Genomic DNA, 143,033 nt, shown 5'->3' with positions numbered 1-143,033 from the left:
GGCAATGATCTATTTGCATATAGGCCTACTGCAGCCCTATTAATGTACTGTAATGTAATGGAACTGAGAATGCCTGGGAAATACCTTATAGCGTATGTTGCGGCAGAGCGCTCATGATCGGGGTGGAGTAAGTAATGTAGAACAGAGTTTCCTAAGTACCACATTCCAGGCCAAGCGTTTACCGCTCTGTATTCGACGGCCCCCTTTTGAAGCCTATCACAAGACAAATCAACTGCTCCCTTTAGGACAATGAAGTGACTGAGGAGAACAAGTGATAAAGGACAGACCGTCTTTTACGACTCAAATGTAATGTTTCCTCTAAGCTGCGTGCGTGCGCAGGTGCGCAGTAGCCCCGAGACTGACAAGCAGCTCGCCTGGCAGTAGAGTGCAGAAGAAATATCAGCCCACGGAGAGAAGCACGAGTTTGAACTTCACTCAACTTTCTAGAGTTTTCCCTGTTAGTTAACACGATCACTGTTTCCCTTTACTGTGATAATTGTTCTCGAATCAATGCAATATTAGCCACTTTCAATGCAACATACCGAAACAAAACGAACTAGAGTAGGATTAGAGTAGGATTCTATTGTGATACTCAGCCTATACTCTACACAGACAAGTGCGGCATAAGTGTTTCTTTTTTATTTGAAGTATTATTTTTCGCTGATGAAAGTTAAGGGCCATATATTTCAAAAGCTGTATCACAAGCGATGATTATTGATATTTCTAAACGTTAAAACACAGCGTCAGGATTTTTGTTCACTTGAGCCAATTGTAGGCGAAGCTAACCACTGAAAAATGTAGGGAGAAGGCAGAATGCCGCCTAGAGTTTGAGAGCTAGCGTTCATCCATTATCCCGTTCGTGAATCGCGATACAACACCCACAACTTGTGTCATGACTCTCCTATGAGGATCCAAAGATAAGGTTAAAAGGGATCAACTTCTACCAGATCGCTCTCACCCTTTAGAGTGGAGGAGGGATTGATGTGGGGGTTTTGTGACACCTCACGCCCAGGTGTAAATTGTATGCAACAGAGGACTCTTTTTAGCTTTTAGTATTGGTGATTGGAATGTCCTTTGTTAACAGAGACTTTTTGCCGCCCAAACACTCTAACGTCCAAAAGTGGACACTGGAACAATGTTCCTAACATCCAAATGTGGGGAATGATGAGAAACTAATGTCGATTTTGTGATGTCATTAAAAATGATATTAAAATGTTAACTCAAATATTGTAACTTGAACAGTATACACACTGTATATGTCAGGCTTTCATCCTTTACGTTGTGTAGGAAATATCAAAGATGATGAGAATCTTTTTGTTAAGATATGAATGTGATTTTAGTTTTCTATTGGGATCATAGTTTTGATGATGCTTTGCCCCAGTAAGTAGCCATACCCAAGGGATCTCAGAGAGTGCGTAAGCACACACCCCTTTTTACCAGTGTGCATAAAGGATGAGTTGAGAATTAACATATCAGAAGACGACAAAGTAGCCTCTAACAATCAATGTTGCTGCTGAGTAGCTGTTCGAAGTACTGTATCTAAGAAAGTTTATTTAAGTAGGACCATCCTGTTACTCTCTTCAAATCATAGTCAACTATACTGCTCACATCACCCCACTGGGGACCATCGACATGGCTGATTAGCTATCTTCAGAGAACCTCTCTTCCTGGGAGTGAAAGTAAATACCACCCTGTTAGTCTGCTTTAGACTACAGGACAAGGCATTGACGCCATGGCCAACACTTACGCCATGGCCAACACCAACGCCATACACTTAAGAGCTCGGGAGAAGGCCAACGGAAAACTTTCCACAAAGGCCTGGGTCCAACAGAGATAAACGATGAAGGAAGACATTCAAACACATAAATACATCAATTATTTCTTACCCCCAACAGGCAGTGGTTTGGGGCAAAGTATTATGATTACAGTGAGCGTAGTTCCAAGTGCATAAGTTTATCTCTCTTTCTTTCTCCCTTTGTTCCTCTCTACTCCTCCCTCTTTTGATAAACAAGCAGTCATGTTGTCCTTTGTCCGCTAGGGACCTGTTTCCATCGTATTAAGTTTCTAATCAATAACCTATACCGTGTGTATACCGTGTGTAGGACAATTTTGATTGGCAGGTGGAATGAGGTTGCAAGGTTAAAGTGGAAGGCGGGATCAGGCTGGCACAGTATTGTCCAATGAGGTTGTGTGGTGAGCCCAACATGCACACCACAGTTTTTTACTCTCTTCGTGCACATGCTACAGGGGCTCGAGACGAATGACATGATCACGTTGTACACAATTGTGCACAATTGTTGGGGACCCTTTTAGGCTCTTTAGCGATGCTTTCAGAACTACTGGCTTAAAAGTACTGTATAGAAAACCTCAGTTCAATCTTTTTAAATACTTCACCAGGAGTGAGATCTGATAAACTGCAAAGACGACCTAAAACAAAGTCAAGGCATTGTTGAGGAAGGGCAGGGTTAAGGGCAGAGAAGCTGGGCAACACCATAGGCAGGGTATCTTCCGAGCCAGGTTAGTCCTCATTAAATTGCGGACTAAATGCAAATAATGAAACATTCAAAAATCCTCATTGTAACTTCAACTATTCCTTTTTTACACTTCACCAACGTATCTCAGGATATGGATATGTCAGGATATGTTCCAAGACAGGAAAGTATTGACCTCAGGCAGCCAGATGCTGCATGCCAGTTAGAGGTCAAAGAGTCCTGGGGAGTTGGGTTAGAGTGTCACCCTAGCATGTTGGCGTTCAAACTAGCACCCACGGAAACCTTCTGTTGATTGATTGATTGTGTAATCACAAGGGTCCCTGAAGGGGAGACACTCAGTAATAATTTGATGTAGGTTGCACATGTCACTGAGGATTGACAGACCCTGCTCGTCATCGATGGCCAAGGGTTGTCTAGTATAGTCTATTCTAGTCTTGTCAATCACAATGAACATCATCAGGTGATGATACAAGTTTTTTAAAGCATAATTTTATTGGATTTGGTCAACAAATTTAATGGATCTCATCACTTATCACTAACATTTCGATCAATAGACCTTCATCAGGGTTTTACAGAGATATAATATTAATTTGATTTTATAGGGATAGAGGTATTCTACAAATAATAGTCAAGACAGGGCTGCCAGAGGCGTCAATTGGGTTAATATAATTGACGGGTCAAGTATCCCAAACAAAAGGTGTAACTAGCATCTTTTACTTTATTTCAGTTTTATGAGCGGTTTTATTTTATAAGATGTGAGCAAGCACATAGTGTGTTTTTAGAGCCTCAGAAATATCTTCAATCTTTTTTTGTGACAATAAAAACTCTTCTGAGGAGCCTTCCCAGAAAGTACTTAAAAAGACAACAAGTGCTGAGAAAGTTACTAAACTCCACAAAGCTCCCCAACCCTGATGTCCTTGCTGTGTCTGAATCCTGGCTTTGGAAGGCCACCAAAAATTCTGAGATTTCCATCCCCAACTACAACATTTTCCGTCAAGATAGAACTGCCGAAGGGGGAGGAGTTGCAATCTACTGCAGAGATGTCCTGCAAAGTTCTGTCATACTTTCCAGGTCTATGCCCAAACAGTTCGAGCTTCTAATTAAAAAATGAATCTCTCCAAAAATAAGTCTCTCACTGTTGCCGACTGTTATTATAAACCCCCCTCAGCACCCAGCTGTGCCCTGGACACCATATGTGAATTGATTGCCCCCCATCGATCTTCAGAGTTCGTTCTGTTAGGTGACCTAAACTGGGATATGCTTAACACCCCGACAGTCCTACAATCTAAGCTACATGACCTCAATTTCAATTGGAAAGCTGCCGTGGTCATCCCCCTCTTCAAAGGGGGTGACACTCTAGACTTAAACTGTTACAGACCTATATCCATCCTGCCCTGCCGTTCTAAAGTCTTCAGAAGCCAAGTTAACAAACAGATCCCCGACCATTTCGAATCCCACCGTACCTTCTCCGCTGTGCAATCCGGTTTCCGAGTTGGTCACGGGTGCACCTCAGCCACGCTCAAGGTACTAAACGATATCAAAACCGCCAGCAATAAAAGACAGTACTGTGCAGCTGTCTTCATCGACCTGGCCAAGGCTTTCGACTCTGTCAATCACCGTATTCTTATCGTCAGACTCAACAGCCTTTGTTTCTCAAATGACTGTATATCCTGGTTCACCAACGACTTCTAGAGTAGAGTTCAGTGTGTCAAATTTGAGGGCCTGTTGGCTGTACCTCTGGCAGCCTCTATGGGGGTACCACAGGGTTAAATTCTCAGGCCGACTCTTTTCTATGTATATATCAACGATGACGCTCTTGCTGCTGGTGACTCCTTGATCCACCTCTGTGCAGACGACACCATTCTGTATACATCTGGCCATACTTCGGACACTGTGTTAACAAACCTCCATACGAGCTTCATTGCCATACAACACTCCTTCCGTGGCCTCCAACTGCTCTTAAACATTAGTAAAACTAAATGCTTGCTCTTCAACCGATCGCTGCCCGCAACCGCCCGCCCGACTAGCATCACTACTCTGGACGGTTCTGACTTAGAATATGTGGACAACTACAAATACCTAGGTGTCTGGCTAGACTGTAAACCCTCCTTCAAGACTCATATTTAACATCTCCAATACAAAATTAAATCTAGAATCGGCTACCTATTTCGCAACAAAGCCCCCTTCACTCACACTGCCAAACATAAGTATTCTACCGATCCTCGACATCGGCGATGTCATTTACAAAATAGCCTCCAACACTCTACTCAGCTAACTGGATGCAGTCTATCACAGTGCCACCCGCTTTGTCACCAAAGCCCCATGTACCACCCACCACTGCAACCTGTATGCTCTCATCAGCTGGCCCTCGCTAATAATCGTTGCCAGACCCACTGGCTCCAGGTCATCTATAAGTCTTTGCTAGGCAAAGCCCCGCCTTATCTCAGCTCACTGGTCACCATAGCAGCACCAATCCCTTAGCGCGTGCTCCAACAGGTATATTTCACTGATCATCCCCAAAGCTAACTCTATGGCCGCCTATCCTTCCATTAGTCTGCTGCCAATGACTGGAATGAATTGCAAAAATCACTGAAGTTGGAGTCTTATATCTCCCTCACTGTCTTTAAGCATCAACTGTCAGAGCAGCTTACCGGTCATTGCACCTGTACACAGCCCATCTGTAAATAGCCCACCCAACTACCTCATCCCCATATTGTTATTTATATTTTTGTTCATTTGCACCCCAGTATCTCTACTTGCACATTCATCTTCTGCACATCTATCACTCCAGTGTTTAACTGCTAATTGTAATTATTTTGCCACTATGGCCTATTCATTGCCTTACCTCCCTAATCTTATTACATCTCAGACGATACGAAAGAGAGGTTGAATAGGCTAGTAATAGGGGTTGCAACAATTTCGACTGATAAATCCCCTTAGCTTTCCTAATTTTCCTAAAATACCAAAGAGAAGAAAGATGAGAAGCATTTTTCCACTGCTTTTTACAATAACCCAAAGGGGTCATACCTAACTGCCCAGTGGCTTTCCATAGACCCCCTGCCACAACCTGGTCTCAGAGCATTTTCTATTTTTCTGTACATAAATCCATGTATGATATGTTACGAATTTGCGAAACGTACAATATGTTACGAATTTGCAAAGCATGCAATACGTTTTTGCCTTAATGCTGCAATATGTAACTTTTTCGGCGACCTGACCAAGTTATAAATTCTTATTGAAAGCAAGTCTAAGAAGTGGTCGATCTGTTCTATGTGCACTATGCTTCCCGTTCTTAAGTTTAGTTTTTGCGTCTTTTACTTTCGGTTTTGTACACCAGCTTCAAACATCTAAAAATACAATATTTTGGTAAGGGAAAATATATTTCACAGCATTTTAGATGGTATAATGATTCTCTACACAATGACTGCTTATTTTGTCATATAAACTGAAATTAGCCAAACAATTCGAAATTTAGCAATCAGAAAATGGCGGTGCGATTTCTGCATATTGCACTTTTAAGTAACCTTCTGTCTTATGTAACCATACCAAACGTAACATATCATACTAATTTGAGTGTTTTAGATATACATTTACTATATTACGTCTAGTCTATGAAACCAGGCTGCCTACACACATTGCAGCACGCCCTGTCCATTGTACTGACACAGTGCAGCGGAGATACCAATGTTTTGGGGCGCCAACCTGTCACTCAATCATTTAAACTTTTTTGCTATTTTGATATAGGGATATAAAATTAAACTCCCCCGGCATTATGTATCCTAATGGAGTTCCGAACTTATGCATTACAATTCCACTTTAAATTCACTCTCGCTGAATAAGAATGACATTTAACAGCGGCCTTCAGTTAATTTGCATCAATTAGAGCTGTATGGCGATAATAGTGACATCTGAAGACGACCTTAAAATGGATGGGCACTTATTATAGGGTGGTGTGACGTACAAGGCCAAAAATACACAAATCCTCACATTTATCTCAAGGTGACAGTGACATGAGAATAGTTTATTTTCAATTACTGTACAGAAGTACGACATGAAACAATATTTAATAACTCTCCTTATGCCAATGTCCTTCCTTTTATAATTTCCTGCTTAATTTGAATTCCATATCTCTGAGCCGTCTTGCTGTAAAAGCAACTGAATTCATCATACACATATTGGACATACTATTTTAACTTTACTTGACTCATTCATTAGGGCACACTGTAGCAAAAGGTTTGGCAAAAGAAAACTAAAATGAGCATTTCTTATTGGAGAAGTTTAGGAAGTCCCTCACTGTTTCCGTATATATTTTCTTCCAGTTGGTGCCTATTGAATACGACTCTGTTGTAAATGGAGTGTATCGTGGTTAATGGTCAGAATACACCAGAAGCACGATGATGCTCCCTTATTAAAGATCAGTTACCACCTTACAGGAGGAAGGGACATGGGCATGCTTGTGACTATGACACCTACATAGAATTCAGGTCTGTGAAGTTAGAGAAAACAAGAGGCCAACTGAGAGTCAATGTATAACAAGGACCTCTACAAGAAATAAGGGTCATCCTTGCTGCCCGTTGACCTTTTGGAGAGCACCATGCTGTTGGTGTAGTGACCATATCCAGGAGGTAATGTACAACAGTAGTGAATGTCTGGTGTCTTGAATGTGTATGGTTGAAATGTTTTCATAGTTGAATAGGCATTGCTCATTCCATTCAAGCACTTAAAAACAACCAAAATGTATTAAATGTTTGTTAAATGACGGTGTTGTTGATGCAAAGAGAGGCTAGAGCATTTATTTAGCCATGTTACCGGGTTGAGGTTCGAAACTGAAACGTTTCAGATGTATTGAGGATATGACAAGTCATTGACAATATGTTCAGTCGGTCCAAAAACGTTATGAGTACCCCCTGGGATGTACAAGGATCTGCAAATTATTTGAATTTTGAAGTACACAGCATCTTTGAGGATTGTAAGTGTGCACAAAGCACAACAATATAATAGTACATTTTGTGTAATGTACTGTGTGTGTTTGAGGGAGGTAGTGTGAACGCACGGCCTACGAGTTAACTGTTCATTAGAATGAAATCCATAATTTATGCTTTCTAATGGCTCACAGGGAGGAAGTAGTGGAACTCACCCACAGCATGTATCAGGGAGGTGCTGATGCCTTCTACATACCCTCTTCCCAGTTCCCACCCAGATTTAGGACTCCAGTCAATCCGAATAGCAGAAATTCAGCTTTGCAGCGTGATTGAAAAGGCAATGTTTCCGTTTTAGCGGAGACTACATTCTCGGTAAACACTGCATATGTAGGCTCAATCGGACATTCCCTTTAAAATTCTAGCGTGGAATCGGTAATGCTTCCAGCGTTACAGACTGAATAGAGCCCTAAGCCTAGAGCTAGAAGAGATGTAACGGAGTAGTCCAAGTGACTCTACGAAAGTGGACAGCAATTGCATTCCCCTACATGACCAATGGGAATTATTAAGTGAATCAAACGTCTGGTAGAGACGGAGAGGAGATACGAACAGCAAGGCGTAAACACTTGAATCAAGCACGGTGTCGGGGAGAGACGGAGCCTGATGTGGGAAGAAAGGTTAGAAGAGGTGAATAGAAAAAGCTAAAGCAGAGAGAGAGTAAATGATGAAATTGGTAAATACTACCTATCAATAACAAAACAGAATATAATAACCCAATTTTATTCAAAACGACTTTCAGTACAGTGAGTTTACAATACATTTTTGTATAGTATATATACAGTTGAAGTCAGAAGTTTACCTTAGCCAAATACATTTAAACTCAGTTTTTCACAATTCCTGACATTTAATTCTCGTAAAAAATTCCCTGTCTTAGGTCAGTTAGGATCAACACTTTATTTTAAGAATGTGAAATGTCAGAATAATAGTAGAGAGAATTATTTATTTCAGCTTTATTTCTTTCATCACATTCCCAGTGGGTCAGACGTTTACATACACTCAATTAGTATGTGGTAGCATTGCCTTTAAACTGTTTAACTTGGGTCAAATGTTTCTATAGGATTGAGGTCAGGGCTTTGTGATAGCCACTCCAATACCTTGACTTTGTTGTCCTTAAGCCATTTTGCCACAACTTTGGAAGTATGCTTGGGGTCATTGTCCATTTGGAAGACACATTTGCAACCAAGCTTTAACTTCCTGACTGATGTCTTGAGATGTTGCTTCAATACATACACATAATTGTCCTACCTCATGATGCCATCTATTTTGTGAAGTGCACCAGTCCCTCCTGCAGCAAAGCACCCCCACAACATGATGCTGCCACCCCCGTGCATCACGGTTGGGATGTTGTTCTTCGGCTTGTAAGCCTCCCCCTTTTTCCTCCAAACATAACGATGGTCATTGTGACTAAACAGTTGTATTTTTGTTTCGTCAGACCAGAGGACATTTCTCCAAAAAGCCTTTGTTCCCATGTGCAGTTGCAAACCATAGTCTGGCTTTTTTATGGCGGTTTTGGAGCAGTGGCTTCTTCCTTGCTGAGTGGCTTTTCAGGTTATGTCGATATAGGACTCATTTTACCGTGGATATAGATACTTTTGTACCTGTTTCCTCGAGCATCTTCACAAGGTCCTTTGCTGTTGTTCTGGGATTGATTTGCACTTTTTTCACCAAAGTACGTTCATCTCTAGGAGACAGAACACGTCTCCTTCCTGAGCGTTAATGATGGTGTCAGGTGCGTGAATGAGGACCCAAAAGCGAATTAACAAAACAGAGTTTCTTTAATGACGAAACACACGTAGGCTCAGATGGACAGGCAGATTCCGACAGGACAGGACAAGGTTAGCTGAACAGGCAGATTCCGACAGGACAGGACAAGGTTGCAGCAAACACGACGATAGTCTGGTTCAGGCATGAGTAACACAAACGAGAATCCGACAAAGACAGAAGCAGAAACAGAGAGAGATATAGGGACCTAATCAGAGGGAAAAAGGGAACAGGTGGGAAAAGGGGTGAACGAGGTAGTTAGAGAAGACAAGGAACAGCTGGGGGAAAGAGGGGAAGAAAAGGTAACCTAATACGACCAGCAGAGGGAGACAGGGTGAAGAGAAAGAACAGGAACAGGACACAACATGACAATACATGACAGTACCCCCCCACTCACCGAGCGCCTCCTGGCGTACTCGAGGAGGAAACCTGGCAGCAACGGAGGAAATCATCGATCAGCGAACGGTCCAGCACGTCCCGAGAGGGAACCCAACTCCTCTCCTCAGGACCGTACCCCTCCCAATCCACTAGGTACTGGTGACCACGGCCCCGAGGACGCATGTCCAAAATCTTACGGACCCTGTAGATAGGTGCGCCCTCGACAAGGATGGGGGGGGGGGGGAGACGAGCGGGGGCGCGAAGAACGGGCTTAACACAGGAGACATGGAAGACCGGGTGGACGCGACGAAGATATCGCGGAAGAAGAAGTCGCACTGCGACAGGATTAATGATCTGAGAAATACGGAACGGACCAATGAACCGCGGGGTCAACTTGCGAGAAGCTGTCTTAAGGGGAAGGTTCTGAGTGGAGAGCCAAACTCTCTGACCGCGACAATATCTAGGACTCTTAGTTCTACGCTTATTAGCAGCTCTCACAGTCTGCGCCCTATAACGGCAAAGTGCAGACCTGACCCTCTTCCAGGTGCGCTCGCAACGTTGGACAAAAGCCTGAGCGGAGGGGACGCTGGACTCGGCGAACTGAGATGAGAACAGCGGAGGCTGGTACCCGAGGCTACTCTGAAAAGGAGATAGCCCGGTCGCAGACGAAGGAAGCGAGTTGTGGGCGTATTCTGCCCAGGGGAGCTGTTCTGACCAAGACGCAGGGTTGCGAAAAGAAAGACTGCGTAAGATGCGACCAATAGTCTGATTGGCCCGTTCTGCTTGACCGTTAGACTGGGGGTGAAAGCCGGAAGAGAGACTGACGGAAGCCCCAATCAAACGGCAAAACTCCCTCCAAAATTGAGACGTGAATTGCGGACCTCTGTCCGAAACGACGTCTGACGGAAGGCCATGAATTCTGAAAACATTCTCGATGATGATTTGTGCCGTCTCTTTAGCAGAAGGAAGCTTAGCAAGGGGAATAAAATGAGCCGCCTTAGAGAACCTATCGACAACCGTAAGAATAACAGTCTTCCCCGCTGACGAAGGCAGTCCGGTGACAAAATCTAAGGCGATGTGAGACCACGGTCGAGAGGGAATGGGAAGCGGCCTGAGACGGCCGGCAGGAGGGGAGTTACCGGACTTAGTCTGCGCGCAGACCGAACAAGCAGCCACGAAACGACGCGTGTCATGCTCCCGGGTGGGCCACCAAAAACGCTGGCGAATGGAAGCAAGCGTACCCCGAACGCCAGGGTGGCCGGCTAACTTGGCAGAGTGAGCCCACTGAAGAACGGCCAGACGAGTAGGAACGGGAACGAAAAGAAGGTTCCTAGGACAAGCGCGCGGCGACGGAGTGTGAGTGAGTGCTTGCTTTACCTGCCTCTCAATTCCCCAGACAGTCAACCCGACAACACGCCCCTCAGGGAGAATCCCCTCAGGGTCAGTGGAGGCTACTGAAGAACTGAAGAGACGAGATAAAGCATCAGGCTTGGTGTTCTTAGAGCCCGGACGATAAGAAATCACGAACTCGAAACGAGCGAAAAACAGCGCCCAGCGCGCCTGACGCGCATTAAGTCGTTTGGCAGAACGGATGTACTCAAGGTTCCTATGGTCAGTCCAAACGACAAAAGGAACGGTCGCCCCCTCCAACCACTGTCGCCATTCGCCTAGGGCTAAGCGGATGGCGAGCAGTTCGCGGTTTCCCACATCATAGTTACGTTCCGACGGCGACAGGCGATGAGAAAAATACGCGCAAGGATGGACCTTGTCGTCAGAGAGGGAGCGCTGAGAAAGAATGGCTCCCACGCCCACCTCTGACGCGTCAACCTCGACAACGAACTGTCTAGAGACGTCAGGTGTAACAAGGATAGGTGCGGATGTAAAACGATTCTTGAGGAGATCAAAAGCTCCCTGGGTGGAAACGGACCACTTAAAGCACGTCTTGACAGAAGTAAGGGCTGTGAGAGGAGCTGCCACCTGACCGAAATTACGGATGAAACGACGATAGAAGTTCGCGAAGCCGAGAAAGCGCTGCAGCTCGACGCGTGACTTAGGGACGGGCCAATCAATGACAGCTTGGACCTTAGCGGGATCCATCTTAATGCCTTCAGCGGAAATAACAGAACCGAGAAATGTGACGGAGGAGGCATGAAAAGTGCACTTCTCAGCCTTCACAAAAAGACAATTCTCTAAAAGGCGCTGGAGGACACGTCGAACGTGCTGAACATGAATCTGGAGTGACGGTGAAAAAATCAGGATATCGTCAAGGTAAACGAAAACAAAGATGTTCAGCATGTCTCTCAGGACATCATTGACTAATGCCTGAAAGACAGCTGGAGCGTTAGCGAGGCCGAAAGGAAGAACCCGGTATTCAAAGTGCCCTAACGGAGTGTTAAACGCCGTCTTCCACTCGTCCCCCTCCCTGATGCGCACGAGATGGTAAGCGTTACGAAGGTCCAACTTAGTGAAAAACCTGGCTCCCTGCAGGATCTCGAAGGCTGAAGACATAAGAGGAAGCGGATAACGATTCTTCACTGTTATGTCATTCAGCCCTCGATAATCTATGCAGGGGCGCAGGGACCCGTCCTTCTTCTTAACAAAAAAAAACCCCGCTCCGGCGGGAGAGGAGGAGGGGACTATGGTACCGGCGGCAAGAGCTACAGACAAATAATCTTCGAGAGCCTTACGTTCGGGAGCCGACAGAGAGTATAGTCTACCCCGGGGGGGAGTGGTTCCCGGAAGGAGATCAATACTACAATCATACGACCGGTGTGGAGGAAGAGAGGTGGCCCTGGACCGACTGAACACCGTGCGCAGATCGTGATATTCCTCCGGCACCCCTGTCAAATCACCAGGCTCCTCCTGTGAAGAAGAGACAGAGGAAACAGGAGGGACAGCAGACATTAAACATTTCACATGACAAGAGACGTTCCAGGAGAGGATAGAATTACTAGACCAATTAATAGAAGGATTATGACAAACTAGCCAGGGATGGCCCAAAACAACAGGTGTAAAAGGTGAACGAAAAATTAAAAAAGAAATGGTTTCGCTATGATTACCAGAGACAGTGAGGGTTAAAGGTAGCGTCTCACGCTGAATCCTGGGGAGAGGACTACCATCCAAGGCGAACAAGGCCGTGGGCTCCCTTAACTGTCTGAGAGGAATGTCATGTTCCCGAGCCCAGGTCTCGTCCATAAAACAGCCCTCCGCCCCAGAGTCTATCAAGGCACTGCAGGAAGCTGACGAACCGGTCCAGCGTAGATGGACCGACAAGGTAGTGCAGGATCTTGAAGGAGAGACAGGAGTAGTAGCGCTCACCAGTAGCCCTCCGCTTACTGATGAGCTCTGGCTTATACTGGACATGAAGTGGCAAAATGACCAGCGGAACCGCAATAGAGACAGAGGCGGTTGGTGATTCTCCGTTCCCTCTCTTTAGTCGAGATGCGGATACCTCCCAGCTGCATAGGCTCAGCACCCGAGCCGGCAGAGGAAGATGGTAGTGATGCGGAGAGGGGGGCAACGGAGAACGCAAGCTCCTTTCCACGAGCTCGGTGACAAAGATCAACCCGTCGCTCAATGCGAATAGCGAGTTCAATCAAGGAATCCACGCTGGAAGGAACCTCCCGGGAGAGAATCTCATCCTTTACCTCTGCGCGGAGACCCTCCAGAAAACGAGCGAGCAAAGCCGGCTCATTCCAGCCACTGGAGGCAGCAAGAGTGCGAAACTCAATAGAGTAGTCTGTTATGGATCGATTACCTTGACATAGGGAAGACAGGACCCTGGAAGCCTCCTCCCCAAAAACAGATCGATCAAAAACCCGTATCATCTCCTCCTTAAAGTCCTGATACTGGTTAGTACACTCAGCCCTTGCCTCCCAGATTGCCGTGCCCCACTCACGAGCCCGTCCAGTAAGGAGAGATATGACGTAGGCGATACGAGCAGTGCTCCTGGAGTAAGTGTTGGGCTGGAGAGAAAACACAATATCACACTGGGTGAGGAACGAGCGGCATTCAGTGGGCTCCCCAGAGTAACACGGCGGGTTATTGATTCTGGGCTCCGGAGATTCGAAAGCCCTGGAAGTGGCCGGTGGATCGAGGCGGAGATGGTGAACCTGTTCTGTGAGGTTGGAGACTTGGGTGGCCAGGGTCTCAACGGCATGTCGAGCAGCAGACAATTCCTGCTCGTGTCTGCCTAGCATCGCTCCCTGGATCTCGACGGCTGAGTGGAGAGGATCCGAAGTCGCTGGGTCCATTCTTGGTCGGATTCTTCTGTCAGGTGCGTGAATGAGGACCCAAAAGCGAATTAACAAAACAGAGTTTCTTTAATGACGAAACACACGTAGGCTCAGATGGACAGGCAGATTCCGACAGGACAGGACAAGGTTGCAGCAAACACGACGATAGTCTGGTTCAGGCATGAGTAACACAAACGAGAATCCGACAAAGACAGAAGCAGAAACAGAGAGAGATATAGGGACCTAATCAGAGGGAAAAAGGGAACAGGTGGGAAAAGGGGTGAACGAGGTAGTTAGAGAAGACAAGGAACAGCTGGGGGAAAGAGGGGAAGAAAAGGTAACCTAATACGACCAGCAGAGGGAGACAGGGTGAAGAGAAAGAACAGGAACAGGACACAACATGACAATACATGACAGATGGCTGCGTGGTCCCATGGTGTTTATACTTGCGTACTATTGTTTGTACAGATGAACGTGGTACCTTCAGGCATTTTGAAATTGCCCCCAAGGATGAACCAGACTTGTGGTCTACAATTATTTTTCTGATGTCTTGGCTGATTTCTTTTGATTTTCCCATGATGTCAAGCAAAGAGGCACTGGGTTTGAAGGTAGGCTTTGAAATACATCCACAGGTACACCTCCAATTGACTCAAATTAGTGAATTATAGGTGAGTAAACAACAATGTCAAAGATAGAGAGAGAGAGAGAGAGAGAGAGAGATAATCTATGGAAATAGAGAGAGGCTTTTGATGAATATGTAGTGACCGATAGAGAAGCCCCCTTGAGCCTGCCTCTGCTTCCTCTTCAAACCTCCTGTCATCGCAGAACATCATGACCAACTACCTTTCACATCTCCTCAGCGTGGGGAGGGGAGGACGAGCCACAGCGCTAAGCCCATGTGGTTTCACTGAGACAAGAGCATGGCACGTAGCCATCTCCCTAGGTTTTGTTCTACTCTTCAGAGACAAAATGAGAACAATTCACTGTATAACTAAACTCTGTTTTATGGGAAGGAAATAGCGACAACTGAAGACTCAAACAACTCTACAGAGATGCAAGGTGAGGCAAATGTCTGGAAGTTTTCCCTCTGGGTGATTTTGTCTGAGCAAAGTCGATCTTTTCAACTGGAAATTTACTTCTGACAGTTAATACATGAATGGTTGGTTGGGAGGGCCTGCGATGGTGGCATGTTCAACAACTCTGAAAGGAGACCTTGAACAACACAATGGTGCAACTTTTTCCCAAAGACCAAAAGTATTTAAACACTTAAGCCTTTAACTGTATTTTTTGTGTAGGCCTATTAGCAGTATCATATAAATAGATTTGAATGGTATTCTCCTTATTAACTAAGACCTTATTAAATTAAAGATTGCTAATATCAAATACAACATTGTTTTCCCACTAGGGAATAAAACACAAAGCAGTTCCTTGACTAACTCCTTGTTACTCTGAGGCTGTCATAATATGGACGCAGTATAATTGTCCCCTTTCATTCTATAACAACAGTTGCCTGACGACTTATCCTGAATTGAATTCTGAAGCTCTATCGATCGCTCAAACATACATTCAGTCTGAAACTGACATCCTGGAAGTCGCTTATGTTGACTTGAAAATGAGCGGTGTTGTACAAAACAAATTCATCAGCAATTGGATCATCTCTAACCAATCTAACCAATCAGAGTATCAAAGTTGATAACATCATCATGTAGGCCGGCTCTGGCCCAACCCAAATGATCAGAATGTGTTTGCATTCTACAAGATGTCAGGGAGGAAAGCAAATCCAGACTCATCATGAAGAAGAAACGCTAGTGGGCGTGGCATTTGGCCAGAGTGATGTAGATGGGTAGTCAGGCTACAAGAACAGTGACCACTAGAATAAATTGAGTCTCTGCTAGAGAGTATTTTATTGCAAAATGGTGACACACTTCACTGTTTGGATGGCAGTATACATGAAATATCATCTGTACATTTTCAAAATATGTAAAGTAACTCAAATTAAATTAAATCAAGCTGACCATGGTCCCACTGTGGAATTTCACACCAAGATTTGTATTACCCCATTGCACATAATTGTTGATTAATTTGTTTACATAGTATGTCATATCACATATTATGTGATCTTGAAAAGCTGATTGTTAACTGGGAATTGGGGAGATTCATAGAGCCAACCCACATGGCACAGACATCAGGTCAACATCTAGTTTTGATTTACATTTGGTTGAGTTGTCAACTAAGGTGAATTCAACTGTGAAAATAAAAACAGAAAATGCACCATGTCATTGGCTTTAGGTTCAAATGTGGGTGAATAAAAATATGAAATGCCCTTATGTTTATTACTTGTTGCAAATCCAATCAGTTTTCCACATTCAACGTTATCACATAGATTTGTGGGGTTGAAGTGACATGGAAACTGTGTTGATTCAACCAGTGTTTGTCAAGTGGGAATGAGCTTTACGAATGGTGTTTGGTGGACTTCTTAACATGGATGCTGTATGATAGAGAATGGAGAGTGGTTGGATTTGTATGTCTTGGCCATTTTTGTCACCAAATAGAGAGAGGTAGAATATAATATCCCTTAAGGTCAGGCACCACAAACTGAAATTACATTTTTTCATCTACCTAGCAATTGAGATTTTTTTGCATTTTAGTCCAATAATATTAGTATTTCTAAAAAGTAAAAATAGGTTGAGGAAAATTTATATTTTCGTTAGTTTACCATACTACCATCATAAGTTTTGCAAAGCTCACAACATTGAATCACACATAATTTAATAAAAACCCATTTCATAGACAATATTACAAACTGGACTGTATGTAGTAACTTATTTTGAAGAGATGGTAATTGGGTCTAAATAATGTCGGTGTTTGGCGTTTCTAATGGGCACACATTGGTTGAATCAACGTTGTTTCAACGTAATTTCAATTAAATTACCTTGAACCAACGTGGAATAGATGGCGAATTGGTATCTGTGCCCAGTGGGTTGGTAGGCTAAATTCAGTCTACTTGTCTTTAACTGCCATTTCCCGAAAGTCCGACCCTTCCCACATGCTAACTCATTTTTTTCAGCCTCAGACGCATCTGCATTCACCAAATTGTGTGTGGTTATCCTTAGACGTATTCTCCATACTTATACATAGGGAATTGCTGATATGTTGCCAAATGTTTCTTCTAGATTACATTTTCTTCTGAAAAATGAGCCAATATTTATTTTACATACCGATCCTGGAGTTGTAACAAAATGAAACCAAAATATTTAGGCCGACTTCATCCAGTGTCCAGAAAAATGGATTTCCGTGATATGCGAAATATCTAACGAGGCCACCTACTTTGCGTATTTTAATAAAATATATACAAAAAAATATTATAATTGTGTGCACTTTCAACTGTAGGGGGGGTTACCCTATTAGGGTGTGGTACCTGGCCGTAAATTCGTCATACTTGGCAGGTGTTCGCCATAATCACTCAAAGGAAGTTCCTAATTAGCTTTGGACCGGTGTGGGTTTATTATGGGTAAAGTCAAGCCTATAAGAGGTCTGCTACTGCAGGTGCATAATTCGATTGAGAATGCTTTGCCTACTGTGCAGTTACTTCAGTACGTGGAGAGCAGGGATATTTGTGTGTGTGTGTTTGTTTGTTTGTTTGTGCGCGCGAGACATCAGAGAGCGTGTAAGCACTTTTAATATTTTGGCCTCATGTAAATTAAACATTTTGTAATCCTTTAACATTCCCCTTGTTTTAAAAATTATATTGCACTCTTTCCCAGAATAAATAAGGCATTTACACAACTGCATGTGGCTACACTGCACCTGTAAGGTTTACCATATTTTCCATAGTATGTAGGACGGTAGTCCCACTGTCATTGATCGGATTATGATAAGCAGTCATTTCTGAATACCATCTAGGGTAACTTGTACCAATTGGAGCAACTGGTTTCAATACATCTGCTGCTCCAAATACATAGAAGCTAGAACTTTTAGAGATCATATGAATAAACAAAGACTGGTATCTTCTCTTATAAGACACAAATGTACGTCACTTTTCAGCATGGGACAACAACACCACATCTCACATATCTGATTGAAGCAATACATCCTCTTACGCACGAGGTGAGACAAGTGAATTCAATGTAAACCATTGGGGGTAAATGGTGTCATCCTGTCGATGCTAATCTCTTCCTCACAGTCGTCCAAGTCACAAACGGAGTCGGTGCCATTTTCATTGTTGTGAGTTAGCTGTGATATCCTGTCAAACGTGTCCTCGTGCTCAATGCATTCCACTACGTTGGGGATCATATTGACGTAGGCGTTCACGATTTCTTTATGGACAAGTGTGTCCTGGTTGTAGGAGACCAACTCGTTGCTAATATTCACAGTTTCAACTGGTGTGCTGGAGCAGAAATTACGACAACCCAGCAGACTGGCAAATGCTTTTCTGAACTCTGCGTTAAAAGCGTAAATAATAGGATTCATGGATGAATTAGTCCAGCCAAACCACACAAAGACGTCAAATGTTGTCTCGCTGACGCACGGGAGACTTGCATCTTGGTCAGTCTGTGGTTTGTCACAGAATGGAACTATGCAGTTCAAAATAAAAAAAGGTAACCAACAACACACAAAAACACCCATAATGATCGATAACGTTTTTAAAACTTTGGTTTCCCTTTTAATAGACGTTTTCAATGTATTGTGGTGTTGGCACTCGAGTCTGTTGGTCCTGCAACTTGTGGCGTGCTCTGCCGCGCGCTCTAGGGACGCTATAGTCCTGATTTGGATCTGAGCAATCCGATAGATTCTCGTGTACGTCACAATCATAATTGCTACGGGTATGTAGAAACTTATTAAAGATGACGATATGGCGTATTCTCTGTTGAGGCTAGAGTCACAGTTTTCCTCTACTTGACCCAGGGAGGCGTTATGCGCTCTGACTATTTCGTCTTCGCTGGCTTTGTGCCAGTTCAGTTGGACGGGTATGAATGAAATGAGAACAGACAAAGTCCACGTGACGCTTATCATCACAAAGGCAACTCGTTGGGTCATTTTTCTCTCGTAGCGGAACGGACTTGATATGGCCCAGTATCTATCCACGCTGATAATGCAGAGGTTGAGGATAGACGCAGTTGAGCACATAATGTCAAACGCCACCCAGTAATTACAAAAAGTGCCAAATGGCCAATACCCCGCCACCTCAGCCACAGCTTTCCATGGCATCACCAGAATTGCAACGAATAAATCCGACACAGCCAAAGAAACGATGAAAATGTTGGTCACTTTACTTCGTAATTGCCGAATTCGTAGCACGGCAGAGCACACCATAAGGTTTCCCAGCAGTGTCCATAGGATGAGCAGTGAGAGCAAACAGCCCGTCACTGTCCGGATGACCAGTTCCTTTCCACCGTCGGATGTTCCCTCCGATTCGGTCGAGTTCCACATAATCTCCCCAAGAGATAACGGAACGGAGTGGTTCTTATGCACTGAGTTGTATTTCGCAGGGTTCTCTGTGTCCTCTCAGGTGGAAAGCCAGTCCATAGCGCCATGCGCGTCTGAGGACGCAGTACTAACCAACTCACGGTGCTCTGTCGTCCCTTCGTCAGACATTCTATTTGAAATAAATATACAAACAAAGGATTTGAGATTGCTTAGTGAATTTGCAACAAATGTGTTGCATCCACGCTGAACCGAACTGGGTGTTCGGTGCGCCAAAAGATTGAAGCGCGTTGGCGACCGCATGTTATTACCTCGCGTGTCGTCTGACCTGCCTTGCCAAAGTAAGACAGCAGCACTGACACTGTTGGTCGAGGCTATTTTGAGTTCGTGAGCGCTTTGAGAAGGGAGGGAGTCCCCTGAGCCAACACACACACACACACACACACACACACACACACACACACACACACACACACACACACACACACACACACACACACACACACACACACACACACACACACACACACACACACACACACACACCTCCGTTGTGGAAACACGCACTACATGAATTGAGTTTCTACTCCTCTCGCTAGAAAGATACCAATGAGCATTCTATTTGGATTCTATTTTTGGATTAGGTTGCACACTCCAGTTGTAGGTTCCTGTTCTTCAAAAGCAACAATTACATTTGCAAAATGTAGGCCTGAGTGAATGTTTTTTTAAATGTTAATCTCTACTTTTCTATAAACAGTGAAAAAATATGGAGCATTTCATTGCTGTGGGGATAATGAATAGTAATATCCAGGGGTGCTGTCAGTGGTGCTGAAATTGCACATGAGACAACTCTCCCTCAGGAATGCGAATTTTACGCACGATACTTATTTTAGAATGAGCCTTTTGTGGATGGAATTGTATTGTTAATTGACGTTGTTTGTGTGAAAACAAACATTGCATATAAGTCATACATTTATTAAGGTCATCACTAGACTACGTTGTGAGCTATTGATAGTACAGCTCTCTCCAAATTATGCACAACACGTTTGGAGTGAGCGTGATGTTTTCAGTTTAATTTCAACTTCAGGCTAGACATCCACTTTCACACTTGACGTGAAAGTAGAAACACAATAACTCAGTGCACTCAGTGCAACATCTGCAGTTGCAGTGTATCCTCTCTTGCGTTGGCAGATTCCGTCTATTAAACGTCATCTTTATTTTTAGGCGTGTCAACAACATGCCTGTCAAATCGATCTGATGCTCCATCTACATAATCTCTCAGCGTCCTGCAAAATTCCGTCGAGTAAAATCTAGGATATGTTATGTCGAATTCTGACATGATTTACTTCATTCATTCGTGGGAATTTGTGCATACGATGATCAGTCTTTTTTTTAACTGACTTTCACCTTCCTTGAATATAGTGAGTGAGCGTTTACCAAACAAAAGAGATTTGTCAGCCCCTGTGCCCAACCCGCAAAGTGTCAATCAATTACAAAGATGTATACAAATTGAACATTTTAATGTTAACTATTTATAATAGGCTAGCATATGCTTATCTATAGAGCATGAATTATATTCAGATAATACTCTGCATTTGAAATGATGATTGACATAATTCAGAAAATAAATAGGCTATATACCAATCATTTGCAAAACCCCTAGGGAATATAGTCACACAAACCGTGAAATTATTTAGCCATTTCATACCAACAAACAATGGGACTAGGCTAACTGACAACAATGGGTGATCGCAACATTTTAGATTCGCTGACCTTTATTGAAGAGTTGAATACAAAGATAATATAGCACGCTTGGAATTGGGCAACAACCTTTGCAATGTATCTGATTCCGAGGTTTTACGCACTAACGCATAGTCCGCTAGAAAGTTAACATTTGTCGCCACCACGTGGCCAGCTATTCCATCAAGACGACATTTTAGCAACTTAGAAAATGGTCACACAAATTCTAATAATTAGCAGGATCAATTGAGACTGGGGGTGAGAACTTTAGGCCTATATTCCCAGAGTTCTATAACGAGGCAAATTGATTCATCTTGTTTCCAAAAATATGGTTTTAACTCTTGCGGAAAGAAGATAGCTTCTGCTATTTGAGCATTGCGCTATGCTACATAGGCCTATGTGCTCTGATGAAGGGGTCCACAGTGAATTGATTAACTTTTAGCTAACATGCAAAGAGAGACCAGGGTCCCCTACCAGCAGTGGGTTATAGGACCCATGCATGTACATATGTTTTATTTGAGTTATATCTTCATAACTTCACTGTAGATAATCGACCGAATGTATGTAATTTATTTTAACTTAAAATGTCAGTTTCACAATAATTTTTATTACAGAGCCAGGAGCCTTTATGTACATTCACTTTAATCTACGTTCAGATATGTACACAGGGAGGATATAGTATTGGTGCAGGTTTACCAATAAGCATTGACCACAGATTGGCACGTACAACTGAAAACAAGTACAGTAGTTAGCACCAATGTAGAACTCACAGTTTTCTGATAGTCCCTACAGCCTAAATATGTTGTCCAAAAATGAACCATACAGTAGCACTACATTTCACTAATTCATCACAAAATCGATCAACAACATCACAGGTTAAGATTATTGTCAATGCTTACTTTTCAAAACTACATCAATCAAGATATTTGGTTCAGTTTCAGGGTTGTTTCAGTTTAAAACAACATATTTGCTTTTTGGAAAATGCATGTCAGTCAATACAGTATATACTGATCTGTGCAAATATTGTATTGTTTCCCTTTTCAATAACATAATAACCGCCCTATTCTTCTGCTGTTTACCAAAACAGTGGCAGGGTGGAACACTTTGGTGTTGTTTGAACTGCAGATTGTCCCTTTAAAATGCAGAGTGCATACTTAGTCTCTTCACCAACATTATGGATTGGGAGAGCAAATGGGGCACGGTGGCCAGTTTACGGACACTTTCAATGGAGATTCTCCATTGAGCATTTGTTTTAGTCCAGAACTAGGCTTAATATGGGTCCAGGGAATACATCAGTGTGGATTGGAGCACGCTTCACACACTCCCAGGCGGTTTCTTAGTGAAATTGAGTTCCATAACAATTATTGAAATGTTAAATATATTTAAGGAAACCACATTTCAGGTTCATTAGAAGAAGAAAAAATATAACTAAAAGAAAAGGAGAGCTACTAGCATTAAAGATCAGTCAACACTGTACAGCATTCAACTGAATGTGTATGTCATCAAATATACACGGAATGATGTCAACAAGTCATGATTGAGGACAGTCAATACAATGAGACGTTTGCGAAAGATTGTGAGAACTACAGTCCAGTGTTCATTTGTTGGAGATTCTGAGAACTACAGTCCAATATTACACCAAAGAGCAATCAAAGTCTAGCGCCGCCCTATACTACAGTACATGTAGGACTCTAGAATGTGGCCAGCCAAGTAGTTCAAGTGTTGGACACAGAAGTATTGAGTTTCCTGTGTATTTTTCTGACCACTGAGAACATCCTCCATGACACTGTGCATTTGAAATATACATAAAAATGGCAACACACACACAAAAAAAAACAACCTTTAAGGCTTTTACAGTTGCACCTCATCTTTACAATCCATAGTACAGTTCTTATGTGACGTTGAATAATCGAGACCGAGAGAGCTTCTTTGGCTTCTCTGTGATGTTGGAGTACTGCTGCAAACACAGTGGTGTGTGTGATATCAGCACAACCGGGGATGAGGCCCACTAGTCTCACCATGATACGGGATTTGAAAAATGAATGTGGCATGGCTTTTCGATATAAGTTGTTTCACTGCACCATCTACTTTCATCGTGTATCATCACTTATCATGCTCCACTCTCATGATGCATTCATACATAGCCTGGCTTACATCTGTACTAGGTCTGAGAGACAACTCGACACTAAACTATTACATACGCGTTTTAATAACGCATTCAACAAAAATTTGATGAACATAAAAAGACAAACCCAAACACTTGTTATAACAGAGACCTAAATTCAAATGTCAATTTCACTTTTCAGTGCAGCAACACACAACAAAGCAAATACTATTTGAAATCTTTCAAAGACTTTGGCGTTTTGGGTGAGCCTCCGGGGGCGGGGGATCAGTTCTTGCACATTTGGGGCTATTCCATTGGTTACATTGTGCCAGGCCAGCTCAATCAAGCACAGCTAAAGTATTTGAAAGATTCCGAATACTATTTGAATCCAGGGTCTGATATCAATGTAATTTGTTGTTTATATCTGGTGCTACAAAATGTTTCCGAAGATGCATCGCTACAAGGGACATCTCATCTAGTATAATCCCCCTAAACTGACATGTTTCAATGCTTATTTAGAAGTCTAAAGTACATGACAAGAGCTCCTCCTGAAAGGTTGACCTGTGTTGCTATTAATTTCCTCTATGGAGCCCTTGGTGACAAGTGTTCTTGTGCATGTTGCGTCATCTCGTCGGTCCCTCTTTGTCTTGTCACACCCTTCGGAAGACTTCGAAGAGGGAGGCCACAGAGTGCATGCGGTAAAAGAGGTTCATGGGCACGGCAAAATTGAGAACTGTTGTCCATATGGTGAAGCCAAACGTCTCCTGCTCCAGGCCGTTGTCATACTGGGGTCTGCAGCCGAAGGCAGGAAGGATCCAGAGCTGCAGTGAGGAGATACCAAATAAGGTTAAACTTACCTTGTTGTTGTTGTTTTTTTTGTTTTGTTTTTGTGTGTGGTGAATACGCCTTGTATTTTCATAAACTCACACACAATACATTTCCCTACTGGAACATTGCATTAAAGGTAGAGAATAAGAGTAGTTAGTAGGGTAAGAAATGGGGAATCCTATGTGTTTGAGAACTAGTTATGAGACAATAACATCAATGCTGACTATTGTCAATAAATAAATCATAAGTAAAAAAAAACAGCAAGCTTACTGAGATGTTGCACATGAAGAGGAAGACAGCGATGTTCTTCAGAATCTGCCTCTTCTTGCTCGGGGTCTCCGCCACGTTGCTCCCGGCGTGCAGGGGCACCGCCGAATGTTTCCGTGAGCTGAATGTTCCGTAAACCTGTCCGTTCTCCACCTGCTCGTTCTCCAGCGTGACACAGCCCTTGTCTGGGTTCTCGTACGCCCGGTTGATGATGCCGTTGTAGGGCGGAGCCAAGGAGGAGGTCACAGAGAAGATCTCCGGCACAGGCCCCGCCGCCTCAGCGTCCTCCCTCTCACCGTCCTCCCGCTGGCGGTAGAGGGACTCTATGATGAACAGGTTCTGGATGTACTTCTCCAGGACAATGAGCAGCGAGTACATCAGGTTGGTCCAGCGGTAGCTCGGGCTGCTGCTTGAGGCTGCCACAGCCACCACGCTGCACCAGGACATGAGCCAGGAGCCCACCGACGATCCGAATAGGATCTCTGTGTCCAGCGTCCGCGAGGGGTTCTTGGTGGTGTCCATGGGCATAGGGTCGGCACGGTATATGAGCAGACCCGTGGCCCCGGCCGAGCACATGAACACCAGCATGACGATGCCGTAGCAGTAGAACATTGCGATGGCCGACTCCCGGGTGTCCATCGACTCTTCCACGTGGATGATATAGACCACCAGCACGCCGATGGTGCTGGCCAGGGCGACAAGACCCAGGATGGGGCCGACAACCAGCCCCTGGGTCCTGGTAGCCGGCCTTTTCCGGTTGTACTGGAGGTTAATGCTGCGCCCTATGTTCTTCCACATGACGAAGAGCATTGCAGAGACAAAGATGTGGTACTCTATGTTGAAGGGGTATAGGTAATAGAGGCTGTTGGAGAACATGGAGCAGGCGCTGGTGGTGCAATTACAGTGAGGCTCCATATCCACTGAAACACATTCAAAATAAACAATATCTTGTCAGTTTCAAGCACAGTGAAATCCCACTTCTGCAAACATAATGTACCTTACAAAACAGTGGCCTCCAGTTTGTGTATACAGGTAGACTACACAGAGGATGTAAACTCCTAAGTTATTCAAATATAACCAAATAAATTATGTATGGCAATAAAGTATATTTCAAAGTTTGTTTGCATGAAGCCAGTTGTTTTCTTTGTGTCTTATGTAACATAATTAATCAATTATTTGCCACCAGAGTCTAAAGCAACAATATACTTTAAATGGAGGTGGGAATTGACTTTAGAATTCAGATATTTACCAAATGAATTGGTCTGGACTTGAATTTAGAGAAAATGTCCTGTTTGGGCCTCCCAGCTCAATGTCCTAGTCATTTCAACTTTGACAATCCTTCATGTACCAGTGGGTGGTCTGATAAATATTCCCACAAACTGCTCTTCACATGTGTGATGAGGATCATCAGGTTGGTGGATCAAGTGTATCAGTCAACCTTCTGAACACCAAAATACACAATTCCACAAAATGGTATACAATGACTTCCAGTCTTTCCTCAAAATAATGCTTCCCTTTGTACTTGAAGCCCCTACCATTTGTACTACTCTTTCCTAGTGCTGCCCTCTAGAGACTGCTTTTAAACTCAACCCTGAAGCACCACTATCTCTACCCACTCACGACCCCCTCCCCAAAGGGTACCACTACGGCCCTGCTCTCTTTAATTAAAAAGGGAACAACAGCGGCACAGTCAGCCTCACAGTCGGCCGGATATGAGGGGGCCGGTGGAGCAGCCACGGCTTAAGATGTATCAGTTACTGTAATTGCAGCGCCCTCGGGAGCAGCCCGGCCTGGGACAAAGGCGTCTGAGGTCGCTAGAGCTGGGGGGGTGGGGAGGGTGGGGTGGGTGGTGGGGGCCAGCGACCGTGCATGTCTCGTGAAACCGAAGAGAGAGGCGTTCGACACAAACAAGACCTGCCGGACTGCCTAATCCATCCCACCTTCCCCTCCAACCCCCCTCGCACCCCTGTCTTTCATCCAATGAAGTGAGCTTCTCAAGTGAACTATTGTCCTTTTTTCTTTGGGTACAAGCAGCCACTCGACCCCTGGTCCCCTTACCTATGGTGAGGTTTACATAGCCCAGGGAAGAGAGCCTTCTCTTGTGGTTGTTTAGGAAGTGCTCAGCCTCAGACATCACACCGTTGCACCACAGTAGCAGGTTGGTGAAGACTGCATGGATGACGCCAAATCTGAGGGAAACACACATGAAACAATATGATCTTACAATGACACTTTAAATTAGTACAATGTTTATAACAGGATAAATAAACTCATCAACTGTTTTATTGAATTGCACCAATGAAAAATGTACATGAGCAGAACCTAAACATACCTTAGGCTTGAGAGGCGTGCATGGGTTGTGACAATCTCAAAATACTGGTTTATTATATTTCACAATACCTTTCAAAGGTCTCGAAGGTCTTGATGACGTCCTTGATGTGAAACCAAAGGAAATGAACCTAAAACAAAACTCAAAAAATTATATTTGTATCACAGCACTGACAAGACACACTATATAATACATTTAAAAAATAAAATAAAAATTAAAACATTCCATTTCTGGTGAAGGCTTTCATTTGGACTGTGAAAATGAATCATCAGAATGTGAAGGCCATATCAAGCGACCTCTCAGCTGATGGATTACCTCTGCCTGTGCTACATTAGACTCCAATAACATGGACAATGACAGGATTATGTTGTACAGACAACTCTCTTTCTTGCCTGAGTAACAAAGCTTACATTATTCCACTTCAAGACAAAGCACTATACCTGTTCAAGTGGAATTTTGATACCATTACTCAATAACTTTTCAAACAGAGCAGCCAGCTTACCTGTAACACTTTACACATTTAAGATGACAAAATGGGGTTTATTCATGGTTTATAAGCTGTTAATTGTTACTTAGCCTCTGTACATTGCAATTGTAGGCTCTAATAATACATTGGTTTAAACTGTGTGCTTGTCATTTAGCTGCTTGGCAAATACTGAGCTTATATGGCTGCACTGTCAATAATGACAGTAATAATAAATAGAGCATTCACAAGCATATTATTAAAGCAAGCACCAAAATAACAATCTTTAAATTAATAATTAACCGTTTGTAAATTACAGACCACTTTCTAAATCCTTGAAAGTATAGGCCATAATGAAAAGCGTGATCAACTTAACATAGAATGGGGGTTGTATCTTACCTGTGCTATTGTGTGAGTTGCGTGGATGATAGGGTATACCCCTAGAACAGCCGACACGCATGATCGATAGCCCACAAAATAACCAATTCGGAAGGCATCCATGATCAACGAGAGGAGCGCAAGAAGAGTTAACCCACCTATATCAATGAAACATTCGTTATTATGGAGCTGCATGGAAACGGAAAACTATGCAAATGAACCTTTAATTGCTTTTGATGTCAATAAAATGTTTGAAAACCAAAAACAAATATATTCGGAAAATACGCCACATTTAGCTAGTTTTGAAAAGCATTAAACTATATAAAACATTGGAGATATAATATAATACCACGTTATTCCTATGGACTAATAACGACCTCGAGGTTAAATAAATACATTCGCAACACCATTTTACGTAAAGGAAAGACTAAATCTTCCAAACATGCATGTCAGCTTCACCTCTTATCCAACAGGTAGTAGCATGCACATCCTTTTCAGGCTGTAAGTTACTCTGCCTGTCTCTGCTCACGATGTACCATATCATCCATATCAGCTGGAGGATCATGAGGGTCGTGATAAACGACAACAGGTGCTCTTCCTTCACTGATGCGCCATGGTGCGCAATAGCCAGCATCAGCGACACGCCGATCAAAAGTAAGTTAGTCCCATACTGGCCGCTCAGGATCTCCGCGTTCTTCTGCGGATAGTCCTCAGTCAAACTGACTTTCAACTTGGTGAATATTTTCTTTTCTCGCTCTGAACTGGAGGACGAGGTAGTGGAACTGTGACTGTAGGACTTATTTAAACACATAAGATCAAGGCCTCCGTGCTCAACCATGGCGCCGAAATCTGTAACATTCGAGTCAGAAAGTAAGAGCAAAGTCAAAACTGTGCGCTATAAGTGCATTTGTGGAAGGCCACGCGCGCAACCTGTTGCAACAAGGCGGGGACGCAAATGGATAGGAACTGTGCCAATTGCATGTTGATTCAATCCAAAGACGGTCTCAATTGTTTCGCATGCTTTCAGTGTCCAGTTTCACAAACATGGTGTGTTTGATGTAATATATTGTCACCCTGGACCATTTAGCTGAAATTAGGCTACTTTATAGCGCATCATATACCCTCTAGCTGTGTGAATTCAGATTAATAGATTGAGTTTCAGCCATCGGTGACCGCCGTCCGTGGTCCGGTTGGACCTGTCACACGTTTTTTTGCTAAATTGGTGGACTAGTAGTGCCAACCTTTCACTTAATCTACATAAAAAAAATAAGTGATCATGGGAATAACTTAATCCCCCAAAAGCTTTTTCGTCAACGGATCCTCGTTTCTATAGTCGTTGCCAACTAGCACTTCTATCCAAGTCTCTGAAATCCGTTTTGAGGGGTTATCCCGTGTAAGATAAAAAGAAAACGATATTTGTCAAACCACTTAGGCGAGGTATGGGGCTAAGAGTGTTCCCAACACTCCAAATGTGGTCGTACCCAACCGCCCCTCAGTCCAATAGTCCGTTAACGTGTACCTCCACTTGCCTTGTCATGGTTAAGAACTATGCTTTCCAAGAGTGAAAAAAACTGAATCGGATTTCAATGGTCGAATTTACAATGGCCCTTTTTGTAAATGGATTTGTTTAAGTAGGAGGACTCATCATCAGTGAGAATTCCCCCCTCCCCCCGAAATGAAATCGTCTTTGGCAACATCTAGAGCACTAAGGGGATTGTTTTTTTTATGAGGGGGATATAAGTAAAGTCAAAATTAACCTAGTCAACTTGTCGCCCCCCCCCCCCCCCCCAAACACATTTATCCAATGCATGATAACATACTGTATTGCATGCAATAGGCTATCAATGCGTGGTAGATAGTGAAATTGGTACAGGTAGGAGTAATGGTTTAACAATGGGACCCATTATATTTCAATATCCTTCGGGAACTCTGGGAAAAAAAATCTGACCGGGAAACCCCTGACCTAGATGTTGTCCCGAGTGGTTTACACCTTTTACGCATGACTCCAAATTCCATTTGGTGCTTTTTATGTTGCCATAGCTGCAGTTTTATAGGCAGCAAATTATACTTTGACCAGGGTGCATTGAATAGTGCTTACAAGATAGGCGTAAAACAAATACAGGTCCATGAAATAATGATCAATTAGCACATGAGATAGGTTGTCGCAGATCTATATCGAAACTCAATACTACTCTACATGTCTAATCAGAACTTCGTTTCCGTTGTTGTATTTACACTCATTGTTTTGATCATTGCAGTCAAAGCATCAGGAAATAAACTCGTGGACTCTCAGTTGAGGTGATCATCTGCGCAAACCTTTCTGAATCGGAATCCTAATCGGAGATGACACCATGTCGTTAATCATTGCTCTCGATTCCTATCAGTCAAGTAAACAAACATCCATTAAATGTTAATTCCATCAACCTGATTGATTCTGTTTCGGTGCATTTCAAATTGATTGGAGGCGGTCATTTTGACCAGTGGAGCGCGCGCGCATGCATGGTGGGGTTCCAACTTCCCTGTGCTCATATTAAACCAAATATAGGCCTATTTAGGTTTGAAACTTCCCTTGGATCGACGGAGTCGGGTGTTTTCGATTCTAGGCCAGCAATAGTTCTTTATTACAGACCGATATTATGCAGGTAGACATTTACACTTGTACCCATATACAGGTTGAACATGGCAGTTTTGGACACTGATAAACTCCTAAATTGGAACACAGTGGCTGTACAGTAACATGCTAGAAATGACATCAAAGCTCAGGCTCTGCACGTCACAGCGCTGGATGGGTTTTAACTGACAGCAGTTCTGAACTTGAGCACCGCATGCAACAAGAAGTTGCCCCCATCCCTCCCGCTAATTAAGCAACTTGAGCTACTTGTTTGTTGTCTGAATGAGGGACTAAATGTATTTTTAAAGATGAGACGTTGAGGATGATGACAAATACCACTATGATGTCACACAAGCAAGCCAAACACCCGAGCCCAAATGTGCACTACATGTTTCCATATGAAACTCATGGCATACAGTATCAACGTTTATGATCACTATGATGTACATAGTTATTTACGAGACGACATGGCGTCATATTCTGGGTTGTTCTGAACAGAATGAGCCTGTTTGTCTATTGTGATGAAAATGTGCCGCTGAACACACACCTAAAGCACACGACTCCTTTCTATACACACAATTACAATCAGTTTCTCTGAATTGCCCCGTGAAAGCCTAAACATTAGGATTGTACTTTATAACTTAGCTAGTCATGTTAGCAATAGAACAAACTTTCAAATGATGCCCACCTAACCCAGATTGCGTTTTACACTATGTACAAAACATTGACATAAACTGACCAGGAGAATGCTATTATGATCCCTTATTGATGTCACCTGTTAAATCCACTTCAATCAGTGTAGGTGAAGGGGAGGAGATAGTTTAAAGGATTTTTAAGCTGTGAGACAATTGAGACATGGATTGTGTGTGTGTGCCATTCAGAGGGTTAATGGGCAAAACAAAAGTTAAGTGCCTTTGAATGAGGTATGTCAGTAGGCACAGGAGGTCGGTGGCACCTGAATTGGGGAGGATGGGCTCGTGGTAATGGTTGGAGCGAAGTCAGTGGAATGGTTTCGAATTCATCAAACATGGTTTCCCTGTGTTTGATGCCATTCCAATAGCTCCGTTCCAGCCATTATGAGCTGTCCTCCCTCAGCAGCCTCCACTGGTGCCAGGCGCACCAGTTTGAGTATGTCAAGAACAGCAACGAAGCTGAGTTTTTCCACAGTCGACAGTTTCCCATGTGTATCAAGGATGGTCCACCACCCAAAGGACATCCATCCAACCTGACAACTGTGGGAAGAATTGGAGTCAACATTGGTCAGCATCCCTGTGGAACACTTTCCGACACCTTGTAGTCCACAAATTGACTCTGTTCTGAGGGCAAAATGGGGTGGCAACTCAGTATTAGGAAGGTGTTCCTAATGTTTTGAAGTGTTTTTGGATTGCGTAAACCTCAACAGTAATTGTGTGATGTCGGGGATACATGTCTGTGTTCCAAACAAAACAAATTCAATTGTGCTTGCTCAGCAAGGGTAGCCTAGTGGTTAGAGCGTTGGACTAGTAACCGGAAGGTTGCAAGTTCAAACCCTCGAGCTGACAAGGTACAAATCTGTCGTTCTGCCCCTGAACAGGCAGTTAGGCCGTCATTGAAAATAAGAATTGGTTCTTAACTGACTTGCCTAGTTTAAAAAAATAAAAGTTCTTCCACGGCACAGTTGGAGACTTTTCTTGGGATCATAAAAGTGCATTTAAATTACTTAGGAACTGTGCACATTTTGGAGAGTTGTGTGGCCACGTGGAGTTAGAAGTAGTCCTCTCACTACCCCACATTTTACAGGAATATTCTTATCATGTTACTGAATGTATACAGAGTATTTTTCAGATATTGTTCTCAACAAATGCGTTGAAAACTGCAGGAAATGTAAAATGCACATAAAATCAACAGTAATATTTGGATTAAGTCTTGTGTCAGATGAACTGTTGTGTTCTCACCTTTGGTCTAATAATTTTCCCATTATCTCCAAATTGTTCCCTTTCAGTTGCTACCACAGTTATGCATATGTTTTTCATATACTTCTGTTAGAAACATTTCAATTTAGCCCTATCCCTATAAGGCCAATTCCTACGAATGTAAAGGGTTTTAAGGTGACTTGCTCAAGTGTATCTTATTGCAGTTGTTATTAAAGGGTGTTTGATTCTACAACCATCTTGCAGGTGTAGACCTGTACATTTTTAGTTAGGCCTATAGATTTTCTCAAGGAGATTATAATAACTGATCCCACAACAGTTAGACAACTACAGTATAGCTCATCTTGATGCAACAAAAACCTTAAGGATGAAAGAATGGAGTGGAAGAGTGGAAGAATTTTGTCCACTTAAATGACCTATTAGTCCCACATACAGTATTAAATAAATAGACACTCAAGTTCATATCAATCATTCTGACAGTTAGACTTTTTGCCAACAATACAGGAAAACAAGGTTGACATTAGTTACAAACCATTATTTATTTAGCAGATTTGCCAGGATGTCAGGACACATTTACAATGTTAATAGCACAATGGCTTTGTGACTCAAAAATACACATACGATTCAAAAACATATACAAAAACAATTAAAGCACTTAAAAAGCTTTGGTAACTTATCAAATATAATATATTTACGCAAAAAAAAAACTTTCCTGAACATTATCAATTTGTTAACACGAAAGTCAAACTGTCGTCATTGTTGAGGCTTTAGTACTGTAAATGAAACAAAAATAATTGCACTCAGCAGTAGATACTTAGTTAACTATTATTGGTAGTTATGCAATACAATGATATCAGTTTGAAATGGAGGGAGAAGTATTGGATGGAACAAATATTAACAATACAGTTCACAATACCGATTCTTACACAATCTATATTGTTGATTCATAAGACCATCTTTATTTACATGTTGCTATCTTACCTTAACATCTCACCCAAGCATGGATATGAGCATAACACCACCCATGAACTGGGTAAACAGGAGGATGGGGGTGAGGAACGACCACACAGGCCACAGTGCTATATTTAAACTGGGGAGAAGAAATTTAAAAATGTGCTTGATCAAAATCATTCTTTGATCATCTTTGGAGATATTGTAAAATAGGCTAACAACTTACTAACCAAAAGCATTATGTAGCCAGCTAGTTATGCCATTTGTGTCCATTCACATACAGTGGCTTGCGAAAGTATTCACCCCCCTTGGCATTTTTCCTATTTTGTTGTCTTACAACCTGGAATTAAAATATATTTTTTGGGGGTTTGTTTGATTTGATTTATACAACATGCCTACCACTTTGAAGAAATATATATATTTTCAAAATATTTTTTATTCTGAAACAAAGAAATAACACAAAAAAACAGAAAACTTGAGCGTGCATTACTATTCACCCCTCCCCCCACCCCCAAAAGCCAATACTTTGTAGAGCCACCTTTTGTAGCAATTACAGCTCCACGTCGCTTGGGTTCTGTCTCTAAAAGGTTAGCACATCTAGCCACTGGGATTTTTGCCCAATCTTCAAGGTAAAACTGCTCCAGCTCCTTCCAGTTGGATGGGTTCCGATGGTGTACAACAATCTTTAAGTCATATCACAGATTCTCAATTGGATTGAATTCTGGGCTTTGACTAGGCCATTCCAAGACATTTAAATATTTCCCCTTAAACCACTCGATGGTTGCTTTAGCAGTATGCTTAGGGTCATTGTCCTGCTGAAAGGTGAACCTCCGTTCCAGTTTCACATTTCTGGAAGACTGAAACAGGTTTTCCTCAATAATTTCCCAGTATTTAGCACCATCCATCATTCCTCCAATTCTGACCAGTTTCCCAGTCCCTGCAGATGAAAAACATCCCCACAGCATGATGCTGCCACCACCATTCTTCATTGTGGGGATGATGTTCTTGGGGTGATGCGAGGTGTTGGGTTTGTGCCAGACATAGCGTTTTCCTTGATGTCCAAAAAGCTCAATTTTAGTCTCATATGACCAGAGTATCTTCTTCCATATGTTTGCTTATTTTCTTTGTAAAACAATGTTTTTTTTCTGGCCACTCTTCTGTAAAGCCCAGCTCTGTGGAGTGTACAGCTTAAAGTGGTCCTATGGACAGATACTCCAATCTCCGCTGTGGAGCTTTGCAGCTCCTTCAGGGTTATCTTTGGTCTCTTTGTCGTCTCTCTGATTAATGCCCTCCTTGCCTGGTCCGTGAGTTTTGGTGGGCAGCCCTCTCTTGGCAGGTTTGTTGTGGTGCCATATTCTTTAAATGTTTTAATAATGGATTTAATGGTGCTCCGTGGGATGTTCAAAGTTTCTGATATTTTTTTATAACCCATCCCTGGTCTGTACTTGTACTTCTCCACAACTTTGTCCATGACCTGTTTGGGGAGCTCATTGGTCTTCATGGTGCCGCTTGCTTGGTGGTACCCTTTGTTTAGTGGTGTTGCAGACTATGGGGCCTTTCAGAACAGGTGTATATATACTGATATCATGTGACAGATCATGTGACACTTAGATTGCACACAGGAGGCCTAATTATGTGACTTTGGTTGCACCAGATCTTATTTAGGGGCTTCATAGCAAAAGGGGGTGAATACATAGGCACACACCACTTTTAATTTTTGTATTTTTTGAAACAAGTGATTTTTTTTCCTTTCACTTCACCAATTTGGACCATTTTGTGTATGTCCATTACATGAAATCCAAATAAAAATCAACTTAAATTACAGGTTGTAATTCAACAAAATAGGAAAAACACCAAGGGGATGAATACTTTTGCAAGACACTGTAGATCAATAACAGGGTATGCTTTAATGAATATTAAGGTACTTTTTGCGAAGATTTCAGGAAGGCTGCCGTGCTACAGCAAACAAAGAAAACTAAGGAGGGGTGCTCGACAGCAATGTCAAAAATCCAACAAAAAGGGTTTACCCAAGGAAAAACTTCCAAAAGGACTAATTCTAGGCAGAGACGAGTTGGAGAACAACAAAAAAGAGATTAATTTCTTATTTTCTCACTTTAATCCACTGTTGAGGATAAACAATGGATTAAAATAAGCAAATAAGAAATTAATCTGTCTTTTTTGTAAACCCTTGTTACTTTTTGCAAAGATAAGTGATGGGTTTCCTATAGCCTTCGTAGCTAAAGTAATATGTTATTTCTCTGCAAAACCCCACCACAGGAGAGTAACAATTATACAAATGTATGTTTGACAGTTAATATTCTATGCTTGAACTAATGGAATTTGTAACATAAAGCACCTTGCACTTCTACAAGAGGCGTAAGTTAATGTCGGCAAGAGGGGAAAAAAACACCCTTTATGTTAACACATCCCATGTCAGTTTTGAGGATGTACAATGTAATTGAAAGAGTATTACCTGCATGATGCTGCAATGAAGGCTGCTGTGGTAATAGGGGCAATAGCAGGGTACTCCTGGTCGTAGTCCTTTATGCCCTTGAACCACTCCAGATATACAATACAAAATGTGGCCAAAGATAGGCATATTCCCAGCAGTATCACACCAAGATTGAACCACCAGCTGGAAAACAAAACCCCAAAGCAGCAAATACATGATAGGAACTTCGGTAAATGCAGTCGTCATAATTGCGTTTCTGCAAACATTGAGTATTCAGATAATCTTGCATGAATAAAATGTGCCTAACCAAAAAAAGAACAAATAAGCACAATATTTGGGACTTTTCCAATTACATTGACCAATTCTCAAGTCTGGATCCAGGTTAACAACCCATTTGATTAGCCTACTGATCACAGATGACCCACTGCAAAGACCTACACACACAATTCCTCATCTTTTCAAACTAGCTGGATTGGTTTGCGGACAAAATATTTTTTCAACAACACCTTTTGATATCCTCATTCTCCATGAGGACCCGGAGGAAGTCGAAATAATACGTCAACCCAACAGATGACACAATCCAGAAGACAGAATGGCGGTTGATCCGAGAGAGTGGTTTGGCATCTTTCTCTTCTTGACCTGCAGGTTTGAGACAAAATGCCATGGTCACTGGTAATGAAGTAGGCCTAGATCATCACTTATTCAGTATATTTCTCAAAAGAAACAGCAAAGGCCTACAGTGATCATGTGTAATTGCGCTCACAGTTTAGTGTTTAGAGATTTGTTGAAGGGTGCTACACAATCTAGCTAGGCCTATGCATGATAGTAGGCTGTAGCCTAGGCTATTCAGCATCATTGAGTATAATGCTGAATATTGTCAGTCTGCCAAGGGGTTATAAAAACAGATTGAATTTACAACAGAATATGAGAACAGAAGGTGCCCAATCCGCACCTTTTAAAGGTTCAAGACATTTCAAGATGAAACAGATAGCACGAGGGGCAGTAGGCGATAAGATAACTTTTTGGAAAGCCTATTAATCCCTATAATTTAGCAGTTGATTAAAAGTATCAGAGACAGGAGTTGGCTGGTGAAGTGGACAAGCTGCGAGGTCTGTCCTCAGGTATGAACTCAGTGCACTGGCATTGGAACAAAAATCTCCTCTAGTTGAAAATCCGGCCCACCAAGATGCCGCTGTCTCATACTAGACAGTTCAAATAGCAACTTCAAAGGTAATTTAATAGTATAAAAAATAAGGGAATATTTCACATGAATAATGTGGCACAAAATATCGGCAGCGTAAAAGAATACCATTAACTGGACCATCCAGCCAGCCAATGTTGGGTCTGCTGTTTCTTTTGATGCATATCAGCTTACGCAAGCACTGGGCTGAGTCTTGAGTACAGTCCAGAAGTATAGTCTGAAACTATCATGTTGCTGCAGTGCTGACACAGCATTTGCACAGTCAAAACAATCAAGAATCAGTGGCATGTTGCCCAGTTTGGTCCTGAAGATAAGACAATTGTTCTCTGTTGTCAAATCTGCCTGCTGGACCTCCTGTGTGATGGCACAATGTTGGCTATATTTAAGTGATAATACCTAAAGACGTGGTTTGGAGGATATATTGGGCCGTGTTAGGTTCGAGACAAGGGTTGCAAAATTCTGGGAACTTTCAATAAATTCCCTGGTTTCCAGAAATCCTGGTTGGAGGATTCCGGATTTCTTGCTTATTCCCTTTTGATTCCGTGATCCTCCAACTAGGATTTTGGGAAACCAGGGAATTTATTGAAAGTTCACAGAATTTTGCAAGCCTATTCGAGACAAATACAACGGTTAGAATCATTAAAAACATTATTTTGAATTCATACGATTTCATCCTTCCACAAAGATATAGTCCCGAGGTTGCTACCCAAGCCGTCTGGTCGTTCGTTCGATTAGCATTGTTTCCAGCCAAGGTTTACAGGTTGTTCAATTGATTGGCAGGTTGCTATGGAAAACAAAAATGGTTGCTATGGAGCAGGGGTTGGAACCAAAATTATTTTCCAATCGTTTCGAACCACTATCCGACCAGCATAATAAAGGCCTGAACTGGTTCGAACCAGAAAAGTACCCGTTTATATCGTTCCTTTCCGTTCCTTTTTTAAACCTGTGAAAATCGACCGTTTTTACATTTAACTCATTAATTTACTCCACCAATCAATCAATGCAGATAGAGCAGCTTTCTATGGACCAGTTAAACTAGTTGTTTACATGCTTGACGAACAGACAAGTGTAGTGTGAGATACAACTGAAATTTTGCAGGGTGGGGAGAGAGCAAGATAGGGGGTGGACATGGAGGAGGCTTGGCATCATAATATGAGGTGCATTATGTGTTTAGTATATTAGTAGGCCTATCATTACGTCAACAAATGACATAATTATATGCCAACTAGATTCCTAGCTAGCTACGGACAAGCGGTTAATATTGTAACGACCCTGGGTTTATAAGCGCGGAAATCGACTCTGAGCATGATTTTGCGGCACAGTCAATAGCGCGCTGGACTTTGGACTAGAAGGTTGAGGGTTCGAGGCCTGATCCCTGCCGTTTCATTACACTGGTGTCAGAAGTGATCGGACCTTGCATCCACGACAGTGCGTGTGCTTGGCCGGTGAGAGTGTTCCTATAAGACGTAGAGTCGCAAGCTAGCGCGAGGACGCGCTCTTCGAAAGGAGTGAGTAGTGTAACGACCCTGACTTTATAAGCGCGGAAATCGACTCTGCTGCTTGAGCATGCTTTTGCGGCACAGTCGATAGCGCGCCGGATCTCGGGCTAGAAGGTCGAGGGTTCGAGACCTGCTCCATGCTGTTTCATTACAATATGGAGGAACTTTGAACATCCGAGAGTTGTCTCAACACCAATGCTAGCTCAACGCCCCTGGACCAGAGCAAGCTAACATGCTTGTGGGTGCAGTGGCACCAGAATTTAAAACACATCTTGTTAATAAATCCAATGTGACACGTCATAACTTCAGCATCCTTAACTAGCATAGAAACTAGCTGGCAGGCAAACAATAGAAGGAGAAGTTTCTGAGTGACAGAGTGAGTGCTTTGCATAGGCGCTTTGAAGGCATTTTTTGTAGGGACTCAAAAAAATGCTAGGAATGTAAAATAACATTATTAACCTAATATCATGCCTTTAAAATAATGGTTCTGTTCCGGAACACTAGCGATCGCTTTCGTTCCCAGTTCAGTTCCTCAAATTGTTATTTTCCGGTTTTCTGTTCTGTTCCCATAGCTGGTTCCAACACCCACTACCGAGGCTCTTCTCCCTTTGCTAGCTAGCCAACTACACAGCTAACAATCACTTCAAATTGAAGCTGGAAAGAACGCAACTACTGCATATAGTTTAGTTTTACCTGTTTTTCTATTGACATTTTTTTAATATATACATTACAATTATTCTGAATAACACAATTTCACAATGTTTTCTGAAAGAAAAACATGTCTTTATCAATCACTTCTATAGTATAGTTCAGATTAAATCATTTGTTGTGATCAACAAATAACAAAGGAAGAAATGCAGAGAACAGGGTAAAGCAATTTTACCAGTTCTATTTAGATTGTCATTTTGGAGACACCTATTGGAAACACGTGTCAACTGCTCTCAAAAAGGTTGGTCTAGTTTTTAGGCTTTGCGGGTGGATTTTGAGTGGTCATTGGCCTGCAAATTTTAGAAATCTATGCAGGGTTGCCATGTTTGTGGTTTTCCTGAAATTGGGCTACTTTGAAAACGATGTAGCAGGTGATAATCTATTGGTCGGGTTTTTGGGCCACTTCTAAATTGGCCAGAGGCCAACATGGCATTTCTCTTAAAAAAAAATGTACACTGCTCAAAAAAATAAAAGGGAACACTAAAATAACACATCCTAGATCTGAATGAATGAAATATTCTTATTAAATACTTTTTTCTTTACATAGTTGAATGTGCTGACAACAAAATCACACAAAAATGATCAATGGAAATCAAATTTATCAACCCATGGAGGTCTGGATTTGGAGTCACACTCAAAATTAAAGTGGAAAACCACACTACAGGCTGATCCAACTTTGATGTAATGTCCTTAAAACAAGTCAAAATTAGGCTCAGTAGTGTGTGTGGCCTCCACGTGCCTGTATGACCTCCCTACAACGCCTGGGCATGCTCCTGATGAGGTGGCGGATGGTCTCCTGAGGGATCTCCTCCCAGACCTGGACTAAAGCATCCGCCAACTCCTGGACAGTCTGTGGTGCAAAGTGGCGTTGGTGGATGGAGCGAGACATGATGTACCAGATGTGCTCAATTGGATTCAGGTCTGGGGAACGGGCGGGCCAAGGGGTCTGAGGATCTCATCTCGGTACCTAATGGCAGTCAGGCTACCTCTGGCGAGCACATGGAGGGCTGTGCGGCCCCCCAAAGAAATGCCACACCATGACTGACCCACCGCCAAACCGGTCATGCTGGAGGATGTTGCAGGCAGCAGAACGTTCTCCACGGCGTCTCCAGACTGTCATGTCTGTCACATGTGCTCAGTGTGAACCTGCTTTCATTTGTGAAGAGCACAGGGCGCCAGTGGCGAATTTGCCAATCTTGGTGTTCTCTGGCAAATAAAAAACGTCCTGCACGGTGTTGGGCTGTAAGCACAACTCCCACCTGTGGATGTCGGGCCCTCATACCACCCTCATGGAGTCTGTTTCTGACCATTTGAGCAGACACATGCACATTTGTGGCCTGCTGGAGGGCATTTTGCAGGGCTCTGGCAGTGCTCCTCCTGCTCCTCCTTGCACAAAGGCGGAGGTAGCGGTCCTGCTGCTGGGTTGTTGCCCTCCTACGGCCTCCTCCACGTCTCCTGATGTACTGGCCTGTCTCCTGGTAGCGCCTCCATGCTCTGGACACTACGCTGACAGACACAGCAAACCTTGCCACAGCTCGCATTGATGTGCCATCCTGGATGAGCTGCACTACCTGAGCCACTTGTGTGGGTTGTAGACTCCGTCTCATACTACCACTAGAGTGAAAGCACCGCCAGCATTCAAAAGTGACCAAAACATCAGCCAGGAAGCATAGGAACTGAGAAGTGGTCTGTGGTCCCCACCTGCAGAACCACTCCTTTATTGGGTGTGTCTTGCTAATTGCCTATAATTTCCACCTGTTTTCTATTTCATTTGCACAACAGCATGTGAAATGTATTGTCAATCAGTGTTGCTTCCTAAGTGGACAGTTTGATTTCACAGAAGTGTGATTGACTTGGAGTTACATTGTGTTGTTTAAGTGTTCCCTTTATTTTTTTGAGCAGTATATATATATTACTGTTACCTGCTGCTGCCATGAGTGAGTGAGAGAATTGTGGGGAGGGCCGGGGAGGTGTGTGAGTGTTGAGAGCACTGGTTGAGAGAGTGCTGCAGCAGAGGCAGCACACCCACACGTTTTACCAGTTGTAGGTAGGCTAATTAGATTGGTAATTATGGAGACATCCCTTTTCTATAAAACATATTAACGCACTAGAACTGCTATAATGGCGACAAAGCATGGAAAACGACTTTAGGTGCACTAGAGCTCTTTAGATAAATTCTCTCAAAAGGTGGTTTAAAGTAAATTACATTCTGATGTCGACTTTTCTTATGGATAACAGAATCAAGCAAAGGGTTTTACTCGTGCTCAGTTCTAGGGTCTGGAGTGCTGCGTGAGTGGAAATTTTAAATGGAAGTTATGGAACTGCCTAACATGCTTCTGTTATGGGGGAAAAGTCCACCATGAAAATGACATTAAATGTGGAGAATGATAGGGTATATTTGCATCTGTTGGCCATCACGTAGGATATTAATTTATATGCCATTGTAGGATACTGTAGCCTACCATTTGATACAATAAATATATTGAAATGACGATATCACTGAAGCCATTGCAAATCAATTTGTGCCACTTGTGTAGCCTACCTGGAGCTGGCAAATTGATTTTAATAAATAGCCTATTACTCAGTTTGTTGTTGTAGGCTTGTGTTATTATGCAATTATTAATGGCCATGTTTAATTCATTAAATTGAAAGTTATCAATTGTGATCATGTTCACAGCTCTATCACAAATGTATCATTGAGGATATTTCCCTGAAATTATATGTTTGCCTACCAGGGGCTGTAGGTTACCTGCATCTAGCTCAGCAAACTATGGCAAAATGTAATTGCAATTAGAAACACAGATTTTAGTCAGTAGCATATGCCTATTGAAATAAGTAAATCTCGCAAATAGGCCATTTATAACAGTAGTCTTAACATCTGGCCATTTATAACGGGTTGTAGTGTTAAGATCTGGTACATAACAGCAGCCCATGTACCACGGGAATGACTTATTTTTGTATTGTTTTAATTACGTTGTGAAACAGTTTATAATAGCAATAAGGTAACTCAGGGGTTTGTGGTAACGTTATATGGCCAATATATTATTTGGCCATATTCCACACCTCCTCGGTGTAATAGCAATTGGAAATAGGGAAGTTGAATATGATAGGCAATGAAACAGTCCAAATAAGTTATTTACGACTCATTCATTGATTTGTTACTTCTTGAAACTGTCGTCTGTGCTAGCTGCTAACGTTAGCTACGAGGGTATTTTAATGGCTTACATGACTTACTCTTTTCGTTGCGGTCACCTGCTGAAACCCCTTGCATAAGAAGTTCAGCATCTTTCTTGAATCTATTTCGCAGATTTACGAAATCACTACCAGCAAGCATGTTTGATATCAGGCTGTTTGTCTTGTTTGACTGGCTAGCTTTGGCTAACGCTTCCTGTTCGCAGGTTTGCAGGTGACGTTTATTTAATGCGACCGTGCTAGCAAGGGGAAATCAAAGAATATAGGCGCGTTCCTTTTCCCAAGTTTTCCTGAAGCATGCAAACTGTTACAATTTTGGTGTTATAAGCAGTGGTTTAAAGTACTTATGTAAAAAATAATTGAAAGTACTATTTACTACTATTTTTGGCTATCTGTACTTTACTATTTATATTTTTGACAACTTTTACTTCACTACATTCCTAAAGAGAATGATGTACTTTTTACTCCATACACCAAGAGAACATCCCTGGTCATCCCTACTGCCTCTGATCTGGCAGACTCACTAAACACATGCTTTAAAGGTTGTCTGAGTGTTGGAGCATACCCTTGGTTATCCGTTTTTTTTTAGAATGGTGCCGTCTGGTTTGCTTAATATAAGGAATTTAAAATTATTTATACTTTTACTTTTGATACTTAAGTATATTTTAGCAATTACATTTACCTTTGATACTTAAGTATATGTAAAACCAACAATGCGCTAACAATGTGCTAACATCTAAAAAATAAAACTACACCTCAGGTCTCATGCCTTTGATGTATAGCGGACATGCTGAGCATACACCTTATCAGATGGACCCAAAGTCTTCTCTGGACATCATTCGGAAACAATCAAATGAGCACCTTTCCACTGAAGAGATATGGTTGCAGCCTGGAGCAAAACAATATACCATCCTTGCGTTTTTGTTAGAGCTGGTAAGCAGAAAGCTAACTAAGATAATTAGCTTTTTGACGGACTGTAGCACAGACTAGTTTGCGTGGTTGGCGTGATGTGAAATGTTGTAGTTACATTTCTCTTTTTTAGTTTAGTTTATTAATTTGACCGTTTTAAAAAACAAGAACACATAAAACTTTAAAAAGTCATACATGTACATGAAAAAATCATTGAGCATAACACACAATAAAGTCTGGGACTTATTTCCATTGTGGTCCTCTTGAGACAATATGGCTAGACAACTCGAACAAAGTATGGCAGTGAAATAATAAAACAAAAACAGAGAAGAAGAACATCTACAGTTGAAGTCAGAAGTTTACATACGCCAAATACATTTAAATTCAGTTTTTCACAATTCCTGACATTTAATCCTCGTAAAAATGACCTGTCTTAGGTCAGTTAGGATCACCACTTTATTTTAAGAATTTGAAATGTCAGAATAATAGTAGTGAGAACGATTTATTTCAGCATTATTTCTTTCATCACATTCCCAGTGGGTCAGAAGTTTACATACATTCAGTTAGTATTTGGTAGCACTGCCTTTAAATTGTTTAAATTGGGTCAAATGTTTTGGGTAGCCTTCCACAACCTTCCCACAATAAATTGGGTGAATTTTGACCCATTCCTCCTGGCAGAGCTGGTGTAACTGAGTCAGGTTTGTTGGCCTCCTTGCTCGCACACACTTTTTCGGTTCTGCCCACAAATTTCTATAGGATTGAGGTCAGGGCTTTGTGATGGCCACTCCAATACCTTGACTTTGTTGTCTTTAGGCCATTTTGCCACAACTTTGGAAGTATCTTGCAGTCATTGTTTACATTGTTTACGACTCATTCATTGATTTGTCATGTACAAAATGGCTTCCAACACTCTACTCAGCAAACTGGATGCAGTCTATCACAGTGCCATCCGTTTTGTCACTAAAGCACCTTATACCACCCACCACTGCGACTTGTATGCTCTAGTCGGCTGGCCCTCGCTACATATTCATCGCCAGACCCACTGGCTCCAGGTCATCTACAAGTCCATGCTAGGTAAAGCTCCGTCTTATCTCAGCTCACTGGTCACGATGGCAACACCCATCCATAGCACGCGCTCCAGCAGGTGTATCTCACTGATCATCCCTAAAGCCAACACCTCATTTGGCCGCCTTTCGTTCCAGTACTCTGCTGCCTGTGACTGGAACGAATTGCAAAAATCGCTGAAGTTGGAGACTTTTATCTCCCTCACCAACTTCAAACATCAGCTATCTGAGCAGCTAACCGATCGCTGCAGCTGTACATAGTCTATTGGTAAATAGCCCACCCATTTTCACCTACCTCATCCCCATACTGTTTTTATTTATTTACTTTTCTGCTCTTTTGCACACCAATATCTCTACCTGTACATGACCATCTGATCATTTATCACTCCAGTGTTAATCTGCAAAATTGTAATTATTCGCCTACCTCCTCATGCCTTTTGCACACATTGTATATAGACTCCCCCTTTGTTTTCTACTGTGTTATTGACTTGTTAATTGTTTACTCCATGTGTAACTCTGTGTTGTCTGCTCATACTGCTATGCTTTATCTTGGCCAGGTCGCAGTTGCAAATGAGAACTTGTTCTCAACTAGCCTACCTGGTTAAATAAAGGTGAAATAAAAAAATTAAAAAAATTGTCCATTTGGAAGACCCATTTGCAACCAAGCTTTAACTTTAACTGATGTCTTGAGATGTTGCTTCAATATATCCACATGATTGTCCTTCCTCATGGTGCCATCTATTTTGTGAAGTGCACCAGTCCCTCCTGCAGCAAAGCACCCCACAACATGATGCTGCCACCCCCGTGCTTCACGGTTGGGATGGTGTTCTTCGGCTTGCAAGCCTCCCCCTTTTTCCTTCAAACATAACTATGGTCATTATGGCAAAACAGTTGTATTTTTGTTTCATCATTTATGGCGGTTTTGGAGCAGTGGCTTCTTCCTTGCTGAGCGGCCTTTCAGGTTATGTCGATAAAGGACTCGTTTTACCGTGGATATAGATACTTTTGTACCTGTTTCCTCCAGCATCTTCACAAGGTCCTTTGCATGTTTTTCTGAGATTGATTTGCACTTTTCGCACCAAAGTACGTTCATCTCTAGGAGACAGAACGCGTCTCCTTCCTGAGTGGTATGATGGCTGTGTGGTCCCATGGTGTTTATACTTGCGTACTATTGTTTGTACAGATGAACGTGGTACCTTTAGGCATTTGGAAATTGCTCCCAAGGATGAACCAGAGGTCTACAGAGGTTAATGTATTCTGATTTTCCCATGATGTCAAGCAAAGAGGCACTGAGTTTGAAGGTAGGGCTTGAAATACATCCACAGGTACACCTCCAATTAACTCAAATTATGTCAATTAGCCTATGAGAAGCTTCTAAAGCCATGACATCAATTTCTGGAATTTTCCAAGCTGTTTAAATGCACAGCCAACTTAGTGTATGTAAACTTCTGAACCACTGGAATTGTGATACAGTGAATTGTAAGTGAAATAATATGTCTGTAGACAATTTTTGTAAAAATGATCTGTGTCATGCACAAAGTAGATGTCCTAACCGACTTGCCAAAACTATAGTTTGTTAACAAGAAATGTGTGGTGTGGTTGAAAAACAAGTTTTAATGACTTCAACCTAAGTGTATGTAAACTTCAGACTTCAACTGTATCTCATCATTCCAGTTACATCATAGGGGTTATTCACATGGGCACAGAAGACATCAAACATATTTTTACTTTATTTTTAAAGCTGCCCAGAGAGGAAGTTGTTTTTATGGGCAGAGGCAACTCATTCCATTCTGAGGCTCCAGTATACAAGAAAGTACCTTTCCCAGCATTACTCCTGAACCTGTATATCAGCAACACCTGATCTGGTGCTGTGATTGTGTGCATCCCTAACATGAGGAAAGTAATCACTTCGATATCTGGGCGCAGAACCATAAATACTCCTGTAAATCAAACCTAGTCGAATCTGGGACACCCTAGCCTCAACAGGCAGCCAGTTTACTTCCTGAAAGCAGCTCCTGCCTATGTGAGTACGTAGACTCACCTTCAATACTACCCTGATCAGCTTATTCTGGGGAATCTGGAGCTTCCCCTTAATACATTTAGTTAAGCCCCCAAACCAGGAAGTACTAGCATAGTCAAAATGGCATTGAAAGAGGTCAGTAGCTAGCACTTTAATGGAGTCATTATCAAGCAGCTTGGACTTTCTAGCCAAAAACTTAGTCCTGGCAATAACCTTTCCTAGCACTTTATTGGCCATGCTCACACCACCCAAGCTTCCATCAAGGATACATCCCAAGTAGCTTACAGAGGTTTTAGTAGTCAGCACCTCACCCTCTAACTCCACTCTGATTTCAGACGACGTACACAATTTAGGTCTGGATCCAAAAATAACTGCTTCAGTTTTCCCTAAGTGCAGAGATATCTTATTATCTCCAAGCCATTGGCTAATGTTAGTAAGCTCTGTGCTAAGTATGCTCTCCAACATAGTTTTACTTTTGTGAGACACCAAAAGTGTAGAGTGTATCCGCATAAAGAAAAATACGGCAAGAACAGCATCTTTCATATCATTAATATACAATAAAAACAGCAGAGGCCCAAGCCCGCTCCCCTGCGGAACGCCACAACTCTTTGGTTTTGCCTGAGACAGTGAACCATTAACCTCTACTACTTGCTCCCTTCCTGATAAATAGGACTTTACCCAGCCTAGAGGGATACTGCTTAACCCCAGTGCCTCCAGTCTGGACATTAGGAGACAGTGGTTAACTGTATCAAAGGCCTTCTGTAGGTCAAGCAGTACCATTCCACAGATTTCCCTCATCAATCTCTTTCCTGATGAAGTCAGTCAAGTAAAGTAGACGCGAATCAGTGGAGTATGTTTTTCTAAAACCCGACCGAAAATCATACATTAGACCCTGTTTGTTAACATATTCATACATTTGCTCATGTACAACTCTTTCCAGGAGCTTTGATGTTACACAGAGGATAGAGACAGGCCTATAATTCCCAGGGTCAGACTTTATCCCCTTATATAGAGGTATAACTTTAGCTTATTTCATGTCCCTGGGAAAGGTACAGTGCCTTGCGAAAGTATTCGGCCCCCTTGAACTTTGCGACCTTTTGCCACATTTCAGGCTTCAAACATAAAGATATGAAACTGTATTTTTTTGTGAAGAATCAACAACAAGTGGGACACAATCATGAAGTGGAACGACATTTATTGGATATTTCAAACTTTTTTAACAAATCAAAAACTGAAAAATTGGGTGTGCAAAATTATTCAGCCCCTTTACTTCCAGTGTAGCAAACTCTCTCCAGAAGTTCAGTGAGGATCTCTGAATGATCCAATGTTGACCTAAATGACTAATGATGATAAATACAATCCACCTGTGTGTAATCAAGTCTCCGTATAAATGCACCTGCACTGTGATAGTCTCAGAGGTCCGTTAAAAGCGCAGAGAGCATCATGAAGAACAAGGAACACACCAGGCAGGTCCGAGATACTGTTGTGAAGAAGTTTAAAGCCGGATTTGGATACAAAAAGATTTCCCAAGCTTTAAACATCCCAAGGAGCACTGTGCAAGCGATAATATTGAAATGGAAGGAGTATCAGACCACTGCAAATCTACCAAGACCTGGCCGTCCCTCTAAACTTTCAGCTCATACAAGGAGAAGACTGATCAGAGGTGCAGCCAAGAGGCCCATGATCACTCTGGATGAACTGCAGAGATCTACAGCTGAGGTGGGAGACTCTGTCCATAGGACAACAATCAGTCGTATATTGCACAAATCTGGCCTTTATGGAAGAGTGGCAAGAAGAAAGCCATTTCTTAAAGATATCCATAAAAAGTGTCGTTTAAAGTTTGCCACAAGCCACCTGGGAGACACACCAAACATGGGTCAGATGAAACCAAAATTTAACTTTTTGGCAACAATGCAAAACGTTATGTTTGGCCTAAAAGCAACACAGCTGAACACACCATTCCCACTGTCAAACATGGTGGTGGCAGCATCATGGTTTGGGCCTGCTTTTCTTCAGCAGGGACAGGAAAGATGGTTAAAATTGATGGGAAGATGGATGGAGCCAAATACAGGACCATTCTGGAAGAAAACCTGATGGAGTCTGCAAAAGACCTGAGACTGGGACGGAGATTTGTCTTCCAACAAGACAATGATCCAAAACATAAAGCAAAATCTACAATGGAATGGTTCAAATATAAACATATCCAGGTTTTAGAATGGTCAAGTCAAAGTCCAGACCTGAATCCAATCGAGAATCTGTGGAAAGAACTGAAAACTGCTGTTCACAAATGCTCTCCATCCAACCTCACTGAGCTCGAGCTGTTTTGCAAGGAGGAATGGGAAAAAATGTCAGTCTCTCGATGTGCAAAACTGATAGAGACATACCCCAAGCGACTTACAGCTGTAATCGCAGCAAAAGGTGGCGCTACAAAGTATTAACTTAAGGGGGCTGAATAATTTTGCACTCCCAATTTTTCAGTTTTTGATTTGTTAAAAAAGTTTGAAATATCCAATAAATGTCGTTCCACTTCATGATTGTGTCCCACTTGTTGTTGATTCTTCACAAAAAAATACAGTTTTATATCTTTATATCTTTATCTTGTTCAAGAGAGAGATTAACGATATGCGTAATACAAGAGCCAATTTGCTCAGCAGAATCTATAAGAAACCGTGCAGGAATATTATCCAGGCCTGTGGCTTTGGAGCATTTAAGCTCTGCAAGCATACAGACTATTTTGGCTGTTTCTACCTTTGCAAAAGAAAAAGAGTTTGGCTGAACCCCTAACTCTACATAATACTTCTTGACTTGGTTGCTTCCATACAGACCAGAACTGGTGGGCAGCTTGCTAACCAGGTTGCTGGCAACAGAAGTAAAAAAAATAGTTGAATTAATTGGCAACCTCTGCTTTTTCATATACCATCTCCCCCTTGATGTTCAGTCCAATACTGTTTAGTTTGTTTTTGGTAGTACTACTACAGCCTAGTTCCATAAACGATTTCCAAAGCTTTTTAGGGTAATTTTTCTCAATTATTTTCTCAACAAAGTAACCCCTCTTAGCCTCATCCATCCTGCTCTGTGCTTAATTTCTGTGATGTTTATATAGGACAAAATCATGCTGCTCTTGAGAGTTCTTCAATTTTTAAAGGCCTTATTCCTTGCTTGGATAGATTCTAGAATCTCATGATTAAACCAAGTGCTAGATCTCTGCTTTACCCTGAACCGTCTAATGGGAGCCATCACATTCACCACATCAAAGAATCTACATTTAAATACTTCCCAGGCACTGTCTACCCCTACACTATCTAGCACAGGTGACCAGTCAATTTTACCCACTTCCTCCCTAAACTTTTCAACACAGTATTTTTTGAGTCCTCTGAGTCTAACGATTTTGTGACACTTAAATATATCCTTAAAAATCCTCCCTGTGCAAAATGTAATAAAATGATCACTGATTCCATATACGATTACTCCACTCTGTGATATTTTAGATTTATCAGACAAAAATATTAAGTCAATCGTACTTTGCACTTTTTCACATATCCTGGTGGGATCTTTTATAATTTGGGTCAGAGCAAGTGATCTACAAAAGTGCATAAATACATTGTGGCAGTTAGCAACTCATTAGCGACTCTGACAGTTAGCGACTCGTTAGCAACTGACTTACTTTGAGCACATAAAGGCTTTATAATTCATAAAGGTCATGTTAACTGACTGATATTATCCCATAGAACAAAACGTATAAGATATCCTAAGCCTGTGTTAACCTCATACCTAATTTACTGCGTATATACCAAAACCCCAATAATTTCCTCATTCATAGGAATGGCTAACAAGCCAGAAGTAGAAAACGCTAACTAATTTCCGTTTTTTAGGACTACAAGCTGGCGAGCTTTATTGACAAGATAGTTGAGTGACCTCTTTAACAATGGAAATACATGTCCTCAAAGATGGAATACAGGCAAGTCATTTTTTTAAGTTGCAGAAATGCCATATCAGTGCATTGGTAACAATCTAAACATTATGAAACGTATATTCGATCAATAAGCCTCACATAGTAATAGCAATTACATTTTTTGTTGACCAAATTTGACACTCATTGAACTCCATTAAAAAAAAATCATAATTTCGTGGCCTTATTTTCGTTGACAGATTTGGTGAACCCTCTCACTTCTCTTCTTTCTCTCTGGGGGAATCAATTGGTTATGACTAGAAAGGATACAGTTTGTCAGAATATATTTTTCGTAATAGGTTAGGATAATTTACACAGCAGGTTAGGAGATTGAAAGTAGATGTTTAGGAAAAGGGTTAGCTAAAAGGAGAATTTTCTGTTTAAAAAAAAAAAACTTTTGATGTCAATTTGAAATAAGCTGTATTACCTCCATTACAAAAAAATATTGTAGTTAAAGTGCAGTAACTGCAGTCGTTTATGGTATTTTGGATGCAGTAATTGCAGAATAACTGCAGTGTACTGCAAATGAACTGCAGTTATACTGCACTGTGAGCCGCAGTCGCACAGAAAAACAAACATAGCATTTGCAGCATACTGCAGTTATACTGCACTCTTGTTTTCATAAGGGGCTTTTTAGACATGACCGAATCAATTATAGAAAATGTTTCATTAATGCCATGCTTCAGTGGGACAAGGCAGTATCAATATTGACTGGATATTGTAGACAATTGTTTTGTTAGTGTATGCCAGTCAGTGTGTACTCTGTTGTACTTGCAATGTATTTGTTTTTACAGTGTTGGACTTAAAAAATGCACAAATCACAGACTAATAACATGGTTCATACAAATAAAAAAATGTATCTTTACGTGTGCTTGCTGAGAGGCTACCTAGAGATCCAGTCTCAAATCCAAATTGGAATGATGTAAAAAAAAAATGAAGCTTGATTTATTAAGGGCTAGTTTCCAAGACAAAGATGAAGCCTCGTCCTGGACTAAAAAGCTTTCAATGGAGATTCTCCATTGAGCATGCTTTTTAGCCCAGCACTAACTTTAGGTTTAATCTGAATGGGTATGCCTATAGCCTACATTTCACAATATGACATTGAATAGTATGTTAAGAAAAGTATTTAAAAGACAGACTGCAGAAATGTCTACCTAGGGTGATGAATCCAAGTGTGGAGAAAAACCTGCTCATCGCACACTTAATTGGGAAATACAGTACTGTATTCTCAGTGGCAGGTATGGAAGCTTATCTGTTATGTATTTTGGGGTGGCAGGTAGCCTAGTGGTTAGTGTTGGGCCAGTAACCGAAAGGTTGCTAGATCGAATCCCAGAGCTGACAAGGTACAAATTTGTCATTCTGCCCCTGAACAAGGCAGTTAAATTACTGTTCCTAGGCCATCATTGTGAATAAGAATTTGTTCTTAACTGACTTGCCTAGTTTAAAAAAAAGTATACTTTTACATACAGGCTACTTGGCCTGAATTCTACACTGAACAACAACTTAAGTCTTGTCCAATTCCCAGGTGGGATTTGTATCTGTGAGTGCAATTATGCTTTTTGATGCCTTATCAAAAAAAAATTGAAACTTGTCTCAACTGATGTTGACATACATTATATTTAACTATTTATATGGGCTTTCAGTTAAGTGCATTTTTTAGTTTGGTTTACATTACTCCAATTTGGCATGTTTCCTTGACTGCAGTCAAATGTGAATGTTGACAGCAGCTAAAATATGGTAATTATGGCAAGATATTTTGTAACACTCATTTAGGTAAGTCCCTATTGTCTCTGGCTTGTTGTCTTTCTGTTTCTCCATGTCAGTTATGCAACTCATTTGTTACTCAGGCATTGCTTTTGTTTGCTTAGCCTTTCAAAATAACTTTACATTTGTCTCTCTTAGTAACATAGTGTGCTACTGGGTAAGTCCATCACTCATCAGCTTATGGGTAGTGACACACCCGAGTTGTTTTCAGGTTGTTTCCCCATAATGACACTACCACAGCGTAGCTTGATAAACATGCACAGTAGATGCCAGCTGCCGTTCGAGGATGTATGAGATTCAAGTGAACATTTGAAATTCATCTGAGCACCTCACTGGTTTTTGTAGCTCCAGTGAAATCTATTCATGAATATTGTATGAATATGTTTGTATATTTAAAAAGGTTGAAGGTGCTGCCTCTGGTGGCCAGTTCACTAAATTGGCTAGATAACCCGTGTCGCGATATTACATGCAAATCTATTTGTATGCCCTAACCCATCTGGACAAGAGGAATACCTATGTAAGGATTCTGTTCATCGATTATAGCTCAGGATTTAACACCACAGTATCCTCCAAACTCGTCATTAAGTTCGAGACCCTGGGTCTCGACCCGGCCCTGAGCAACTGGATCCTGGACTTCCTGACGGGCCGCCCCCAGGTGGTGAGGGTAGGTAACAACATCTCCAACCAGCTGATCCTCAAAACCCACAAGGGTGTGTTCTCAGCCCTCTCCTGTACTCCCTGTTCACCCACGACTGGGTGGCCATGCACGCCTCCAACTCAATCATCAAGTTTGCAGACGACACTACAGTTGTAGGCTTGATTACCAACAACAACGAGACGGCCTACAGGGAGGAGGTGAGGGACCTCGGAAAATAACCTCACACTCAATGTCAATGAAATAAAGGAGATGATAGTGGACTTCAGGAAACAGCAGAGGGAGCGCCCCCCTATCCACATTGACGGGACAGTAGTGGAGAGGGTGGAAAGTTAAGTTCCTCGGCGTACACACCACGGACAAACTGAAATGGTCCACCCACACAGACAGCGTGGTGAAGAAGGCGCAGCAGGGCCTCTTCAACCTCAGGAGGCTGAAGAAATTCGGCTTGTTACCAAAAACACTCACAAACTTTTACAGATGCACAATCGAGAGCATCCTGTCGGGCTGTATCACCGCCTGGTACGGCAACTGCTCTGCACATAACCGTAAGGCTCTCCAGAGGGTAGTGAGGTCTACACAACGCATCACTGCGGGCAAACTACCTGCCCTCCAGGATACCTACACCACCCAATGTAACAGGAAGGCCAAAAAGATCATCAAGGACAACAACCACCCGAGCCACTGCCTGTTCACCCCGCTATCATCCAGAAGGCGAGTTCAGTACAGGTGCATCAAAACAGCTTCTATCTCAAGGCCATCAGACTGTTAAACAGCCATCAATAACATTGAGTGGCTGCTGCCAACATACTGACTCAACTCTAGCCACTTTAATAATGGAAAAATGTATGTAATAAATGTATCACTAGCCACTTTAAACAATGCCACTTTATATAATGTTTACATACCCTACATTACTCATGTCATATGTATATACTTTACTCTATACCATCTACTGCATCATGCCATCTTGATGTAATTAAATGTATCACTAGCCACTTTAAACAATGCCAATTTATATAATGTTTTCATACCCTACATTACTCATCTCATATGTATATACTGTACTCTATTCCATCTACTGCATATTGCCTATGCTGTTCGGCCATCACTCATTCATATATTTTTATGTACATATTCTTATACACTCGTGGTGTGTATACGGTAGTTGTGAAATTGTTAGGTTAGATTACTTGTTAGATATTACTGCATGGTCGGAACTAGAAGCACAAGCATTTCGCTACACTCGTATTAACATCTGCTAACCATGTGTATGTGACAAATAAAATTTGATTTGTAATCATGTTTCAGTACTATTACTTGGATCAATACTGACAGCTTGAGAAAGCAGTATTCTTGAAATGTTCAAAGCCAATATCATGCGAGGTCTTGTCGGTCGCTCCACAAATAGTGCCTTTTAAGTTCTTTAGACAAATAAGTGTAAATTTGTCTTAATTTTTATTTATTTATTAACAATTGGATAACCCATCTATGCTCTAACTAAACCATTTGTTTTATCTGAAGATCCCTGTTTCAGCATGTCTGGTCATATTTGTCCAACTTCTAGGAATAATTTAACCAACTTAACACCAAGGTTCTCCCCGGTTTTCACCATCAGTGGAAAGCCCTAGTTATTTTGTTGCTTTGGGAATGTCATTTCTGAAGATTTTTACTTATTTAATGTGATTATTGATTAATTTACATCTGTCCCTCCGGTTTAATGTCAACCCTCTAACACGAACTGAAGTAAAACTATTCCTTAATCTTTTTATTTTAAACATATTGAACATCTAATAGTCAAATTACAGTATAAAAAGCAGGTGAGGTGGTTCTACTCTTTTTTTCCAATTTCCTGGTGTTTTGTGGTGGAAAACTGAGTGCGCTGAGCATAACATGTCAACTCTGTTACCCATATAGATGGCTAGAGATGTTTTAACAAGTTCAAACCTCTTGAGATGGGAAACATATTTATTAAGAAGTTAAAGATGTGCTCTTTATGACCATGTTCAAATTTAGTGAAATAAAGACTATTCGTGCAATGACATTTATGCTTTGGAGTATTATTTAAGGTCTGCACTGAAAAACAATAAAAAAAATGTGAGCTTGAACCCCAATACTGGCCAGAAAACACAATTTTAATACTTGCAAACTTGAGTAACAGCTTTGCTAATACCCAAAGTATGCAATATATAATTACAGGTAAGCGCAGCGATGAATGAGGATCAGTGTTAAACTCGGAAGGATTAGCAGGAGCTTCATAAAGCTGAGGATATTTCCTCCAGCATCTCCTAGTGACTGTGGCCGTGGGTGTTTGTGTGCAGTGAGTGTGTGTATGCAGGTAACATTTGAGTGGTGGAAATCAGACAGCATTAAAACTTCACCTGAGGCTGACACCAATGTCTTGATTCTATGGCGCTTCTGTGTACCCGGCCAAATGAACCCCGTTCTGGGTGCCGAGGAATGTGCATTAGCCCCGTCCCGTGTGAGAGTCAAATTCACCTCAGGTGCACCCCTCCCCTTCCACATCCAATCCCAGAGATAAGGTACCGTTTCACAGCCGTACTGTGGGTTGGAATGTGAAAGAGCCAGTATCCTCCACAACCACTATTAACCCTAAGGCACATGAAAATAATTTTTGTAAATTCTTATTGCTCAATTAATAGGATGCAAACGATTAAACAAAGCATGCAACAAGACAGTGTTTATCTTGCTGAACTAAAGCCTAAGTATTAGCCTGGGGTGAGTCCAGGTGGGCCTCCGCACTAACGCAAACAGGAAAATAGGAGGGGTGTTAGACAACAATGACAAACATCCATCGAATGGGCTAACCAAGAAAAACCTCCAAAAGGAATAATTCAACTAATTAATCTCTGCCTTTTTTGTTAAGTGCTCCAACTTCTTTGTCTCGAATAAGTCTGTTTGGAAGTTTTTCTTGGTAAGCCCTTATCACACTAGTGCTTCTAAACCACCTCCATTTGTCAGTCTTGCTTTTACAGAACACTCATTAGGTCCGTTCACACCAATCATTAAACAAGTGTCTCTATTCAAATGAACATGTTGCAAACAGAGCGACTGCCTTTAAAAAGCAACAAATCCCCTTGAAAACAGCCTATTTGGCATGGATATGAGTCAGAAACAGTTACTCTAGTGTCAGAATTGACTACAGTGTAAATAATCACATATTAAATAGTCAGTCATGTCCAAAAGAGTTTGGAACATCCGTACGTCACAATGGGTAAATTAAGGTTGGGTGCTGATTTGACAATGTCCATTTTCCCACTAACATGGGATGACCAGCTGCGGTGATTGCGCTTTAACCAATAGCATAGACAGTGAGGCAGACCTGCCCAGCAGCTCTGACTTTCTTTACATAAGACAACATGTCTCATATTTTCTAACTTCAGAAATACTGCACCAAACCCCTTAGTTAAATGTAAATTTGCTGAACTAAAACATCCTCGGCAAAAGCGTTAACATTTATTACGGAGTTCTTGAGTTATAGATTATTTCTGGGGATTTTGAGGACATGAAATAGGCTAGTGTCTCATAGGGGACAAACATCATTAACCAAACGTGGAATTTTTCAGGAAACACACCTCCAAGAGTGAAATCTCATTTTCCTAATGAGCAACAGAAAAACATGTGCAAATTGGCATGTTCAGTGGCTCTTTACACTAAAGCCTGCATTGTTTCTAGTCTTAAAGAAACAAGACAACATTGGTGTCCAATTAAAAGTCAGTAAAGGGTTATGACTTGGTGTTGAAAAATGATTTAATCTTTCAGATGACACGCATACCACTGAAGACGACGGTGAGTTGTTAAAACAGCCATGCTGGAATTCATGATCTACTTCACAAGTCTAACTTTGTCTTTTAATTCTCTAAACTTGGGGTTGCCTTTAATCTTCTTGTTGAAGAGTGCAAGCAGCTCCTCTTCTGATTTGAAATTCCCCTCTCCGCTGAATGAGTAGTAAGCTGACAAAACCTGGAAGGAAAAATGAATTGTGCCATTAGTGAAAACAGTGACCATTACAATCATGACCATGTCATATCACTATTCTAGCCTTACAGGCATAATATAAAATGGTAAAACATGCTGCTCCAGTAGTATGTATGAACTATATTTGATCAAATGTACAAATAAAAGTGAGATGCCAGAAAAGCTGACCTATAACTATCTTGTGTGACGCACAATATTCATAGATGTCTGATTCAGATGAACATACCTTCTTCCTGAGTTTTTTCACCGCAAGTCCTTCTTCAGGAGATTGTTTTAAGACTGCCTTTATCGTTCCTTTCCAATTGAACTTGCCTGGAAGTCAAACAAGAGCATTAGCTGATCATGACTAATCAAATTGTATTAAACACATGCGCCAACTAGAACAGGTGTAGACTTCACAGTTACATGCTGTCTTACGAGCCCATTCCCAACAGTGCAGCGTTAAAAAGTAAGACAAATATTTGCTAAATAAAAAAGGAAATAGTAGCACAAAAACAATAAAGACGCTATATGCAAAGTGTACCAGTACAGAGTCAAGGGGTGTAGGGGTACGAGGGAGTTGAGGTACAGTATTTACAGTGCATTAGGAAAGTATTCAGACCCCTTCTCTTTTTCCACATTTTGTTACGTTATAGCCTTATTCTAAAATTGATTACATTTTACCTTTTCCCCTCATCAATCTACTACAATACCCCATAATGACAAAGTAAAAACAGGCTTTTAGAAGTTTTTGCACAAAAAAAACGAAATCTAAGTATTCAGATCCTTTACTCAGTACTTTCTTAAAGCACTTTTGGCAGCGATTACAGCCACACATCGTCTTGGGTATGACGCTACAAGCTTGGCACACCAGTTGAGGAGTTTCTCCCATTCTTCTCTGCACATCCTATCAAGCTCTGTCAGGTTAGAGCGTCGCTGCACAAGCTATTTTCGGGTCTCTCCAGAGACGTTTGATCGACTTCAAGTCTGGGCTCTGGCTGGGCCCCTCAAGGACATTGAGACTTGTCCCGAAGCCACTCCTGTGTTGTCTTGGCTATGTGCTTAGGTTCATTGTCCTGTTGGAAGGTGAACCTTCACCCCAGTCTGAGGTCCTGAGCACTCTGGAGCAGGTTTTCATCAAGGATCTCTGTACTTTGCTACGTTCATCTTTCTCTCGATCCTAACTAGTCTCCCAGTTGCTGCTGTGGAAAAACATCCCCACAGCATTATTCTGCCACCACCATGCTTCACCGTAGGGAGGGTGCCAGTTTTCCTCCAGATGTGACGATTGGCATTCAAGCCAAAGAGTTTAATCTTGGTTTCATCTGACCAGAGAATCTTGTTTCTCATGGCCCGAGTACATTAGGTGCCTTTTGGCAAACTCCAAGCAGGCTGTCATGTGCCTTTTACTGAGGATTGGCTTCCGTTTGGCCACTCCACCATAAAGGCCTGATTGGTGGAGTGCTGCAAAGATGGTTGTCTTTCTGGAAGGTTCTCCCATCTCCACAGAGGAACTCCGGCGATCTGCCAGAGTGACCATCGTGTTCTTGGTCACCTCCCTTCTCCCCCGATTGCTGAATTTGGCCCGGCGGCCAGATCTAGGAAGAGTCTTGGTTGTTCCAAACTTCTTCCATTTAAGAATGATGGAGGCCACCGTGTTCTTCGGGACCTTCAATGCTGCCAACATTTTTTGGTACCCTTCCCCAGATCTGTGCCTCAACACAATCCTGTCTCGAAGCTCTACAGACAATTCCTTCAACCTCATGGCTTGGTTTTTGCTCTGACATGCACTGTCAACTGTGGGACTTTATATAGACAGGTGTGTGCCTTTCCAAATCATGTCCAAACGATTGAATTCACCATAGGTGGACTCCAATCAAGTTGTAGAAACATCTCAAGGATGATCAATGGAAACAGGATGCACCGGAGCTCAATTTCTTGTCTCATAGCGAAGGGTCTGAATATTTATGTCAATAAGGTATCCATTTCTTTTTCTTATGCATTTGATAAAATTTCTACACCTGTTCTCACTTTGCCATTGGGTATTGTGTGTAGATTGATGAGGAAAAAAATGCATTTAATCCATTTTAGAATAAGGCTATAATGTAACAAAATGTGAAAAAAAAGGGAAGGGGTCTGAATACTTTCCTGATGCACTGTACATGTGGTTAGGGGTAAAAGTGACTAGGATATATAATAAACAGAGTATCAGCAGCATATGTGAAGTGTGAAAGTGTATGTGTGAGTGTGGCGTCAATATGAGTGTGTTTTGTGTGTGTAAGCGTGTGTAGTGTGTGTGTTGGAGTGTCAATGAGTGTGTAGTAAGTGTCCTTAGTGAATGTGCATTTATCCAGTGCAATGGAGTCAATGTAAAACAACTAAGATAAAGAAATAAATAAGAGGGGGAGGGTCAATGTAAATTGTAGCCATTTGATGAACTGTTTAGCAGTCTTACTGCTTGGAAGCTGTTCAGGTGCCTTTTGGGTCACAGAGTTGGCGCTCCAGTACCGCTTGATGTGCGGTAGTAGAGAGAAGTCTATGACTTGGGTGGCTGGAGTCTGACTACATGCATGACAATTTAAAATTTAAGGTGCTTTTGTCTGATATCTAATAATCACTGTTTCCAACAATTATTGAAAGCACATTCATGTAGGCCTACTCTGCAGCAAAGGGATGTGTCAACACTGTCCCCTGGTGGCAACATTTTGAAAATGTAAAAAACTGAGGTAATGAACTAAGTCCAATGTGCGTCCCAATTCTCCACTCCTCTCAAAGTGTGCACCCTTCTCGGCATGGATTTAACAAAGTTGAAAACTCCCTCCTGCCAATGCTTTTCAATCCATGAAAGGGGCATGTGCAAGTGCACACTTCGGGAAAAAAATTTGATGAATTTGGATGGAGCCCAAGTCTTTTCTCACTATGAAAACTATGCAGGACAATGAGCACATTCCCAGAATAACTGGTACCTTTGGAACTTGCTTCTCCTGCAGCACCCTCTGCTTCCTCCTCAGCCGCCTCTGTGTTTTGGTCATCTGGAAGGTAGAATAAAAAGAAACTGAATCAAAGACTGATGTGCATTTTCCAACAGCAAGTGTGAAGAAGAGCAGAAACGCGGAGTGTCACACTCACTTGAGAAAAGAACCCCCTGAAAATGTGTTATATACCTTCGGAACTGTCCTTTTTACTGGTCTTCCGTTTCTTGGTGGTCACCTCTCCTCCAGCATCGTGGCCTTTTTGCTCCCCATCTTCCTCAGAACTCCTCTTCCTTTTCTTGTCCTTTCGTTTGCCTGCGCTTGCTTCCTCCTCCTCGGTGCTACCGTTCTCCAGGGCTTTCTTTTCTTTCTTCCCGCTCTTCTTTTGTCTTGCCTCTTTGCGCTCACGCTTGTTCAACTTCTTCTTCTCTGGTGGTGGCTCATCCGATGTGCCATTCTGATGGCTCCCATTAGTCTCGGTCTTGCTTTCAGCAACAGACTGCCTAGGTTCTTCTGTCTGATTCGGGGCTTCGGGAGCCAGCTAAAATCAAACGTTTATTCATATAACATTGTTTTGAATTATGAAAATTAAATAAATTGCTTTAGTTAACGTCACATGATTTGTAAAAATACACATTGATTCTGTTTTATATATCATATAAACTGAGTGTACAAAACATTAGGAGCACCTTCCTAATATTGAGTTACACCCCCCTTTGCACTCAGAACAGCCTCAATTTATCAGGGCATGGATTGTACAAGGTGTCGAAAGCGTTCCACAGGGACGCTTGCCCATGTTGACTCCAATGCTCCCCAAAGCTGTGTCAAGTTGGCTGGATGTCCTTTGGGTGGTGGACCATTCTTGATACATACAGGAAACTGTTGTGTGAAAAACCCACCAGTGTTGCAGTTCTCAACACATAAACCGGTGTGCTTGGCACCTACTACCATACTCCATTCAAAGGCACTTAAATCTTTTGTCTTGCTCATTCACCCTCAGAATGCACGATATATCGGTAAGCATATTGGAATCGGACAATATTAGCTAAAAATGCCAACATCGGCCTGATGTCTAGATTAACGTCGATGTGCAAAACCAATGTCAAAGCTGACTAACCTAGCCCACGTCTGCTGTGTGGATCTATTTTTTTAAAGTTTCAAAGGAAGATGACGAAATGTCCATATGCTATTATTTCCCGAGGAGGGGAGAAAGTGAAATCTGTCAATACCACAAACCTAATTACTCATTTGAAAGTGCATCACCCCCAGACAACTAAACAAGTTCAAGTCGAGCAGTCATTTGAAAGAGACAATTCAAAGACAAAATCAATTAACGCTAAGATAACGGGATTCATTACCCTTGACAATTAACCGTTATCTATCGTGGATTATGTTGGCTTTCGCCGACTGGTTGAGCACCTCGAGCCCCGGTACACACATCTAAGTAGGCGCTATTTTTCGGATGTTGCCCTACCAGAGTTAGACAGTATTGTTGAAACGCACATCCATGAGCTACTTGCTATGGGCGTCACTGCTATTAGCTTCACGACTGACATTTGGACCAGCGACGTCAGCCCCATGAGCCTGCTGAGTCTGACAGCACAGTGGGTCGACGAGAATTTAGTACTGAGGAAAGCCGTATTGCATGCTCAAGAATGTGTTGGTTCTCATACCGCTGCTGCCATTTGAGAACATGTTTGAACTAGAGGTCGACCGATTAATCGGAATGGCCGATTAATTAGGGCCGATTTCAAGTTTTCATAACAATTATTTAAAAAATAACAATATTTGTATACCTTTCTTTAACTAGGCAAGTTAGTTAAGAACACATTCTTATTTTCAATGACGGCCTAGGAAAGGTGGGTTAACTGCCTCGTTCAGGGGCAGAATTACATATTTTCACCTTGTCAGCTCGGGGGATCCAATCTTGCAACCTTACAGTTAACTAGTCCAACGCAATAACGACCTGCCTCTCTCTCGTTGCACTCAAATGCAGTAAGCCAAGGTAAGTTGCTAGCTAGCATTAAACTTATCTTATAAAAACAAATCAATCATATTCACTAGTTAACTGCACATGGTTGATGATATTACTAGATATTATCTAAGTATCTGACTGAGCGGTGGTAGGCAGAAGCAGGCACGTAAAAATTCATTCAAACAGCACTTTCGTGCTCTTCGTTGTGCGTCAAGCATTGCGCTGTTTATGACTTCAAGCCTATCAACTCCCGAAATGAGGCCCGTGTAACCGAAGTGAAATGGCTAGCTAGTGAGCACTCGCTAATAGCGTTTCAAATGTCACTCGCTCTGAGCCTTCTAGTAGTTGTTCCCCTTGCTCTGCATGGGTAACGCTGCTTCGAGGGTGGCTGTTGTCGTTGTGTTGCTGGATCGAGCCCAGGGAGGAGCGAGGAGAGGGACGGAAGCTATACTGTTACACTGGCAATACTAAAGTGCCTATAAGAACATCCAATAGTCAAAGGTTAATGAAATACAAATGGTATAGAGAGAAATAGTCCTATAATTCCTATAATAACTACAACCTAAAACTTCTTACCTGGGAATATTGAAGACTCATGTTAAAAGGAACCACCAGCTTTCATATGTTCTCATGTTCTGAGCAAGGAACTTAAACGTTAGATTTCTTACATGGCACATATTGCACTTTTACTTTCTTCTCCAACACTTTGTTTTTACATTATGAACATGTTTCATTATTTACTTGAGGCTAAATTGATTTTATTGATGCATTATATTAAGTTAAAATAAGTGTTCATTCAGTATTGTTGTAATAGTCATTATTACAAATACATTTTTTATTTTATTTAAATCGGCGTCGGCTTTTTTGGTCCTCCAATAATCGGTATCGGAGTTGAAAAATCATAATCGGTCGACCTCTAGTTTGAACCTTGGAAACATGAACACACTCCTAGCTCCACTGACTCGAGAAATAAGCTCATCAACTGCATCTGCAGCAGACGTGATACCCTCTGACATGGCATTAAAAATCCTGCTCAACAAAACTGCAGACACAGACCGTGTGGTTAAAACTTGCAAAAGTACTCTACTAGAGGCTGTGAACAAGCGATTCAGTGGCATTCTCTCTGAGCCTCTTTACTGTGTCGCCACCATGTTCGATGCAAGGTACAAGGACCGCTACTTCGATGCAGACAAGAAACAGGGTTTACGTGAAATGTTACAGACAGTTGGACAAGATGGAAAAGGACACAGTGACATTGCACACCGAGGAAGAGGACCCACAACAGAAGAGGCCACAGACAGACAGAGCTGAAACGTCACTGCTTGACATGTACGATGAAATCCTGGTTGAGAATGAAACGACTGAACAAATGAACAACGAAACAGCACAGCAAGTAAGTGAAAGAAATAGGTTTTGATTATGTTTTACTGGTAATAGGGACATACATAAATTTGGGCAGTGTGTGTGTTTCAACTATTTAACTGTTTTAGAATGCTTAAAAGGTTGCTAAAAAATGTAATATTGGGTATCGGTATTGTGGTTTTTGGCAAGGAAAATATCGGCATCGGCCAAAAAATGTAATGTCGGTGCTTCCCTAGATAAAAGTGTTTGCTAAATAACCCTAATTATGTTAACACCCTTCCTTTAAGAGATACTCACGCTGCTGGTTGCTGCTGAAAAGATGTCCCACACCTGGTCATGCAGCGTGGGATTGTGGATCTTCAGACTGTTCTTCATCCAGTTCTGATGGAGTGAGCACCACGTGACAGCATTATTACAACAGAGTGATTTAACATTTCAGCAAGCCAAGCATAAAATAGCAGTAAACGGACACTGCGGGCCAGCACAAAGTCACGCACCACTGACAATAAACAAACCATCATATCCTTAGCAACGATAGAACTAACCAACCTGGAACTTCGACTTCTTTCGTGGGACATTGTCATACGAACTGACTTGATTTAGAACATCTTTCAGCTTGGCACCGATTCCTGGTTTGTTCATGGCTTCTTGGATCCTCTATGGAAAAATAGCATCCATTAATCATCTACCCCACAAAGTGCTGAGAAACAAAAGAGGGAAATCAGATGAACGATCTATTTCTCACTTGAATCCATTGTTGCTGTTTGACATCCCCTTTGTTGGACTTAGCCTCATAGCCCTTGCCTCCATACTTCTGATCCTCGCTGATGCATTTGATGTGGTTCTTGTAGTCATTTCCCCTGTTTGGGGAAGACATAGAATAGCTATGTACCCATCATAATCATTTACCTGTTCAACGTGTGATGTTGGCTTGAACCAGTATATGTGTTTGAGACAAAGCACAGATTCAAACTCCCATTCACCAGCTCTGCAAGTGTTATGTCAAAACACATTTGCTGATCGCAAAATATGGAGTTTCACTAAGCAGCCATCTTCATTTACTCCAATTATGGCCGGTATCTATCCCAATACCTAATCAGTTTAGTCCTAGTTATACGGTGCCTATAGAAAGTATTCATACCCCTTGACTTATTCCACAATTATTTTGTTGTGTTTTAGCCTGAATTCAAAATGGATTCAATTTATTTTTTCCCTCACCCAACGACACACCCCATAGTGACAATGTGAACCCGAGATAATACACGTTAGAATCACCTTTGGTAGCAATTACAGCTGTGAGTCTTTCTGGGTAAGTCTCAGAGCTTTGCACACATGGATTGTACAATACTTGCCCATTATTCTTTTTTTAAATTATCCTGTCATATTTCTTGATCATTGATAGAAAACCATTCAACTCTTCACATACATTTTCAAGCACATCTGGGTTTAAAAAAAATCACTCCAGTGTAGATTTGGCCTTCTGTTTTAGGTTATTGTCCTGCTGAATTAAATCTCCCAGTATCTGGTGTAGAGGTCGACCGATTAATCGAAGTGGCCGATTAATTAGGGCCAATTTCATGTTTTCATAACAATCGGTCATCTGCATTTTTGGACACCGATTATGGCCGATTACATTGAACTCCACGAGGAGACTGCATGGCAAGTTCGAGTGAGTGCAGCAAGGAGCCAAGGTAAGGTGCTAGCTAGCATTAAACTTATCTTATAAAAAACAATCAATCTTAACACAATCACTAGTTAACTACACATGGTTGATGATATTACTAGTTTGTTTATCTAGTTTCTCCTGCGTTGCATATAATCAATGCGGTGCCGGAAATTGTGTCACTTCGCTTGCGTTCAGTGTAAGCAGAGTCAGGGTATATGCAGCAGTTTGGGTCGCCTGGCTCGCTGCAGTGTGTGAAGACCATTTCTTCCTAACAAAGACCGTAATTAATTTGCCAGAATTTTACATAATTATAACATAACATTGAAGGTTGTGCAATGTAACAGCAATATTTAGACTTGGGGTTGTCACCTGTTCAATAAAATACGGAGCGGTTCCGTATTTCACTGAAAGAATAAACGTAATTTTTGAAATGATAGTTTCCGGATTCGACCATATTAAATGACCTAAGTCTCGTATTTCTGTGTGATTATATATTATAATTAAGTCTATGATTTGATATTTGATAGAGCAGTCTGACTGAGCGGTGGTAGACAGCAGCAGGCTCGTAAGCATTCATTCAAACCAAACTTTCCTCCGTTCACCAGCAGCTTTTCGCAATGCTTGAAGCACAGCGCTGTTTATGACTTCAAGCCTATCAACTCCCGAGATAAGGCTGGAAATACTATAGTGCATATAAGAACATCCAATAGTCAAAGGTATACGAAATACAAATGGTATAGAGAGAAATAGTCCTATAATTCCTATAATAACTACAACCTAAAACTTCTTACCTTGGAATGTTGAAGTCTCATGTTAAACGGAACCAGCAGCTTTCATTTGTTTTCATGTTCTGAGCAAGGAACTTAAACGTTAGCTTTTTACATGGCACTTATTGCACTTTTACTTTCTTCTCCAACTGTGTTTTTGCATTATTTAAACCAAATTTTACAAGTTTAATTATTTATTTGAGACTAAAAAGATTTTATGTATTATATTAAGTTAAAATAAAAGTGTTCGTTGTTCATTCCAAATCAAATCAAATTTTATTTGTCACATACACATGGTTAGCAGATGTTAATGCGAGTGTAGCGAAATGCTTGTGCTTCAAGTTCCGACAATGCAGTAATAACCAACAAGTAATCTAACTAACAATTCCAAAACTACTGTCTTGTACACAGTGTAAGGGGATAAAGAATATGTACATAAGGATATATGAATGAGTGATGGTACAGAGCAGCATAGGCAAGATACAGTAGATGGTATCGAGTACAGTATATTAATATGAGATGAGTATGTAAACAAAGTGGCATAGTTAAAGTGGCTAGTGATACATGTATTACATAAGGATACAGTCGATGATATAGAGTACAGTATATACGTATGCATATGAGATGAATAATGTAGGGTAAGTAACATTATATAAGGTAGCATTGTTTAAAGTGGCTAGTGATATATTTACATCATTTCCCATCAATTCCCATTATTAAAGTGGCTGGAGTTGAGTCAGTGTCAGTGTGTTGGCAGCAGCCACTCAATGTTAGTGGTGGCTGTTTAACAGTCTGATGGCCTTGAGATAGAAGCTGTTTTTCAGTCTCTCGGTCCCAGCTTTGATGCACCTGTACTGACCTCGCCTTCTGGATGATAGCGGGGTGAACAGGCAGTGGCTCGGGTGGTTGATGTCCTTGATGATCTTTATGGCCTTCCTGTGACATCGGGTGGTGTAGGTGTCCTGGAGGGCAGGTAGTTTGCCCCCGGTGATGCGTTGTGCAGACCTCACTATCCTCTGGAGAGCCTTACGGTTGAGGGCGGAGCAGTTGCCGTACCAGGCGGTGATACAGCCCGCCAGGATGCTCTCGATTGTGCATCTGTAGAAGTTTGTGAGTGCTTTTGGTGACAAGCCGAATTTCTTCAGCCTCCTGAGGTTGAAGAGGCGCTGCTGCGCCTTCTTCACAATGCTGTCTGTGTGAGTGGACCAATTCAGTTTGTCTGTGATGTGTATGCCGAGGAACTTAAAACTTGCTACCCTCTCCACTACTGTTCCATCGATGTGGATAGGGGGGTGTTCCCTCTGCTGTTTCCTGAAGTCCACAATCATCTCCTTAGTTTTGTTGACGTTGAGTGTGAGGTTATTTTCCTGACACCACACTCCGAGGGCCCTCACCTCCTCCCTGTAGGCCGTCTCGTCGTTGTTGGTAATCAAGCCTACCACTGTTGTGTCGTCCACAAACTTGATGATTGAGTTGGAGGCGTGCGTGGCCACGCAGTCGTGGGTGAACAGGGAGTACAGGAGAGGGCTCAGAACGCACCCTTGTGGGGCCCCAGTGTTGAGGATCAGCGGGGAGGAGATGTTGTTGCCTACCCTCACCACCTGGGGGCGGCCCGTCAGGAAGTCCAGTACCCAGTTGCACAGGGCGGGGTCGAGACCCAGGGTCTTGGAGGGTACTATGGTGTTGAATGCCGAGCTGTAGTCAATGAACAGCATTCTCACATAGGTATTCCTCTTGTCCAGATGGGTTAGGGCAGTGTGCAGTGTGGTTGAGATTGCATCGTCTGTGGACCTATTTGGGCGGTAAGCAAATTGGAGTGGGTCTAGGGTGTCAGGTAGGGTGGAGGTGATATGGTCCTTGACTAGTCTCTCAAAGCACTTCATGATGACGGAAATGAGTGCTACGGGGCGGTAGTCGTTTAGCTCAGTTACCTTAGCTTTCTTGGGAACAGGAACAATGGTGGCCCTCTTGAAGCATGTGGGAACAGCAGACTGGTATAGGGATTGATTGAATATGTCCGTAAACACACCGGCCAGCTGGTCTGCGCATGCTCTGAGGGCGCGGCTGGGGATGCCGTCTGGGCCTGCAGCCTTGCGAGGGTTAACACGTTTAAATGTCTTACTCACCTCGGCTGCAGTGAAGGAGAGACCGCATGTTTTCGTTGCAGGCCGTGTCAGTGGCACTGTATTGTCCTCAAAGCGGGCAAAAAAGTTATTTAGTCTGCCTGGGAGCAGGACAGTATTCAGTATTGTTGTAATTGTCATTATTACAAATATATATATATTTTTTTTATGTCCGATTAATCAGTACTCCCTTTTTGGTCCTCCAATAAATCGGTATCGGTATTGAAAAATCATAAAATCGGTCGACCTCTAACATATACACATATATACATATTTTTTTTAACACATATTTAACCCTTTTTGGGGGGGGGTAGCACAACACTACCTTCATACTTCCATTAGTTTTTTTTAAACCAGTACCGGTTACCTTCAGACTAGTCCCGTGACACACCATCGTGTTTGTGACAGTCTCCCATTTCCTTAGAGTGGACATAATAGTGCCCTGACCAATACCAGACTGAGAGCACACATTACACCAGTTTTAAGGTCTCTTCACTGGCTGCCTGTGAGTTTTAATTAATTGTAAGATTCTTCTATTGGTTTTTTAATCAATCCACTACTGTGCAACCCAATACATGTCAGATATGCTTTTAAGTTATGCACCCAGTAGGTCCCTCTGGCACTGGCCTTTTAACTATCCCAAAGCCTAGGACCAAAACGCATGACAAGGCACCCTTTAGTTACTATGCCCTCAGCCTCTCGAATAACCTGCAAGAGAACCTAAGGGGGGACAAAACTGGAAATATTTAAAAGAGATCTTAAAACTAATATTTTTTAGCTTTGCTTTTCCATATGTCACGTTTTTTAAAAGTATTTTAAGTTTGTTGTGGAGGTAATATTAGAGCTTTTTTCCCTGTGAGGCACATTGCTTTGCATTCCATAACTGAAATGTGCTGTATAAATACAGCTTGATTTGATACCTGGTGTATATTGCCAGTGATCGTTACTCATTGTGTATTTATTATTACATGTTATTAACTTTCTATTATTTCGTATACTTTCTTTCTCTGCATAGTTTGGAAGGTCCCGTAAGTAAGCATTTCACTGTTAGTCTACATCTGTGTTTTACGAAGTATTTGATGAATGCAATAACGTATTTTAACGCTTACACAGCTAGTGAATGAGAGCTTCAATCTGAGCCTTTTGGGCGTTAGAGGTGTCTAAACGCACAGACAGATACTGGTTCAATGTTCGCTATGCAAAGCAAGCAACCAAACTGCGATGTACCTAACACAGCAAGAAGGGGAAAAAAACATTCACAAGCACTTACCAAAAGTCTTTTCCGCAGTCAATGCATGACAAAATTTCACATCCACGGCACATGTTCACATGTTTTTCGACTTGGGCTTTCTTTAGTGATTCACCACACGCATTGCACGTGAAGAAGACCATGTTGGACTAACGTTAGCTGATACTACCGTTCTTTTAAGTCTCAATGAATACTACCAACTAACACAAGTCAATGAACTCAACAAAACAAATTCCTTTTGGACAACGTTGCCTTGCTTGCTATATACTATGCCAAATTACGTTTTAATCGATACAGAGTGAGACACATGGCAGGGGCCAACAAATCCTGAACTAACTTACCGGGCGGTAGCTAGCGTACGTTAGCCGGCTAGCCAGCTTACACTAGTCATGAAAGGAACAAGCTTGTTACTTACTAAGTTACAACGGCATTTCAAACTAACATTGCGTCATATGAATTATATGAAGCTACTACATAGGTCATTAGCTGTAGTAGCAATACAAAGACGTTGGGGGAAAAAACCCATGTAGGTTCGTCAGTGCAAAAGTTTAAAAACACGCGACTTCTTTCAAGCCAGGAAGTGTTACATTATTTACCTTCCGGAAAGGCGGCAGATGGTTTTGAGGAGTTCCAGTTCATGGCATGAATCTTAAATATTTTCTTATGGCCCTGGGCCCAGATTCACAAAACCTTCTTAATTAATCCTCTTGTTGTGTTCGTTTCATGTTAATTCATTATGTGTTCCCGGTCCAAAATGACCGCCCCATTATAGCTGATTATAAATCCATAATGATACATATATTATTACCTAATGTTGTGTTAGATCTTTTTAATCAACTTAAGTTCTTGTGAACATTACACGTTTTGAACTTCTATTTGCTATTTATGGCCTGTAGACCTCATTGACCTGAGCATTTTTTATTATTTATTTTGACTATAAAAATACATATTGTGCTATTTATCATAGACTACTTTGTGTCAAAGTTTAATAAGGACATTTGTTTTGAAACCATTTCAAATGTTTAAATAGTGGCACAAAATAACATCTGTTGTGTTCACGGTCAAAACTGACCGGTATGATTTTATTAGTAAAGAAAGGACATAGGCCCAAAACTACACATGAAAACTTTACCATATTACAAAATGAATGTCTGAACACATTAAAGAACAACAGTAACAATAGCAGTATTACTAACAATAACAAAAACATTCAAATGTTCACAATCTGTCAATCAATGGTGGTTACATTTTGTGTGTTCTCATGCACATGTTGGACAATCCCTGGTGGTTGTTGCATGTGCCTTGCAAATACAGTATATGCACTGGATTTATGGTACATAATGCTCGTTTTGACATCTCTTTTGCACCTCTTCCTTTTGTCTCTTCTGTCTCTGGTGGCCGTATATCTTGCTTCTGGCCCTTGTATATCTCTCACCAATCCAGCCGAGGATGGTGTTTGAGGAAGATGTTGACGCCTTTGAATGAGGGGTGCCACCATGGCTTTCCCCAACTCTTCAAGGAATAGTCTCCTCTTGAAGAATTTCCCCTGATTCCAGCCTGGATTCACCTTCATCCACACCACAAACGCGTTGTAGGCCGACACATCTAGGATGTTTAAGAACACCACCATGGGCCAACGTGCCGTCATCCTCTTACAAGAGTATGTGTCAGTAACCTGTAGAAGTGGAACAATCAGTAAATAAAATAATGACTACATGCAATTGATACTTCATGTCTTGCATGGTAACGTGAAAAACTGCATCAAGCAAATATTTACATATTCAAATGAATAGAATTCACTCCATATTGTTCACAAATTCAATGAGCATTTCACCAAACAACAACATGTCTTATTTTTATGGTGCAGATAAAACAATCTGGTAATAGGAAAAAAAATACATGAGACTTGAAAGATAAAAAGTAACATACCGTATCAAGGTTGTCAACTCCCCCTTTGTTCCTGTTCTAATCCAGGACAGCGTTGGACAGGCAGTAGGACACGAGTGTGTGTATCGGTGAAGGTAAATTTAGAGGGAAAACGATCCCTGTCCTTGGTAGTGAATAAGGCAGGAGGCAACTCAGGCTTGTTCCTCCTGACTGAGCCCACCATGGTCATTTTTTTTTGGAGTAGCTCCTGACCATGAGCATATGAGGTGAAGAAATTGTCACATGTTATGTTGTGCCCCTAGAGACCTGCAGTCATTTCCAGGACCACCCGCTTCCCCTGGTTCCTTTCGGGAACACCGTCAGCAGGTATCCCGGTGTGAACCTGCATGTTCCAGGCATAACTTGTCCTGGCATCACATGCTGCCCATATCTTTATTCCATATTTTGACGGTTTGCTCGGCATGTACTATTTGAATGGGCAGTGTTCCCTAAAAGCGACCAGACACACATCCACTGTGATGTCTGGACTTGGGTTATAGATGAGTGGCAGCCACTCCATCCACTTGTGCCAAATCTCTCTGATCGCTGCCAGCTTGTCTTGTTGACGGAGGCCTGGTCTTGTATCACGGTTGTCGAAGCGAATCACCCGTGACAACACGTGAAATGTTTGGAGTGACATAGTGGCACAAAAAATTGCCCGACTGTAACGGTTTTCTTGATGAGAAGGAGAGTCGGACCAAAATGCGGCGTGTCTATTGCAATCCATGTTTAATGAAGTAACACACTAAACACAAACACTACCAAAACAATAAACTTAACGAAAACCGAAACAGCCTATACTTGTGTATCCTAACACAGAACAATGACATCAGGACACTAAGGACAATCACCCACGACAAACTCAAAGAATATGGCTGCCTAAATATGGTTCCCAATCAGAGACAATGATAAACACCTGCCTCTGATTGAGAACCACTTCAGACAGCCATAGACTTAGCTAGAACACCCCACTAGCTACAATCCCCATACATACACACCACATACAAAAACCCATGCCACACCCTGGCCTGACCAAATAAATAAAGATAAACACAAAATACTTCGACCAGGGTGTGACAGAACCCCCCCCCCTAAGGTGCGGACTCCCGAACGCACCTCAAAACAATAGGGAGGGTCCGGGTGGGCGTCTGTCCATGGTGGCGGCTCCGGCGCGGGACGTGGACTCCACTCAATCAATGTCTTAGTCCCCTCTCCTCGCGTCCCTGGGTAGTCCACCCTCGCCGCCGACCATGGCCTAGTAGTCCTCACCCAGAACCCCACTGGACTGAGGAGCAGCTCGGGACTGAGGGGCAGCTCGGGACTGAGGCAGCTCGGGACTGAGGGGAAGCTCAGGAGTGAGGGGAAGCTCAGGAGTGAGGGGAAGCTCAGGAGTGAGAGGAAGCTCAGGCAGGTTGATGAATCTACCAGATCCTGGCTGGCTGGCAGATCCTGGCTGACTGGCAGATCTGGAAGAGTCTGGTCGACTGGCAGATCTGGGAGAGTCTGGTCGACTGGCAGATCTGGAAGAGTCTGGTCGACTGGCAGATCTGGAAGAGTCTGGTCGACTGGCAGATCTGGGAGAGTCTGGTCGACTGGCAGATCTGGAAGAGTCTGGTCGACTGGCAGATCTGGGAGAGTCTGGTCGACTGGCAGATCTGGGAGAGTCTGGTCGACTGGCAGATCTGGGAGAGTCTGGTCGACTGGCAGATCTGGGAGAGTCTGGTCGACTGGCAGATCTGGGAGAGTCTGGTCGACTGGCAGATCTGGGAGAGTCTGGTCGACTGGCAGATCTGGGAGAGTCTGGTCGACTGGCAGATCTGGGAGAGTCTGGTCGACTGGCAGATCTGGGAGAGTCTGGTCGACTGGCAGATCTGGGAGAGTCTGGTCGACTGGCAGATCTGGGAGAGTCTGGTCGACTGGCAGATCTGGGAGAGTCTGGTCGACTGGCAGATCTGGGAGAGTCTGGTCGACTGGCAGATCTGGGAGAGTCTGGTCAACTGGCAGATCTGGGAGAGTCTGGTCGACTGGCAGATCTGGGAGAGTCTGGTCGACTGGCAGCTCCATGCTGACTGGCTGCTCCATGATGACTGGCAGCTCCATGATGACTGGCAGCTCTGGCTGCTCCATGCTGACTGGCTGCTCCATGCTGACTGGCAGCTCTGGCTGCTCCATGCTGACTGGCTGCTCCATGCTGACTGGCAGCTCTGGCTGCTCCATGCTGACTGGCTGCTCTGGCTGCTCCATGCTGACTGGCTGCTCCATGCTGACTGGCTGCTCCATGCTGACTGGCGGCCCTGGCTGCTCCATGCTGACTGGCGGCCCTGGCTGCTCCATGCTGACTGGCGGCCCTGGCTGCTCCATGCTGACTGGCGGCCCTGGCTGCTCCATGCTGACTGGCGGCCCTGGCGGCTCCATACAGACTGGCAGCTCTGGCGGCTCCTTGCAGACTGGCAGCTCTGGCGGCTCCTTGCAGACTGGCAGCTCTGGCGGCTCCTTGCAGACTGGCAGCTTTGGCGGCATCCTGCAGACAGGCAGCTCTGGCGGCTCCTTGCAGACTGGCAGCTCCTTGCAGACTGGCAGCTCTATGTAGACTGGCAGCTCCTTGCAGACTGGCAGCTCCCTGCAGACTGGCAGCCCCCTGCAGACTGGCAGCTCTATGCTAACTGGCAGCTCTATGCTAACTGGCAGCTCCTTGCAAACTGGCAGTTCTGAACAGACGAGAGACTCCGGCAGCGCTGTAGAGAAGGAAGGCTCTAACAGCGCTAAACAGGCGGGAGACTCCGACAGCGCTGGAGAGGAGGAGGGCTCCGACAGCGCTGGACAGGCGAGGCGCACTGTAGGCCTGATGCGTGGTGCTCGCACTGGTGGTACTGGGCCGAGGACACGCACAGGAAGCCTGGTGCGGGGAGCTGCTACCGGAGGGCTGGGGTGTGGAGGTGGCACAGGATGGGTTAGACCGTGAAGGCGTACTGGAGATCTTGAGAGCGGTGCTGGCACAGGACGTGCAAGGCTAGGGAGGTGCACAGGAGGCCTGGTACGTGAGACTGGCACCATCTTCACCAGCCGACTAACACGCACCTCAGGACGAGTATGGAGCGCTGACCCAGGTGCCATCAAATCCCCGACACGCTCCGTCGGGCGAATTCCATGTTTAAAACACCAACACAGCAACTCCCTCATTTCTCTCTCCTCCAATTTCCCCATTAACTCCTTCACAGTCTCTGTTTCGCTCACCTCCAACACCGGCTCTGGTTCTGGTCTCCTCCTTGGCTCCTCACGATAAACAGGGAGAGTTGGCTCAGGTCTGGCTCCTGACTCTGCCACACTCTCCCTGAGCCCCCCCCCAATACATTTTTGGGGCTGACTCTGGGGCCTCCGTCCGCGCCGCCTTGCTTGCTTCGCAAACTCCATTCTCCTATATCCTTCCGCGCACTGCTCCATCGAATCCCAGGCGGGCTCCGGCACTCTCCCTGGGTCGACCGCCCACCTGTCTATCTCCTCCCAAGAAGTATAGTCCATACTGTACTCCACTTTGGGCTGTTCCTGCCTGTTGACACGCTGCTTGGTCCCTTTGTGGTGGGTGATTCTGTAACGGTTTTCCTGATGAGAAGGAGAGTCGGACCAAAATGCGGCGTGTCTATTGCAATCCATGTTTAAGGAAGTAACACACTAAACACAAACACTACCAAAACAATAAACTTAACGAAAACCGAAACAGCCCATACTTGTGTATCCTAACACAGAACAATGACATCAGGACACTAAGGACAATCACCCACGACAAACTCAAAGAATATGGCTGCCTAAATATGGTTCCCAATCAGAGACAACGATAAACACCTGCCTCTGATTGAGAACCACTTCAGACAGCCATAGACTTAGCTAGAACACCCCACTAGCTACAATCCCCATACATACACACCACATACAAAAACCCATGCCACACCCTGGCCTGACCAAATAAATAAAGATAAACACAAAATACTTCGACCAGGGTGTGACACCGACCAGACTCTGCATCCCATAGACGTGGTAGATTAGTTTCTGGATCTGTACCAACCAGCCAAAATCAAGAGACCCACGTATGCTTGGATGTCTGTCCGGTGTACCTCCTTCCAGTTGTCTTTGTAAATGCGTCTCCCCTCCAAGTTTCTCATATTTATCACTATAGTTTTGATTGACTCTGTCAGGAACAGCTCGAAGCAGGATTTTATGTCATCAACCTGGGATATGGCGTATCTCGATGGCCCTGGGGTCATCCTGATAACATTTTCAGCCGACAGCCAACCTCTCAGGTGGGGATGAAGACCAGGACAAATTCCCATTCTTTGACCGGAATGTAACAACAACCTCAGCAGGGCCCTCTTCCTCATCACTGGATTGTTCCACATCGGTAGTCTCTTGGTCTTGATCATATTCGGTATTGCATTCAACTTCTGACACTTCCTCCTCTAATGCATCTTCCCTGTCAGTTTCCTGGCTTCTCTCCTCCTCACCAGTGTCATGATCAAAGATATGATCAAGAGCCTCACATACAGTATATCGTTTGGTCATTGGGCTGCCACAGAATGAATTGTGAGCAAGACATCAAAAAAGCTTTATATACCAGAGCTGCGAGAAAAGTTCCATATATTATTGAAACAATGTTGCGATTGTTTGTGAGAATGTCAACAGGTGTGGTTCCCGTGGGGGAAAGATTATTTTGGGGAAAGGTCCCCTTGGGGTTTGCCATGGAAGCCAAGAAGGGGAGTGAGGTGTGTGTGTGTGTGTGTGCTCAAACACACATGCATGTGGGGGTCTGGGAGAAGAAGTGTGTCCATCTGATGAATGTGCATGTGCCTGAACTCAATTTTATACACTAATTGTAGTCTCACCAATTCATTTCTAATGACCGGTCATTTTTGACCGGGAACACCACAGGTGTACAAAAGTTAAATAAAACACCCAAAATGTAATGAAAATCATCTAAATGTATTTTGTGTGTTCAGATGCTCTGTGTGGACAAAGTCATGGAACCATATGGCAATCAGATTAAATCAACTACATTTTTCAGAGAGAAAACATGTAAATAGGTCCAATTCAACTGGAAAACAACAGGGGGGTTAAGAAGAAATGTCTTAACAGCCATTTTTTCCTTAACTATAGACTTAAGAAGGAAGTTAAGCAAAGTTGCTATTCCTCAAAAAGGTTATTGGACATTTTGTGCACCGTTTCTTATGTTTCTCCTTAAGCAAAAAGTTAATGGAAATGTTCGTAGATCCAAAACAGCCAAACTCAGGGCAGTGAGAGAAAAAGCTAATGAAAGCAATTTTTTAACTCACTCACAAACTTAATTTGAAAGTTTCAGTATTTATTATTTTAAACCCAAGAACATGTTTTAGAACAGTAATATCAGTCACATAATATCAGTCACATAAAGTTAAATAAAGTCCAAAATGTGTCACACCCTGACCATAGTTTGCTTTGTATGTTTTGTTTGGTCAGGGTGTGATCTGAGTGGGCATTCTATGTTGTGTGTCTAGTTTGTCTGTTTCTGTGTTTGGCCTGATATGGTTCTCAATCAGAGGCAGGTGTTAGTCATTGTCTCTGATTGGGAACCATATTTAGGTAGCTGTAACAACGTTTGTCTGTAGAAGGAGAAGCGGACCAAAAAGCAGCGTGGTGGTTACTCATGTTCTTTAATGGAAAATGAATGATACATGAAATAACTTAAATCTACAAAACAACAAACGGAATGTGAAAAACCTATACAGCCTATCCTGTGACAACAAACACAGTGACAGGAACAATCACCCACCAACACACAGTGAAACCCAGGCTACCTAAGTATGATTCTCAATCAGAGACAACTAATGACACCTGCCTCTGATTGAGAACCATACTAGGCCGAAAACATAGAAATGCCCCAAAACATAGAAAAACAAACATAGACTGCCCACCCAACTCACGCCCTGACCATACTAAATAAATACAAAACAACGGAAATCAAGGTCAGAACGTGACAGTACCCCCCCCCCCCCAAAGGTGCGGACTCCGGCCGCAAAACCTTGACCTATAGGGGAGGGTCTGGGTGGGCGTCTGTCCGCGGTGGCGGCTCTGGCGCGGGACGCGGACTCCACTTCATCACTGTCTTAGTCCGCCTTATTGTCCGCCTCCGTGGCTTTCTCACCATGGCCACCCCTCTCAATGACCCCACTGGACAGAGGGGCTGCTTGGGACAGAGGGGCAGCTCGGGACAGAGGTGAAGCAGCTGCTCGGGACAGAGGGACAACTGCTCGGGACAGAGGGGCAGCTGCTCGGGACAGAGGGGCGGCAGCAGCTTGGGACAGAGGGGCGATAGCAGCTCGGGACAGAGGGGCGATAGCAGCTCGGGACAGAGGGGTGGCAGCTGCTCGGGACAGAGGGGCGGCAGCTGCTCGGGACCGAGGGGCGGCAGCTGCTCGGGACAGAGGGGCAGCTGCTCGGGACAGAGGGGCAGCTGCTCGGGACAGAGGGGCGGCAGCAGCTTGGGACAGAGGGGCGGCAGCAGCTCGGGACAGAGGGGCGGCAGCTGCTCTGGACAGAGGGGCAGCTGCTCGGGCGGCCCCTGGCTGACTGGCGGCACTGGCGGCCCCTGGCTTACTGGCGGCCCCTGGCTGACTGGCGGCACTGGCGGCCCCTGGCTTACTGGCGGCCCCTGGCTGACTGGCGGCACTGGCGGCCCCTGGCTGACTGGCGGCACTGGCGGCCCCTGGCTGACTGGCGGCCCCTGGCTGACTGGCGGCACTGGCGGCCCCTGGCTGACTGGCGGCACTGGCGGCCCCTGGCTGACTGGCGGCACTGGCGGCCCCTGGCTGACTGGCGGCACTGGCGGCCCCTGGCTGACTGGCGGCACTGGCGGCCCCTGGCTGACTGGCGGCACTGGCGGCCCCTGGCGGCACTGGCGGCCCCTGGCTGACTGGCGGCACTGGCGGCCCCTGGTTGACTGGCGGCCCCTGGCTGACTGGCGGCACTGGCGGCCCCTGGCTGACGGGCGGCACTGGCGGCCACTGGCTGACGGGCGGCACTGGCGGCTCCTGGCAGACGGGCGGCACTGGCGGCTCCTGGCAGACGGGCGGCACTGGCGGCGCTGGGCAGACGGGCGGCACTGGCGGCGCTGGGCAGACGGGCGGCACTGGGCAGACGGGCGGCACTGGCGGCGCTGGGCAGACGGGCGGCGCTGGGCAGACGGGCGGCACTGGCGGCGCTTTCTCACTGAGTGAGAAATGCCTGACAGGTTCCTGACTCTCCAGCGAAGCGTTCCGGAGGAGGTAAGCGGGGTTCTCGGGAAGCCAGGGTGGCCGGGAGAGATGCGCGCTGCTGACAGCTGGATAACTGAGGGGCTGGGAGGTTACCCGTCGTGGTAGGCTGCCTAACAGACAACCCGCAGAATTGCTCCAGCAATGCATCCAGCGCGCGGTCATGGTGTTCGGCCAAGTTCTAGAAACCTTCCATGACACCACGAAGCAACTCCTCATGCCTTCCAATGGTGACTCATTGGGAGGAGGTGACGTTGCGGAGCTGGTCCGAGTCTGCTGGGTCCGTCATGGCCAGTCCGTACTATCAGACTTCAGGATAAGATCCAGATGCAGACAGTTCAAAATAACAAATGTTTGTTTACAAAACAGGGGGCAGGCAAACAACAGGTCTATGGCAGGCAGAGGTCAGTAATCCAGGGCAGAGTCCATAAGGTCAAGAACAGAAGGCAAGCTCAGGGTCAAGGCAGGCAGAATGGTCAAAAACCGGGAGAGCTAGAAAACAGGAACTAACAAGAAACAGGAGTACGGGAAAAACAGTGGTACGCTTGACGAGACTAGACGAACTGGCAACAGACAAACAGGGAACACAGGTATAAATGCACCAGGGAATATGGCGAAGATGGGCGACACCTGGAGAGGGGTGGAGACAAGCACAAAGACAGGTGAAAAAGATCAAGTGTGACATACACTGGCTGCCCCACCACCACAGAAAGCACAGAGCTATGCTGAAACACCTGCATTTTGGAGCTGCCTTACTCAGTAAAACAAAAAAGAGACCATGTTTGTATTTTTGCAAACTGATATGTGACACGTATTAATGCCAAAATAATATTCCCCACCTGCCCTGAATGACGGGTCGCCACTGCCCATAACATGATGCATCCACCGCTATGCTTGAAAATATGGGAGTGGTACTCAGTAATGTGTTGCATCGGATTTGCCCAAACATAACACTTTGTATTCAAGAGAAAAAGTGAATTGCTTTGCCAATTATTTTGCTGTATTACTTTAGTACCTTGATGCAAACACAATGCATGTTTTGGAATATTTTTTATAGGCTTCCTTCTTTTCACTCTGTCAATTAGATTAGTATTGTGGAGTAATTACAATGTTATGATTCATCCTCAGTTTTCTCCAATCGCAGCCATTGATATTTGTAACTGTTTTAAAGTCACCAAGGAAATCCCTGGGCGTTTTCCTTCCTCTCCGGCAATTGATGCTGTATAGGAAGGACACCTGTATATTTGTAGTGACTGGGTGTATTGATATACCATCCAAAGCTTGATTAATAATTTCACCATGCTCAACGTGATATTCATGTCACGTTCTGACCTTAGTTCCTTTGTTTTGTCTTTTGTTTTAGTATGGTCAGGGCGTGAGTTGGGTGGGTTGTCTATGTTAGTTTGTCTATGATTTTCTATTTCTGTGTTTGGCCTGGTATGGTTCTCAATCAGAGGCAGCTGTCAATCGTTGTCCCTGATTGAGAACCATATTTAGGTAGCCTGTTTTCCATTGTGTTTTGTGGGTGGTTGTTTCCTGTTTAGTGTTTTTGGTTCACCTTTCAGGACTGTTTGTTTGTTTGTTTGTTTGTTTGTTTGTTTGTTTGTTTGTTTGTTTGTTTGTTTGTTTGTTTGTTTGTTTGTCTGTCGTGTTTGTTGTTTTGTCTAGTGTTGCATATTTCATTAAATAATATGAATACTTACCATGCTGCACCTTGGTCCTCCTCTCCTTCCCCAGACGACAAGCGTTACAATTCATTGTCAGGTTAAAAACGTTTTTTTTTGTACCCATCTACCAATAGATGACCTTCTTTGCGAGGCATTGGAAAACATGTTTTATTACATGTTCAGCTCAGTATCAATGTTTCTTTCTTTTGATTAGATTTAAAATAGTCTTTCAAAGTTTAGATGTAAAACCATTATCTCCCTAGACCTGCTCCCATGTGTTATCTCGTGCGTAGCCTATGCATGGGGTGTAGGCTACTGTTGTTACATCACTTGGCTGCCAGCAGCAGCATCCGCTCAGAGAGTCCGCCTTTGAGGAGCATCAGCTAGAGCTTGTCCATATTGTGCATCTACAACATCTTAAATCGGCTGAGTCACACCTACACCGGCGGTTTCAGTTATAACAATAAAATACGACCATCAACAAGGATTAAAATAAAAAACGTTAGCAGGTAAGGGTTGATGTATTAGTCAATGTCATATACAAGTTTATCGTTCTTATTATGATAAAAATGGATACTACAAAGGATGTTTTATTTGCGAGCGCTCCTTCTGGTATCCTATAATGAAATTAACAAAATAATCCACGTTCCTTATCTATGTTATCAATTGCAGTGTGTTTGAAATGCAGGCGTGTTTTTGTTTCAGCACAGGAATGATTGGCTACGTTAAGATAAAACTAAAACAATCATATGCCATTCATAATTTAGACGGCGCATAGGCCTACATGTATTCATCATACAATCACTATTGAACGCCCTGTCCTTCTCCGAACAGGTTTTACACCCTATCGTCTCGAAAAATGGTTAAATTGGGGAATAATTTAAGTGACAAAAACAACGCCAAAACCGTCTCAGAAGATGGATTCGACACCATTCCCCTCATAACACCCTTAGATGCCAGTCAACTGCAGTTCCCTGTACTCGACAAGGTAATATTTATTCGAGTGAATTGAAAGCCTATTGGTGCAGTATATCTACTCCACCCATCGTCAATGTTTTTATGGAGGTTTTTTTTTTACAGGATGAAGTAATATGAATGTGACCAACTAAGGATCCAATAGAAATAAACGTGTCAATGTAACCACTATTTTGTCAATAGCCTCAAATAAAAATCTATCAATCTATTCACCATTACACACATGAAGGATATAGCCTACAAATGTTACACCTTCGTGCAGGCCTATGATCAGCATTATTTATTTACATCTTGGCATTTGCCATTGTGTTTCAGGTGGTGGTAAAGACCAAAACAGACTATGATGGGGAGCACAAGAAGAGCAAGCTGCACTCCCCCAAGATAGCAGCATTCTCAATAAGCATCATTGAAGGGGTATCTGAGCGACTTAAAGTAAGATATGTTTTCTTGTTCTTCACCCAAACCCAAGCCCCCCTTGATTAATCCAACTGTTGCCATGGCAATGGTCTTGTAATTGTCGTGTCTCACTCAGTTTTTTTTTCTCTGGTTTTTTTATTTAACCTTTATTTAACTAGGCAAGTCAGATAAGAACAAATTCTTATTTACAATGACGGCCTACCAAAAGGCAAAAGGCCTCCTGCGGGGACGGGGGCTGAGATTAAAAATAAATTAAATACAAATATAGAACAAAACACACATCACTACAAGAGAGACAACACAGCAGTACATAACGAGTGACCTAAGACAACAACATAGCATGGCAGCAACAGATGAGTTTACATAGAGGTCTTTGAGAAGCAAATTGCTAGGCTACAGATCACCTGAAGAAGCCATACCTGCTCACTATCTAAGAGTGGTCCATCAAAAACATTGGTGTGAATTCATTCCATGACATCCCATAGCACAATTGATTTCCCAATCTGTAGTGCTCAAATGCTCTTTGTGGTATTTTCCAGCTCGCTATGCTGATATCTTTGTATCTGAAGTCTTAAGGCATAATCTGTTATCAGATAGGGCAAGACATTTACTTTTCTGTAGGCAATATGCACACTGTAGTTGAAAGGGACATTCCCTACCTGGTTTCTTTCTTGTCTGGCTCCATGCTGGTTTTGCAGAGCAGCCCTTGATATCAATTCTTTAATGATTTCCGCAAGATGTTTCTAACTCTAATAGAGAAATATGACATCATCTACATCCTGGAAAATCAGAAGGAACTCTTAGTAAACCTCAGTGTCAATAAAAATCGATGATATAATACACTAAGTTTGGGCCCGTGATCAAGACAAAATCAGGTCCCATATTTATAAAGCGTTCCAGAGTAGGGTTGCTGATCTAGGACCAGTTTAGCCTTTTTTATTACACTGGTCTTAGTACAGCACTCCTTCTCTGAGACGCTTTAAGAATACGGGCCCTGGCCTCATAGCTGAGGCTGGCATATTTGACAAAGTGATTTTCCTGACAACTCTCTCCCACTCCCCGCCTCCTCAGTTCCTTGAAACGCCTGTAGCCATTGCATAATACCCTGGAGATGCCAGTGCAATGTACTTTTACTCTTTTAAAGACATCATGAGTCTCACTCTGTTCGGTCTAACGTCCAATACCTATTCCCTAATCAAACCCTTAGACATGTCTTGATGAGTCCCAGTAGAGCTGAAGTAATAGGATAGGTGCAATTAGCCCTCTGGCCCCATATTCATAAAGTGATTCAGAGTAGGAGAGCTGATCTAGGATCAGATCGCCCCCTGTCAATGTAAACTTATTCATTATGATCTAAAAGGGAAAACTGTTCCTGGATCAGCATGCCTACTCCTTCTACTGAGGCCATGAAATAATTGGATTGGTAGAGGCGAAATAGTAATAACTCCGCCTATCCCTGTGGTTGGGCAAATGCAGATTCTGTCATATTTCTTACACCCATCTAGTTTAGTAATCTACCACAGAGTAGTATCTAGTGGCTAGCCGTCTAGGGATTGATTTGGGCTTGGGCATGGTGTGACCTATCAGTAACCCAGAGATGATGTTTGTCTCTCTCATCTTCCTAGGTCACTCTGCTGGTGATTTGTGCTTTGGCATTTCTGGTCTGCGTGATGTTTCTGGTGGTCTATAAAGTCTACCAGTATGAGCAGCCCTGTCCAGATGGCTTCATGTACACGGTAAGCTACTACAGTAAGCATCCCACTGGGCACACACTGGTTGAATCAACGTTGTTTAAATGTAATTTGTCAGCGTATTGTGACGTGGAATCAATGTGGAAAATGCATTGGATTTGAAAAAAGTCATCAACCTCGGCTCGGTTTCCCGATAGTGATGGAATTTAGGCTTAACTATGCATCATAAAAATAACTTCTGAAGATGTCACACCCGTTTCCCAAAACACGCAGTGCACTCGTTACAAAGTTAAACTTAACTGAGTCGCTTCAGGAGCTGTATTGTGCTGAAAATGATTCCAGAATATAGGCTAAAGAGCTCCCTGTTGCTCTTAAATTGTTTATGGTTATTTCTTTACACAATAGTTTTCCCATCATGAGAATAAATGTTCTGTAGTCTATTATGTATGTAAGTGTTTGTATTATGTTTGTCATGTGTTATAAGTGTTTACTCGTACCATTTTTGTAAGCAATCTTTGATTAAGTAAAATCTGAATTTTTCTGTTTGTCTAAACTGTGAGCAAGAATGAATAAAAGTTGTTTGTTTGCTATAGACAATATCAGCTTGACCTAAAAATAGGATATGATGACAATGGTTTTTGTAATTGCTCAACAAATCATTGTAGCCTAATGGCAGGCAGGAATTGGGCTTCAAGTAGGCCTAACAGATATTCTACAATTAAATCATTAAACAAATAGAATAATTAAACATGAAGTAGCAAGTTAAGCGACTTTACTATAGACCTAATATGTTGACCTTTAGGTTATTGTTTAGGTTACAACGAAACGTGTCAGCTTCTAGATAATAGTAGCCTATAGGCCTAATAGATACGAATATGGAATAGACTCAGATGTAGCCTAATGGCTTAATGCTAGGTAGGTCTATCAATTGCACACGAAAGTGCTGTCAACCATTTAACCTAAATATATAATAGCTAGATTATTATGCTATTTCAGTTTTCATTAAAAAAAGCAAATTTATCCTTGCTTTGCTTGGTTAAAACATTGCACACTTTTTAGGCCATTCAACGATGACGTTTTCGACGGTCACAGAGAGACAGATAAACATCTTCATTCTATGTTTAGCTGAGATTTTCTATGTGTAAAGTGGGTAAATGGTGATCTAATGATGCACTTAGCTGTTCTACGAGGGGTCTGAGGCAGGCATTAGATTACGAGCAATTTCAAGTACAGCGTTAATAAAGACAGTTTTGGGAAACGGCTCAGAAGTTCTAAGGATTAACTTAGCCTTAAGATGCTTTTGGGAAACCAGGCCCAGGATTGTTTTCATCTCCTTTCAACCAGCATTGTAAACATTGAAATTAGGGTAAAGTGTCAACTTAAATTCATTGACAACCTGATTAACAAGTTTTTACATCGATCTAATTCCAACATAATCATCAGAACTATGTATATGTTGAAATTGCATTGACAATTCCATGTAGAAATGTTTATTTAAAAAAAAAAATCCTACATCAATATATATTGGGTGGTTGAAGTTCTGTAGAATTTCATATTTGATTAGACATTTGACCTTGTTTCACTGTTGTTAGTAAAATTATATTTGAATCAACGTCATTGTTTCAACATCATTCTATCAACCGAAATAAATAGATATATTTAAATCAAATGTGAAGCCACAGTCCAATAATTTCTGACTGAACAGGGACTCCTACTGGAATATGAGGAGTAATGCACTTCAGTGAGAATAAGTCTACCATCCAGATTCATACCTCTATGTTTCCTGTTTAGCTTTGGAAACAAGCTGTGTTCGATTCAGCTGAGCTATAATGTTAACACATTTAGACATTGATCAGTATTCATACTCTTTTGCGTAGACAACCTAAATGACACTGCATAGTTGAAAATAGAGTTTTTGATATGGGATTTGAAATTTTATAGTGGAAATATTTGCAGATAACCCATATCTGCCAATATGTCTATTATTATAGCTAGAATAAAAATAAAACATTTTTCTGTATGGATTGTGCTTAAAACAGCCCTTCGACAATACTCAGAAAGCTGATTTCTTAAATTTGAGGAAATGACATTAATGTAAGTGCCACACAGAATAGGTGCACCAGAAAGCTGATATTATTTAATGGAAAAACTGTTACTCTAGTGAAAGGAGGATAAACTGCACTGATTCCAGCAAAAATATTTTTCTCAAGGCTCTGAAAACTGAGCTGCCTCATGCTGGGAAACGACATAGGACACATGTTCAATGTATTGCTATTTAGCTATGTTTTCATCAATTGTAAGGCTATTGCCACTGAATTCTGGTAGTTGTCACTTGAAAGGAAAAATATCAATCACAAAATGCGCCGCTGGCACAGCGTTGCCTCAGTGATAGGTCCTTGCTATCTGGCATCCTTGGGTTGTCCCTACTCCATTGAAGTTGACATTTAAAATGGTTACGGGTTCGGTTCGGGTTTAACATATGTATGTCCTAAGGATCCCAGATATCACTAACCCTCCATGAACGCCGTCAAGTACACAGCTAGTTAGTTATCTGTCTAGTTAGTTAGCACGCGTCATGGAAATGGCGATTAGTGAAACGTGAATTTGAACCAGTGCCTATCAAGTGACAATGAGTCCATACATCAAAACGTAGCTACGAAGCGCTACTTTGTAATCTGCTATGTTTTTTTTAGTGTCTCTGAAAAAATTTGAATGACAGATCTTGAGGAAGACCCTTTGCAAAGAGCAAATATAACACCAGATTTCGCTGGCTTCACTAAAGGGCTCTAGTGTCCTGTCTTGCTGTAGCGCACCAAAGCAAGATAGGCTTATAGCCATGCAAAGAGTGCCCTCTTCAGGACAAATAATAAAATGCAACAACAACAAGCATTTAATTCCATTAAAAAAAGAACTTTTCTCCGCATTTTATATCGGTCATTCTCGGTGGATTAAACGGCGATACAAATACATCGGTAAAAACCGAGAATGACGTTTCTTACGTTTTTTTCGAACGTTTCTTACACAAGCTGTATGTGAAAGTAAATTCGGAGTGAGGTTGGGTTTATCTAGGCTACATTGACATCTGATTTGCCCAAAGGACAATCATTGGTTCATGGCATATGGATGATCCATGGATGATTGGATCTTTCGAAGTAGTTACCATTAGCCCTATAAATGGGATGCCAAATTCATGATATTAGTAGAAAACTTTTAACTTTGGATATTATCTCTGGTATTCATAAGTGGCCCGATTAAGAAATCATAGGCTCTGGGGCTCTTTTTTTGGCTGTTACCTGTATGTGCTTGTCATAAGATTTAATCCACAGTTCTTTTTTTTATGTTTTAGAAACAAAATTATGCTCTCTGCTGTATTTTGAACATTGAAAGTGGGCTCCTGTCGGTTTTTAAAATTATTATTCTCTGCCTCGGGCCCACATACACTTGTGTAAGAAAAGTTAGTTACTTTTAACTATTCAATGTTATGTAGGTAGTCTATGCAAATGAGTATGGAAGCTGATCAATGTCTGAACATGTTGCTCAGCCAAAACGTACACAGCTTTTTCCCAAGCCAAGCAGGGTACATACAGTGCATTTGGAAAGTATGGACTTTTTCAGACCCCTTGACTTTTTCCAAATTGTGTTGCGTTAACGGCCTTATTCTGAAATGTATTAAATTGTTTGTTTTTCTCGCCATCAATCTACACACAATACCCCATAATGACAAAGTAAAAGCAGGTCTTTAGACATTTTTGCAAACTTACACAAAATATTAACTGAAATATCACATTTACATAAGTATTCAGACCCTTTAATCAGCACTTTGTTGACGCACCATTGGCAGCGATTACAGCCTCGAGTCTTCTTGGGTAGGACGCAACAAGCTTGGCACACCTGTATTTGGGGAGTTTCTCCCATTCTTCTCTACAGATCCTCTCAAGTTCTGTCAGGTTGGATGGGGAGCGTTACTGAACAGCTATTTTCAGGTCTCTCCAGAGAGGTTCGATCCGGGCTCTGGCTTGTCGAAGAGTCCCGAAGAGAGTCCCAAAGCCACTCCTCCATTGTCTTGGCTGTGTGCTTAGGGTTGTTGTCCTGTTGGATGGTGAACCTTCTTCCCAGTCTGAGATCCTGAGTGCCCTGGAGCAGGTTTTCATCAAGGATCTCTCTGTACTTTACTCCGTTCATCTTTCCCTCGATCCTGACTAGTCTCCCAGTTCCTGCCGCTGAAAAACATCCTCACTGCATGATCCTGCCACCACTATGCTTCAACATAGGGATGATGCCAGGTTTCCTTCAGATGTGACGCTTTGCATTCAGCCCAAAGAGTTCAATCTTGGATTCATCAGACCAGACAATCTTGTTTCTCATGGTCTGAGAGACCTTTGGGTGCCTTTTGACAAACTCAAAGCGGGCTGTCATGTGCCTTTTACTGAAGAGTGGCTTCCATCAGGCCACTCTACCATAAAGGGCTGATTGGTGGAGTGCTGCAGAGATGGTTGTTCTTGGTGCTGGTCACATCCCCGACCAAGGCCCCCCCCCCCCCCCCCTCTTATTGCTCAGTTTGGCCTGGCAGCCAGCTCTCGGAAGAGTCTTGGTGGTTCAAAACTTCTTCCATTTAAGAATGATGGAAACAATGACGTTGATTAAAACATACAATTTGACTCTCAACATTGAAACATGGTCAAATAAAATGTCTAATCAAATATAAAATGAAACAACTTCAACCACCCAACGTTTCAATGTTTAATTTAACGCAATTTGAATGTATACATAGTTCTGAAGATTATGTTGGAATTAGATTGACGTAACAACCTGTTCGTCAGGTTTAGTCAATATAATGACGTTTTACTCTTATTTCAATGCTTACGACCCTGGTTGAAATAAGATGAAAAAGGCGGCGGCGGATTATATTTAAAAAAAATCGAATGTATTTTTCCACGTTGATTCCACATCACAATGCATTGATAAATTATGTTGAAACAACCCCTGTTTGCCCAGTGGGATGCCTCTTGTAGGTACCAATGAAGACCTTATTTAAAAAAAAATGCAGCATACAGTTGCACTTTCAAGACAGAACTTGAATCAATTCTCCTTTTTTTTAAAAATATTATTGGCACCTTGATGTTATCTTCTTTTCAGTAATGACAACGACAGGTTTTCACAAGCACTTCCAGGTCTTATTTTGTCCACATTTTTAGAGTTCTGCCTCTTGTTCCTATGCTAAAATCGCTCTCTCCCTCTTGCAGCAAGGTCGGTGCATGCCGACGGGGATATACGGCTACTACCCCCCTGGTGGTCGCGGGCGTCTCTTCACCATCATCAACCACTACAACATGGCCAAGCAGACCATCACCCGGTCCGTGTCCCCGTGGATGACCGTCATGTCAGAGGAGAAGGTCACCCAGCAGGAGACCGAGACCCACCAGAAGCTGGCCTAATCCACTGGGCTGTATTCAGAGGTGAAACGTTAAGAATGTTACAGATACAATTGCAATGAATAGAGCTGACCTGATGCCCAATTCTACATGAGCGCTAATCATATGTGTGCTACAAAATGTGTTTCTATCTCAGCGTTCTGTAACGTTGCAGCCTTCTGTACTAGGATCACCATCTAGCCCTGTGAAAAACTCCAAATCTGGAAAAGCGTTGGAGCTAAAATGATTGTTCCTGAGCTGCACCAGTTTTAATTGTTATTGTAGAACTGCAATATATCAGAAAAAGTATTGTTTTAAATCAGTTCAATTATTTTACAGATGCCTTTGTGTAAGCAGACTGGAATAGGGGTTGGAGAGATATTGGTTTTGCTTGAATAGCATCCGCGGTTAGTTAAAATTATTTGAGGGGAGAACACGCACACGTCTTGCCACATACTCGTTGACAAAACTTATTTTTACACAAACGTAAAATGGGGAATAAATATAAACTGACTGAACCATCTAGTGTCTGTGGAGCTGGTTTAACCACACATGCACGCATGACTTTACAAGACTTCTGCATTTCACACAAGCAGACTGTCTTTGTTACAAAAATACATATGAAGTACTGTCAGAGAATGTCCTGTTTAGCCCTTGAGATCCAGCTAAAATGGCTGATAAAAAAATACCGTTTTGCCTCCCCTATTTGTGGATGAATGGGGTATGACTCACTTGAAGATGCATTTTGATGATCAAAAATCATGTCCTATTGATGTTTTGGAAGTCAAATGACTCCAATGTGTAGATGAGTTTTAATTCTGGGTCTTGTTCAGTAAGCATGAAACAGGGGAACACATTTTGAAACGGGGAGATACTACCTAAACTTATCCAATAAGAAATGCCCATTTTCTGTTTCCGTTTCAAAACACTTTGCAACGATGTGCTATACTGAACACGGCCCTGATATGACGCTCACTATATGTCTGTAGAGCTCACCTTTATTGTGGACACTGTTTGATCAGGCACTATGTCAAGGTCTTCAGAAAGCATGTGAATGCTTATTGTCACTGCATAGCATATCCCATGTCTTGTTGTTGATATTGAATGTTTTTGCATTGCTCTTTAATGTAACGTGTAATGCCATTGAATAGGGTTCTGTAGTAGTCAGTCACCCTAAAAGCCAGTCAAGTCATACAGATATACCAGAGTGAGGGAAGCGTGCAGTGCAACTCTAAAAACGTCATATTTGAAAGAAATCTTCATTGCTTAAAAAAAAACTTTTTTAAGTGTCATTAGTTTTTTCAACGATACAATGACTTAAACAGAAGTACATTTGATGCTGTGTTTTTGAGGACAATTGAGGAAAATGGATTGGCTTTGAACTGTACACCAAATATCTATTAAAATGCACACATTTCACATCAACCTTGGAGTAATCCATCATATGTTTTAAAAAAAAGCGATGAAGTTCCTTCATGCTCATTTCCAAAGGCAATTATTTGGATTGTGGTTCATGCCATAGGCCCAGATTTCTAGATCGGTATATAATTTGGATACTATTGTTTTGCCATGAACTAGACTAGAGAATGGCTGAAGTACAATCCATATAATATATCAACTAGTGAAAGTGTGGATTTCTTGCTGTAATTTGGGGAAATAAGAAAAAAAATGTCATTCATAAGTAGTGATTCATTTTATTGGTGATCGGACCAGGTTTTTACACAAGCAGTGTAAGGTGCAATGTGAAGTTATACCAACACAAATACTCCCATTGATTGATCATAACCACCATCTTCACACAAACAAAAGGCTTACACGCTCATTGTAACTCAATAACTATTCATGAAAATATCCCATCTGCAAAAGCTTAGCCTTAACTCATGGTATATTAGTAATTATTAGCCGGGGGGTTTGAGCCCTGAAAGCTGTGGTATGACAAAATATACCACAGCTAAGGGCTGTATCCAGGCACTCCGCGTTGCGCCGTGGATAAGAACAGCCATTAGCCGTGGTATATTGGCCATATCCCACACCCCATCGGGCCTTATTGCTTAATTATCTCATATCTTCTAAATGTGTACATACCATTGAAATAAATACATATGAAAGACCACAAGGGTTTAAAAAAACATTTTCTTCATCTCAACAAAGCATAAGTACACAATATCAAGATCTCAATACAGAAAGAAAGACTAATAGTTCAGAAACCACTTCCTTCTTTTGAGAAAGACAGCAGAGGACAGTTGCTGTTGATGCAATAACAAGCATAGTGGTCAGTATGTATGCGATACCGACTGCCCATATATACACAGTGCAGGTGGATGACAGCACTTTGTATTCGGCCAAAAGCGTGCTTTGCTGAACAGGAAGAGTTACCTAGTAACATGCATTTACACTGACTTCTAGTGGCTCAAGTACGGTTGACATGTAGTGAAGTCATCATCAAAGCACTGGTCTGGGGTCAGTTTTCTGGGGGGTGGGTTTAGGAAAAGCTGGTCCTAGACCCAACACTGTCCATCCAACCATATACTTCAATGTGAAGGGCTAGGCCCGGGCTGATGTCACTTCCTGGTTCTGCCAGGTTCAGGGGGTTAGCTGTCGTACCAGTCCAGGAAGAGCAGAGAGAAGGAGCACATGACAAGGAAGAAGAGGATCCAGACACGGAATCCAGCATTGTTTTTGATGGCCTGGAAACAAGTTAAGCGTACAATGAAACACACAGAGCTAAAACAGATCACTGGCTGTGTTGAGCAACCTCAAGAGTCAGTTCTGAATATCTGGTTAAAAGAAATTGTCATAAAAGTTATATCCAATGGAAATCTATGGATACTGCCGTAATCTATAAATACAACAATATACAGTATAATGAGTAGGGCAAACTACTGGGGTTGTTTAGCATAACCTGCCATTACCTCTCGGATGTCCTCGTTTCCCTCTTTAACGTTTTCAGTGGCTCCCACAACTAGCTGATGGATACTGTCGATATCAGTTTCCTGTGAACAATGCATCGACAGGAAATAAGTAACACACACTAATAACACTTTATTAAGTGGGATGGCCGTTCTTTTCAATAGAGGCATTTTCCTTCAGGGATGGCCAAACGGAGGTCACTCACTTGCATTAGCACCTTCTCCGCAAAGATCTCCTGGAGTCGCGAGATCTCGACGACCTTGCCCTCGATTTGCCTGAAAGACATTCGGGGAGGAGATTGACTCATCTTTTTCACCTTTGTTTCATCTTTGCTTCACCTCAGTCATATCTAGAAATGTAGTGGTAAAAAAAAATGGTCTGAAGGACTGATTAGACACTTACCTGACTTCATCTACTAGGTTGCTCATCTCACTCACCAGCCTCTGGTTCTCTTGTTCAAACTAGACAGAGTGAAACACATGTATTGTAAATGCTGTGTAGAATCTGACCCATCAGACAACAAAGGCAATAATATACTGCTCAAAAAAATAAAGGGAACACTAAAATAACACATCCTAGATCTGAATGAATGAACTATTCTTATTAAATACTTTTTTCTTTACATAGTTGAATGTGCTGACAACAAAATCACACAAAAATTATCAATGGAAATCAAATGTATCAACCCATGGAGGTCTGGATTTGGAGTCACACTCAAAATTAAAGTGGAAAACCACACTACAGGCCGATCCAACTTTGATGTAATGTCCTTAAAACAAGTCAAAATGAGACTCAGTAGTGTGTGTGGCCTCCACGTGCCTGTATGACCTCCCTACAACGCCTGGGCATGCTCCTGATAAGGTGTCGGATGGTCTCCTGAGGGATCTCCTCCCAGACCTGGACTAAAGCATCCGCCAACTCCTGGACAGTCTGTGGTGCAACGTGGCATTGGTGGATGGAGCGAGACATGATGTCCCAGATGTGCTCAATTGGATTCAGGTCTGGGGAACGGGCGGGCCAGTCCATAGCACCAATGCCTTCCTCTTGCAGGAAGTGCTGACACACTCCAGCCACATGAGGTCTAGCATTGTCTTGCATTAGGAGGAACCCAGGGCCAACCACACCAGCATATGGTCTGAGGATCTCATCTCGGTACCTAATGGCAGTCAGGCTACCTCTGGCGAGCACATGGAGGGCTGTGCGGCCCCCCAAGAAATGACACCCTGACATCACACCATGACTGACCCACCGCCAAACCGGTCATGCTGGAGGATGTTGCTGGCAGCAGAACGTTCTCCACGGCGTCTCCAGACTCTGTCACGTCTGTCACGTGCTCAGTGTGAACCTGCTTTCATCTGTGAAGAGCACAGGGCGCCAGTGGCGAATTTGCCAATCTTGGTGTTCTCTGGCAAATGCCAAACGTCCTGCACGGTGTTGGGCTGTAAGCACAACCCCCACCTGTGGACGTCGGGCCCTCATACCACCCTCATGGAGTCTGTTTCTGACCGTTTGAGCAGACACATGCACATTTGTGGCCTGCTGGAGGTCATTTTGCAGGGCTCTGGCAGTGCTCCTCCTGCTCCTCCTTGCACAAAGGCGGAGGTAGCGGTCCTGCTGCTGGGTTGTTGCCCTCCTATGGCCTCCTCCACGTCTCCTGGTAGCGCCTCCATGCTCTGGACACTATGCTATGTCAATCAGTGTTGCTTCCTAAGTGGACAGTTTGATTTCACAGAAGAGTGATTGACTTGGAGTTACATTGTGTTGTTTAAGTGTTCCCTTTATTTTTTTGAGCAGTGTATAAGTCACACGGAGAGAGAGAGAGAGAGAGGGATAGCACATAGAAGCATACACAACATCTCTGTTCCATAGTTCCATACCATCTGCATCTCCTCAGGCGAGAGCTCGTCCTCCACACGGCCCTGGCCCTCCTCCCACAGGCTCACGTTGTTCTCCGGTACCTCCGTCACGCTCCGCTCTTCAGGGAGACAACAAAAAGGGAGAAATACACCCCGTCTTCACTTCAAGCTCACGCAAACATCAAGTCACTCCTGTGACTGTCATAGCCAATTACTTTCCGCTCTATCCATTTCCCTTTATCACACAAAGCCACTCCTTTCATAACCATCCCTTTACCTTTATCCAATTTGCTTTATTTTAAATACAGAAGTCGACCATTTTCATTCAAACATTTGAGTTTTAGGCACTTGTAAGATTTCCACGTGCAAATAGCGCTAAATGTCAAATGATTATACCGGCAGTAGTAAATAAATGAAAATCCATGAGAGAATAACACGTTACATGTAGAGATGTGTGGGGCTGTAAATAAAGACAAACACCATATAAATAGTCGGCTGTAGTGACTCAAATATTTCCAGCCAGAGTCTCTTTGGGAACTCGTCTTGGTCTCTGTACTCACCACCACCGCTGCTGCTCTCCTCCTTAGCGGTTTTCTCCTCGCTGTGCTGCTCCGCCGGTGAGCTTCGCTCTACCGCCACCCTACTGTGGTGGTGCTCTGGCTCTAGTCTGGACCTGGAGTAATAGCAAAACACCAAAGACAAGGTCAGGCTTCCTAAAACCCCCCCGAAAAAAACACAAGGCAAGGTCACAGCATATATTATGGAGATAGCTTACTGCCAAAATGTTGTCAATGAATGAAGAATCATTCACAAATAAATGATGTGTTATGAATATACATTTGTCAGAATTCAACTCAACGGTCCCCGAAATCAAGAATTCTGTCAATAAATGAATAACTCAAAGTATTTTGTTCCATAATAGATGTGATTACCTTTAACCTTCCATTGCAATTTGTTAAACTTTAAATTAAAAAAATATATAAAAATATCTTTAAAACACTCACAGTCTCTTCTTGTCCACCACTCTCTTCACTCTTATAGCCCTCTGCTCGGAGTAAAGCTTGCATACTCCTGCAAACAGGAATGATCAACACAAATCCGATATTGTCGACATTATTACAAAGTACTTACAACATGCACTGACGTCAAATATATCGTGACGTCGCCAATGAGCCCACCTCTCAAATATATCTCGACGAGGTCGAGGACCGCCCCCCTGTGCTCTCTGATCTGTGTCGGTATGACCTGCTTCTCGGCTGGAAGGGCGACAATAAAGGACAAAAGGGTATTTGGTTAACCCCCATACTCAAATAAGAGTATCAAGTAATACAGTATATCTCGTCATCATCCAAGATGGCATAGCAGTCAGACGCCCTTTGTATTCGTCTTGTCGTGTCCCGTGTATATACAGTGGGGCAAAAAAGTATTTAGTCAGCCACCAATTGTGCAAGTTCTCCCACTTAAAAAGATGAGAGGCCTGTAATTTTCATCATAGGTACACTTCAACTATGACAGACAAAATTAGAAAAAAACTCCAGAAAATCACATTGTAGGACTTTTAATGAATTTATTTGCAAATTATGGTGGAAAATAAGTATTTGGTCACCTACAAACAAGCAAGATTTCTGGCTCTCACAGACCTGTAACTTCTTCTTTAAGAGGCTCCTCTGTCCTCCACTCGTTACCTGTATTAATGGCACCTATTTGAACTTGTTATCAGTATAAAAGACACCTGTCCACAACCTCAAACAGTCACACTCCAAACTCCACTATGGCCAAGACCAAAGAGCTGTCAAAGGACACCAGAAACAAAATTGTAGACCTGCACCAGGCTGGGAAGACTGAATCTGCAATAGGTAAGCAGCTTTGTTTGAAGAAATCAACTGTGGGAGCAATTATTAGGAAATGGAAGACATACAAGACCACTGATAATCTCCCTCAATCTGGGGCTCCACGCAAGATCTCACCCCGTGGGGTCAAAATGATCACAAGAACGGTGAGCAAAAATCCCAGAACCACACGGGGGGACCTAGTGAATGACCTGCAGAGAGCTGGGACCAAAGTAACAAAGCCTACCATCAGCAAGGGCATTGAAGATGAAACGTGGCTGGGTCTTTCAGCATGACAATGATCCCAAACACACCGCCTGGGCAACGAAGGAGTGGCTTCGTAAGAAGCATTTCAAGGTCCTGGAGTGGCCTAGCCAGTCTCCAGATCTCAACCCCGTAGAAAATCTTTGGAGGGAGTTGAAAGTCTGTGTTGCCCAGCAACAGCCCCAAAACATCACTGCTCTAGAGGAGATCTGCATGGAGGAATGGGCCAGAATACCAGCAACAGTGTGTGAAAACCTTGTGAAGACTTACAGAAAACATTTGACCTCTGTCATTGCCAACAAAGGGTATATAACAAAGTATTGAGATAAACTTTTCTTATTGACCAAATACTTATTTTCCACCATCATTTACAAATAAATTCATAAAAAATCCTACAATGTGATTTTCTGGATTTTTTTCTTCCCATTTTGTCAGTCATAATTGAAGTGATGAAAATTACAGGCCTCTCATCTTTTTAAGTGGGAGAACTTGCACAATTGGTGGCTGACTAAATACTTTTTTGCCCCACTGTATATATTTACATATTTTCTTCGCATATCTTCCTATATATATATATATATATATATTTTTTTTTTTTTCTTCTAAAAACTCAACTTCAAAACACTCTGCAACCCGCATCACCAATTTATTTAAAAAAAAGTATTATTATTCCTCAAATCTGAAATCCACAACAGAAGCTAGCCAAATCACTGGCAAACGTTAGTATTCAGCTAACCACGGTTGGCGGTCATCAGCTATCCTTTAACTCGAAAAGCTATCACCAGTTTGGTACAACGCGACTCAGACCAGAGCATACCGTACCTATTTCTCTCCATATCCCCGGATTCCTACCGCAAGCTCTGGACATTTACACCTGGATCTCGCAGCTAGCTAGCTGCTATCCGAGTGACTATTGGCGTACGTCGGTCCCGGAGCAAACATCAATTATTCCGGAGCTAGCCAGCTGAAGAGTTCCATCAGCCACTCTGCCCGAGGGAGTTAACCAACTGGCCCCTCCGTCGCGACGTTACTTGAACGCCTATCTGCGGCCCGCTCATCGTTAGCCATCTTATCGGCTGCTATCTGAATAGGTCCATTGGACAATTTTCTTGGGTCACTATAACTATATCTATTTTGCCAATTGGATTGGTCCCCTCTACCACATGGAACCCCACTAATCTACCGACGGAAACGCACAAGGTGACTAAAAACAGACCTCCATCCTCTGCCAGCTTGCTACCCATGGCCCAGCTAGCTGTCTGAATCGCAGTGACCCCAACCAACCTCACTGGACCCTTATAATCACTCGACTAAGCATGCCTCTCAATGTCAATATGCCTTGTCCATTGCTGTTCTGGTTAGTGTTTATTGGCTTATTTCACTGTAGAGCCTCTAGCCCTGCTCATTATACCTTATCCAATCTTTCAGTTCCACCACCCACACATGTGATGACATCACCTGGTTTCAATGAAGTTTCTAGAGAATATCTCTCTCATCATCACTCACTGCCTAGGTTTACCTGCACTGTATTCACATCCTACTCTCTGTTCCAGACGTCCTAGACGACCAATTCTCATAGCTTTTAGCCGTACCCTTATCCTACTCCTTCTCTGGTGATGTAGAGGTGAATCCAGGCCCTGCAGTGCCTAGCTCCACTCCTATTCCCCAGGCGCTCTCTTTTGATGACTTCTGTAACCGCAATAGCCTTGGTTTCATGCATGTTAACATTAGAAGCATCCTCTCTAAGTTTGTTTTATTCACTGCTTTAGCACACTCTGCCAACCCGGATGTCCTAGCCGTGTCTGAATCCTGGCTTAGGAAGACCACCAAAAACTCTGAAAACTCCATCCCTAACTACAACATTTTCAGACAAGATAGAACGACCAAAGGGGGCGGTGTTGCAATCTACTGCAGAGATAGCTTGCAGAGTTCTGTCCTACTATACAGGTCTGTACCCAAACAGTTTGAACTTCTACTTTTAAAAATCCACCTCTATAAACAAGTCTCTCACCGTTGCCGCCTGCTATAGACCACCCTCTGCCCCCAGCTGTGCTCTGGACACCATATGTGAACTGATTGCCCCCCATCTATCTTCAGAGCTCGTGCTGCTAGGTGACCTAAACTGGGACATGCTTAACATCCCAGCCATCCTACAATTGAAGCTTGATGCCCTCAATCTCACACAAATTATCAATGAACCTACCAGGTACCACCCCAATGCCATAAACACGGGCACCCTCATAGATTTCATCCTAACCAACTTGTTCTCTAAATACACCTCTGCTGTTTTCAACCAAGATCTCAGCGATCACTGCCTCATTGCATGCATCCGTAATGGGTCAGCGGTCAAGCGATCACTCATCACTGTCAAGCACTCCCTGAAACACAGCGAGCAGGCCTTTCTAATCGACCTGGCCCGGGTATCCTGGAAGGATATTGACCTCACCCCATCAGTAGAGGATGCCTGGTTATTTAAAAAAATGCCTTCCTCACCATCTTAAATAAGCATGACCCATTCAAGAAATTTAGAACCAGGAACAGATATAGCCCTTGGTTCTCTCCAGACCTGACTGCACTTAACCAACACAAAAACATCCTATGGCGTTCTGCATTAGCATCAAACAGCCCCCATGATATGCAACTTTTCAGGGAAGTTAGAAACCAATATACACAGGCAGTTAGAAACGCCAAGGCTAGCTTTTTCAAGCAGAAATTTGCTTCCTGCAACACAAACTCCAAAAAGTTCTGGGACACTGTAAAGTCCATGGAGAATAAGAACATCTCCTCCCAGCTGCCCACTGCACTGAGGCTAGGAAACTCTGTCACCACCAATAAATCCACTCTAATTGAGAATTTCAATAAGCATTTTTATACGGCTGGCCATGCTTTCCACCTGGCTACCCCTACCCCGGTCAACAGCACTGCACCCCCCACAGCAACTCGCCCAAGCCTTCCCCATTTCTCCTTCTCCCAAATCCAGTCAGCTGATATTCTGAAAGAGCTGCAAAATCTGGACACCGACAAATCAGCCAGGCTAGACAATCTGGACCCTCTCTTTCTAAAATGATCTACCAAAATTGTTGCAACCCCTATTACTAGCCTGTTCAACCTCTTTTCGTGTCGTCTGAGATTCCGAAAGATTGGAAAGCTGCCGCGGTCATCCCCCTCTTCAAAGGGGTTGACACTCTAGACCCAAACTGCTACAGACCTTTATCTATCCTACTCTGTCTTTCCAATGTCTTCGAAAGCCAAGTTAACAAACAGATTACCGACCATTTTGAATCGCACCGTACCTTCTCCGCTATGCAATCTGGTTTCAGAGCTGGTCATGGGTGCACCTCAGTTTAGGACGCTCAAGGTCCTAAACGACATCATAACCGTCATCGATAAGAGACATTACTGTGCAGCCGTATTCATCAACCTGGCCAAGGCTTTCGACTCTGTCAATCACCACATCCTCATCGGCAGAGTCGATAGCCTTGGTTTCTCAAATAATTGCCTAGACTGGTTCACCAACTACTTCTCTGATAGAGTTCAGTGTGTCAAATCGGAGGGCCTGTTGTCCGGGCCTCTGGCAGTCTCTATGGGGGTGCCACAGGGTTCAATTCTTGGGCCGACTCTCTTCTCTGTATACATCAATGATGTAGCTCTTGCTGCTGGTGAGTCTCTGATCCACCTCTACACAGACGACACCATTCTGTATACTTCTGGCCCTTCTTTGAACACTGTGTTAACAACCCTCGAGACGAGCTTCAATGCCATACAGCTCTTCTTCCAGGTCCTCCAACTGCTCTTAAATACAAGTAAAACTAAATGCATGCTTTTCAACCGATCACTGCCTGAACCTGCCCGCCCGTCCAGCATCACCACTCTGGATGGTTCTGACTTAGAATATGTGGACAACTACCTAGGTGTCTGGTTAGACTGTAAACTCTCCTTCCAGACTCACATCAAACATCTCCAATCCAGAGTTAAATCTAGAATTGGCTTCCTTCACTCATGCTGCCAAACATACCCTCGTAAAACTGACCATCCTACCGATCCTCGACTTCGGCGATGTCATCTACAAAATAGCCTCCAATACCCTACTCAATAAATTGGATGCAGTCTATCACAGTGCCATCCGTTTTGTCACCAAAGCCCCATTTACTACCCACCACTGCGACCTGTACGCTCTCGTTGGCTGGCCCTCGCTCTCGCATACTCGTCGCCAAACCCACTGGCTCCAGGTCATCTACAAGACCCTGCTAGGTAAAGTCCACTCTTATCCCAGCTCGCTGGTCACCATAGCAGCACCCACCTGTAGCACGCGCTCCAGCAGGTATCTCATATCTCTCTGGTCACCCCCAAAACCAATTCTTAATTTGGCCGCCTCTCCTTCCAGTTCTCTGCTGCCAATGACTGGAACGAACTACAAAAATCTCTGAAACTGGAAACACTTATCTCCCTCACTAGCTTTAAGCACCAGCTGTTAGAGCAGCTCACAGATTACTGCACATAGCCCATCTATAATTTAGCCCAAACATCTACCTCTTCCCCTACTGTATTTATTTATTTAGCTCCTTTGCACCCCATTATTTATATTTCTGCTTTGCACATTCTTCCACTGCAAATCTACTATTCCAGTGTTTTACTTGCTATATTGTATTTACTTCGCCACCATGGCCTTTAAAAAAAAAAAAACTTTACCTCCCTTATCACACCTAATTTTCTCACATTGTATATAGACTTATTTTTCTATTGTATTATTGACTGTATGTTTTGTCTTTACTCCATGTGTAACTCTGTGTTGTTGTATGTGTCGAACTGCTTTGCTTTATCTTGGCTAGGTCGCAGTTGTAAATGAGAACTTGTTCTCAACTTGCCTACCTGGTTAAATAAAGGTGAAATAAATAAATAAAATAAAAATGCCCAGTACATGCAACCCAATGGATACACACACACACACACACACACACACCTTCAGAGCGGAGCTGCTTGATGGCCTCAGAGCAGGTTCTCATGAAGATCTGGGCGTCCTGGTCGATCTGGTCTCGCTCATTGTCTGTCATCCGGGTTAGGTCTGACGAGATGAGACTACAAAACACACAAAGCAATTGAAAGGAAACAAATCATATTTGGACTCAGGTCTGCTGTAAACTAGGTCTGCAGATTCTCTGCAGTTAAATCAAAGTGCTAAGCCTATGTTGCCCTCTAGTGGGTTCCTACTTTACAGCTCATAGATCATTCCCTCAGTTCAGGATGACTGACATGCTCATTTTTCATTTTCTGTCAAAGAAACATGAAAAAAGGCACCCAGACCTTTCCTGTTTGCAGTGTTTAATACATTTTTAAAAATCCAAACAAATACTTAAGTCAATTATATGGGAAGATCACATAATGTACTTCTTCCCATGTAAACTAATATGTTTTAATTTATTACATTTTTAATGCATGTGACAGGTTTTTAATCACAATTTTTTTTGGGGGGGGGCTAATAGATCCAAATTGATGGCTCTAAACTAAGGCAAGAAAATGTGAAAACGTTTTTCAAGGCCCGCCCTGTGAGCGCGCACACACTGCCCTCGGGGCCTTGACCAGATGAAGCCTATGATTAGTCCCAGGGCGTGATTTGCTCTTCACTTGGTTGCAGCTCAATTATTCCACCCAATTAGACTGAGTCTCCAAAAGACCACCCCACTCGCTACTGACCTTGTGCCAGCGCCTGCCTTTCCCAACCACCCACCTCAATTAGACCAGTCAGACCTTAGAGCCTGCAACACAGCCTGCAGTCAACTCTGTAGACAGACAGAGAGACAGACAGACAGACAGACAGACAGAGACAGAGTGACAGACAGACCAGCCAGAGACAGACAGAGACATACAGAGACAGACAGGACAGACAGGACAGACGCTCCGCCCACTTTAAGCCCCTAAGCCTATATAACTACTGCTTAGGCTTATGGTGATTAGTTAATGCCATCTACTTCTTTGACAATGAAGGCTCTAGGGTTGAGAAGGTTAAAACCTTTTTTGTATCCTTTATGAGACTGATGTTTCAAAGAGGAAAAAGCTCAATCAAGTTGTCAAAAGGTTAGATACATCCCAATCCACGTGGAGGCCGAGCTGAACCTTTCCTGGAGGATTTTCTTTAGGACAAACATGTGAAAAGGGATTAGCCCTACATCTTATAGCCACATGAAAGTCACAGTTGAAAACAGACAGTAAAAAGGGCAGGGTTTGGTGACCTGAGACGAGGATTACCTTCCAGCATTCACATAGTCCTTCCTGTGCTGCAGCAGAAAGTCTTTCAGCTTGGTGATGTTGGAGATCTGTCAAAATGAAGATAAAACACATTACAGAAGTCTATCAATGTCTTCATGTCTCGCTCTCTATTTGTGGGCCACATCTCTTTTCCTCTTCATGATTTTGTCCCTGTCATGTCTTAAAGTAATGATGGACTGTCGTTTCTCTTTGCTTATTTAAGCTGGTCTTGCCATAATATGGACTTTGTCTTTTACCAAATAGGGCTATATTCTGTATACCACCCTTGTCACAACACTACTGATTGGCTCAAACGCATTAAGAAAGAAAAAAAAATCCACAAATTAACTTTTAACAAGGCACACCTGTTAATTGAAATGCATTCCAGGTGACGAACTCATGAAGTTGGTTGAGAGAATGCCAAGAGTTTGCAAAGCTGTCATCAAGGCAAAGGGTGGCTACTTTGAAGAATCTCAAATACAAAATATATTTTGATTTAACACTTTTTTTAGTTACTAAATTATTCCATATATGTTATTTCATAGTTTTGATGTCTTCATGTCTTCACTTTTATTCTACAATGTAGAAAATAGTTTTAAAAAATAAAGAGAAACCCTTGACTCAGTAGGTGTGTCCAAACTTTTGACTGGTACTGTATGCATGTATGTATATAATTATTATTATTTTTACACATTTTCTCTGCTCCTGACTGCATGTGCTGCCATAGAAATAGAATGAATAGAATGGGTGTCCCCATTCAAGTCAATAATGGCATAATGGGTGGACTGGTAGCCATTATGAGTGTATCCATAGGAACAACGCTAGGTTGAAGATGACAATATTATATGTCTCGCACAGCCGAATGCTGCAAAGACGTCTGAGAGGTTGGTGGATTTCATTCATTCACTGGTAGACCAAAGAGTTAGTTTCAGGCCCTGCTTGCATGTCTCAAGTTAGGCCTTCCTTTAAAAATGACCAAACTTAGCAGTCATTGACTGTGACAGGCCACCTTGTCCATCTGTCTCGCTCTATCCATTCTGAATTTTACAAATTCATATTTGTTTACCGCAGGACATACCAAATTCAAACTGGCAATTTTCTTGTTAGCCTAGCTCATGTAAATAAAATTATACTCTTCTATACACTGTTGCTCCCTGACAGAAAACATTTAAATACGCCTGAAATGTATAATCTGTCGACTATGCATCACAGATAAAAATGTCCGGGAAGATGTGTGCACAGGAAAACCAGAGGAAACTCTGTGGAATCCAATATTTGCTCCTATAATTCGGTTAACATCGAAAAACCCTTAATTGCTTCCCCATCCACAGAGTGGGGCGCAAGAAGGACAGACTACACACACAGCAGGCTCTGTTTGTGAAAATATAGGTCTTTTTTTTCTTATGAGAGAATCCAGACAAGCGCCATGTTGAAAATGACACAATGAGTTCGACTGTGACAGAGACCCAGGGCGAGCGGGATTATTTTTCTAAAGCCAAACTACGCCGTCTTCGGTCCAGTTTTTTTTTCTTCTAATGACCGTAATTACCAAATTGCTGCAGTGGTAAAAGCACGACCTGGGTCTTGGTCTCTAATGGCGACTCTAAAAATATCAACGAGAAGAAAACGACAGGACTTTGAAAAGAAAAGGTTAAAAATAAAAAATAAAATACAGAGCTACAATTTGCTTGAAACCCATCACCTCTCCTAGGAAGCAAATAAGCATAGATGACTCGAGGTGTGACATTGCTTCAGAGCAATTAGAACAGAGCAGGTTTAAGACAACCGAGTAAAGGGCTGTGGCGGTGAGTCGACCCTTGTAATAATACAATTATCAGGGGTCAAAAGTTAATCGTTGTTCAGAGCACTTGTGAAGGGGTTGAGTGAAGCACAATGTTCCCATGGTTGAAAGGCAGGAGTGTGTTGTTGTCTGCTGTCTATCGTCGTCTGCTGTCTGTGTCGTTGTCTGCTGTCTGTGTCGTTAGATTCAAGATGAATGCCCTGTCTGGGATGGGCAACTCCAATCCTCGTGGGCCTGAGTGTCTTTATTTTCCTCTTCTCCCAGACACTGACTATATAAATCACAGCTATAAACCCATATATAAACCTATTTTGGTCTACACTAGATTACTAATGTGCTATTTGAATAATGGGCTACATTCTGCTTTTGTATCACACCTTCTCACCAGCAGGTAGCAATAGGCTGCCAGTATTGGAGCCCCACTGGCTTTCAGGAGAGAACAGAGGAGAAGAGAGAAGATGTCAAAAGTGCTGGTTTGGGGGGGGGGGGGTTGATCTGTCTCCTGTGTGTATACATTTGGGCTCAGATTCCCACTGCAACCTCCAGGGTTTGCAGGGGGTCACCGGGATCAATTGCTCTTGTAACTTAAGACTCTAAAGAGCTAGTAATACCTAAACAATGAGGAAGGGGGTAGCCTTGTGCTTGCGGCTGGAGGAGAGTGCGTGTGTGTCCCTGCCAAAGTATGCGAATGTATATGAAATGTGCTTGTGCGCGTATGTTGTGTTTGGAGCGAGGCAGCAGGAGGAGACAGTCTGCCGGGCTACATCTAATCTCATCATCATCAAGGACCCCCACTTTATCTTCTCACTCTCTCCTGCCCCTCAGCCTGTACGAAGCGCAAACAAACCATCACAGTGCATTATTATAAAAAAAAATTAAAAATACTTAGTCAGCTGATTTTTTCTTAAGTCAGTCTGGGTAGGCTCTTTATTTGACTAAAACCAGGTAACTGAGACAATTTGATAATGATCACCCAGACTCCATTGCTTGACCCCGAGCTGTCCATTTTGAAGCCTGTCCAAATCTGATTTGAGATCTATAGACTATAACTAGCCTAATTGTTCAAAGAAGACACTATGAGAAACACTTAAAGCTCTATGCAGTGGAGGGGACGTCGCCACATTGATTTTTTTCACTGCATTTACTCTTGAGTATTAGAAATTGAGATTTCTGGTCAGTCACAGCAACGCAGTCAATAATCTACACTCGCATTCAAAGGCAATCTAGGAGCTTTAAAAAAAAAAAAAAAATGGCAAAGAATGTGCATTTTGTAGGGTAATAATCTGGACTACAGCAATCATTCCTAAACATCTCAGATTTCAAAAGAAATAGAGAAAAATACATTAAAACCAAAATAAGTTTTATTGTTTTAGTTAAAACTAGGCCTATGAATACTGCGGTGTTCCCATAGCAGACTCACGGCGGCAGGATGATACCGGATGTCACTGTTTTCAATGAGATGACGACAGCAAATTCTGCCACAAAATACCATCCCCTGGGTCCACTTTGTGGTTCAAAGTGCTTTATTTATTCAGTTAAAAATGTTGGCCGTAAGTTAGCGTGTTCTTCTAACCAGCTAGCCAGGCCAACTGCCAAGCAACGTACGGTAGTCCACGAGTTTTCATGCCATCCAATCGGACTTTTTAGAGTCACATACTTCAACGCAGCATAAACAAAGAACAAAAGCATAAGTTTAACGAGGAGACCACTGTCGTTCTCCTGTTGCTCTAATGTCAGATGTCGAGTTCTTGCCCTCGATAAGTAAATTGTTTCTGAAAACTCAACAGCAGCATCTTGTTTTGCAAATGCATCCACATTGTGCACAGCACTGTATTTAAAGACATTATTTTCCTTTTGAACGTGTTCACTTGATGAACAAAGGCTCTGAGGTTTAATCCTGTTCAAAGCAGCGCTCTCTTCTGACTACAATGGATGCGAACAATGTCATATTCGAGCTTCATTGAGAGAGAAAGAAATTGGGAACACATCAGACTTCCCCTCAGAACCTCTACCCCTTCACTTATTGTAGCCCAGTCTTTGTTTTGAACTTTAATGGAAAACATGACTAACAAACCTGAATGTTGTGTTGTTTGTTGGGTAGTTGAGCAACACTAATGGTTGGTTTTGTTGCACTTCAGGGATTCATTGATGAAACACACAGATGAACACATTCCCCTCGAGGCCTGTGTATATGGTGCCCACGGTAGAACAGACTAGATTAAACTAATGTAGGCTACCCAAGTGCAAATGTTAACTGGTAATTAGGTTTGCCTAATTCTTTGACACATGTTCAATGTTTATTGTGTCTTTGTGAAAAAGGTTTGTACGGAACAAATGATGAGGTGAAAATATATATATTTTAAATGAAGTAAGCTTTTACGCCACACCTTTTTGTTTGTCCTATTACAAAAGCCCTGAAAAAGTTTACAATTGTTTTGAGAAAAGTCACTTTCCCCTCTAAGGTTTGTTCTGGTTGTCCCTGAGCCGGAGAGTGGATGTTCCCTAGTTTGTGATTGAGGACATTTTTCTGCCTATTTTAATACAGACATGTTAAATAATAACCTAATTGAGAATGTTTGAGTAATCAATTGTCCTATTGATGACTTATTGTCTTATGTGACCTAGGCCTATTTGTCAAGAAATGAGCCTCATTGCTTAATTAAATAATGACGTTATGGCTCATATCAATCTGAATTTTGCCTATAAAGCCTGTGTCTCTGAAGCAGTACAGTATTTTTGTTACAATTACACTGTTTAGTCTGCCAAGTATCTGGATTTCATCTCGCTGCCCCCTAAGTTTGACACTCGTCCACAGACCTGTGTTTGTGCATTTACGTCTCCATATTTTACACTTTATTTTTAAAAGGGCAAAATCCCCTTTCTTGAAATGTCTGTGGGGAAATGCTAGATAAGATTGTATTCCGCACTTGCATTTGATGCCTCAAAATGATATTTTCCTGGCCTCCGTGCGAAAACAGAGCAGAGATTAAACCAACTGGTAAAGACAGTGTTTAGCAGGACATTCAGATCAGGTAAATCCCTTCAAATCCCAACCTGATGGTGAGAGAATGCAGTTGAGTGAGTGAGAGAAATATAGATATATTTATAAAAAAAAATAAAGAAAATAACTTTGTGGGAGATAAGACTAGTGAGACTATAAAACATAAATCACTGATCATGACAGCGGATGCAGCTTCATGGCAATTATTGTGGGGTGACATGCAAAAACTCTGTATCAAAAGGGAGAAGAGGAAGCAAATGGGGTGAAGAGATTTGTTCAAATTAGGTGTGTGATTCTCAGGTAATGGGGCCAAAAAATATAGCCTAGGCTTGTACCTTATCTCTTAACCTAACAGTTAGACTATGGCTTTCTATTTTTAGAGCAGCTACATTCCATCAAAGCATCACATTTACTGCCCTGTGTAAGCACTTCAAATCCTTCGATTTTGACAGAAAGTGTTTTTCCCCCAATAGGAGAGACTGCTTTAGGGAATTTCTCAGACATTGACAGTTCACTTGCGAACAGAAAAATAAAGTCTGAAAATGCACCCAGGTTATCAAAATGTAACTCAATGTTTTGAGAATATACCAGATTATAATTTCCATTTCAAAATACGCCATGAGAGGGCAACCCCTACCTCGCTCGAGTTGGGTAATAAACACATATTTCTAAGTGCTGGCTGATCACCTCACTTTTCGGACATTCAAAGAAAACACAGTAAAAAGCAGTCCATTGTGGAACGGCGCTCCTGACTTGAACAATTTCGGGGTGACCTCCTGCATTTAAACACGAGAAGAGCAGCCTGCTGTGGAGATGAGGAGGAGAGCGGTGAAACTGAGATCACAGTGCCCCAAACCGACCCCTGAGGTAAAAGATTCCCTCCCGATCACCGCACCCCAGACACTTACTAGCCGCTCTTACTAGTCCATCAAGCATTTTGCTTCGCCATAAAAAAAGTTCACTTGCTGCAGAGGGTAAAGTTTTAAGAGAAAAAAAACAACCCATACATGCTACTTTAAATTTGTTTACTTTGAAGTTTTTCCTCCCTATCTGTTTTGTGAAGTGTCACTGGGAACTGAGAAGGCAGTGCATGTCTTGGAGGGCGCCCACATATGTTCAGCATTAGGGGCCGGCCGTCAACATTGTTACTTGGGACCTAATTTAATGTTTTCTCTGCTTTGATCTTCCACCTTTAATCACTGGCTCTTGGGAGGATCGGCTTTCCTCAAGAAATTGTTAGAAAGCTGAAAGAAAATGTTATTGCAGCATGTTTATGGAATCAAACATGTGAAGAGAGGGCTAGCACACAGAAAAAAAATGGATCCTGTATCTGAAGTCTTACAGAGAAAAGGATGAGGGGGTGGGGGCAGATGAAAACCACCACATAACTGTATGCAGTGAGGACATTCCAAAATTTCATTTTCTCCAAACATTGGTTCACCAAGATTGTTTCAGATGATATCGGTAGCACAGGGGAGACAGCGGGAGGGTGGGGGCCCAGGGTCGGGGGGTGGGCACCACAGGCTAGGTTTGAGTTTCCTCAAATCAGCATCCCTGCTTTCATTAAACCATCATTTCCAATATCGTTGCAACAGGGGTGCGAGAGGCATAACAAAGCATAGTTGTGTGGAGCTGAGTGACTGGGCTTGTTTCTCCTGGCTATGGTTGGTGGGGACATCAGGTATGGATCAAGAGCTGATGTCCCTGGGGAAATCCAGAGGAGTTCTTCAAGGTGCCTTTGATAGGGCTTGTATCCATGATACTCACTTCTGCATAGTGGTCACGCTGCATGAGGCGCACTTATTCTATTTGCCAGTCGCTTTCAATGAGTCCTCTTTATTTCTACACCAATGATGGGTCGCGACTATGTGGTGGTGAGAGTCTGAAAGTCCGGGAAGACCACAGATCTAGGATCCACGGATCTATCCCCAACCTACAGCATTTGAATGACATGTAAGAAAAAAGAGGAAGATGTGGGGGAGGGGGGGGGGGAACACAGCCTCTCATCAGGACGGTCCATCACTGGGTGTTTCCTATTAGGCTAACATTGGAACTGGCTTTAATCAAGGAAGGCCCAAAACTTTTTCAGACTCCAGCCGCCCAAGCCAGACTGTTCTCTCTGCTACCGCACAGCAAGCGGTACTAATGCACTAAGTACTAAGTCTGGAATCAACAGGACCCTGAACAGCTTCTACCCACAAGCCATAAGACTACCAAACGAGACAGGTTAAGGCTAATTAAATGGCTACCCGGAGTATCTGCATTGACCCAATTTTTACACGAACTCTATGCACATACACTGGACTCGACCCACACATACTTACCCTGACAACCCAACACACACTACATACTGTGCATTCAGCAAAGTATTCAGACCCCTTCACATTTTGTTACGTTACAGCCTTATTCTAAAATAGATTTTTTTTTTTAAATAATCCTCAGCAATCTATTCACAATAACCCATAATGACAAAGCGAAAACAGGTTAAGAATTTTTTGCAAATGTATTAAATATAAAAAAAAACAAATACCTTATTTCCATAAGTATTCAGACCCTTTGCTATAAGACTCGAAATTGAGCTCAGATGCATCCTGTTTTCATTGAACATCCTTGAGATGTTTCTACAACTTGGAGTTCACCTGTAGTAAATTCAATTGATTGGACATGATTTGGAAAGGCACACACCTGTCTATATAAGGACCCAGAGTTGACAGTGCATGTCAGAGAAAAAAAACAAGCTATGAGGTCGAAGGAATTGTCCGTAGAGCTCTGAGACAGGACTGTGTCGAGGCACATATCTGGGGATGGGTAGCAAAACACATGACAGCCTGCTTGGAGTTTGCCCAAAGGCACCTAAAGACTCTCAGACCATGAGAAACAAGATTCTTTGGACTGATGAAACCAAGATTGAACTCTGGCCTGAATACCAAGTGTCACATCTGGAGGAAACCAGGCACCGCTCATCATCTGGCCAATACCATCCCTACGGTGAAGCATGGTGGTGGCAGCATCAGCAGCAGGGACTGGGAGACTAGTCAGGATCGAGGGAAAGGAATGGAGCAAAGCATAGAGAGATTCTTGATGAAAACCCGCTCCAGAGCGCTTAGGACCTCAGACTGGGGTAAACGTACACCTTCCAACAGGATAACGACCCAAGCACACTGCCAAGACAATGCAGGAGTGGCTTCGGGACAAGTCTCTGAATGTCCTTGAGTGGCCCAGCCAGAGTCTGGACTTGAACCCCATCACACATCTCCGGACAGACATGAAAATAGCTGTGCAGCAATGCGAGAAACTCCCCAAATACAGGTGTTCCAAGCTTGTAGCGTCATATCCAATATGACTGGAGGCTGTAATCACTGCCAAATGTGCTTCAACAAAGTACTGGGTAAAGGGTCTGAATACTTATTTTTAATTTTTTATATATTTGCCAAAATTTCTAAAAACCTGTTTTTGCTTTGTCATTATGGGATATTGTGTGTAGATTGATGAGGAAAAATACAACTTGATCAATTTTTGAACAAGGCTGTAACATAATGTGGGAAAAAATAAAGGGGTCTGAATACTTTCTGAATGCACTGTATGCCCACAAACACATATGCATACTGATTCCACACACTTTCCCACTCAGCACATACGCTAGTACTGTCTATTTTCTATCCTGTTGCCCAGTCACTTTACCCCTACCTACAGTGCATTCAAAAAGTACTCATATACCCTCCACTTATTCCACATTTTGTTGTGTTACAGCCGAGCAGATGGGCTGAGAACGGAGGAGAAAAAAACGCAAGGAAATCAAAAGACAACTCTAAAGGGATTTGACTTCTCAAACACGGCAGAAAGACGACACAATATGATGCCCTGACACCTTATTAATTCAGCCACTTACTTAGCTAACTAGTAAGTAAAACATTTAGGGGTCATGTTAACGCAGAATTCTTCATTTTTCATGCAGTATTTTTTTTTCTAAACGCATAATACATATCTTGCTGCGTTTTGTAAACGCAGATCTAAAATGCTTCTTATTGTAATTTCTGCTCGGCATCAGACTAATTTTGTGCTTGCACTAAAGTACTTTCTGTGAAGAAAAACTATAGTTGTACATCCGATAACTCTATTGAAGCAACAACAAAAAAAACACGACTTTCAATATAAAATGTGACCCCTGTCAATACACAGCTGGACTCGACTGCTCCTGCTTTCCCCAGTTGTGCTATTTACAAACAAACACGTGACTGGCTCAACTGTTCTGGGGAACTATGGTAAGCTTCATAATGCAAAATAATGTGACAGGTGAAATGAAGAACGCAATCGGTTATCTTCTATCTTCTAACATATTGCACAAGTTGATGGCAGGTATTTCCTAAAAAAGTAGCTACAAGTAGTAAAATGTATAGAAACATTTCAAAACAGTATTGAAAAAACATCCTGTGGCTATTTCCAAATACACCCAAGCCTAATATTTGCCCATTTTTATTTTCAAATGTCTTCAAGCTCTGTCAAATTGGTTGTTGATCGTTGCAAGACAAACATTTTCAGGTCTGGCTATATATTTTTAAATAGATTCATGTCAAAACTGTAACTCAGGAACATTCAGTCTTCTACTTCTCCAGTGTAGATTGTAGATGGCCTTATGTTTTAGGTTATTATCCTGCTGAAAGTTGGATTAATCTCCCAGTGTCTCGTGGAAAGCAGTTTTCCTCTAGGAGTTTGCCTGTGATTGGCTCCATTCCGTTTTTTTTATTCGCAACGATTACAAGCATACCCATAACCTGATGCTGCCACACCTATGCTTGAAAATATGGAGAGTGGTACTCAGTAAATCGAATTGTGCTCAAGAATATGTTAGTCTCATGAACCACAACGACATGAGGCAACAGTCCAACAATCTGTGACTGTCCACTTTTGCGCAGAAAATGTGTAGCTATCTAGCTAGTAGAATACACTGACGGTATGTAAGCGATCTGGAACGCACCACTAACCTGTCAAATGCAAAAAGTAGTAGGTGGTTAGCTAAGTTACATGCCAAGTTCTGAACGTTTGAGCAAAGTATTATTGTTTACTTAGAGGTCGATATAAGTAGCGAGCACATCATAGACCTAGGCCTTTTTAGATAGCTGGCTAGTTGTTAGCTAACGTTAGGTGTTAAACGTATCTGGAAGTCGTGAAAGTTGACTAATGTCGTTAGCACGCTAGCCTCTGACTCGGCTAACGTTATCTGACGAGCTAGCTAGCTCATTAGCTATAACGGCACGCGAACTCTATCAATTTCCATCTCTACACAACTGTTATTAAAATAAATTAGCTACATTAACTAACGTTAGCCTGTGCAGTGAATGTCACTCACCACTTCCTTCGCCTTGAGAGAAAATCCATGTTTGGGTCTGCTCTTCTTGAAGATTTCATCTTTAGGCAAATCAAACCCTACTCCGATAGCTTTATTTCGTGTTTTTACCGTTTTGACACTGGCTTTGAACAGTACAGTTATATCAACAGCCATTTCTGTCAGTAGCACGGCAGCACACGCCACTGTCAACAGCGACACGTCACCACATTCAACGTCATATTTTTGCGACGTATGGGTGCGTTCGAAACATGCATGGTTGGCCACTTTAGTGACAATGCCGGAGATGCCGGTGTTTGGAGGATATATTGGCAGGATGTTGTTAGGCCCGAGACTAAATGGATGGTCGGCAAACCGTGCAAATATATCCTCCAAACACTGGGTTCGAGGGCATTATTACTTTTATACAAAAGGTTACCAACATATTTAAATAATGATTGACATATTTTCATTAAAAAAAAGTTATTTTGTTGAATTTATTCATAGTATTTTATCCTTCCACATGATACAGTCCTGACACAAATTTAGGGTTGCTACCCAAGCCATTCGTTCTATCGATTCAGTTGCCAGAGCTGCGACCCAGTTGTTCAGTCTTTTTGTTCTGTATCTATGGACGCGACCCAGTCATTCGTTCTAAATGTTCCATTGCCATACTGGCTGCCAACGTTCTTATCCCTTGCTTGCTAGCTAGCCAACTACAGTTAATTTACAGTCATGTCAAACAGTGCAGCCAGAATAACAACAGTAGCTGCATTTGCATTTGTTTAAACCTGTTTTCTAGTGAGATTTATTTCAACGCATCCATTACAATGAGCTAATGAAGCGCAATTTCGCCTGATATAGAAAATGTGATCCTTCATCAGGACACTATTATTCAGAGGAGCTAGCCAACAACACAGCTAACACAATCACTTCAAACTGAAGCTGGAAAGAATTCAAACTAGCTGCACTTCATTTTGTTTTACCTTTTTTAATTTACATGTATTTGTATATATCCATAAAAATGCCTGTCTGTCTCATCCAGACTGCCTACACGTTCATTACTATGGGACAGCTGGAGATCAAATTTGAATATTGAAACAATGTTGCAAATGTCGGAGAGACAGATAGCAAGGTTTATACACAAATGTCCACTGTTGAAAACTAAATGTTAGTGTGCAATGTGAGATAATGTCTAGATGCTTTTTACAGTGGAGATCAAGTTTATAAATTGCCTGGCTGGGCTGATGAGACAGTGGATTGAGCAGTCAGATGGAACAGAGTAAATAAGCGGGAATGTGGTTTTAACCAACCAGTATTCAGGATTAGAACCACCCGTTGTATAATTAAGCACAGATACTGTAGAACAATGAGTTATAAAAAATCTTTGACACGTGTGCAGCATTCCAGTAAAAGACTATTGATGGATCAAAAGTGCAACAGAAAAATAATAAAATGAATAGCATGTATTTCACCCCAATATTCTGTGGAAGAGTTGCTGACTATTATGCAAGGGTGGTCTTAATGTTTAGAATGTACATTAACCACATTTTAAAATTTATGAATGAATTTTGCTAAAGCATAGACCAAGCTAACAATTCTAGGGAGATAATGTTTTTGTAATGTTATCTGTAATGTTCCCCTAATGTTTGAGTCTCCAGTTTTCTGTTAGTTAGGGGAACATTCTATTTATGATAGCTAAAAACCTTCTGAGAAGCTTTTTTAGCAGGTTTAGGTGTTAGAGTTAGGAGAACATTGCCTTAATGTCAAGCCGAACTTATCTACAATGTGGTTACAATGTTCTGAGAATAGACATGTTTCGTGGGAATGTTGCAAGAACATTTCTGTGTATCAGTTGTCAGTTGCCTGATGGTCCCAAAGAAATTTTCCCCCCCCAGAAAAACTCACTACACATCACATCTTGTTACTGTTGCCAAGCCCTGATTTGTGAACCACTGATCTATTCACAGCTCTTTTTGTCTGTTGGCAAGGGATACTCACACACACACACATATTTGACAGACTTTGACACACGTGATTACATTGTGCATGTTCATTTATACAGTAATTATTATACAACATCAATAAAATACAGAAGAAAAAAATATTGAATGTACTTTTAACAGAGCTGAGATTGAATTAAAAGTGCGTTCATCTTGTTGCTTACACCTATCAAGTTATTTCATATCTGCACAAGTGCCCAAGGAGTAGAGGTTAGGGTTAATACTGGACAGGGCCTCACAATATTGGCCCAATAAGCACATACCCTAATGATATCCCTTATTGGCACAGTGGTTATGGTGTTTGTCATGGGGGCTGTTGGCCTGGGTTTGAGTCACCCTACTCTCACATTCTTAGTAATATACTGTATGTTCATGTCATTATTTCACAACAGTTACAACACACCTATCTGATATAATTCAAATGGTTTCTCATTGAAAAAAATGGGAATTGGTAGAATTCTAGATAGCTGAGCATCTCAGAGAACTCTCTATCGTGTTTTTGAAATCCACACCACAAATACCACGTAGAACAAACATGTGTCTCAAGGAATCATCAGCTCTCATCATTGCATTTCTATCTGTAACGTTCCTAATTTGTTGCCGAAACTGGACCCAGGTGGTAGTGTGTCTTCCTGATAGAAACATACCCAGAACATGGATGCCATATTCTCAGAATACCAGAAATGTGTACATTTACAGTAGCATATTTGTACTTTCTCACATTTGCCATTTAAGCAATGATGATACCAGTTATACCAAAACAATACACAACACAGAGTTTCACAAAATTGCAACAGAATATATTACGGCAATATTTTACTTTTATGAGTAACAGAGCTATAACGAGTTACTGTCTTCAAATATTGTAATATTATTAGTTACTTTTTCAAGTAACCCGTATATTACTTTCAGATGCATATCTCTACCGTCGTGTTATATACATAAAAAAAAGAGAAATCTATACACACTATGCTAATAAACAAAGATGCATAATTAATATTTCCAAATAAACAATCAAAATGTGAGATTTCCCTCGTAGCTCTTGAACCAAGGCCACCAGAACCAACAACAAACACCCTAACCACTGTCCCAATAAGGGACACAGTATATCCAAGCCCTGTGCTTATTGGGCCAGTATTTTTTTGAATTTTTACGTAACCTTTATTTAACTATATTTAACCAGAAGAAACCAGAAACCATCCTCCGTAGGCACTTGTTTAGATCTGAAACAACTTGATAGGTGCAAGCAATAGGGAGAATGCACTCTGAAGTACTGTAAATCGTAGCTGTGTTAAAAGTACACCCCAGAAAAAAATATTTTATTGATCATATGGATTCAGGAGTGTCATTTAAACAGGTTCATATCCCCCACCAACATTAGACAACTATACAGAAAGCACCTCAATTGCTGAAATAAGTAAATCAAATCAAATGATGAGAATAGTCAGATTACCTGATACATGGACATGGTGGTTACAGGAAGCTCAGAATACTGTGAATCAAGAGGTTGTGAGTTCAAATCCCAGGGAAGGACACAGTGAGAAATAAATACATACATGTAAGTAAAAAGCACTGTGTTTGAGTATTGACAAGGATCTATGAATAGATCAGTGGATTACCAAACACAGTAACAAGACCTGATGTGTAATAACCTTTTATTTGGACAAATAAATGTTCTTGCAAAATGACCCATGAAGCATTTCTAGAACATTAATATCTTAAGTTCTGAGAACATGGTAACCAGTTTGTTGCTAGCTTGGCAACCAGGCTACCAGGCTACCAGGCTAGGAATTCAGGCAATTGACAAAGAGTTTCAGTGCTGCTATAGGATTCTTACCTAAGTACACTGTAGAATTTTGAATGCTGAAGTCATTTAATTGCTAAGGTATGTGATGTATACTTAAGTGCATATTTGGACGTTGTAAATGTTTGACATACACCAATACAGATATTTATTTTAAAAATGACACTACAACGCTACCAAGTTAAGTAAAACTAAAAGAATGTCCTGTCTAGACGAATGTAGTAATTTGTATATAATATTTCTCACTTGGGTTGGCACCTAGATGTAAGTGTAGGAGCCCAACGTGTTGAATAAAATACTGTTATTTGCTGTGCGGTTTGCTCATTTCCTTTGTTAGTGTTGTGCCAAACAGTAGAGTGGTGCGACTGTCTCCTCTTCTGCAGCTTCAGCACTCAGCTGCTTACATCTCAGATGTTTTTTCCCCTAAAGGAGTCTGCATTGTAAAAAAACATTTAGCTGGTTTTACTTTTACTTTTAAAAAAAAAATTAGGTAACAATTTGTATCAGCTTTTTGAGTATTTCCAACATAAGGTGTTCTTTGTGTATAATATACTTAGCTTTTGGTGTTTCACAAACACTAATATATTGAGTCCAGCATATTTGTTGTTGCTGCTGAGATCCAACTTAATTTGATCAATTCCAAAATTGTTATTATTCACAACATCTACTTCGTCTTTTTGATCAGTTAATTTCAGTGATCATGTCTTAATGTTTGTAAAAAAAAAGTCTTCAATTATTTGCCTTTTTTCCCCACTTAAGCAGGCATTGCTGAACACAGCTCTCATTCCACTAGTAGTCAGTGGAGGTAGAACTGAAAGCATTTTAAGATGCTGCATGTGCCTTTAGCATTAAAGGTTGTGTGCGGTTGTGCCAATGAGCTTGTTGTTCATGGTGGGACTGGGGGGTCTCATCTTTGAATGTCAATTTGCCGGATGGTTTTGATATCCATTCATCATGACCCGTTACACCATAGCATTGTTGTAGTCGAGTCATTAAACCTCCAGTCCAAGTCGAGTCCCAAGTCTCCTGTGCTTGAGTCGGGTCAAGAGTCCCTATGGCTAAGTCCGAGTTAAGTTTGAGTCATCAATGGTCGAGTCACGAGTCGAGTCATGAGTCTCTATGGCTGAAGTCCGAGTCCCAGTGGTCCAAGTGCTTAAGTCTGAGTCGCTGGGTCTGTTTAACAAAAAATACCACATTAGCATTGGTTTGTGTGCACATATATTTTTTTTTAACTTTTGGAAGCGAAACAACTGATTCTGTGTACTTTAGACATATTTGGTAGTTTGGTTACTGCTGTTTTTTTGTTTGCTTAGACTGCCGGCTTGCTGGTTCGATGCTTGTCTGTTTCTAGATTCACACTTTTATTGATTTGGCCTGGATTTGGGAGAGAAAATCTGCTTAGCAACGACTAGTGGCGGGCTAGCGGGAAGATTTTTATGTGACCATTGAAGTCAAGCAAAGATTTTCCTCTGGTCATAATTGCCCGCAAACAAATAATAGCCTATGAAACAAAGAAGTCCTTCATGCACAGGCTCACACACATTTTATTTTAATATAGTTACACTACCATTCAGAAGTTTGAGGTCACTGGGCTCACTGTCCATTAAAATAACATCAAATTGATCAGAAATAGACTGTAGATATTGTTAATGTTGTAAATGACTATTGTAGCTGGAAACAGCTGATTTTTTAAATGGAATATCTAAATAGGCGTACAGAGGCCCATTATCAGCAACCATCACTCCTGTGTTCCAATGTGTTAGATAATCCAAGTTTATCATTTTAAAAGGCTAATTGATCAATAGAAAACCCTTTTGCAATTATGTTAGCACAGCTGAAAACTGTTGTTCTGATTGAAGAAGGAATAAAACTGTCTTTCTTTAGACTAGTTGAGTATCTGGAGCATAAGCATTTGTGGGTTTGATTGCAGGCTCAAAATGGCCAGAAACAAAGCACTTTCTTCTGAAACTCGTCAGTCTATTCTTGTTCTGAGAAATGAAGGCTATTCCATGCGGGAAATAGCAAGAAACTGAAGATCTCGTACAACGCTGTGTACTACTCCCTTCACAGAACAGCGCAAACTGGCTCTAACGAGAATAGAAAGAGGAGTGGGAGGCCCCGGTGCACAACTGAGCAAGAGGACAAGTACATTAGAGTGTCTAGTTTGAGAAACAGATGCCTCACAAGTCCTCAACTGGCAGCTTCATTAAATAGTACCCGCAAAACACCAGTCTCAACATCAACAGTGAAGAGGAGACTCCAGGATGCTGGCAGAGTTCCTCTGTCCAGTGTCTGTGTTCTTTTGCCTATCTAAATGTTTTATTTTTATAGGTCAGTCTGAGATATGGCTTTTTCTTTGCAACTCTGCCTAGAAGGCCAGCATCCCGGAGTCGCCTCTTCACTGTTGAGTTTTATTGCTTCTTTAATCAGAACACAAGTTTTCAGCTGTGCTAACATAATTGCAAAAGGGTTTTCTAATGATCAGTTACCTTTTAAAATTATAAACTTGGATTAGCTAACACAACATGCCATTGGAACACAGGGGTGATGTTTGCTGATAATGGGCCTCTGTAGATATTCCATAAAAAATCTTCAGTTTCCAACTACAATAGTCATTTACAACATTAACAATGTCTGCAGTCTATTTCTGATGAATTTGATGTTTTTTTAATGGACAATATATATATTTTTTTTCTTGAACAAGGACATTTCTATGTGACACCAAACTTTTGAACGGTGGCCTAATGATGTTTTGAAGGGATGAATGCAAGAGAACCTTGTTGCTCTGCTGCACACCCCACTGCTGCTAATATTCTGTTTATCATAGTAGCCTATCCAGTCCAAGTACAAATACAAGTCACGGGAAGGCGAGTCACCAAAAGTCAAAAGTCATGAAAATCGAGACTTGAGACGGACTCGAGGCCTAGTCTAGGACTCGAGTAATGCAACACTGCCTCATAGCACACATTCTGCTTAATACTGATATAGAAGTATGCTTTTGTTTCTTCAAACGTCCACATAACGTTGTGTAAAAGTATAGTAAAGTCTAAAAATGTTGAATTACCCACAACCCTCTAAAAACGGAGCCACATGCAAAAACGTACAATTCTTAAGTTGAGAGTAAATATTACGAAAACGGAGTAAATGAAACCCAGTATATTAGATTGAATTTACATTTTTGAATGTCATGCTTTTGAACACATAAAAAAGGAAGTATTCAAATATTGAAAGAAAACCAGAGCTGTTAAAAGAGATAGTCCTTTAATGAACGAGGCTATATGGACACAAGACTGTGACAAGACTGGTGGTTTGACCCCCAATATGTTCATTGGAGGGGTATCCAACCATGGTATTCTAAATAGAGGAAACTCATGCATTCTTTAAGAGCCATGGTAGTTCTTGCTAAGCCACCTTGACCATTCAGTGGTGTCAAGAATGCCCAGCGGAGAAATAACCATCCTGGAATATAAAGACAAAAATGAAAAGAAAACTATTTACATGATCACTCCAACTTCAAGGCTGCTTGACGTTAGCATAGTAGATGTGGCAGTTATGTTCTGTCATGATAGGCTATATGTCAGGGTGGGTGGTTAGCTTGGCAACAAATTAGCACTGGCAGCCTAACCTACTGTACCATTGTTAATTATCTGACTTGATTGCAGACAAAGTATTTCTCATGACAACATACAACCTCCGCCTTGTCATGTCTATGACTAAGTAAAGAAGGTAGATGAATTGCAGAGCAGGATATCAAGATATGCCTTTACATTCCATATACAGGCTATCAACTGCAGATTCGCTGAATAGAGAAAGGGATTCTATCAATTGCACCTTCTAGTATTTTCATATAAATCCCAAACCAAAATGGTCCTCTACAAGGTTTGAGTGGGACTGATTTACAGTACCATGTGACATGAAATCCACGAACTGCCAAAAAGAAAAGTAGGTGATATGCTTGATAGAGAAATACCCTGATATATATCTTTATTTTGACAAGCGTAGTTTGGTCATAGTATTCAGTCACTCTCTCTGTGACAGATGAGCCATGTTGTTGAGTGTCCTCTGGGCAGACCACTTAACTCACTGAAAAGGAGCCCTAACTCCTACCCTTAATCTTCACTTTCTCTTTGTCTGGACTATTATCTGGCCTGTCAGTCCTGGCCACTTTATCTTCAGAGGGCTCATCTATTGACTGTTTCAACATGGCTAGATTATATCAAAGGCCCTTATCTTTGGTCCCTGCAGCTACGTTCTCCTGTTTCTGACCAGTTGGAATGGTTTCAGGATTTGAACGCAACGTTTTGGGATGGATATTGTTTGCTGGTTCATCTCATATTTTGGATATACATCATATGTAATTGTGTGAAGACATACTTCAGAACATTAGCAGGTAGAGGTAGAGTTGGGAATAAGGTATGAATTCAACCAAAACACTTTTGTCACCTTTCAATCCCTGATAATAGCTAAAACAATGGTAACGATCTAAACCCAAGATTAAGTTGAGTTTCTTCTTCATACATAGACTGAAATGGGTGTTCAAAGACCTTTACTGGAATGCAGACACTGATCCCTATAACCAACACCTTCCCTGGTTCGAGTTAATGGCTTCCTTAAGTTTCTGCAAGCTCCTGAGGAATTCCATGCGGTTAGATCTGATGGTAACCGATTACCTGGTAAGGCAACTGACGTTGAGGTGGATGCTTAGTCGCCACACCCCTCCAGCCTCAGCGACTGACGAATCAACTCTTGGTTTAGTCCCAATAGTCTTACAATGACCTCCTTTCTCCGTCTGCTTCCTTTCGTGGCCCATGGTCTGACAGTGTTTGACAGGTGAGAGCGGGGGTGGCGACTCCGCCCTGCCGTCATGGGATTGAACCCATCTATAGTCCCCTCAGATCAACTGTCATGACAGCAAGGAGATGAGGAAAGGAAGTCATGGTAGTCATTTCAGAGAGTTAGGTCATAGATGAACTGAGTTGGCACGAGCATAGCTGTCAGGTACCCAGACACCAATCCCTGTAAACTCCCAAACTGTTCATATTGACACATTGATTACTATTTTTAAAAACAAAGTGTATGACCAATTGCGAGTTGTTTTCCCACGCGTATGAATACATGTCTGTTGTTGCACGTCTACATGTTTTTCAATGTAATATAATGCAACGCAACAATGTATAACACTGTATAATGTAATAATATAATGCGTAATGCCATAATAACTGGGCCGTGTTTTGCATGTACAGTATGACAAATCTCTGCGAGCAAGGTCAGCGACACACAGTGTGCTGTAAAAAATGTGAATGGAAAAGACATGTCGCTCAGCAGCTCAGATGAACGAAGAATCTGTAGCTTAACCATATAGGTTAGCAGATGTTGCAATCACAAATAGGATTTTACATTGAAGGGTGGCTGTTAAAAATGCTTAGCTTTACTTCGATTAAAAGGGCATTGCCTTTTACTAGACATTACCAATAGACTGCAGGCGCACTGCTGTCGCTCTCCAGGTTAACTGTAATTTATACGTTTTTTTTGTTTGTTGGCCCCAGTGACAGCCAAGAATAGGAAAAACAATTTGAAATGAAAGAAAACCTTCACGAGGTTATACAACAAAGTATGCCTATACTTGATTGGTTGTGTCTTAATGCCTTACCACACGCACAAACAAAATGCTTAATATGAATGCAAACTTTCCAATGGCCCATGTTTCATTAAGAACCCTGAAGATAATTTCTTCATTGTTTCCAATACCATGCGTTTTTCCTCTGCTACACATCTTGCTCTAGGAACTTTCGATAAATAAATCTACGAAAGGTCCTATGTGCAATATGTTGACTATGTCACATATCACACATGTTCAAAAATAACTCCATCAGATCAGCGGAGGCTCCTCAGAGAAGGAAGGAGAAAAACATCCTTCTTAGTGAATTCCATAAAAATAAAAATAGTGAAAATATACATAATATATTAATGTCACCAAATAATTTATACAAAAATATTGTTTTGCAATGAAGGTCTACAGTAGCCTCAACAGCATTCTGTAGGGTAGCACCAAGGTGTAGCCAGAGGACAGCTAGCTTCCAACCTCCTCTAGGTACATTGACTTCAATTCAAAACCTAGGAGGCTCATGGTTCTCACACCCTTCCATAGACTTACACAGTAATTATGACTACTTGCAGAGGACATCCTCCAACCTATCATAGCTCTTGCAGCATGAACTGACATGCTGTCCACCCAATTAAAGAATCTAGTACTGAATGCATAAGCTACAGCTAGCTAGCACTGTAGTATATGCAATGTGGTGAGTAGTTGACTCAAAGAGAGAAAAAGACAACAGTTGAACAGTTTTGAACAAATACATTTCTTCAAAAATGAAGGGGGAGCAAGAGCGAGAGAGAGAGAGATAGCTAGCTACAGTGGGGAGAACAAGTATTTGATACACTGCCGATTTAGCAGGTTTTCCTACTTACAAAGCATGTAGAGGTCTGTAATTTTTAGGTACACTTCAACTGTAAGAGACGGAATCTAAAACAAAAATCCAGAAAATCACATTGTATGATTTTTAAGTAATTAATTTGCATTTTATTGCATGACATAAGTATTCGATACATCAAAAAAGCAGAACTTAATATTTGCTATTTGGTACAGAAACCTTTGTTTGCAATTACAGAGATCATACGTTTCCTGTAGTTCTTGACCAGGTTTGCACACACTGCAGCAGGGATTTTGGCCCACTCCTCCATACAGACCTTCTCCAGATCCTTCAGGTTTCGGGTCTGTCGCTGGGCAATACGGACTTTCAGCTCCCTCCAAAGATTTTCTATTGGGTTCAGGTCTGGAGACTGGCTAGGCCACTCCAGGACCTTGAGAGGCTTCTTACGGAGCCACTCCTTAGTTGCCCTGGCTGTGTGTTTCGGGTCGTTGTCATGCTGGAAGACCCAACCACGACCCATCTTCAATGCTCTTACTGAGGGAAGGAGGTTGTTGGCCAAGATCTCGCGATACATGGCACCATCCACCCTCCCCTCAATACGGTGCAGTCGTCCTGTCCCCTTTGCAGAAAAGCATCCCCAAAGAATGATGTTTCCATCTCCATGCTTCACGGTTGGGATGGTGTTCTTGGGGTTGTACTCATCCTTCTTCTTCCTCCAAACTTGACGAGTGGAGTTTAGACCAAAAAGCTCTATTTTTGTCTCATCAGACCACATGACCTTCTCCCATTCCTCCTCTGGATCATCCAGATGGTCATTGGCAAACTTCAGACGGGCCTGGACATGCGCTGGCTTGAGCAGGGGGACCTTGCGTGCGCTGCAGGATTTTAATCCATGACGGCGTAGTGTGTTACTAATTGTTTTCTTTGAGACTGTGGTCCCAGCTCTCTTCAGGTCATTGACCAGGTCCTGCCGTGTCGTTCTGGGCTGATCCCTCACCTTCCTCATGATCATTGATTCCCCACGAGGTGAGATCTTGCATGGAGCCCCAGACCGAGGGGGATTGACCGTCATCTTGAACTTCTTCCATTTTCTAATAATTGCGCCAACAGTTGTTGCCTTCTCACCAAGCTGCGTGCCTATTGTCCTGTAGCCCATCCCAGCCTTGTGCAGGTCTACAATTTTAACCCTGATGTCCTTACACAGCTCTCTGGTCTTGGCCATTGTGGAGGGGTTGGAGTCTGTTTGATTGAGTGTGTGAACAGGTGTCTTTTATACAGGTAACGAGTTCAAACAGGTGTAGTTAATACAGGTAATGAATGGAGAACAGAAGGGCTTCTTAAAGAAAAACTAACAGGTCTGTGAGAGCTGGAATTCTTACTGGTTGGTAGGTGATGAAATAATTATGTCATGCAATAAAATGCAAATTAATTACTTAAAAATCATACAATGTGATTTTCTGGATTTTTGTTTTAGATTCCGTCTCTCACAGTTGAATTGTACCTATGATAAAAAATTACAGACCTCTACATGCTTTGTAAGTAGGAAAACCTGCTAAATCGGCAGTGTATCAAATTCTTGTTCTCCCCACTGTAGCTATATTTCGTTTTTTTTTTTTCACTTCACTTTCACTTTTGAGTAGGTGTTCTAAACCTTTTGACTGGTAGTGTACAATGCAATACATCCAGGCAGAGCAGATCAGTTGTGCCTTACTTGATCTTTCATAGGAATTGTCAGTCCTAAAACTGGACAGCAATTAGCCCACCAATGATAGGGGATCCTCTTTGTAATTAAACTAATAGATCATTTCCCCCTATATAATGTTTTAAAAAAAAATGTATGTAAAAATAAAAAGCAGAATTTATGCATGGTATTTTTTCACATTCCTAGGTAGTATGACATTAGGGGAATTTGAATTCCCGTGGCAGTTCTAAATGATACCTTTCATCAAGCAATCGTGAGAAAATGGTCTGACATCCTCGATAGCAACATGTTTTTGGTCCTGATTTAATGTAATTGACATGAGCCTTTGTATGAGAGCACTACCTTCATTCACAATGCAAACAACACTGACTTGTTTTACAGAGATGTGGTGTACTAATCCACGCAATATAGTTGTTAATCACAAAATGTATTGAGTTTTATGTTTGTCTCATTCTTTCCTTCATTCCTTCATTCATTCCTTCATGTACCAATTTTAAATGCAGCAATTTCATGTATTGCAGCAAGTTTGTTTTACTGCAGAATTCAACTATAATGTAAATAAAACCTTGAAACCCTATTGTTTATTTGTGGTTGACATCTCATTTAAACAAAACCTGTGTGCATTGATGACTTGCAAATTCTCACCAACTAGCCTCACTAAGGTGAGTTGAAATAATGCTGAAACAATGTTGACTCAATCAATTTTTTTCCTGGAGGGCAGCTACGTCTTAACAGGTCTCTGGTGAGCTACCTGTAACAACTAAATTAGCACACAGTGTTTATTCATTATGACAAAATACCCTTAGAGGGAAAACTGTTCTACAGAGAAATGTACAGAATGGATCATAGATTGTCCCATTGCCTCGCCATAATAGGACAGCTTTCACATAAAACAAATGGTTGAAATATGAACTCATTTAGGCACTTACGGTTATTTACTGAAGTCAATGGGAAACAGGTAACCTATCGGTTAGAACATGGTGCCAGTAACCGTAAAGTTACTGGCTCAAATACCCCGAGCCTACAAGGTCAGAAATCTGTCAATGTGCCCATGAGCAAAGCACTTCATCCTAATTTGCTACAGTGGTGCCGTAATACTATGGCGGACCCTGTAAAACAACACATTTCACTGCATGTATGTGACAAAGAAAAGGTAGCTACAGTGTTCAGTGCATTGATGGCTGCAAAAAAGTACACACAGAAAGTATGACTGTAGTCAAACATCAGAGCACAAGGTGCACATAAAATCTATATCTATTCTGATAATGGAATACTATTCTATTAAAATAAAAATGTAACTAGGCAAGTCAGTTTAGAACAAATTCTTATTTACAATCACAGCCTACCCAGGGAACAGTTGGTTTAACTGCTTTGTTCAGGGACAGAACCATTTTTTCAAAACTTGTCAGCTCGGGGACTCAATCCAGCAACCTTTTGGTTACTGACCAAACGCTCTAACCACTAGGCTACCTGCCACCCCTCTTATGAGCTACTGTATGTTGAGTCTTTGATCCGTTAGAGCAGACGGGACAAGTTAAGACATGTCAAGACATGATGCTGAACAGCACAGTCACTTCAGCACTTCAATCTACCACGACTACAACAGGCCCATTTTGAGGTCAGTAAAACTCTTTTGTTTCCGCGAATGCACAGTAGGCTTCTCTCAGTGAAAAAGGACCTAAGTAACATTAAGAAAACAGTGAGTGATATTAAAGTTATATGGACACTTTCGACTAAATCGCTTGCTGCAAAACCAAAGCCCTCTGCAGCACAAGGAAACTAAACTAGAACTCATTTGTGTTTACGTGATTTCTCTCATTTTTAACCTCAGGCCGGCCCCCACTGGCCAAGGCTAAATATTTGCTAGAGACTCAATGTATTTATAAATAGGCAGAGAGTGGAGAGGAACCCGAATATGTGACTAGAACCACATGGGTATTGGTAAGAAAGTAACTAATCTTGTGACAATATAGCGTGGCCGTCCCTCAGAGCTGAGCAATCTCCATTCTGTGTCATGTCAGAGTCATTCATGAACAGACTGCAAGCGGAGAAGGTCAGTCCGTGGCTAGGCAAAGAACATAGTGATCATGATTTTAAAAGTACATGTGGGATCTGAGGAGGAAATGGCTTTGCCACCTTCATCTGAATGGCACATTTTTGTCATTTTATCTCTTGATAACTTGTGCTTTGCCGTTTAAAGTTTGATATGTTTTCCCACACTCACTGGGGTGCCGTTCCTTTACCCTGTGATGACCTTTGGAGAAAGACAATCTCTAGCCATAACAAATTAGCACTCCTTTGCCCTTTTTTCACTTCTACAAATTTTACAGTGGCAATACTGAGCCTAGATTCAATCCGGACCACGGAAGATCGCGTTATAGCACGATTGACATTTAAAGGCCATTTTCCCGATTGAGCCAGAACACATGAATTACCGTTTACCATGAATATGCATAGCAGACAAAATGCAATCTGATTGAATCTGGCTCAGTGGAGACTCCTCAGAGGAGGAAGGGGAGGACCATCCTCCTCAGTGAATGTCATAATAAATAATAATAATAAATAATAAAAAGAGTGAAGAGAGAGAAAGAGAGATATGTAGCTATGTTTCGTAATTTTTTAAAACTTTCACTATCACTTACTTAGCTAGCAAATGCAGCTAGCTAGTTTAGCCTACTCAAACACCCGGCTCAAATAGAGGGATGCTATGTTGGCTAGCTGGCTTTGACTATCCAACACTGGAACTCTTCCAAGTCAAGGTAAGCTTTTGGTTTTTCAAATGTATTGCCACCGGGAACTGTCGGTGTAACTGCTGAACTTCTTACTGACTGTACACTGTACTGCAAGATTGTGGCAGGTTTACTAACGTATTAGTTCTATTAGGTATGTTGACTATGATGTTACTTTAGTTAATATGGTGATAACGATGTCAATCAATCAATCAAATGTATTTATGAAGTCCTTCTTACATCAGCTGATGTCACAAAGTGCTGTACAGAAACCCAGGCTAAAACTCCAAACAGCAAGCAATGCAGGTGTAGAAGCACGGTGGCTAGGAAAAACTCCCTAGAAAGGCCAGAACCTAGGAAGAAACCTAGAGAGGAACCAGGCTATGAGGGATGGCCAGTCCTCTTCTGGCTGTGCCGGGTGGAGATTATAACAGAACATGGCCAAGATGTTCAAATGTTCATAGATGACCAGCAGGGTCAAATAATAATAATCACAGTGGGTGTCGAGGGTGCAACAGGTCAGCACCTCAGGAGTAAATGTCAGTTGGCTTTTCATAGCCGATCATTCAGAGTATCTCTACCGCTCCTGCTGTCTCTTGAGAGTTGAAAACAGCAGGTCTGGGACTGGTAGCACATCCGGTGAACAGGTCAGGGTTCTATAGCCGCAGGCAGAACAGTTGAAACTGGAGCAGCAGCACGGCCAGGTGGACTGGCTGTGGGTAGCGGTTATAATTTGACGGATTGGCTTGGAAAGGTTTTTTCACCTGGTCACAGACAGCTGATGTGTTGTGCATTAAAGTCCACAAGCGAAGGGAAAGGTGAGAAGAGGAGAACGCGTATATTCGAGAAGGAAGACAACAAGCTGTTTGTATGTTGTTATGAAAGTGAACTGTTTGCATGTGATCAAAGGTGTATTCATTCCGCCGATTCTGTTTAAAAAAGCTTTTCTTAAACAGAAGCAAACGGAACGAAACGGGGATGAACATACTTGAATTTGTCCAATAGAAACTCTTGTTTGCAACTGTTGGACTAACGGTTACACCCTAGATCATCTAGATGCAAGCAAGAGTGTGCAAGGCAGTATTGAATGTGATACTAACCCTAAAATAAGGACATGCTCATAAAAAAAAAGAATTTTCCTACCTGATCTTAAACGGCACCGACTGCCACTGATCTGGCCCTAGGTCTGAATAGACAAAATTGATAGGGCCTATTTAAAAAATAAAAAGAATCCTCTGAAATAAGCTTTATATCACGCTTTATATATCACCCCTCTCACTAGTGAATATCTGAACTGGAAAATGTAACATGGTTGAATTTAAGCCTTTGTATGTATATATTATATCTCTCTCTTGCAAAACCCCACTCAGCAAATACCTGTATTAGTACATGTTAGACAGACTGTGAACTGAGGTATACACTGCACCGCAACTGAGTACAGTGGACCCTATGTGATTGATAGTCACTTTTAATTTAATTTAGTCTCTCTGTGTGTTTCTCCAATGAATTATAGGCCCCTTAAACATACCAAATTGTAGATGAGGGTAGAGAGGGCCTTTGAAATGAAGCAACCTCTGAACCAGAAAATAATCAGGGGACTTAGACATGGCACTGTGGCCGGAAATTCGCTGTGAATACTAGTTTCAACCATGACCATTTTGGAACCCGCCTTTTTGGCTTTAGCATAGATTTATTTTGCCCCCCCCCCCCCCATCTCTACCCTTCACTGTATGTCACACAGTCAATTTGGGCTCTTTCTGACCTAGAATCTGATGAGTAGCTTCTCTGTTTTCCAGGGGCTTGCGTCAGCAAAAAAATGAATTGATGCACGCCTCCATACCACCCCACCTCCCCAGTCTAGACCTGTGGCTTGCCTTCTCCATAAACATCACAAGAATGGCTACTTTTCTGCTCTTCCAGCATAATTCTTTACTATTTTCCAACTGTTTTCTTTCTACTATTTCTCCTCATCTTCCCACCCGGAGCCAGAAATTGTGGTTGGACTTTTATGGATCTTGGCCAAGTCTTCGCACAGCTTGTCCTGATTACCAACTAGACTAGAGCCTAGTGGTTAGCTGGAACCAGGTCCGCTGGCCGTTTGTTTCCCTTCCTTCATGTTTTGACGTGACAACCTCTAAGGGTTTCCTGAAGGACAGGGCATGTGACTACAAGGGACCCCTGAAAGTGTTGCAAAGGCAACACACAGAGAAAGAAAATATTATCATTCAGTCCTAATGTAAATGATTGAGTTATGAAGTATGAAGAATAATGATTCAGAAGGCAACTTATGGTTTTCTCACTGAATTACCCATTACAGAAACCAAGCACAGTCGTAAGGATAATATCACCTCTGACCTTCCCTCTGAGGACCTACTTACAGCATACATCTGCTTTGTCAGGCCAGTGTTAGAAAACGCTGAACCTGTTATGGCCACTGGGTCTCATAATCGCATGCATTGACGCATGCATCATCATAGGCATTATGCTTCACCTCCACGCTTCCCCTCTACATGCAATGAACCGGGTTTACACACCTTGGAGCCTGACGCATCTACCTTTGTATAAGAACTGTTTCAGGCTCTGTCTTCTGTATGGGTCACGCCTTATGCGGTTGCAAGTTTTCTGCATACATTCCCCACGTAAGCCTCCCTCTCCTCTCCTTCCTTCTGATTACTGCTTTCTAAGCAATTAGTACAGGCAAACAGAGCAGACAATCAGGCCTGAGCCTTAATGCACTGTACTGCTCCGGTAGTAAATACTGACTGATTCTTGAAAGCATTGTCATTTAAAACCCAGTGGCTCTGGTCTTTGTCTGAGCAGAGAGTTCCTTTGAATTGGCAGGCCATAGGAAAACACAACCCGAGGTGGATCACAATGGCTGATTTTGCCTGATAAAGGGAGATTATAGTTAACTGAGTCTTTCATTGTCCAAACAAGTTCTGTTTTATGGCGTAACAAGGGCAGGTCGCAACACAGAGGCTCTTAACTGACGAATACTCCCTGTTCAAAGGGGGATGACTTGCATCTTGCCACACAGTCCATGAAACCCTATTGTTGGGTTGTATCAGGTTAGAAAGCGGCGGTTGTACATGTATGTTTTGACTCTGTTGTCCTTTCGTAGGTCTAACGTTAGGAAAATGTAGATGTTAAACCTGTAGGATTTGTCATCTCACCCAATTGTATCTGTTGTGTGTAAGGATATGCTTTGGGAAGATTAGGAAGATTTATGTTGATAAGCATAGTCTTTTATTGAGAGTTAAACCAAGTCAGATGAAAAGAGAAGATTAAAGGGTGGGCTAAATGAGAACAACAACAAGGTAAGAAGAGCAGACAAAGAGCTTGATAACGAAGTGTGAGGATAAAAAATGTGATGCATGCAACTTCAGCAGTCTACAACTGCAAGGCTCCTGAACACCGTGCAAGACGGTGAAGAGAATGTACTTCTGATGGGAACTCCAGTCGCCAGACCTAGTGGCAGTGCTATTGTCACCCTTTCCTCTGAGGCTTTCACACAGAGAGCGGGAGGGCAGGAGGAAGAGGGTGGGACCGAAGGAGAGAGAGAGGGCGAGAAAAGAGAGAGGCGCTGCTAACGATGGCGGGGAGGGGGGGGGGTCAGGCGCCTGTGGGCCATGGCAGGAGACAGGGGCTGACAGGGGCCCGAAAGATGGATGGAGAAGGACCCCCGCTGGGAGTGCGTCTCAGGGGCCCGTCTTCGACTCCTCCGCGCTCCCATGAGCACAGAGTGGGGGCTGCAAGCAGGACAGTGTCCCTATACCGTTCCCTCTCCCACCACGCCCCCTGCCTCCCCCTCCTCCACTCCTTCACTTCATGATACTGGATACCCCCCTCTCTCCTTCCATCCATCCCTCCCTCCTCTTCCCTTCTCCCTCTCCTCTCATTAGGGCCCATTTTCACTTCAAAGTAGGTATTATCAGCCATCTCTGAAGGCAATTAGGAATGGGTGGCTTTGAGCGGTGGACACGCCACGGCTTTAAGGGACTCATCCCCATTGTGGCCTTTGTGGGCCTGCCGACATTGATAGAAGGAATGCCACGCAGGCCCCATGCAGCCCCCGCCAGCCTTACCTTTGACTGGTAAACAGCAGAGTAAAACGGTGTGTAATTAACTGACAGTCAAAGCAGGTCCTGTTCAGTGCTTGACAGACTCATGGGGGTAGTGGGGGGGGGGGGGGACTTTAGGACTTTAAAGGGCTGGGGGGTGGGACAAAGTCATAAGGGGTCCTTTGGAATGAATGAGAAAGGAAGGGGCAGTGGGGCACAATGACGAGGCTATGAAACAGAGGGGCGAATAACTCTGGGCCAATGAAATAGAGTCAATGTTTACTCACGCACACCTAGGTACGGTTTCAATGTGTAAGAGAAGGGCAGGGACTGGTGTTGTCAAAGCACTGCCTGACTGCGTCATATATGACAGCAATAATGATCAACTGTATACAGAACAACATCAACACAACCTGATATCCACTTCAGTGTCCCAGATGTGTTAAATCTTCAAATGTATCTGTCCACACCACAGCAGATCAAGTCACGGTCATTTCTGAGATGTTTTTTGAAGCATAATAATTCAGTTTTATGGCTGAGAATTGTGAAACGTCTGGCAGTAGAACATCTCTTTCAGTGTCTATTTTTCACAACTTTCATCTGACCATTTATTATGTCACTTTTTGAATTGTGGGGAATACAGACAGAGAGAAAGACGCTGTCACCAAATAAATACATATTTTTCGCGTCTACAGCTACTTTCGCTATACAACTCAAAAGGGGTGAGAGTCCATGGAGCCCTCAGTTTTTGCGCTGAGTGTTATATATGATTTTGAGAATGGCGGTTTGTGTAAAGTCAGCCTGATGGCTATTAGTGTACTATGGCTGCCAGGCCAATGAAAAGAGTACACAATAAAGTGCAAAGTGAAGACAGCTGTAGTGCTGGAGACCATTGGTAAGGGAGCAATGATATATGTGTCTACACTGCAAGCAATGAGTGCAGGATAGAAGAACTGGATTGAAGGGTGTGTGAACAAAAATGGTTGTGGTCAAATGCAAGTCAATTCTCACGAGGTGTTGGGCCAAAAAATAATGACACACACTTGAATGGACAAGCACTACACTCATCTTTCTCTCTCTCTCTCTCTCTCTCTCTCTCTCTCTCTCTCTCTCTCTCTCCTTTTTACAAATACTTTTGAAATTCACAGGTAAAAACAGGCGGACAAGCTAAATTTGACCTGTGATTCCACAATCATCTGTTAACTGTCTAGTGTGAACAGAAAATGTATGCACATCTATCATATCCTTTACAGCTGTTTCAGACACTTCCAGAAGTGCTGAGCAACACATTTGTTAGATTACATCTGTAAGAGATTACACGTTTATATCCTATATGACATAATGTAGAAAGGACCTCAGATTGAAATTGTGATACTAGGTAGCAAAGATAATGTGGACAGAGAACTAATAATAGACATGCCGTACATACCCAGGCTACCATATTCAGAGTCTACTCAGTGGGATGTCCTGGCTTACAGAGGTTGAAATAAGTAGGATTTCAAAGGCAGTTTTCCTGACTCAACGCTGCACTTCGCAAGGGCGTACATTTCTATTGGATATTGAGGTTCAGGGTCATTGGGTTTCGGTGTCAATCTCTCGGGGGATTTCTGAATAATAAAAAAATTGCTGTGAAATTGTTGTTTCTGGTGAATTTTGCAAGGAAAATACTACAAACACGTCCTCATGACTTGGTCAATATACCCCAATCACAGCTGAAACACCAATATTTTTTTATATTACTTTAACCTATTAAGGGGGTGGGGGGTTCTACTAAGCTAACATATGGAATTGTTTTAAGATGATCATACCATGGATAATTTGGCTATTTGATTTTGAATTTTAGGAATAAAAAAAAGGTGTCAAAAAAATATTAACAAATTATTTGATAAAATATTGCATTTGGCTTTTACTACTATATTCATAGAAGCGCATTGAAAAACACATTAATAAATGGCAAAAAAAAAATTAAATCATAAGGTTTTCTATCACGACCCAGGATAAGACCCAGATGCAGACAGTTCAAATCACAGATGTTTATTGACCAAAATGGGGCAGGCAAAAGACAGGTCAGGGCAGGCAGAGATCCGTAATCCAGGGCAGAGTCAGAAAGGTACAGAACGGCAGGCAAAAGACAGGTCAGGGCAGGCAGAGATCCGTAATCCAGGGCAGAGTCAGAAAGCTATAGAACGGCAGGCAGGCTCAGGGTCAGGGCAGGCAAAGGTCAGTAATCCAGGGCAGAGTCAGAAAGGTACAGAACGGCAGGCAGGCTCAGGGTCAGGGCAGGCAGAGATCAGTAATCCAGGGCAGAGTCAGAAAGGTACAGAACGGCAGGCAGGCTCGGGTCAGGGCAGGCAGAGGTCAGTAAATCCAGGGCAGAGTCATAAAGGTACAGAACGGCAGGCAGGCTCGGGGTCAGGGCAGGCAGAGGTCAGTAATCCAGGGCAGAGTCAGAAAGGTACAGAACGGCAGGCAGGCTCGGGGTCAGGGCAGGCAGAGATCAGTAATCCAGGGCAGAGTCAGAAAGGTACAGAACGGCAGGCAGGCTCTGGGTCAGGGCAGGCAGAATAGTCAAAGCAGGAAGAACTAGAAAACAGGGACTAGAGAGAACAGGAGTATGGGAAAAAAACACGCTGGTAGGCGTGAACAAACAAGACGAACTGGCAACAGACAAACAGAAAACACAGGTATAAATACACAGTGGATAATGTGGAAAATGGGAGACACCTGGAGAGGGGTGGGGGCAAGCACAAGACAGGTGAAACAGATCAGGGTGTGACAGTTTTGAAAGCTCCGTTTTTTTTGGACACATTTAACCCCTTGTTTTTGTTGGCACAAAACTACCTCAGTCGTATGGGTTACCTTGGCACACTTGAGGGGGTGGTAGCCCAAGCGGTTCGGGCACCTCAGACAGAAGTTGGCACATCAGTTTCTACCAACTTCAGACGAGTCCCGCGGGGCTTCTGCCAAACCGTTCGAACGCTGCAGATGTTTTCGGGATGCCTCATGGTCCGACAAACACCGCTGTAGCTCGAACACCTTACACCGCAGATGGATTGAGATGCAGCCCATGAAAAACCCCAAATATCTCTAGCTTAAACTGATGGATGATATGTCAATAGACTCGTAGCCCTTTCCTACAGTCAATGACCAAAAGCGCGCTCTTTGGCCTCATGGGTGGAATGTTATTAAAAAAACTTAAGTAAAACATTTTACTGGCGAAAATCGGGTGTTTCTATATCAAACACTTTTGTTATATTTTAGTCTTCTGTGATAGATGTAAAGTGTAACATTGGGATACAAACTGAAAATGTAACACATTTAAACACTATATCTGACATGGTACAGTTATCTTATTTTTTGAGGTGTATGCTTTTGTTTCAAAGAAGATTTGTTTAAGAATACCAATAATCACTATTTGTGTCCCTCATTTAGCCCACTGCAGTAAAAGGTTAAGGATTCAACTGTGTTCTTACTCTTAACAGTTTTTAAAAAATCAACACCATACCCCTGCTTTAACTACATTTAAATGTAAAACTCATCATTCTATTTGTGTACCCTTCACCATGCTTGGCTAGTACATGATCTAGAATAACTCATTTCTTAGTTTTTACTCTGCCATAATCATATGACCAAATTCCATTATCATATTACAAAAATGGCTGGCCTTAACAATAAATTAGATTCTGCTCATCTGAAACTGCTGATGAAAAGGAAAAGGGGAAGATTCAGACACTGTGCTAGCTTTGGTGCTAGCTTAGCTACCTAGTTAGCTAAGGTTAGCCTAGCTAAAATAGCCAACCTAGCATTGAGTCACTCGGTATAAAATTATTTTTACACAATATTGTCTCATTACCAATAGTTCACTACTGACACAACAACATGGGAACATTTATGAAATGTGCAATTTCAACCGTCCCAGACTGAAGAGGAAATGTCCCAAATTAAAACACTTTGTTTATTTTTATGTTTTGATATGCCAACACGGGTCTACTCTACTCTCCTTCATGGTGATTTAGAAGGCTAATAAGAGTAGGCCTACTGCTGAAATCGATTAATGGGGCTGTCAACTGAGTCAGAAATTCACATTTAAAAAATCCTCTAATAAGGACAACATTGGAATAATATTCACATAATTTTGCATAAATGTACAGATACCTGACAAAATAAAGGAAACATTTGAGTAAATGAGGGATACAATGCATTATGAAAGCAGGTGCTTCCACACAGCAGTTAACATCCCATCATGCTTAGGGTGAGTTGCCTATTATTTTGGCTACCATGGCTCTCTCTTTGACTTTGAAAGAGGGGTCTCAAAGGAGCAAAGTTGATTTAAAGGGTGTGTGTGTGTGTTCGAGTGAGTGTGTCTCAGTCACCAGATCTCAACCAAGTTGAAAACTTTATGGGAGATTCTGGAGAGGCGCCTGAGACAGCGTTTCCCACCATTATCAACAAAACATCAAATTATGGAATTTCTCATGGAAGAATCATATCACCCCATTCCAATAGACTACGAGACACTTGTAGAATCTATGCCAAGGCCCATTGAAGCTCTCCTGGTGGCTCGTGGTGCCCCAACACCCTATTAAGACACTTTATGTTGGTGTTTCCATTATTTTGTCAGTTACATACATAAATACTTTTAAAGTGTAGCCTAGGTGATATGTCGACACCGATGCTGACATGAGGGAGGTGCCATGTTGTCCAAAAAGTTAGACTTTTGAATCATCTGTCCATAGAACATTCTTCCAAGAGTTCTGATGATCATCCAGTTGCTTCCAGGTGCTTTTTGGCAAACTTGAGTAGACGTTTTGGATGACATGGGTCCCATTATGCCTGGTGAAAACCAAACACTGCATTGCACAGTAAGAACCTCATACCAACAGTCAAACATGGTGGTGGTAGTGTGATGGTTTGGAGATGCATTGCAGCCTCAGGGCCTGGACGACTTGCCTTAATAGAAGGAACCCTGAATTCTGCTCTGTATCAGAGAATTCTACAGGAGAATGTCAGGCCATCCGTTTGTGAGCTGAAGCTGAAGCGCAGCTGGGTCATGCAGCAAGACAGTGATCCAAAACACTCAATCAAGTCTCCCCGAAAATGGTCCAAAAAGCAAAACATTTGAAGTTTTTGGAATCCCCTTAGTCAAAGTACAGACCTAATCCCAATTGAGATATTGTGGAAGGACTTGAGATATTGTGGAAGGATATTGTGGAAAACACACACATGTCGCTGAGTTACAGCAGTTCTGCATGGAAGAGTGGGCCAAAATGCCTCCACAGGGACATGAGAGACTGATCAACAACTACACAAAGTGTTTGGTTAGAGTCATTGCAGCTAAAGGTGGCACAAACCGTTATTGAGTGTAAGGGGACAATAACATTTTCACACAGGGGTGTTAGGTGTTTTATAATTATGTTTATAAAATAAATTAAATAAGTACATCATTTTTGTGTTATTTGTTCACTCAGGTTCCCTTTATTCAATATCAGGTTTTGGCAGAAGATCTGATAACATTCAGTATAAAAAATATGCAAAAGTATATATTTTTTTGAAAGGGGGCAAGTAAGTTTTTCACGGCGCTGTATATGGCTGACCAGTGGTTTCTGTGGATATTTTAGTATATGCTAGTTAGCTCGAGACTAGACTACCTGTGTTGCTGCTGCCAAATGAGGAAAGAATTGAGTTGGATCAGAGCGAGGGTTGTTGAGGCAGCTGCTCCTATCAATGTCTTTCTGCCTCTCTCTGCTGCCTGTATCAGCCAACCGGACCGAATATTGATGATGATATAAATCAAGTGTTATCAAGTGTTAATCAACTGATTTGCTGCTGTGATAGTACTGTTGATAGTTACACTAGGTAGCTTGCTGCACACACTCGACAGGTGGGATGGCATCTCAAGCCATGCATGTTTGGATACCGAGCAGACTGGCAAAAAGGCACAACATGGAACATGAGCTCTGTATGAACAGACCAACGGACAGGGTAGGGATGGGGGGTGGAAAATGTGATGATATCACAACGACTTGGGGGCAGTGGGATCAGAACAACAACAGAAATCTATACTGGCACTTGGTGGGAGAGCCAAGGGGCAGGTGCTCAGGCACAAGTAGGCCTGAAGCTAGTAGCTCCTTGGCGCTTTACAGTAGGGAAATGTTTTCAAATCATTCAAACTCATCATGGTATATTATTGGGGGTGTCAAATTCACCTGTCATCTCCGTAATTGTCAAGTTATGCAATAATGAGCAATAACAGCAAGCAGAACAGACAACTAAGAGAAATACTTTTCTAAGGCTAAATATTTCAAAATGTCCTACATATTTTCACTACTGGGTCAGAGAAAACAATGTTCCTATATGTCACCACAAGTGACATATAACTAGTATGGTTAAATGTCAACAATCTGACATATTTCTAATGAGATCTAAGTCTGTTCAGAGACAACATTGTTCCTACATATTTTAGATGTTAAATTTAGAGGAATGTAATTGCTTCTAAGCAAATCATCAGAATGAAATGATTTAGTCGTTCTTTGATGTTCTCCCTAGTTAGCAACCTCCCACTGTGCACTGACATCCTGTCTGATTGAGCCTGTCGGCAGGAAGCCTCTTGTCAACCCCCTGGTAAGTCAAAACATGAACACAAGATAGCCAGAGAGGAGATATGGTAGAGACATTTTTTTTCAATAATTTAGCTAGGCAAGTCAGTTAAGAACAAATTCTTATTTACAATGACAGCCTACCAGGGAACAGTTGGTTAACTGCCTTGTTCAGGGGCAGAACAGGGATTATGATCCGGCAACCTTTCGGTTATCAGTCCAATGCTCTCACCACTAGGATACCTGCCACCCTTGAACAGATGATACAGATCAGAGAGAGAGAAGGAAAACGAGAAAGAGAAAGAGATGAGAGAAAAAAGTAGAGAGAGAGAGAACGGGAGAGAAGGGGGGGGGGCAACGGGAGAGGGAGAAGCAAGTCAAAAGATGACTAGTTATTAGAAGAGAAGAAGCAGGAAGAGGAATGAATAAGAGAGGGTGTGGTGGCTAAAAATAGATGACATCAGGCTAGAGGAAAATTACCCAACGTGACCATCAGAGTAAGAGTTACTTTTTTAGTATACTTTAGCATACTTTTTAGGCCAGTAGTAGGCTTCACTAGGGCATGTTTCTCTCCTTGCACAGCTACAGTTGAAGTCGGAAGTTTACATACACTTATGGTTGGAGTCATTAAAATTTGTTTTTCAACCACTCCACAAATGTCTTGGTAACAAATTAAGTTTTGGAAAGTCGGTTAGGACATCTACTTTGTGCATGACACAAGTAATTTTTCCAACAATTGTTTACAGACAGATTATTTCACTTACAATTCACTGTATCACAGTTTCAGTGGGTCAGAAGTTTACATACACTAAGTTGACTGTGACTTTAAGCTGCTTGGAAAATTCCAGAAAATTTTGTCATGGCTTTAGAAGCTTCTGATAGGCTAATTGACATAATTTGAGTCAATTGGAGGTGTACCTGTGGATGTATTTCAAGGCCTACCTCCAAACTCAGTGCCTCTTTGCTTGACATCATGGGAAAATCAAAAGACATCAGCCAAGACCTCAGAAAGAAAATTGTAGACCTCAACAAGTCTGTTTCATCCTTGGGAGCAATTTCCAAACGCTTGATGGTACCACGTTCATCTGTACAAACAATAGCACCCAAGTATAAACACCATGGGACCACGCAGCCGTCATAACGCTTAGGAAGGAGATGCGTTCTGTCTCCGAGAGATGAACGTACTTTGGTGTTAAAAGTGCAAATCAATCCCAGAACAACAGCAAAGGACCTTGTGAAGATGCTGGAGGAAACAGGTACAAAAGTATCTATATTCCCAGTAAAACGAGTCCTATATCGACATAACCTGAAAGGCCTCTCAACAAGGAAGAAGCCGCCATAAAAAAACCAGACTACGGTTTGCAACTGCACATGGGGACAAAGATTGTACTTTTTGGAGAAATGTCCTCATAGAACTATTTGGCCATAATGACATTTGTTATGTTTGGAGGAGAAAGGGGGAAGCTTGCAAGCCGAAGTACACCATCCTAAGCACGGGGGTGGCAGCATCATGTTGTGGGGGTGCTTTGCTACAGGAGGGGCTGGTGCACTTCACAAAATAGATGGCATCATAAGGCAGGACAATTATGTGGATGTATTGAAGCAACATCTCAAGACATCAGTCAGGAAGTTAAAGTTTGGTCGCAAATGGGTTTTCCAAATGGACAATGACCCCATGCATACCTCCAAAGTTGTGGCAAAATGGCTTAAGGACAACAAAGTCAAGGTATTGGAGTTGCCATCACAAAAACCTTGACCTCAATCCTATAGAAAATTTGTGGGCAGAACTGAAAAAGCATGTGCAAGCAAGGAGGCCTACAAACCTGACTCAGTTTCACCAGCCCTGTCAGGAGGAATGGGCCAAAATTCACCCAACTTATTGTGGGAAGCTTGTGGAAGGCTAGCCAAAACGTTTGACCCAAGTTAAACAGTTTAAAGGCAATGCTACCCAATACTAATTGAGTGTATGTACACTTCTGACCAACTGGGAAATAAAAGCTGAAATAAATAACTTTCTCTACTATTATTCTGACATTTCACATTCTTGAAATAAAGTGGTGACCCTAACTGACAGAGCATTTCTACTAGGATTAAATGTCAGGAATTGTGAAAAAACTGAGTTTAAATGTATTTGGCTAAGGTGTATGTACACTTCTGTAACACCTGTCTTCGGAAGGAGTGGACCTAAGCGCAGCGTGAAAAGTGTTCATGATTTTTATTATTATCAAAAAACACTCAAACAAAGTAACAAAACAAAAGTGAACAGTTCTGTCAGGTAACAGAGACAAAACAGAAAATAACAACCCATAAAACACAGGTGGGAAAAAGGCTACCTAAGTATGATTCCCAATCAGAGACAACGATAGACAGCTGCCTCTGATTGGGAACCACACTCGGCCAAAAACAAAGAAATAGGAAACATAGAATGCCCACCCTAATCACACCGAAAATCACACAGAAATAAAACGTCTCTCTAAGGTCAGGGCGTGACAACTTCCGACTTCAACTGTATACGTAACCTGGGAGATTCTTAAGAGTGGGTGGAATTAGTGGTAATTACTATAGGTAATTACTAATGCTAAACTATCCCAATAAACCCATTCACACTGCCTCCGAGGGGTTCTTACACTGTCATTTAAATGTGGCACGGGAATCAAGATCTAACAAAACTCGGGTGTCACGCCACCTTAATTGTATAGTAAAATGGGCCTGCAGGTGGTTGGAGTTTCATATTGATGTAATTGCAGAGGAGAAAGAGGCACTACACAGATAACACCATTTAGGATATGTGAATGTTTAGCTGAATGTTGGATTAATTCACAGTCAAACAAACAAAAATGGAGAGGTCATGTACAGTATAGCTAAAAGCACAATGTATGGGGACTCAAAGACCATGCCTTTTACCTAGAGCTAAAAACTATTACCATTTAAATGCCAAAGCAGTTACTATGTAACTATATGTTACATGTATGTTTTTTTGCTACAGTTATTACTGTGTAGTTACATATTGTGCATGATTACAGATGCAGTATTCCAATGAGACACATTGTTGCATGCCAGTATACAAAAGAACAGTGAAAGAGCTCTCATGTTCATCAGCTCCATCAGTATGTGCACTGTATGTGTGAGTGTGTCTGTCTGTCTGTCTGTCTCTCTGTCTGGACACTGGAGCACGTGCCACCTCAGGTTTGTGCTGCCAATTGTAAAAAAATATGTAATACTACTTGCCACATAGCAATTTTATGAAGTTGGTTTTATCTAGCCCAGATGAATTCCCAATCTCCCAACCTCATAACTATCTACCAAGAAGCCATTTCAGGCTATCAATCAAGTTAGAGTACCTAGCTTGTCTAACTATATTAACTGGTATGCCTTCTGGCAAGGTTGGTAGACTTTAGAAAAGCAAGCAATTACTAAATGTACTGAATAACACTCACATTCCATTCAATCTTTTACCCAGATTTTAGCAGAGATGCGGAGAAGCATATTTAGTTTCTTTAAAAAAAGAACCACCAGTCAGGATACAGACAGCTAAGAGGTATGCTTAGATATGCAGAAAAATATACATATTTTTGACATAGAATCAAGCATAATGATTATGGCTCTAAATGACAGGAAAAAGCTGTTTCAAAATTCTCCACCCCCAGCGATCCTGACGGCTTGTCAGTCTGTCTCTGTTTGTGTGTGTGTGTGTGTGTGTGTGTGTGTTGTTTGTTTGAGTGTGTGTGTGTGTGTGTGTGTGTGTGTGTGTGTGTGTGTGTGTGTGTGTGTGTGTGTGTGTGTGTATGTGTGTGTGTGTGTGTGTGTGTGTGTGTGTGTGTTGGGGGGGAGTGCCAGCCTTTTGACGCCAGCCCCCTAGTCACCCAAAACAAAACTGTGAAGTCCTAATGAGAAATAATCCCCCTTAGTCGCTAGAAGAGTCAAACGGACGTAATTGACCCGGTACTCGACAGCATGTTCCCAAAGATTAAGCAAACACTGATAATTGCCCTGGCTGAGATGGAGTTCTGTTTTGACTGTTTGTCGTTCTGTCGGCTGACACACCACCACATCCACTGACTGATGTGAGTTTGATCTCTTGGCCCTCCCACCGCAGTACTACGACAGCTGCGGTATGCATTCACTCCTCACTTCTCAACTCTCTCCCGAGAACAGAGGGCTTAGGCAAACAGAGCTAACTAGCTGACATGCTAACTGGGTGGTAGGTAGACCTAATGTTGTGTTTGGCGCAATAGGACACTGTGAAAATGCCTATTAGAAGGACCTTAGTAATTGCTTGGTGATGTATGAGCAATTGTGCATGCAATTTGGCAAGTTTAGTCTACAACAGACTTTTAACGTTAGTAGTATTCTTAAGGGTTACCTTTATCGTTCCATATAGTAAATCTGTTTTCAAGACAATTAACGTAATTTCAGATTATTTAAGGGTGAGTTTAGGAAATTTGAATTTCTTGAGTGTGTTGTTTGGTGTGTGTTTGAAATATCTCAAAAATAGTAACTCTGAACCATTCTAGTTATACTGTAGTTATATTGGTATCTTTATTACAAAAAAACATAAAATATAGAACATAAAACACTTCAGTTTCCTGTAGCGATCTACTTTAATATCATTAAAATCCAATTTGTTCCCTTAGCTCGCTGTAAAGGGATTTGAAAGGCAACGTGGGAAAAATACAGAAAATGTCATACCTACATGGAGGTTAGGGAAGTTATTAGAAACAAACATTTCCAGTGGCCCTTTATTATAACAAACAAATCTACTCCAAGTAACTACAATAAGTTATACAATCACTTTAACTGTTCACATTTGATCCTTGATTGTCCAGTAAATTGTAAGCGGTTAGGAGGGCCTCCAAGTCAAGTCAGATGGTACATATTAGGACCCTGGCCAGTCCGGTTGTTTGAATCTCAGAAGCGAGTCATCCACCAAAATGTAAGTGTTGCGATTTCAAATTCATTCATGTTTGGACTATTACCCTTCACGGGCTAAATTGAGAGGCTCTCAAGTTGGAGCTTTTTGCTGACTTTGCTAACAGGATTTGGGTCAATCTCGTGGAAAGAACTTATCCCAGCTATGAAAGCTGCCAGAGAGCGTGGGGACATTGCTTACTTCCGCTACGACAAGCGCATTGTCCACCCTCCCTCCCAAAAGCCTGGGAGGAGTGTGAGAGCCAATCTCCTGGGTCAGTAGCTTCGGCCCAACATCACACACACACACACACACACACACACACACACACACACACACACACACACACACACACACACACACACACACACACACACACACACACACACACACACACCAACTGACACTCACAAGCACCTGATTGACTGACTGTTATCTAAACAATGTTTTTCTCCATAATGTTAATATGGGCTATTCTTGACATTTGCTGGGTAGCTTAATATTACGTCTATCTCCAACAAGCTACCCAGGAAATGGCTAGAATAACCCATATTAACACAGATAGCCTTAGAAATAAGGATCATGAAATCAATAACTTTTAACATCAGATAACATTCATTTATTGGCCATCTCTGAAACTCACTTAGACAATTCCTTTGATGATACAGCAGTAGCAATACAAGGATATAACATCTACAGAAAAGACAGGAATGCCTATGGAGGAGGTGTATTCAGAGCCATATTCCTGTAAAGCTTAGAGAGGATCTCATGTAAAATGTTGTTGTGGTTAGGGCTGTTATGGTACAGAAGCCTAGAGAGGACATATTAATACAAATAAATTTCCCTTCTTATGTCATGATCACTACATAACAAAAGTTGTTTTGTCGGGATCACGAAATAATCAAAAGTACCACCGTTCAGGTGCATGATAACCACTTCATCAAGGAGCCCTGTGGCAACGCAGCTAATTTGGCTATTCTTGTGAGCTAGCTAGTTAGCTAGGCAGTCTTGTTAGCTAGGTAGCTAGTTATGAGCTGACAGCTGGTTTGCACTGTCTCGCTATGGTTTTAGTCATCAAGCAAAAGGGCAATATTTTATTAATGTAGTAGTGTAGTAGCCTTACCTATGTAGCCTTACCCATGAAACAGCCTACAGGGCAGCATCCTATTGAATCTGATCAGCCTACCAGGAATAGAGCTCACTCATTCGGGATCATATACATAATGCACTGACTGCTAACCTGCCTGCAAGGAGCTTTACCTATGAAACAGCCTTCGAAGCAGAATCCCGACTTATCATCCTCTGAGTCTGCTATTAAATCTGATCAACCTCTGAGGATGAAATTGAATCTGATCAGCATGTCAGGAATGGAGCTCACCCACTGTACATGTTTATATTATCCACAAAACATGAAGTGTCCCAAACAATTACTCTGAGTGTACAAAACGTTAGGAACACCTGCTCTTTCCATGATATAGACTGACCAGGTGAATCCAGGTGAAAGCTATGATCCCTTATTGGTGTCACTTGTTAAATCCACTTCAATCAGTGTAGATGAAGGGGTGGAGACAGGTTAAATAGGGTTTTTTAATCCTTGAGAGAATTGAGACATGGATTGTGAATGTGTGCTTTTCAGAGGGTGAATGGGCAAGAACAAAGATTTAAGTGCCTTTGAACGGGGTATGGTAGGTGCTAGGTGCATTGGTTTGAGTTTGACAAGAACTGCAACACTGCTGGGTTTTTCACGCTCAACAGTTTCCCATGTATCAGGAATAGTCCACCACCCAAAGGACATACAGCCAACTGTGGGAAGCATTGGAGTCAACATGGGCCAGCATCCCTGTGGCATGGA

At 42.3% G+C, this 143,033-nt stretch overlaps 6 protein-coding genes and 1 pseudogene across 9 annotated transcripts; 1 reads left to right on the top strand and 6 right to left on the bottom strand.

The window, feature by feature from the left end:
- Positions 1-17,576: 17,576 nt before the first annotated feature.
- On the bottom strand, positions 17,577-19,791 carry drd5a (dopamine receptor D5a). Its single transcript, XM_021568635.3, has one exon. The coding sequence runs from the start codon at positions 19,273-19,275 to the stop codon at positions 17,968-17,970; it is 1,308 nt and encodes a 435-aa protein (XP_021424310.3). The 5' UTR covers positions 19,276-19,791; the 3' UTR covers positions 17,577-17,967.
- Positions 19,792-21,631: 1,840 nt separating this feature from the next.
- otop1 (otopetrin 1) lies at positions 21,632-28,321 on the bottom strand. The gene is made up of 6 exons (XM_021568634.3): positions 27,838-28,321; positions 27,400-27,536; positions 26,609-26,667; positions 26,267-26,397; positions 24,212-25,128; positions 21,632-23,934 (listed from the first exon to the last, which is right to left on the bottom strand). Exons 1-6 carry the CDS (start codon positions 28,214-28,216, stop codon positions 23,764-23,766), a joined length of 1,794 nt encoding a protein of 597 aa, XP_021424309.1. The 5' UTR covers positions 28,217-28,321; the 3' UTR covers positions 21,632-23,763.
- A 4,098-nt stretch (positions 28,322-32,419) lies between these two features.
- tmem128 (transmembrane protein 128) lies at positions 32,420-42,167 on the bottom strand. 3 transcript variants are annotated; one of them, XM_021568630.3, is made up of 5 exons: positions 41,936-42,167; positions 35,809-35,941; positions 35,324-35,485; positions 32,881-32,989; positions 32,420-32,672 (listed from the first exon to the last, which is right to left on the bottom strand). In XM_021568630.3, the coding sequence occupies exons 1-4, from the start codon at positions 42,042-42,044 to the stop codon at positions 32,890-32,892; spliced, it is 504 nt and encodes a 167-aa protein (XP_021424305.1). In that variant the 5' UTR covers positions 42,045-42,167; the 3' UTR covers positions 32,420-32,672; positions 32,881-32,889. The 3 variants fall into 3 exon arrangements, with proteins under 3 accessions (XP_021424305.1, XP_021424307.1, XP_090061323.1); XM_021568632.3 differs by having other exon boundaries at positions 41,945-42,167; XM_090205197.1 differs by lacking the exon at positions 32,420-32,672 and having other exon boundaries at positions 32,806-32,989; positions 41,936-42,143.
- A 13,849-nt stretch (positions 42,168-56,016) lies between these two features.
- Positions 56,017-68,731, bottom strand: lyar (Ly1 antibody reactive homolog (mouse)). Its single transcript, XM_021568629.3, has 8 exons — positions 68,377-68,731; positions 63,296-63,410; positions 63,100-63,207; positions 62,848-62,931; positions 59,406-59,754; positions 59,208-59,273; positions 56,489-56,574; positions 56,017-56,247 (listed from the first exon to the last, which is right to left on the bottom strand). Exons 1-8 carry the CDS (start codon positions 68,496-68,498, stop codon positions 56,110-56,112), a joined length of 1,068 nt encoding a protein of 355 aa, XP_021424304.1. The 5' UTR covers positions 68,499-68,731; the 3' UTR covers positions 56,017-56,109.
- An 852-nt stretch (positions 68,732-69,583) lies between these two features.
- On the bottom strand, positions 69,584-77,847 carry LOC149975904 (uncharacterized; annotated as a pseudogene).
- Positions 77,848-79,378: 1,531 nt separating this feature from the next.
- Positions 79,379-89,144, top strand: LOC110493984 (neuronal vesicle trafficking-associated protein 1). Its single transcript, XM_021568628.3, has 5 exons — positions 79,379-79,734; positions 80,060-80,213; positions 80,516-80,632; positions 82,243-82,353; positions 87,552-89,144. Exons 2-5 carry the CDS (start codon positions 80,085-80,087, stop codon positions 87,741-87,743), a joined length of 549 nt encoding a protein of 182 aa, XP_021424303.1. The 5' UTR covers positions 79,379-79,734; positions 80,060-80,084; the 3' UTR covers positions 87,744-89,144.
- A 253-nt stretch (positions 89,145-89,397) lies between these two features.
- stx18 (syntaxin 18) lies at positions 89,398-111,300 on the bottom strand. Of its 2 annotated transcripts, XR_002469224.3 has the most exons (12): positions 110,971-111,300; positions 100,822-100,889; positions 99,539-99,654; positions 93,664-93,741; positions 93,490-93,556; positions 93,046-93,158; positions 92,507-92,604; positions 91,032-91,090; positions 90,835-90,904; positions 90,632-90,712; positions 89,753-90,406; positions 89,398-89,670 (listed from the first exon to the last, which is right to left on the bottom strand). XR_002469224.3 is itself a non-coding variant. In XM_021568627.3 (11 exons), the coding sequence occupies exons 1-11, from the start codon at positions 111,121-111,123 to the stop codon at positions 90,311-90,313; spliced, it is 999 nt and encodes a 332-aa protein (XP_021424302.1). In that variant the 5' UTR covers positions 111,124-111,300; the 3' UTR covers positions 89,398-90,310. The 2 variants fall into 2 exon arrangements, 1 of the variants encoding a protein (XP_021424302.1); XM_021568627.3 differs by having other exon boundaries at positions 89,398-90,406.
- Between the last annotated feature and the right edge of the window lie 31,733 nt (positions 111,301-143,033).

This window comes from Oncorhynchus mykiss, chromosome 17 (assembly GCF_057628025.1).
Source record: "Oncorhynchus mykiss isolate SJ-2025 chromosome 17, ASM5762802v1, whole genome shotgun sequence".
Taxonomy (NCBI): Eukaryota; Metazoa; Chordata; class Actinopteri; order Salmoniformes; family Salmonidae; genus Oncorhynchus; species Oncorhynchus mykiss.
This window is presented reverse-complemented; position numbering and strand designations above follow the sequence as displayed.

What these genes read in the sequence shown, in the direction of transcription:
- drd5a (XM_021568635.3), bottom strand. Translation starts at nt 19,275, where the DNA reads ATGTGGAACTCGACCGAATCGGAGGGAACATCCGACGGTGGAAAGGAA.
- otop1 (XM_021568634.3), bottom strand. Translation starts at nt 28,216, where the DNA reads ATGGTTGAGCACGGAGGCCTTGATCTTATGTGTTTAAATAAGTCCTAC. An exon ending in TACTACCTGTTGGATAAGAG is followed by an intron (nt 27,537 to 27,837) that starts GTGAAGCTGACA and finishes TCATTGATATAG; the next exon opens with GTGGGTTAACTCTTCTTGCG. An exon ending in TCTTCATGTGCAACATCTCA is followed by an intron (nt 23,935 to 24,211) that starts GTAAGCTTGCTG and finishes TCCTCACTGCAG; the next exon opens with CTCTGGATCCTTCCTGCCTT.
- tmem128 (XM_021568630.3), bottom strand. Translation starts at nt 42,044, where the DNA reads ATGCTTGCTGGTAGTGATTTCGTAAATCTGCGAAATAGATTCAAGAAA. An exon ending in GAGAATGAGGATATCAAAAG is followed by an intron (nt 35,486 to 35,808) that starts GTGTTGTTGAAA and finishes TTTGTTTTCCAG; the next exon opens with CTGGTGGTTCAATCTTGGTG. An exon ending in TTCATTGCAGCATCATGCAG is followed by an intron (nt 32,990 to 35,323) that starts GTAATACTCTTT and finishes TCTTCTCCCCAG; the next exon opens with TTTAAATATAGCACTGTGGC.
- lyar (XM_021568629.3), bottom strand. Translation starts at nt 68,498, where the DNA reads ATGGTCTTCTTCACGTGCAATGCGTGTGGTGAATCACTAAAGAAAGCC. An exon ending in TTTCAGCAGCAACCAGCAGC is followed by an intron (nt 59,755 to 62,847) that starts GTGAGTATCTCT and finishes GTTTGATTTTAG; the next exon opens with CTGGCTCCCGAAGCCCCGAA. An exon ending in AGGAGAAGCAAGTTCCAAAG is followed by an intron (nt 56,575 to 59,207) that starts GTACCAGTTATT and finishes TTTGACTTCCAG; the next exon opens with GCAAGTTCAATTGGAAAGGA.
- LOC110493984 (XM_021568628.3), top strand. Translation starts at nt 80,085, where the DNA reads ATGGTTAAATTGGGGAATAATTTAAGTGACAAAAACAACGCCAAAACC. An exon ending in AGTTCCCTGTACTCGACAAG is followed by an intron (nt 80,214 to 80,515) that starts GTAATATTTATT and finishes ATTGTGTTTCAG; the next exon opens with GTGGTGGTAAAGACCAAAAC. An exon ending in GGGTATCTGAGCGACTTAAA is followed by an intron (nt 80,633 to 82,242) that starts GTAAGATATGTT and finishes TCATCTTCCTAG; the next exon opens with GTCACTCTGCTGGTGATTTG.
- stx18 (XM_021568627.3), bottom strand. Translation starts at nt 111,123, where the DNA reads ATGGCTGTTGATATAACTGTACTGTTCAAAGCCAGTGTCAAAACGGTA. An exon ending in CTCTCAAGGCGAAGGAAGTG is followed by an intron (nt 100,890 to 110,970) that starts GTGAGTGACATT and finishes TCATTTTGACAG; the next exon opens with ATCTCCAACATCACCAAGCT. An exon ending in CGGAGAAGGTGCTAATGCAA is followed by an intron (nt 90,713 to 90,834) that starts GTGAGTGACCTC and finishes CATTGTTCACAG; the next exon opens with GAAACTGATATCGACAGTAT.